The sequence below is a fragment of the Palaemon carinicauda genome, chromosome 6 (assembly GCF_036898095.1).
Source record: "Palaemon carinicauda isolate YSFRI2023 chromosome 6, ASM3689809v2, whole genome shotgun sequence".
Classification (NCBI taxonomy): domain Eukaryota; kingdom Metazoa; phylum Arthropoda; class Malacostraca; order Decapoda; family Palaemonidae; genus Palaemon; species Palaemon carinicauda.
This window is the reverse complement of record NC_090730.1, coordinates 139050288-139194466: the sequence shown is the minus strand read 5'-3', so window position 1 is coordinate 139194466 and position 144179 is coordinate 139050288. Positions and strand designations below refer to the sequence as shown.

Genomic DNA, 144179 nt, shown 5'->3' with positions numbered 1-144179 from the left:
CGTGGCGGAGGTTTGCGCTCTATTGAGTGCTCCTCTCGTTCCAGCTGTAACCAAGTTGTGGAATGATCTTCCTAATCAGGTAGTTGAATCGGTAGAACTTCAAAAATTCAAACTTGCAGCAAATGTTCAATAATAATAATAATAATAATAACAAATGTTTTTATGTTGTGTTGAACTGGTTGACATAATTCTTTATTTATAGTTTATATATGAAAGATCTGTTTAATGTTGATGCTGTTCTTAAAATATTTCATCCTAATTGTTCATTACTTCTCTTATAGTTTGTTCCTTTCCTCACTAGGCTATTTTTCCCTGTTGGAGCCATTGGTTCTTATAGTATCCAGCTTTCCCAACTGTGGTTGTAGCTTAGCTAACAACAACAATAATAATAACAACCACATCAACATAAATAATAACCGAAACAACAACAATAACAACAGCAATAATAATAATAATAATAGCCAGATAGTACTACATTAGCTTCCTCTCTCTGGTTATGGCTCATTTTTCCTTTGCCTACACATACTGTACACCGAATAATTTGGCACATTCTTTAATGTCTTTTGAAATAGATGTTAGAAAAAATAATGCAATACAGAAGGAAATCATATACAGAATTAAGACTAACTTTGACCCAAAAGAGTTCATTGAACAAAGCCTAGAGGATATAAAAGGGATAACACCAGTCTGTAACTGTGAAGAGAATCACACCCTCGTAGAGAGACAATCCTGTATAAACTGCATTACTGATAGAAGTAAAACTATACTTGCAACTAATTATAATAATAGGTGCCCGGAAATAACAAAAATAATCACAATTACAGAAAAATCGAACTGGTTTGATAATGAATTACATGAAGAGAAAAAGAAAAATGGAGGATAAATGGAAAAGAAATAAAAATAATGAAAACTGGCAACATTACAAAGCAGCTAGAAATCGCTACAATTACCTTATCTTAGTTAAAAAAAAGGCCTATTATAAAAAAGTGTGCAATGAAAATGACCCACGGAAAATACATAAGAACCTAAAGAAACTATTAGTTCTAAAGACAGAAATAGTATTGCCTGACATAACTGATGATCCTAAATGCCTAGCAGATGATTTTATTGATTATTTTGAAGAAAAAATAAATCAAATCTGCTCCAGTTTTCACAACATCGGCACAACAGAACGAAGGAATACATCAACAACAGGTGTAAGTAAGCTAAGGGTATTCAAAGAGTTAAGTCAGAGTGATTATATGAGAATAATAAAGAAAGTAAAAAAAAAACCTACTGCGGAAATGATCCATTTCCAATTAACATGTAAAAGATGCAGAAAATTTCACCAGACTACAAGAGACCTACCGAAACATGGTAAATATGAGTCTAACAAGCAGTTTTCCCTGATTGTGAAAATGTTGCATGTGTCAAGCCTGTGTATAAAGAAAAAGGTCATGCAGACAATTTAAGTTCATATAGGCCAATATCAAAACTGTCATATTTTTCGAAAATTATTGAAACTGCTGTACACGAACAAACCTGGAAACATCTGAAAAAATCTAATGCCATTCCTGATGATCAATCTACATACAGAGAAAATTACTCCACAGAAACAACAGTGTTAGCGATTAAAAATGACTTAACAGAAATTATAACAAATGGCAAGTGTTGCATTCTTGTGATGCTTGATCTAATTGCAGCATTTGATACTGTAGAACATACATATCTGATGGAAGACCTTAAAGCTGTGGGCATCGTAGATCGAGCATGTGACTGGTTTGTGAGTTATCTTGAAAACCGCAAAGTTAGAGTAGTAATATCAGATCTTGAACCTGAGACAAGAAAACTAACCAAAGGGGTGCCTCGAGGCAGTGTACTAGGTCCTCTCCTGTTTGAAATTTACACGATTGAACTGGCAAATATACTTGAAACTCACAGAGTTAGATTTAAAATATACGCTGATGATACACAATTCTATTTCCCAATAGAATCAGTTGATGAAGCTAAAAGAAAGATACATGAAATAATGAATGACATTAAGGCTTGGATGTTAACAAAAAAGCTCAAGCTCAATGAAGATAAAAGTGAATGTATTATTTTTGGAAATGAAAAAGATATAAACAGAATCGAATGCTTCCAAAGAATTGAAATAGGTCAATCGACTCTCAGAAGGTATTTCCCGGTCAACTAGACCTAGAGACCTAAGATGTTACCGTCATACATCTATGACTATTCATACAGACGCCTAGAAGGAGGGGTGGGGAGGTCATTCACATCGGAAGAAGGCCCAAGGAACTTGGTCCAATCTATTCAAGAAATTTCACATAAACTTTCTGGAAGCTATGGCAGTACTCCTTACCTTGAAGAAAGTCTCCCCTTGCCGCTCGATCCACATAAGGTTGGTACTGGACAGCGAGGTGATTGTGAGATGCTTGAATCGACAAGAATCGAGGTCACCACCACTCAACCAAGTGATGTTGGCCATCGTTCGACTGGTGGAAAAGAAGAAATGGTACCTGTCGGCAGTTCACCATCAAGGAGTCCGCAACATGACAGCGGACGCTCTATCCAGGTTCACACCGATAGAGTCGGAATGGTCCCTAGACGCAGGATCATTCTCCTTCATCTTGAGTCAAGTCCCAGAACTGCAGATAGACCTCTTTGCGACGAAAGACAACAAGAAGTTACCCCTTTACGTGTCCCCGTACGAGGATCCCTTGGCGGAAGCAGTGGACGCGATATCCCTCGACTGGAACAGATGGTCCAGGATTTACTTGTTCCCTCCTCACAACCTTCTATTGAGGGTCCTCAACAAACTGAGATCTTTCAAGGGAGTAGCGGCAATAGTGGCTTACAAGTGGCCGAACAGCGTGTGGTTCCCTCTGGCATTGGAACTACGGCTGAAGTGTCTACCGTTACCAGATCCAGTTTTGACCCAGCGAGTTCAGAAGTCGACTGTCTGCGCATCATCACTGAAAACCCGGAACCTGCAGCTCATGATTTTCTCTCCCTAGCAGTGAGAAAACGTTTCGGGATTTCGAAAGACAGTATAGACTTCCTAGAGGAATATAAGTGCAAATCCACTAGAAGACAATATGAGTCATCATGGAGAAAATGGGTGGCCTTTGTCAAGGCGAAGAATCCACAAAAGATCTCGATGGACTTCTGCTTATCTTTCTTCATCCACCTCCATGGTCAAGGGTTAGCAGCCAACACAATATCAACGTGTAAATCTGCTTTGACAAGATCCGTTTTACATGCCTTCGAGGTCGAGCTCTCTAACGACATTTTTAATAAAATTCCGAAAGCCTGTGCTAGGCTCAGACCATCAGCACCTCCGAAGCCCATTTCATGGTCTCTAGATAAAGTTCTTCATTTCGCTTCGCTGTTGAACAATGAGGAGTGTGCTTTAAAGGATTTGACCCAAAAAGTTATTTTTCTGTTTGCACTTGCTTCGGGGGCCAGGGTTAGTGAAATTGTAGCCCTCTCGAGAGAGGAAGGTCGTGTTCAGTTCTTGGATGGGGGAGAGCTGAATCTGTTCCCGGATCCTACGTTTCTCGCCAAGAATGAGTTATCCACCAACAGGTGGGGTCCCTGGAGAATCTGCCCTCTGAATGAAGATGCATCTCTATGTCCGGTGGAATGCCTAAAGGTCTATCTTCGTAGAACTTCAGACTTTAGGGGTGGTCAACTATTCAGGGGAGAAACATCAGGCTCAAATTTATCGCTGAAACAACTTAGGGCGAAAATCACCTATTTTATTCGCAGAGCGGATCCAGACAGTACACCCGCAGGTCACGATCCGAGGAAAGTTGCCTCATCCTTAAATTTCTTCAATAGTATGTGTGGTGAAATACTGGGTTATTTACAACCACATATATTAACTTTTTTACCTGTAAACCCTCGTGCACCACTTCGCACGAGGCCAAGTTACATAACTGAGAAACACACTTAAGAGACATCTGTCGTTTACTATACCTTTGATTCAAGACTATATTTCTTGCACTAATTCTTTTGGGGGTGATGCCACACGGGTTCACAAAGACTCAATTAAAAAGTTTGACATATATTTAATATTTTAAGTACACAAACAAAAATCATCAGAGTTACGTTAAAGAGCGAACATTAACATTAACACAAATGAACAAAATTTACGTTACTTGATAAAAATTAAACAAATATCAAACGGGGTTACAGAGTATTCTTATAAGAATATTGCTGCAATGATGCGATGGTTCACGAGGTGATGATGGCGGATTCAGGAGAATATCTTCTAGTTACTTGCCTTTTGGAGTTAACTGCTCAAAGAGGCCTAGCTTGACCTTTCAACCCTGGAAGAAAACTCAGGAGGAGTATATTGAATAGCACAGTTGTCAGATCTACAAAATTACAGGGTTACGTAACATAACATCAATTTATAGATAAACATCAAGTGCTCTAATCGTAACCCAACATACAAAAAAAAAAGGGGTTTCGTCCGGAAGGCAAGTTTAAATTACTGGCATGTGCCCTTACAATAATCAAACAACATATATAATTTCCACAGGAAGAAGTTTGACAACAATGGGATGTTACGTCATTTTATCTGATCTAGATGGATAAAATTTGCAAGAAAGTTAGCTTATTACTTTAAATATTATTATGCTAATTCATACAAACTCATTGATATAGTTAATATAATAAAACTACTTCTGTGGAGTAAAATAATCACATTTTAAACATATATTCATAGAAACTGTGAAATACATTAGAAACCGAATACACGTAAAACTAAGAATACTTTTATTCAAGGGGAATAAATGTCAATTTTTGACAGTATGGATTTCGAACATCTTTGCTCATACACTGGCTGGAAGTCTTCCAGGGTTTTCTTTCATCATTATGTGAAGCAAGTGGAGCAACTAAAGAGGTCTGTGGTAGCAGTGGGTAGTGTCGTTAAACCTGCTGTTTAAATCTGCGAGGAACAGTGAAATTAATTGGGACGATTAATTCTGGGGTGGGTGTGTAGTTACGGACTGTTCTACAAACTAAGTGTTTGGGCACTAGGGTGCCCACATTGACTGTTCCATATTCAAAGGTGAACCTAGCATAAGTGCAGACATGTGTGCCAAGCGTTTCCAACGCTAATGTGATTGATTAGTAATACAGACTTTTATGATTTTGATACCTCGATATGTTAAAAGTGGCGCTAATGTTTTTCTTTCAGATAAACAAGTTTTCTGTTTACTATCATTCTTATGCTTATTTATTGGTTATCCTCCTCTTATATATGTATAATTGTTGTTTAACCTGTTGTATTTTTATTGATTGTCAATAAACTAGTTCTTGTGAACCTTGCATCTCTTTTGCCTGTGTCATTTTACTTGAAATGGTTTAGCATTACGTTTACTATGTATGTTTATCATGGATAATTCTAATAGATTGTTCCTTTATGCAAGCATCTTTCATTGGTTTATGCTTTCCCCTAGCAGGAGGACTCCATGCCCTAAGGGGACGATAGCGGATGTGCAGGTTTTCCTCCTACCCGGATATAAACCTTTCTCCAATCCAGTAATCGAACGGGGAACTGGTCGATATTTCATATTGACTCAGTGGTTCTTTTACAAACTATGCTTTACATGATATAGAGTGAGACCACTATATTGGCTTGTCTGTTATTCATACAGAGGTATATGTACTCTTCGAGACTTTTCCAGAGTCTAGTATGACTCTTCCCTGTAGGGGGCAGGAAGCACTAACATGGTCTATGGTTAGATGAAAAGATGTATGACGGTAACATCTTAGGTCTCTAGGTCTAGTTGACCGGGAAATACCTTCTGAGAGTACGGCACGTTTTGAGAATCCACAGATACAGTAATGCTCTGGTATACTTCCATCAGGACGACATGGCTTGAGCCCAAAAAACGGATTTTGAGCAAAACGAAAAATCTATTTTTGGGTGAGATGGCCATGTCGTCCTGATGGACCCGCCTTTCCTTTTTCCTCTAAAAAGGGCTGTAGGACCCCTCCCTACATACAGTATCTGTAGCACCTCGTGTATCGCTACAAGGAATACAGATGGCGCCGTCAGCGGCGCTATGCACACTTACGAAACGGGAGAGGAAAGGTACCTTACAAGCAGCTCTCCTTTCTTTCTCATTTTTCGTTTTCTTGCCACTTTACCCTTCGAAGTGTTAATTCTGTTCGGGGTGCAGATTGCTATGTGGCGTGTCAAGAATACGTAATCTGATACTTCACGATATCCCTGGTTCTTTTATTTAGGAATATTCGCTCCAGGAGTTAGAATTCTGGGTACCTTAACATGATAGATGTTCCCTTATAAAGTTTTTTAAGCATTAAATTTTATTAGGAAATTTCGTGAAAATATTGAAAAACCTCAATAGATTATATAATTAGTATGTGCCACCCATACTAGGTTGGTTTTCTGTGAGCGATCAGACGGAAAATCTCCCACCATCACATATCCACGGTGGTCAGAACAGGTTGGATAGGTGTACTAGTCATGGCCACCCATACAAGGTTGGTTTGCTTTGAGCGATCAGACGAAAATCTCCCACCATCACCAATGTACCGATTATTATCAACTTTAGATTCATTTTATGTATTACTTGCTTACTTGTTTTGGGTTTAAATCCAACCCTCCACTGAAGTCGAGTGAACTACTTCTCGGGCGGGTCCATATCAATCATCTAACGAAACATTTTCATTACAACTTATACAATTCTTTGATTGTAGCATCTTCCAAATCATATGATCTTGTGAGAAGTAATGTCTTTAGTTTCTTCTTAAATTCAATTGCTCCCTTTAGGTCCTTCATTTCAGTTGGCAGTTTATTATAATGTCTAGGCGCACAGTAGCTAAAAGCCCTTTCACCAAATTTACTATTTGTTCTTGGTTCAGATAGCCTATGTTTGTCACTCATGTGTCTTATGTTAACATTTGTTTCTAGTTCTAGTTTGTTCAGGCATTCTTTTAGATATTTTGGTTCAGTATCTTAAACGTTAGTAAGAGTAGCTTGTATTCAATTCTTGCTTTTACTGGCAGCGAGTGTGATTTAATTAGTGCAGGGGTAACTCTTTCCCTATTGTGTAGTCCTTTTATTAATCTATCGGCTCTGTTTTGTACTCTCTGAATTTTCTTCAGCTGATAATTTGGTAAACTATAGAACAGTGAGTTGCAGTAATCAATTCTTGAAAATATGTGGTGATTAATGAGTATGGCCATAGATTTTTCATCTAAGTATTTACTAATAAATGCTATGTTTCTAATATGATAGTTACAATTTCTTACCATATTATTTATATGTTCATTCATTGTCAGTCTATCATCCATGATTACTCCAAGATTTCTGACAGACTTCTTTAGGTCAATGATCGATTGACCTATTTCAATTCTTTGGAAGCATTCGATTCTGTTTATATCTTTTTCATTTCCAAAAATAATACATTCACTTTTATCTTCATTGAGCTTGAGCTTTTTTGTTAACATCCAAGCCTTAATGTCATTCATTATTTCATGTATCTTTCTTTTAGCTTCATCAACTGATTCTATTGGGAAATAGAATTGTGTATCATCAGCGTATATTTTAAATTTAACTCTGTGAGTTTCAAGTATATTTGCCAGTTCAATCGTGTAAATTTCAAACAGGAGAGGACCTAGTACACTGCCTCGAGGCACCCCTTTGGTTAGTTTTCTTGTCTCAGGTTCAAGATCTGATATTACTACTCTAACTTTGCGGTTTTCAAGATAACTCACAAACCAGTCACATGCTCGATCTACGATGCCCACAGCTTTAAGGTCTTCCATCAGATATGTATGTTCTACAGTATCAAATGCTGCAATTAGATCAAGCATCACAAGAATGCAACACTTGCCATTTGTTATAATTTCTGTTAAGTCATTTTTAATCGCTAACACTGTTGTTTCTGTGGAGTAATTTTCTCTGTATGTAGATTGATCATCAGGAATGGCATTAGATTTTTTCAGATGTTTCCAGGTTTGTTCGTGTACAGCAGTTTCAATAATTTTCGAAAAATATGACAGTTTTGATATTGGCCTATATGAACTTAAATTGTCTGCATGACCTTTTTCTTTATACACAGGCTTGACACATGCAACATTTTCACAATCAGGGAAAACTGCTTGTTAGACTCATATTTACCATGTTTCGGTAGGTCTCTTGTAGTCTGGTGAAATTTTCTGCATCTTTTACATGTTAATTGGAAATGGATCATTTCCGCAGTAGGTTTTTTTTTTACTTTCTTTATTATTCTCATATAATCACTCTGACTTAACTCTTTGAATACCCTTAGCTTACTTACACCTGTTGTTGATGTATTCCTTCGTTCTGTTGTGCCGATGTTGTGAAAACTGGAGCAGATTTGATTTATTTTTTCTTCAAAATAATCAATAAAATCATCTGCTAGGCATTTAGGATCATCAGTTATGTCAGGCAATACTATTTCTGTCTTTAGAACTAATAGTTTCTTTAGGTTCTTATGTATTTTCCGTGGGTCATTTTCATTGCACACTTTTTTATAATAGGCCTTTTTTTTAACTAAGATAAGGTAATTGTAGCGATTTCTAGCTGCTTTGTAATGTTGCCAGTTTTCATTATTTTTATTTCTTTTCCATTTATCCTCCATTTTTCTTTTTCTCTTCATGTAATTCATTATCAAACCAGTTCGATTTTTCTGTAATTGTGATTATTTTTGTTATTTCCGGGCACCTATTATTATAATTAGTTGCAAGTATAGTTTTACTTCTATCAGTAATGCAGTTTATACAGGATTGTCTCTCTACGAGGGTGTGATTCTCTTCACAGTTACAGACTGGTGTTATCCCTTTTATATCCTCTAGGCTTTGTTCAATGAACTCTTTTGGGTCAAAGTTAGTCTTAATTCTGTATATGATTTCCTTCTGTATTGCATTATTTTTTCTAACATCTATTTCAAAAGACATTAAAGAATGTGCCAAATTATTCGGTGTACAGTATGTGTAGGCAAAGGAAAAATGAGCCATAACCAGAGAGAGGAAGCTAATGTAGTACTATCTGGCTATTATTATTATTATTATTGCTGTTGTTATTGTTGTTGTTTCGGTTATTATTTATGTTGATGTGGTTGTTATTATTATTGTTGTTGTTAGCTAAGCTACAACCACAGTTGGGAAAGCTGGATACTATAAGAACCAATGGCTCCAACAGGGAAAAATAGCCTAGTGAGGAAAGGAACAAACTATAAGAGAAGTAATGAACAATTAGGATGAAATATTTTAAGAACAGCATCAACATTAAACAGATCTTTCATATATAAACTATAAATAAAGAATTATGTCAACCAGTTCAACACAACATAAAAACATTTGTTATTATTATTATTATTATTATTGAACATTTGCTGCAAGTTTGAATTTTTGAAGTTCTACCGATTCAACTACCTGATTAGGAAGATCATTCCACAACTTGGTTACAGCTGGAACGAGAGGAGCACTCAATAGAGCGCAAACCTCCGCCACGGCTGCTTATTTCTCGACCTTTTTCTCGACCTTGACCTTTGACCTTAACATATATAAAATTGGCGTGGATTTTCACACACTCAAATATGAACCAAGTTTGAAGTGTCCGTGACAACGATGTCTAAACTTGTGGCTGATTACGTGAATTGGACATTTTGCTTGACCGTGACCTTGCCGTATGACCTTGACCTTCCAAAATTTAATCCTTTCCGACTTTTTACATTACTCTATGATTAAAATTGTGGCCAGGAAGCTGTTCACAAAAAGACACACACATAAACAGGGGCGAAAACATAACCTCCTTCCAACTTGGTTGGTGGAGGTAATAAAACTTCTAGAGAAGGAATATTTATTAGAATTACGTTGATAATATTGCGTATAGTATTATGTTAATTGTTTATTTATGAAGATCCTAAGAGAGAGAGAGAGAGAGAGACTTACTTTATTGCCTTATTATATGTTTGGGTTCCCCCAGGTCCCTCAGTGTGAGTCACCTCGTATATACACAAGAGAGAGAGAGAGAGAGAGAGAGAGAGAGAGAGAGAGAGAGAGAGACTTACTTTATTGCCTTATTATATGTTTGGGTTCCCCCAGGTCCCTCAGTGTGAGTCACCTCGTATATACACAAGAGAGAGAGAGAGAGAGAGAGAGAGAGAGAGAGAGAGAGAGAGAGAGAGAGAGAGAGAGAGAGAGAGAGAGGAGAGAGAGAGAGATACCTTATTGCCTTATTCTATGTTTGGGTTCTCCCAGGTCCCTCAGTGTGAGTCACCTTGTATATCCACCGGAGAGAGAGAGAGAGAGAGAGAGAGAGAGAGAGAGAGAGAGAGAGAGAGAGAGAGAGAGAGAGAGAGAGAGAGAGAATAATTCCTTTAATGACATTGTATAATAATTTATTTTTTTTATTAAACTTTTATATTACCAATTACGAAATCGTAACGATCTCCTTTGGTAATTTGATTCTAAATGGAAATGTTTTCATCATCATTTGGTCTAGATAATTTTGAATTACATGTCTGATGACCTTGCGAAGGAACAGAAGACACCAAATCCTAGATCTGGAATAATGTATCCAGTTATTGAACCTTCCATTCACACAAAGATCCAGTACAAGTGAATCTTTATCAAGGAACTGAAGATACCAAATCCTAGATCTGGAAGAATATATCCAGTTATTGGACCTTTCATTCACATGAAAAAGATCCAGTACAAGTGAATCTTTATCAAAAAACAGAAGATACCAAATTTTAGATCTGGAAGAATGTATCCAGTTATTGGACCTTTCACTCACATGATAAATATCCAGTACAGGTGAATCTTTATCAAGGAACATAAGACACCAAGTCCTAGATCTGGAAAAATGTATCCAGTTATTGGACTTTTCATTCACATGACGAAGATCCAGTACAAGTGAATCTTTATCAAGGAACAGAAGATAGCAAATTCTAGATCTGGAATAATGTATCCAGTTATTGGACCTTTCATTCTCATGACAATGATCCAGTACAAGTGAATCTTTATCAAGGAACAGAATATACCAAATTTTATATCTGGAAGAATATATCCAGTTATTGAACCTCTATTCACATCACAAAGATCCAGTACAAGTGAATCTTTATCAAGGAACAGAGGATACCAATTACTAAGATCTGGAATAATGTATACAGTTATTGGACCTTTCATTCACATGACAAAGATCCAGGACAAGTGAATCTTCATCAAGAAACAGAAGATACCAATTCCTAGATCTGGAAGAAAGTATCCAGTTATTGGACCTTTCATTCACATGACAAAGATCCAGTACAAGTGAATCTTTATCAAGGAACAAATGATACCAAATTCTATATCTGGAAGAATGTATCCAGTTATTGAACCTTTCACTCACATGATAAATATCCAGTACAGGTGAATCTTAATCAAGGAATAGAAGATACCAAATCCTAGATCTGGAAGAATGTATCCAGTTATTGGACCTTTCATTCACATGACAAAGATCCAGTACAAGTGAATCTCCATCAAGAAACAGAATATACCAGTTCCTAGATCTGGAATAATGTATCCAGTAATTGGACCTTTCATTCACATGACAAAGATCCAGTACAAGTGAATCTTTATCAAGGAACAGAAGACACCAAATCCTAGATCTGGAAGAATGTATCCAGTTATTGGACCTTTCATTCACATGACAAAGATCCAGTACAAGTGAATCTTTATCAAGGAACAGAAGATACCAAATCCTAGATCTGGAAGAATGTATCCAGTTATTGGACATTTCATTCACATGACAAAGATCCAGTACAAGTGAATCTTTATCAAGAAACAGAAGATACAAAATTTTAGATCTAGAAGAATGTATCCAGTTATTGGACTTTTCACTCACATGATAAATATCCAGTACATGTGAATCTTTATCAAGGAACAGAAGATACCAAATCCTAGATCTGGAAGAATGTATTCAGTTATTGGACCTTTCATTCACATGATAAATATCCAGTACAAGTGAATCTTTATGAAGGAACAGAAGATACCAATTCCTAGATCTGGAAGAATGTATCCAGTTATTGGACCTTTCATTCACATGACAAAGATCCAGTACAAGTGAATCTTTATCAAGGAACAGAAGATACCAAATTTTAGATCTGGAAGAATGTATCCAGTTATTGGACCTTTCATTCATATGACAAAGATCCAGTACAAGTGAATCTTTATCAAGGAACAGAAGATACCAATTCCTAGATCTGGAAGAATGTATCCAGTTGTTGGACCTTTCATTCACATGGCAAAGATCCAGTACAAGTGAATCTTTATCAAGAAACAGAAGATACCAAATTTTAGATCTAGTAGAATGTATCCAGTTATTGGACCTTTAACTCACATGATAAATATCCAGTACAGGTGAATCTTTATCAAGGAACAGAAGATACCAAATCCTAGATCTGGAAGAATGTATTCAGTTATTGGACCTTTCATTCACATGACAAAGATCCAGTACAAGTGAATCTTTATCAAGGAACAGAAGATACCAAATTTTAGATCTGGAAGAATGTATCCAGTTATTGGACCTTTCACTCACATGATAAATATCCAGTATAGGTGAATCTTTATCAAGGAACAGAAGATACCAAATCCTAGATCTGGAAGAATGTATCCAGTTTTTGGACCTTTCATTCACATGACAAAGATCCGGTACAAGTGAATCTTCATCAAGAAACAACAGACACCAATTCTTAGATCTGGAAGAATGTATCCAGTTATTGGACCTCTCATTCACATGACAAAAATCCAGTACAAGTGAATCTTTATCAAGGAACAGAAGATACCAGATTTTAGATCTGGAAGAATGTACCCAGTTTTTGGACCTTTCACTCACATGATAAATATCCAGTACAAGTGAATCTTTATCAAGGAACAGAAGATACCAAATCCTAGATCTGGAAGAATGTATCCAGTTATTAGACCTGTCATTCACAGGACAAAGATCCAGTAAAAGTGAATCTTCATCAAGAAACATAAGATACCAATTCCTAGATCTGGAATAATGTATCCAGTTATTGGACCTTTCATTCACATGAAAAAGATCCAGTACAAGTGAATCTTCATCAAGAAACAGATGATACCAATTCCTTGATCTGGAAGAATGTATCCAGTTATTGGACCTTTCATTCACATGACAAAGATCCAGTACAAGTGAATCTTTATCAAGGAACAGAAGATACCAATTCCTAGATCTGGAAGAATGTATCCAGTTATTGGACCTTTCACTCACATGACAAATATCCAGTACAGGTGAATCTTTATCAAAGAACAGAAGACACCAAATCCTAGATCTGGAAGAATGTATCCAGTTATTGGACCTTTCATTCACATGATAAATATCCAGTACAAGTGAATCTTTATCAAGGAACAGAAGATACCAAATCGTAGATCTCGAAGAATGTATCTAGTTATTGGAAATTTCATTCACATGACAAAAATCCAAAACAAGTGAATCTTTATCAAGGAACAGAAGATACCAAATTCTAGATCTGTGATAATGTATCCAGTTATTGGACCTTTCATTCACATGACAAAGATCCAGTAAAAGTGAATCTTTATCAAGAACAGAAGATACCAAACCCTAGATCTGGAAAAATGTATCCAGTTATTGGACCTTCCATTCACATGATAAATATCCTGTACAAGTGAATCTTTATCAAGGAACAGAAGATACCAAATTTTAGATCTGGAAGAATGTATCCAGTTATTGGACCTTTCATTCACATGATAAATATCCAGTACAAGTGAATCTTTATCAAGGAACAGAAGATACCAAACCCTAGATCTGGAAAAATGTATCCAGTTATTGGACCTTTCATTCACACGATAAATATCTAGTACAAGTGAATCCTTATCAAGGAACAGAAAATACCAAATACTAGATCTGGGAGAATGTATCCAGTTATTGGACCTTTCATTCACATGATAAATATCCAGTACAAGTGAATCTTTATCAAAGAATAGAAGATTCCAAATCCTAGATCTGGAAGAATGTATCCAGATATTAGACCTTTCATTCATATGAAAAAGATCCAGTAAAAGTGAATTTTTATCAAGGAACAGAGGATACCAAATCCTAGTTCTAGAAGAATGTATCTAGTTATTGGACCTTTCATTCACATGACAAAGATCCAGTAGAAGTGAATCTTTATCAAGGAACAGAAAATACCAAATCCTAGATCTGGAACAATGTATCCAGTTATTGGACCTTTCATTCATATCATAATTATCCAGTACAAGTGAATCTTTATCAAGGAACAGAATATACCAAATTTTAGATCTGAGACAATGTATCCAGTTATTGGACCTTTCACTCACATGATAAATATCCAGTATAGGTGAATCTTTATCAAGGAACAGAAGACACCAAATCCTAGATCTGGAAGAATGTATCCAGTTATTGCACCTTTCATTCACATGACAAAGATCCAGTACAAGTGAATCTTTATCAAGGAACAAAAGATACCAAATCCTAGATCTGGAAGAATGTATCCAGTTATTGGACCTTTCATTCATATAATAAATATCCAGTACAAGTGAATCTTTATCAAAGAACAGAAGATACCAAATCCTAGATCTGAAAGAATGTATCTAGTTATTGGAACTTTCAATCACATGACAAAAATCTGGTACAAGTGAATCTTTATCAAGGAACAGAAGATACCAAATTCTAGATCTGGGATAATATATCCAGTTACTGGACCTTTCATTCACATGACAAAGATCCAGTACAAGTGAAGCTTTATCAAGGAACAGAAGATACCAAACCCTAGATCTGGAAGAATGTATCCAGTTATTGGACCTTTCATTCACATGATAAATATCCAGTACAAGTGAATCTTTATCAAGGAACAGAAGATACCAAACCCTAGATCTGGAAGAATGTATCCAGTTATTGGACCTTTCATTCACATGATAAATATCCAGTACAAGTGAATCTTTATCAAGGAACAGAAGATACCAAACCCTAGATCTGGAAGAATGTATCCAGTTATTGGACCTTTCATTCACACGATAAATATCCAGTACAAGTGAATCTTTATCAAGGAATAGAAGATACCAAACCCTAGATCTGGAAGAATGTATCCAGTTATTGGACCTTTCATTCACACGACAAAGATCCAGTACAAGTGAATCTTTATCAAGGAACAAAAGGTACCAAATCCTAGATCTCGAAGAATGTATCTAGTTATTGGACTTTTCATTCACATGACAAAGATCCAGTACAAGTGAATCTTTATCAAGGAATAAAAGATGCCAATTCCTAGATCTGGAAGAATGTATCTAGTTATTAGACATTTCATTCACATGACAAATATCCAGTACAAGTGAATCTTTATCAAGGAACAAAAGGTACCAAATCCTAGATCTGGAAGAATGTATCCAGTTATTGAACTTTCCATTCACACGATAAATATCCAGTACAAGTGAATCTTTATCAAAGAATAGAAGATACCAAACCCTAGATCTGGAATAATGTATCCAGTTATTGCACCTTTCATTCACAAAATAAATATCCAGTACAAGTGAATCTTTATCAAGAAACAGAAAATACCAAATCATAGATCTGGAAGAATGTATCCAGTTATTGGACCTTTCATTCACATGATAAATATCCAGTACAAGTGAATCTTTTTCAAGGAATAGAAGATTCCAAATCCTAGATCTGGAAGAATGTATCCAGTTATTAGACCTTTCATTCACATGACAAAGATCCAGTACAAGTGAATCTTTATCAAGGAACAGAAGATACCAAATCCTAGATCTGGAAGAATGTATCTAGTTATTGGACCTTTCATTCACATGACAAAGATCCAGTACAAGTGAATCTTTATCAAGGAACAGAAGATACCAAATCCTAGATCTGGAAGAATGTATCCAGTTATTGGACCTTTCATTCACATGACAAAGATCCAGAACAAGTAAATCTTTATCAAGAAATAGAAGATACCAAATCCTAGATCTGGAAGAATGTATCCAGTTATTGGACCTTTCATTCACATGACAAAGATCCAGTACAAGTGAATCTTTATCAAGGAACAGAAGATACCAAATACCAGATCTGGAAGAATGTATCCAGTTATTGGCCCTTTCATTCACATGGCAAAGATCCAGTACAATTGAATCTTCATCAAGAAACAGAAGATACCAATTCCTAGACCTGGAAGAATGTATCCAGTTATTGGAGCTTTCATTCACATGACAAAGATCCAGTACAAGTGAATCTTTATCAAGGAACAGAAGATACCAGATTCTAGATCTGGAAGAATGTATCCAGTTATTGGACCTTTCACTCACATGATGAATATCCAGTACAGGTGAATCTTCATCAAGGAATAGAAGTTACCAAACCGTAGATCTGGAAGAATGTATCCTGTTATTGGACCTTTCATTCAAATGATAAATATCCAGTACAAGTGAATCTTTATCAAGGAATAGAAGATTCCAAATAGTAGATCTGGAAGAATGTATTCAGTTATTAGACCTTTCATTCATATGACACAGATCCAGTACAAGTGAATCTTTATCAAGGAACAGAAGATACCAGATTCTAGATCTGGAAGAATGTATCCAGTTATTAGACCTTTCATTCACATGACAAAGATCCAGTACAAGTGAATCTTTATCAAGGAATAGACGATACCAAATCCTAGATCCAGAAGAATGTATCCAGTTATTCGACCTTTCATTCACATGACAAAGATCCAGTACAAGTGAATATTTATCAAGGAACAGAAGATACAAAATCCTGGATCTGGAAGAATGTATCAAGTTATTGGACCTTTCATTCACATGATAAATAACCAGTACAAGTGAATATTTATCAAGGAACAGAAGATACCAAATCCTAGATCCAGAAGAATGTATCCAGTTATTGGACATTTCATTCACATGACAAAGATCCAGTACAAGTGAATCTTTATCAAGGAACAGAAGATAACAAATTTTATATCTGGAAGAATGTATCCAGTTATTGGACCTTTCCATCACATGATAATTATCCAGTACAGGTGAATCTTTATCAAGGAACAGAAGATACCAAATCCTTGATCTGGAAGAATGTATCCAGTTATTGGACCTTTAATTCACATGACAAAGATCCAATACAAGTGAATCTTTATCAAGAAAAAGAAGATACCAATTCCTAGATCTGGAATAATGTATCCAGTTATTGGACATTTCATTCACATGACAAAGATCCAGTACGAGAGAATCTTCATCAAGAAACAGAAGATACCAATTTCTAGACCTGGAAGAATGTATTCAGTTATTGGACCTTTCATTCACATGACAAAGATCCAGTACAAATGAATCTTTATCAAGAAACAGATGATTCCAAATCCTAGACCTGGAAGAATGTATCTAGTTATTGGACCTTTCATTCACATAACAAAAATCCAGTACATGTGAATCTTTATCAAGGAACAGAAGATACCAAATTCTAGATCTGAAAAATGTATCTAGTTAATCGACCTTTCATTCACATGACAAAGATCCAGTACAAGTGAATCTTTATCAAAGAACAGAAGATACCAAATCCTAGATCTGGAAGAATGTATCCAGTTATTAGACCTTTCATTCACATGACAAAGATCAAGTACAAGTGAATCTTCATCAAGAAACAGAAGATACCAATTCCTAGATCTGTAAGAATGTATCCAGTTATTGGACCCTTCATTCACATGACAAAGATCCAGTACAAGTGAATTTTTATCAAGAAACAGAAGATACCAGATTTTAGATCTGGAAAAATGTATCCAGTTATTAGACCTTTCACTCACATGATAAATATCCAGTACAGGTGAATTTTTATCAAGGAACAAAAGATACCAAATCCTAGATCTGGAAGAATGTATCAAGTTATTGGACCTTTCATTCACATGACAAAGATCCAGTACAAGTGAATCTTTATCAAGGAACAGAAGATACCAAATTCTAGATCTGGAAGAATGTATCCAGTTATTGGACCTTTCATTCACTTGACAAAGATCCAGTACAAGTGAATCTTTATCAATGAACAGAAGATACCAAATCCTAGATCTGGAAGAATGTATCTAGTTATTAGACCTTTCATTCCCATGACAAAGATCCAGTACAAGTGAATCTTTATCAAGGAATACACGATACCAAATCCTAGATCCGGAAGAATGTATCCAGTTATTCGACCTTTCATTCACATGACAAAGATCCAGTACAAGTGAATCTTTATCAAGGAACAGAAAATACAAAATCCAAGATCTGGAAGAATGTATCAAGTTATTGGACCTTTCACTCACATGATAAATATCCAGTACAAGTGAATCTTTATCAAGGAACACAAGTTAGCAAATCCTAGATCTGGAAGAATGTATCTAGTTGTTGGACCTTTCATTCACATGACAAAGATCCAGTACAAGTGAATCTTTATCAATGAACAGAAGATACCAAATCCTAGATCTGGAAGAATGTATCTAGTTATTAGACCTTTCATTCACATGACAAAGATCCAGTACAAGTGAATCTTTATCAAGGAATAGACGATACCAAATCCTAGATCCGGAAGAATGTATCCAGTTATTCGACCTTTCATTCACATGACAAAGATCCAGTACAAGTGAATCTTTATCAAGGAACAGAAGATACAAAATCCTAGATCTGGAAGAATGTATCAAGTTATTGGACCTTTCATTCACATGATAAATATCCAGTACAAGTGAATATTTATCAAGGAACAGAAGATACCAAATCCTAGATCCAGAAGAATGTATCCAGTTATTGGACCTTTCATTCACATGAAAAAGATCCAGTACAAGTGAATCTTTATCAAGGAACAAAAGATAACAAATTTTATATCTGGAAGAATGTATCGTTATTGGACCTTTCCATCACATGATAATTATCCAGTACAGGTGAATCTTTATCAAGGAACAGAAGATACCAAATCCTTGATCTGGAAGAATGTATCCAGTTATTGGACCTTTAATTCACATGACAAAGATCCAGTACAAGTGAATCTTTATCAAGAAAAAGAAGATACCAATTCCTAGATCTGGAATAATGTATCCAGTTATTGGACATTTCATTCACATGACAAAGATCCAGTACAAGAGAATCTTCATCAAGAAACAGAAGATACCAATTCCTAGACCTGGAAGAATGTATTCAGTTATTGGACCTTTCATTCACATGAAAAAGATCCAGTACAAATGAATCTTTATCAAGAAACAGATGATACCAAATCCTAGACCTGGAAGAATGTATCTAGTTATTGGACCTTTCATTCACATGACAAAGATCCAGTACAAGTGAATCTTTATCAAGAAACAGAAGATACAAAATTTTAGATCTAGAAGAATGTATCCAGTTATTGGACTTTTCACTCACATGATAAATATCCAGTACATGTGAATCTTTATCAAGGAACAGAAGATACCAAATCCTAGATCTGGAAGAATGTATTCAGTTATTGGACCTTTCATTCACATGACAAAGATCCAGTACAAGTGAATCTTTATGAAGGAACAGAAGATACCAATTCCTAGATCTGGAAGAATGTATCCAGTTATTGGACCTTTCATTCACATGACAAAGATCCAGTACAAGTGAATCTTTATCAAGGAACAGAAGATACCAAATTTTAGATCTGGAAGAATGTATCCAGTTATTGGACCTTTCATTCATATGACAAAGATCCAGTACAAGTGAATCTTTATCAAGGAACAGAAGATACCAATTCCTAGATCTGGAAGAATGTATCCAGTTGTTGGACCTTTCATTCACATGGCAAAGATCCAGTACAAGTGAATCTTTATCAAGAAACAGAAGATACCAAATTTTAGATCTAGTAGAATGTATCCAGTTATTGGACCTTTCACTCACATGATAAATATCCAGTACAGGTGAATCTTTATCAAGGAACAGAAGATACCAAATCCTAGATCTGGAAGAATGTATTCAGTTATTGGACCTTTCATTCACATGACAAAGATCCAGTACAAGTGAATCTTTATCAAGGAACAGAAGATACCAAATTTTAGATCTGGAAGAATGTATCCAGTTATTGGACCTTTCACTCACATGATAAATATCCAGTATAGGTGAATCTTTATCAAGGAACAGAAGATACCAAATCCTAGATCTGGAAGAATGTATCCAGTTTTTGGACCTTTCATTCACATGACAAAGATCCGGTACAAGTGAATCTTCATCAAGAAACAAAAGACACCAATTCTTAGATCTGGAAGAATGTATCCAGTTATTGGACCTCTCATTCACATGACAAAAATCCAGTACAAGTGAATCTTTATCAAGGAACAGAAGATACCAGATTTTAGATCTGGAAGAATGTACCCAGTTTTTGGACCTTTCACTCACATGATAAATATCCAGTACAAGTGAATCTTTATCAAGGAACAGAAGATACCAAATCCTAGATCTGGAAGAATGTATCCAGTTATTAGACCTGTCATTCACAGGACAAAGATCCAGTACAAGTGAATCTTCATCAAGAAACATAAGATACCAATTCCTAGATCTGGAATAATGTATCCAGTTATTGGACCTTTCATTCACATGAAAAAGATCCAGTACAAGTGAATCTTCATCAAGAAACAGATGATACCAATTCCTTGATCTGGAAGAATGTATCCAGTTATTGGACCTTTCATTCACATGACAAAGATCCAGTACAAGTGAATCTTTATCAAGGAACAGAAGATACCAATTCCTAGATCTGGAAGAATGTATCCAGTTATTGGACCTTTCACTCACATGACAAATATCCAGTACAGGTGAATCTTTATCAAAGAACAGAAGACACCAAATCCTAGATCTGGAAGAATGTATCCAGTTATTGGACCTTTCATTCACATGATAAATATCCAGTACAAGTGAATCTTTATCAAGGAACAGAAGATACCAAATCGTAGATCTGGAAGAATGTATCTAGTTATTGGAAATTTCATTCACATGACAAAAATCCAAAACAAGTGAATCTTTATCAAGGAACAGAAGATACCAAATTCTAGATCTGTGATAATGTATCCAGTTATTGGACCTTTCATTCACATGACAAAGATCCAGTAAAAGTGAATCTTTATCAAGAACAGAAGATACCAAACCCTAGATCTGGAAAAATGTATCCAGTTATTGGACCTTCCATTCACATGATAAATATCCTGTACAAGTGAATCTTTATCAAGGAACAGAAGATACCAAATTTTAGATCTGGAAGAATGTATCCAGTTATTGGACCTTTCATTCACATGATAAATATCCAGTACAAGTGAATCTTTATCAAGGAACAGAAGATACCAAACCCTAGATCTGGAAAAATGTATCCAGTTATTGGACCTTTCATTCACACGATAAATATCTAGTACAAGTGAATCCTTATCAAGGAACAGAAAATACCAAATACTAGATCTGGGAGAATGTATCCAGTTATTGGACCTTTCATTCACATGATAAATATCCAGTACAAGTGAATCTTTATCAAAGAATAGAAGATTCCAAATCCTAGATCTGGAAGAATGTATCCAGATATTAGACCTTTCATTCATATGAAAAAGATCCAGTAAAAGTGAATTTTTATCAAGGAACAGAGGATACCAAATCCTAGTTCTAGAAGAATGTATCTAGTTATTGGACCTTTCATTCACATGACAAAGATCCAGTAGAAGTGAATCTTTATCAAGGAACAGAAAATACCAAATCCTAGATCTGGAACAATGTATCCAGTTATTGGACCTTTCATTCATATCATAATTATCCAGTACAAGTGAATCTTTATCAAGGAACAGAATATACCAAATTTTAGATCTGAGACAATGTATCCAGTTATTGGACCTTTCACTCACATGATAAATATCCAGTATAGGTGAATCTTTATCAAGGAACAGAAGACACCAAATCCTAGATCTGGAAGAATGTATCCAGTTATTGCACCTTTCATTCACATGACAAAGATCCAGTACAAGTGAATCTTTATCAAGGAACAAAAGATACCAAATCCTAGATCTGGAAGAATGTATCCAGTTATTGGACCTTTCATTCATATAAAGATATCCAGTACAAGTGAATCTTTATCAAAGAACAGAAGATACCAAATCCTAGATCTGAAAGAATGTATCTAGTTATTGGAACTTTCAATCACATGACAAAAATCTGGTACAAGTGAATCTTTATCAAGGAACAGAAGATACCAAATTCTAGATCTGGGATAATATATCCAGTTACTGGACCTTTCATTCACATGACAAAGATCCAGTACAAGTGAAGCTTTATCAAGGAACAGAAGATACCAAACCCTAGATCTGGAAGAATGTATCCAGTTATTGGACCTTTCATTCACATGATAAATATCCAGTACAAGTGAATCTTTATCAAGGAACAGAAGATACCAAACCCTAGATCTGGAAGAATGTATCCAGTTATTGGACCTTTCATTCACATGATAAATATCCAGTACAAGTGAATCTTTATCAAGGAACAGAAGATACCAAACCCTAGATCTGGAAGAATGTATCCAGTTATTGGACCTTTCATTCACACGATAAATATCCAGTACAAGTGAATCTTTATCAAGGAATAGAAGATACCAAACCCTAGATCTGGAAGAATGTATCCAGTTATTGGACCTTTCATTCACACGACAAAGATCCAGTACAAGTGAATCTTTATCAAGGAACAAAAGGTACCAAATCCTAGATCTCGAAGAATGTATCTAGTTATTGGACTTTTCATTCACATGACAAAGATCCAGTACAAGTGAATCTTTATCAAGGAATAAAAGATGCCAATTCCTAGATCTGGAAGAATGTATCTAGTTATTAGACATTTCATTCACATGACAAATATCCAGTACAAGTGAATCTTTATCAAGGAACAAAAGTACCAAATCCTAGATCTGGAAGAATGTATCCAGTTATTGAACTTTCCATTCACACGATAAATATCCAGTACAAGTGAATCTTTATCAAGAATAGAAGATACCAAACCCTAGATCTGGAATAATGTATCCAGTTATTGCACCTTTCATTCACAAAATAAATATCCAGTACAAGTGAATCTTTATCAAGAAACAGAAAATACCAAATCATAGATCGGAAGAATGTATCCAGTTATTGGACCTTTCATTCACATGATAAATATCCAGTACAAGTGAATCTTTTCAAGGAATAGAAGATTCCAAATCCTAGATCTGGAAAATGTATCCAGTTATTAGACCTTTCATTCACATGACAAAGATCCAGTACAAGTGAATCTTTATCAAGGAACAGAAGATACCAAATCCTAGATCTGGAAGAATGTATCTAGTTATTGGACCTTTCATTCATATGACAAAGATCCAGTACAAGTGAATCTTTATCAAGGAACAGAAGATACCAAATCCTAGATCTGGAAGAATGTATCCAGTTATTGGACCTTTCATTCACATGACAAAGATCCAGAACAAGTAAATCTTTATCAAGAAATAGAAGATACCAAATCCTAGATCTGGAAGAATGTATCCAGTTATTGGACCTTTCATTCACATGACAAAGATCCAGTACAAGTGAATCTTTATCAAGGAACAGAAGATACCAAATCCAGATCTGGAAGAATGTATCCAGTTATTGGCCCTTTCATTCACATGCAAAGATCCAGTACAATTGAATCTTTATCAAGGAACAGAAGATACCAATTCCTAGACCTGGAAGAATGTATCCAGTTATTGGAGCTTTCATTCACATGACAAAGATCCAGTACAAGTGAATCTTTATCAAGGAACAGAAGATACCAGATTCTATATCTGGAAGAATGTATCCAGTTATTGGACCTTTCACTCACATGATGAATATCCAGTACAGGTGAATCTTCATCAAGGAATAGAAGTTACCAAACCGTAGATCTGGAAGAATGTATCCTGTTATTGGACCTTTCATTCAAATGATAAATATCCAGTACAAGTGAATCTTTATCAAGGAATAGAAGATTCCAAATAGTAGATCTGGAAGAATGTATTCAGTTATTAGACCTTTCATTCATATGACACAGATCCAGTACAAGTGAATCTTTATCAAGGAACAGAAGATACCAGATTCTAGATCTGGAAGAATGTATCCAGTTATTAGACCTTTCATTCACATGACAAAGATCCAGTACAAGTGAATCTTTATCAAGGAATAGAGATACCAAATCCTAGATCCAGAAGAATGTATCCAGTTATTCGACCTTTCATTCACATGACAAAGATCCAGTACAAGTGAATATTTATCAAGGAACAGAAGATACAAAATCCTGGATCTGGAAGAATGTATCAAGTTATTGGACCTTTCATTCACATGATAAATAACCAGTACAAGTGAATATTTATCAAGGAACAGAAGATACCAAATCGTAGATCCAGAAGAATGTATCCAGTTATTGGACATTTCATTCACATGACAAAGATCCAGTACAAGTGAATCTTTATCAAGGAACAGAAGATAACAAATTTTATATCTGGAAGAATGTATCCAGTTATTGGACCTTTCCATCACATGATAATTATCCAGTACAAGGTGAATCTTTATCAAGGAACAGAAGATACCAAATCCTTGATCTGGAAGAATGTATCCAGTTATTGGACCTTTAATTCACATGACAAAGATCCAATACAAGTGAATCTTTATCAAGAAAAAGAAGATACCAATCCTAGATCTGGAATAATGTATCCAGTTATTGGACATTTCATTCACATGACAAAGATCCAGTACAAGAGAATCTTATCAAGAAACAGAAGATACCAATTCCTAGACCTGGAAGAATGTATTCAGTTATTGGACCTTTCATTCACATGACAAAGATCCAGTACAAATGAATCTTTATCAAGAAACAGATGATACCAAATCCTAGACCTGGAAGAATGTATCTAGTTATTGGACCTTTCATTCACATGACAAAAATCCAGTACAAGTGAATCTTTATCAAGGAACAGAAGATACCAAATTCTAGATCTGAAAAATGTATCTAGTTAATTGACCTTTCATTCACATGACAAAGATCCAGTACAAGTGAATCTTTATCAAAGAACAGAAGATACCAAATCCTAGATCTGGAAGAATGTATCCAGTTATTAGACCTTTCATTCACATGACAAAGATCCAGTACAAGTGAATCTTCATCAAGAAACAGAAGATACCAATTCCTAGATCTGGAAGAATGTATCCAGTTATTGGACCTTTCATTCACATGACAAAGATCCAGTACAAGTGAATTTTTATCAAGAAACAGAAGATACCAGATTTTAGATCTGGAAGAATGTATCCAGTTATTAGACCTTTCACTCACATGATAAATATCCAGTACAGGTGAATCTTTATCAAGGAACAGAAGATACCAAATCCTAGATCTGGAAGAATGTATCCAGTTATTGGACCTTTCATTCACATGACAAAGATCCAGTACAAGTGAATCTTTATCAAGGAACAGAAAGATACCAAATTCTAGATCTGGAAGAATGTATCCAGTTATTGGACCTTTCATTCACTTGACAAAGATCCAGTACAAGTGAATCTTTATCAAGGAACAGAAGATACCAAATCCTAGATCTGGAAGAATGTATCCAGTTATTGGACCTTTCATTCACATGACAAAGATCCAGTACAAGTGAATCTTTATCAAGGAACAGAAGATACCAAATCCTAGATCTGGAAGAATGTATCCAGTTATTAGACCTTTCATTCACATGACAAAGATCCAGTACAAGTGAATCTTCATCAAGAAACAAAAGACACCAATTCCTAGATCTGGAAGAATGTATCCAGTTATTGGACCTTTCATTCACATGACAAAGATCCAGTACAAGTGAATCTTTATCAAGGAACAGAAGATACCAAACCCTAGATCTGGAAGAATGTATCCAGTTATTGGACCTTTCACTCACAGATAAATATCCAGTACAGGTGAATCTTTATCAAGGAACAGAAGATACCAAATCCTAGATCTGGAATAATGTATCCAGTTATTAGACCTTTCATTCACATGACAAAGATCCAGTACAAGTGAATCTTCATCAAGAAACATAAGATACCAATTCCTAGATCTGGAAGAATGTATGCAGCTATTGGACCTTTCATTCACATGAAAAAGATCCAGTACAAGTGAATCTTCATCAAGAAACAGATGATACCAATTCCTTGATCTGGAAGAATGTATCCAGTTATTGGACCATTCATTCACATGACAATGATCCAGTACAAGTGAATCTTTATCAAGGAACAGAATATACCAAATTTTGGAACTTAGAGAACGTATCCAGTTATTGGACCTTTCACTCACATGACAAAGATCCAGTACAAGTGAATCTTTATCAAGGAACAGAAGATACCAAATCCTAGATCTGGAAGAATGTATCCAGTTATTGGACCTTTCATTCACATGATAAATATTCAGTACAAGTGAATCTTTATCAAGGAACAGAAGATACCAAATCCTAGATCTGGAAGAATGTACCCAGTTATTGGACCTTTCATTACCATGATAAATATCCAGTAAAAGTGAATCTTTATCAAGGGACAAAAGATACCAAATCCTAGCTCTGGAAAAATGTATCCAGTTACTGGACGTTTCCTTCATAAGCTAAATATCCAGTAAAAGTGAATCTTTATCAAAGAATAGAAGTTTCCAAATCCTAGATCTGGAAGAATGTATCCAGATATTAGACCTTTCATTCACATGACAAAGATCCAGTACAAGTGAATCTTTATCAAGGAACAGAAGATACCAAATCCTAGATCTGGAAGAATGTTTCTAGTTATTGGACCTTTCATTTACATGACAAAGATCCAGTACAAGTGAATCTTCATCAAGAAACAGAAGATACCAATTTCCTAGATATGGAATAATGTATCCAGTTATTGGACCTTTCATTCACATGACAAAGATCCAGTACAAGTGAATCTTTATCAAGGAACAGAAGATACCAAATCCTAGATCTGGAAGAATGTATCCAGTTATTGGACCTTTCATTCACATGACAAAGATCCAGAACAAGTGAATCTTTATCAAGGAATAGAAGATACCAAATCCTAGATCTGGAAGAATGTATCCAGTTATTGGACCTTTCATTCACATGACAAAGATCCAGTACAAGTGAATCTTTATCAAGGAACAGAAGATACCAAATACCTAGATCTGGAAGAATGTATCCAGTTATTGGACCTTTCATTCACATGATAAATATCCAGTACAAGTGAATCTTTATCAAGGAACAGAAGATACCAAACCCTAGATCTGGAAGAATGTATCCAGTTATTGGACCTTTCATTCACACGATAAATATCCAGTACAAGTGAATCTTTATCAAGGAATAGAAGATACCAAACCCTAGATCTGGAAGAATGTATCCAGTTATTGGACCTTTCATTCACATGATAAATATCCAGTACAAGTGAATCTTTATCAAGGAATAGAAGATTCCAAATCCTAGATCTGGAAGAATGTATTCAGTTATTAAGAACTTTCATTCACATGACAAAGATCCAGTACAAGTGAATCTTTATCAAGGAACAGAAGATACCAAATCCTAGATCTGGAAGAATGTATCCAGTTATTGGACCTTTCATTCACATGACAAAGATCCAGTACAAGTGAATCTTTATCAAGGAACAGAAGATACCAAATCCTAGATCTGGAAGAATGTATCCTAGTTATTGGACCTTTCATTCACATGACAAAGATCCAGTACAAGTGAATCTTTATCAAGAACAGAAGATACCAAATTTTAGATCTGGAAGAATGTATCCAGTTATTGGACCTTTCATTCACATGATAAATATCCAGTAAAGGTGAATCTTTATCAAGGAACAGAAGACACCAAATCCTAGATCTGGAAAAATCAATCAATCAGTTATTGGACCTTTCATTCATATGACATAGATCCAGTACAAGTGAATCTTTATCAAGGAACAGAAGATACCAAATCCTAGTTCTGGAAGAATGTATGTAGTAATTGGACCTTTCATTCACATGACAAAGATTCAGTACAAGTGAATATTTATCAAGGAACAGAAGACACCAAATCCTAGATCTGGAAGAATATATCCAGTTATTGGACCTTTCATTCACATGACAAAGATCCAGTACAAGTGAATCTTTATCAAGGAACAGAAGATACCAAATCCTAGATCTGGAAGAATGTATCTAGTTATTGCACCTTTCATTCACAAGACAAAGATCCAGTACAAGTGAATCTTTATCAAGGAACAGAAGATACCAAATTCTAGATCTGGAAGAATGTATCCAGTTATTGGACCTTTCATTCACATGATAAATGTCCAGTACAAGTAAATCTTTATCAAGGAATAGAAGATACCAAACCCTAGATCTGGAAGAATGTATTCTATTGGACCTTTCATTCACATGACAAAGATCCGGTACAAGTGAATCTTTATCAAGGAACAGAAGATACCAAATCCTAGATCTGGAAGAATGTATCCAGCTATTGAACCTTTCATTTACATGACAAAGATTCAGTACAAGTGAATCTTTATCAAGCAACAGAAGACACCAAATCCTAGATCTGGAAGAATGTATCCAGCTATTGGACCTTTCGTTCACATGACAAAGATCCAGTACAAGTGAATATTTATCAAGGAACAGAAGATGCAAAACCCTAGATCTGGAAGAATGTATCCAGTTATTGGACCTTTCATTCACATGACAAAGATCCAGTACAAGTAAATCTTCATCAAGGAACAAAAGATACCAAATCCTAGATCTGGAAGAATGTATCCAGCTATTGGACCTTTCATTCACATGATAAATATCCAGTACAAGTGAATCTTTATCAAGGAACAGAAGACACCAAATCCTAGATCTGGAAGAATGTATCCAGCTATTGGATCTTTCATTCACATGACAAAGATCCAGTACAGGTGAATCTTTATCAAGGAACAGAAGATACCAAACCCTAGATCTGGAAGAATGTATCCAGTTATTGTACCTTTCGTTCACATGATAAACATCCAGTACAAGTGAATCTTTATCAAGGAACAAAAGACACCAAATCCTAGATCTGGAAGAATATATCAAGCTATTGGACCTTTCATTCACATGACAAAGATCCAGTACAACTGAATCTTTATCAAGGAACAGAATATACCAAATTTTAGATCTGGAATAATGTATCCAGTTATTGGACCTTCCATTCACATGACAAAGATCCAGTACAAGTGAATCTTTATCAAGGAACAGAAGATACCAAATCCTAGATCTGGAAGAATGTATCCAGTTATTGGACCTTTCATTCACATGACAAAGATCCAGAACAAGTAAATCTTTATCAAGGAATAGAAGATACCAAATCCTAGATCTGGAAGAATGTATCCAGTTATTGGAAATTTCATTCACATGACAAAGATCCAGTACAAGTGAATCTTTATCAAGGAATAGAAGATACCAAAACCTAGATCTGGAAGAATTTATCCAGTTATTGGACCTTTCATTCACATGATAAATATCCAGTACAAGTGAATCTTTATCAAGGAACAGAAGATACCGAACCCTAGATCTGGAAAAAATGTATCCAGTTATTGGACCTTTCATTCACAGGACAAAGATCCAGTACAAGTGAATCTTTATCAAAGAATAGAAGATACTAAACACTAGATCTCGAAAAATGTGTCCAGTTATTGGACCTTTCATTCACATGATAAATATCCACTACAAGTGAATCTTTATCAAGGAACAGAAGATACCAATTCCTAGATCTGGAAGAATGTATCCAGTTATTGGAAATTTCATTCACATGACAAAGATCCAGTACAAGTGAATCTTTATAAACGAACAGAAGATACCAATTTCTAGATCTGGAATAATGTATCCAGTTATTGGATTTTTCATTCACATGATAAATATCCAGTACAGGTGAATCTTTATCAAGGAATAGAAGATACCAAATCCTAGATCTGGAAGAATGTATCTAGTTATTGGACCTTTCATTCACTTGACAAAGATCCAGTACAAGTGAATCTTTATCAAGGAACAGAAGATACCAAATCCTAGATCTGGAAGAATGTATCCAGTTATTGGACCTTTCATTCACATGATAAATATCCAGTACAAGTGAATCTTTATCAAGGAATAGAAGATACCAAACCCTAGATCTGGAAGAATGTATCCAGTTATTGGACCTTTCATTCACATGATAAATATCCAGTACAAGTGAATCTTTATCAAAGAATAAAAAATACCAAACCTTAGATCTAGAAGAATGTATCCAGTTATTGGACCTTTCATTCACATGATGAATATCCAGTACAAGTGAATCTTTATCAAGGAATAGAAGATACCAAACCCTAGATCTAGAAGAATGTATCCAGTTATTGGACCTTTCATTCACATGATAAATATCCAGTACAAGTGAATCTTAATCAAGGAATAGAAGATACCAAACCCTAGATCTGGAAGAATGTATTCAGTTATTGGAAATTTCATTCACATAACAAAGATCCAGTACAAGTGAATCTTTATCAATGAACAGAAGATACCAAATCCTAGATCTGGAAGAATGTATCCAGTTATTAGACCTTTCATTCACATGACAAAGATCCAGTACAAGTAAATCTTCATCAAGGAACAGAAGATACCAATTCCTAGATCTGGAAGAATGTATGCAGCTATTGGACCTTTCATTCACATGAAAAAGATCCAGTACAAGTGAATCTTCATCAAGAAACAGATGATACCAATTCCTTGATCTGGAAGAATGTATCCAGTTATTGGACCAATCATTCACATGACAATGATCCAGTACATGTGAATCTTTATCAAGGAACAGAAAATACCAAATTTTAGAACTTTGAGAACGTATCCAGTTATTGGACCTTTCACTCACATGACAAGGATCCAGTACAAGTGAATCTTTATCAAGGAACAGATGATACCAAATCCTAGATTTGGAAGAATGTATCCAGTTATTGGACCTTTCATTCACATGATAAATATTAAGTACAAGTGAATCTTTATCAAGGAACAGAAGATACCAAATCCTAGATCTGGAAGAATGTACCCAGTTATTGGACCTTTCATTATCATGATAAATATCCAGTACAAGTGAATCTTTATCAAGGGACAGAAGATACCAAATCCTAGATCTGGAAAAATGTATCCAGTTACTGGACCTTTCCTTCATATGATAACTATCCAGTAAAAGTGAATCTATATAAAAGAATAGAAGTTTCCAAATCGTAGATCTGGAAGAATGTATCCAGATATTAGACCTTTCATTCATATGAAAAACCAGTACAAGTGAATCTTTATCAAGGAACAGAAGATACCAAATCCTAGATCTGGAAGAATGTATCTAGTTATTGGACCTTTCATTCACATGACAAAGATCCAGTACAAGTGAATCTTTATCAAGGAACAGAAGATACCAAATCCTAGAACTGGAAGAATGTTTCTAGTTATTGGACCTTTCATTTATATGACAAAGATCCAGTACAAGTGAATCTTCATCAAGAAACAGAAGATACCAATTCCTAGATATGGAATAATGTATCCAGTTATTGGACCTTTCATTCACATGACAAAGATCCAGTACAAGTGAATCTTTATCAAGGAACAGAAGACACTAAATCCTAGATCTGGAAGAATGTATCCAGTTATTGGACCTTTCATTCACATGACAAAGATCCAATACAAGTGAATCTTTATCAAGGAATAGAAGATACCAAATCCTAGATCTGGAAGAATGTATCCAGTTATTGGACCTTCCATTCACATGACAAAGATCCAGTACAAGTGAATCTTTATCAAGGAACAGAAGATACCAAATCCTAGATCTGGAAGAATGTATCCAGTTATTGGACCTTTCATTCACATGATAAATATCCAGTACAAGTGAATCTTTATCAAGGAACAGAAGATACCAAATTCTAGATCTGGAAGAATGTATCCAGTTTTTGGACCTTTCATTACCATGATAAATATCCAGTACAAGTGAATCTTTATCAAGGAACAGAAGATACCAAATTCTAGATCTGGAAGAATGTATCCAGTTTTTGGACCTTTCATTACCATGATAAATATCCAGTACAAGTAAATCTTTATCAAGGAATAGAAGATTCCAAATCCTAGATCTGGAAGAATGTATCCAGTTATTAGACCTTTCATTACCATGACAAAGATCCAGTACAAGTGAATCTTTATCAAGGAACAGAAGATACCAAATCCTAGATCTGGAAGAATGTATCTAGTTATTGGAACTTTCATTCACATGACAAAGATTCAGTATAAGTGAATCTTTATCAAGGAACAGAAGATACCAAATCCTAGAATTGGAAGAATGTATCTAGTTATTGGAACTTTCATTCACATGACAATGATCCAGTACAAGTGAATCTTTATCAAGGAAGAGAAGATACCAAATTCTAGATCTGGGATAATGTATCCAGTTATTGGACCTTTCATTCACATGATAAATATCCAGTACAAGTGAATCTTTATCAAGGAACAGAAGATACCAAACCCTAGATCTGGAAGAATGTATCCAGTTATTGGACCTTTCATTCACATGATAAATATCCAGTACAAGTGAATCATTATCAAGGAACAAAAGATACCAAACCCTAGATCTGGAAGAATGTATCCAGTTATTGGACCTTTCATTCACACGATAAATATCCAGTACAAGTGAATCTTTATCAAGGAATAGAAGATTCCAAATCCTAGATCTGGAAGAATGTATCCAGTTATTAGACCTTTCATTCACATGACAAAGATCCAGTACAAGTGAATCTTTGTCAAGGAACAGAAGATACCAAATCCTACATCTGGAAGAATGTATCTAGTTATTAGACCTTTCATTCACATGACAAAGATCCAGTACAAGTGAATATTTATCAAGGAACAGATGATACCAATTCCTAGATCTGAAAGAATATATCCAGTTATTGGACCTTTCATTCACAGGACAAAGATCCAGTACAAGTGAATCTTTATCAAAGAACAGAAGATACCAAATTTTACATCGGGAAGAATGTATCCAGTTATTGGACCTTTCACTCACATGATAAATATCCAGTAAAGGTGAATCTTTATCAAGGAACAGAAGACACCAAATCCTAGATCTGGAAAAATGTATCCAGTTATTGGACCTTTCATTCACATGACAAAGATCCAGTACAAGTGAATCTTTATCAAGGAACAGAAGATACCAAATCCTAGATCTGGAAGAATGTATGTAGTAATTGGACCTTTCATTCACATGACAAAGATTCAGTACATGTGAATCTTTATCAAGGAACAGAAGACACCAAATCCTAGATCTGGAAGAATGTATCCAGTTTTTGGACCTTTCATTCACATGACAAAGATCCAGTACAAGTGAATCTTTATCAAGGAACAGAAGATACCAAATCCTAGATCTGGAAGAATGTATCTAGTTATTGCACCTTTCATTCACAAGACAAAGATCCAGTAAAAGTGAATCTTTATCAAGGAACAGAAGATACAAAATTCTAGATCTGGAAGAATGTATCCAGTTATTGGACCTGTCATTCACATGATAAATATCCAGTACAAGTGATTCTTTATCAAGGAATAGAAGATCCCAAACCCTAGATCTGGAAGAATGTATGCTATTGGACCTTTCATTCACATGACAAAGATCCAGTACAAGTGAATCTTTATCAAGGAACAGAAGATGCAAAACCCTATATCTGGAAGAATGTATCCAATTATTGAACCTTTCATTCACATGACAAAGATCCAGTACAAGTAAATCTTCATCAAGGAACAAAAGATACCAAATCCTAGATGTGGAAGAATGTATCCAGTTATTGTACCTTTCGTTCACATGATAAATATCCAGTACAAGTGAATCTTTATCAAGGAACAGAAGACACCAAATCCTAGATCTGGAAGAATGTATCCAGCTATTGGACCTTTCATTCACATGACAAAGATCCAGTACAACTGATTCTTTATCAAGGAACAGGAGATATCAAATTTTAGATCTGGAATAATGTATCCAGTTATTGGACCTTCCATTCACATGCCAAAGATTCAGTACAAGTGAATCTTTATCAAGGATCAGAAGATTCCAAATCCTAGATCTGGAAGAATGTATCTAGTTATTGGACCTTTCATTCACATGACAGAGATACAGTACAAGTGAATCTTTATCAAGGAACAGAAGATACCAAATTTTAGATCTGGAATAATGTATCCAGTTATTGGACCTTTCATTCACATGACAAAGATCCAGTACAAGTGAATCCTCATCAAGGAATAGAAGATACCAAACCCTAGATCTGGAAGAATATATCCAGTTATTGGACCTTTCATTCACATGATAAATATCTAGTACAAGTGAATCTTTATCAAGGAACAGAAGATACCGAACCCTAGATCTGGAAGAATGTATCCATTTATTGGACCTTTCATTCACAGGACAAAGATCCAGTACAAGTGAATCTTTATCAAGGAATAGAAGATACTGAACACTAGATCTCGAAAAATGTGTCCAGTTATTGGACCTTTCATTCACAGAATAAATATCCAGTACAAGTGAATCTTTATCAAGGAACAGAAGATACCAATTCCTAGATCTGGAAGAATGTATCCAGTTATTGGAAATTTCATTCACATGACAAAGATCCAGTACAAGTGAATCTTTATAAAGGAACAGAAGATACGAATTTCTAGATCTGGAATAATGTATCCAGTTATTGGATTTTTCATTCACATGATAAATATACAGTACAGGTGAATCTTTATCAAGGAACAGAAGATACCAAATCCTAGATCTGGAAGAATGTATCTAGTTATTGGACCTTTCATTCACATGACAACGATCCAGTACAAGTGAATCTTTATCAAGGAACAGAAGATACCAAATCCTAGATCTGGAAGAATGTATCCAGTTATTGGACCTTTCATTCACATGATAAATATCCAGTAAAGGTGAATCTTTATCAAGGAACAGAAGACACCAAATCCTAGATCTGGAAAAATCAATCAATCAGTTATTGGACCTTTCATTCATATGACATAGATCCAGTACAAGTGAATCTTTATCAAGGAACAGAAGATACCAAATCCTAGTTCTGGAAGAATGTATGTAGTAATTGGACCTTTCATTCACATGACAAAGATTCAGTACAAGTGAATATTTATCAAGGAACAGAAGACACCAAATCCTAGATCTGGAAGAATATATCCAGTTATTGGACCTTTCATTCACATGACAAAGATCCAGTACAAGTGAATCTTTATCAAGGAACAGAAGATACCAAATCCTAGATCTGGAAGAATGTATCTAGTTATTGCACCTTTCATTCACAAGACAAAGATCCAGTACAAGTGAATCTTTATCAAGGAACAGAAGATACCAAATTCTAGATCTGGAAGAATGTATCCAGTTATTGGACCTTTCATTCACATGATAAATGTCCAGTACAAGTAAATCTTTATCAAGGAATAGAAGATACCAAACCCTAGATCTGGAAGAATGTATTCTATTGGACCTTTCATTCACATGACAAAGATCCGGTACAAGTGAATCTTTATCAAGGAACAGAAGATACCAAATCCTAGATCTGGAAGAATGTATCCAGCTATTGAACCTTTCATTTACATGACAAAGATTCAGTACAAGTGAATCTTTATCAAGCAACAGAAGACACCAAATCCTAGATCTGGAAGAATGTATCCAGCTATTGGACCTTTCGTTCACATGACAAAGATCCAGTACAAGTGAATATTTATCAAGGAACAGAAGATGCAAAACCCTAGATCTGGAAGAATGTATCCAGTTATTGGACCTTTCATTCACATGACAAAGATCCAGTACAAGTAAATCTTCATCAAGGAACAAAAGATACCAAATCCTAGATCTGGAAGAATGTATCCAGCTATTGGACCTTTCATTCACATGATAAATATCCAGTACAAGTGAATCTTTATCAAGGAACAGAAGACACCAAATCCTAGATCTGGAAGAATGTATCCAGCTATTGGATCTTTCATTCACATGACAAAGATCCAGTACAGGTGAATCTTTATCAAGGAACAGAAGATACCAAACCCTAGATCTGGAAGAATGTATCCAGTTATTGTACCTTTCGTTCACATGATAAACATCCAGTACAAGTGAATCTTTATCAAGGAACAAAAGACACCAAATCCTAGATCTGGAAGAATATATCAAGCTATTGGACCTTTCATTCACATGACAAAGATCCAGTACAACTGAATCTTTATCAAGGAACAGAATATACCAAATTTTAGATCTGGAATAATGTATCCAGTTATTGGACCTTCCATTCACATGACAAAGATCCAGTACAAGTGAATCTTTATGAAGGAACAGAAGATACCAAATCCTAGATCTGGAAGAATGTATCCAGTTATTGGACCTTTCATTCACATGACAAAGATCCAGAACAAGTAAATCTTTATCAAGGAATAGAAGATACCAAATCCTAGATCTGGAAGAATGTATCCAGTTATTGGAAATTTCATTCACATGACAAAGATCCAGTACAAGTGAATCTTTATCAAGGAATAGAAGATACCAAAACCTAGATCTGGAAGAATTTATCCAGTTATTGGACCTTTCATTCACATGATAAATATCCAGTACAAGTGAATCTTTATCAAGGAACAGAAGATACCGAACCCTAGATCTGGAAAAAATGTATCCAGTTATTGGACCTTTCATTCACAGGACAAAGATCCAGTACAAGTGAATCTTTATCAAAGAATAGTAGATACTAAACACTAGATCTCGAAAAATGTGTCCAGTTATTGGACCTTTCATTCACATGATAAATATCAACTACAAGTGAATCTTTATCAAGGAACAGAAGATACCAATTCCTAGATCTGGAAGAATGTATCCAGTTATTGGAAATTTCATTCACATGACAAAGATCCAGTACAAGTGAATCTTTATAAACGAACAGAAGATACCAATTTCTAGATCTGGAATAATGTATCCAGTTATTGGATTTTTCATTCACATGATAAATATCCAGTACAGGTGAATCTTTATCAAGGAATAGAAGATACCAAATCCTAGATCTGGAAGAATGTATCTAGTTATTGGACCTTTCATTCACTTGACAAAGATCCAGTACAAGTGAATCTTTATCAAGGAACAGAAGATACCAAATCCTAGATCTGGAAGAATGTATCCAGTTATTGGACCTTTCATTCACATGATAAATATCCAGTACAAGTGAATCTTTATCAAGGAATAGAAGATACCAAACCCTAGATCTGGAAGAATGTATCCAGTTATTGGACCTTTCATTCACATGATAAATATCCAGTACAAGTGAATCTTTATCAAAGAATAAAAAATACCAAACCTTAGATCTAGAAGAATGTATCCAGTTATTGGACCTTTCATTCACATGATGAATATCCAGTACAAGTGAATCTTTATCAAGGAATAGAAGATACCAAACCCTAGATCTAGAAGAATGTATCCAGTTATTGGACCTTTCATTCACATGATAAATATCCAGTACAAGTGAATCTTAATCAAGGAATAGAAGATACCAAACCCTAGATCTGGAAGAATGTATTCAGTTATTGGAAATTTCATTCACATAACAAAGATCCAGTACAAGTGAATCTTTATCAATGAACAGAAGATACCAAATCCTAGATCTGGAAGAATGTATCCAGTTATTAGACCTTTCATTCACATGACAAAGATCCAGTACAAGTAAATCTTCATCAAGGAACAGAAGATACCAATTCCTAGATCTGGAAGAATGTATGCAGCTATTGGACCTTTCATTCACATGAAAAAGATCCAGTACAAGTGAATCTTCATCAAGAAACAGATGATACCAATTCCTTGATCTGGAAGAATGTATCCAGTTATTGGACCAATCATTCACATGACAATGATCCAGTACATGTGAATCTTTATCAAGGAACAGAAAATACCAAATTTTAGAACTTTGAGAACGTATCCAGTTATTGGACCTTTCACTCACATGACAAGGATCCAGTACAAGTGAATCTTTATCAAGGAACAGATGATACCAAATCCTAGATTTGGAAGAATGTATCCAGTTATTGGACCTTTCATTCACATGATAAATATTAAGTACAAGTGAATCTTTATCAAGGAACAGAAGATACCAAATCCTAGATCTGGAAGAATGTACCCAGTTATTGGACCTTTCATTATCATGATAAATATCCAGTACAAGTGAATCTTTATCAAGGGACAGAAGATACCAAATCCTAGATCTGGAAAAATGTATCCAGTTACTGGACCTTTCCTTCATATGATAACTATCCAGTAAAAGTGAATCTATATAAAAGAATAGAAGTTTCCAAATCGCAGATCTGGAAGAATGTATCCAGATATTAGACCTTTCATTCATATGAAAGAAAAACCAGTACAAGTGAATCTTTATCAAGGAACAGAAGATACCAAATCCTAGATCTGGAAGAATGTATCTAGTTATTGGACCTTTCATTCACATGACAAAGATCCAGTACAAGTGAATCTTTATCAAGGAACAGAAGATACCAAATCCTAGAACTGGCAGAATGTTTCTAGTTATTGGACCTTTCATTTATATGACAAAGATCCAGTACAAGTGAATCTTCATCAAGAAACAGAAGATACCAATTCCTAGATATGGAATAATGTATCCAGTTATTGGACCTTTCATTCACATGACAAAGATCCAGTACAAGTGAATCTTTATCAAGGAACAGAAGACACTAAATCCTAGATCTGGAAGAATGTATCCAGTTATTGGACCTTTCATTCACATGACAAAGATCCAATACAAGTGAATCTTTATCAAGGAATAGAAGATACCAAATCCTAGATCTGGAAGAATGTATCCAGTTATTGGACCTTCCATTCACATGACAAAGATCCAGTACAAGTGAATCTTTATCAAGGAACAGAAGATACCAAATCCTAGATCTGGAAGAATGTATCCAGTTATTGGACCTTTCATTCACATGATAAATATCCAGTACAAGTGAATCTTTATCAAGGAACAGAAGATACCAAATTCTAGATCTGGAAGAATGTATCCAGTTTTTGGACCTTTCATTACCATGATAAATATCCAGTACAAGTGAATCTTTATCAAGGAACAGAAGATACTAAATTCTAGATCTGGAAGAATGTATCCAGTTTTTGGACCTTTCATTACCATGATAAATATCCAGTACAAGTAAATCTTTATCAAGGAATAGAAGATTCCAAATCCTAGATCTGGAAGAATGTATCCAGTTATTAGACCTTTCATTACCATGACAAAGATCCAGTACAAGTGAATCTTTATCAAGGAACAGAAGATACCAAATCCTAGATCTGGAAGAATGTATCTAGTTATTGGAACTTTCATTCACATGACAAAGATTCAGTATAAGTGAATCTTTATCAAGGAACAGAAGATACCAAATCCTAGAATTGGAAGAATGTATCTAGTTATTGGAACTTTCATTCACATGACAATGATCCAGTACAAGTGAATCTTTATCAAGGAAGAGAAGATACCAAATTCTAGATCTGGGATAATGTATCCAGTTATTGGACCTTTCATTCACATGATAAATATCCAGTACAAGTGAATCTTTATCAAGGAACAGAAGATACCAAACCCTAGATCTGGAAGAATGTATCCAGTTATTGGACCTTTCATTCACATGATAAATATCCAGTACAAGTGAATCATTATCAAGGAACAAAAGATACCAAACCCTAGATCTGGAAGAATGTATCCAGTTATTGGACCTTTCATTCACACGATAAATATCCAGTACAAGTGAATCTTTATCAAGGAATAGAAGATTCCAAATCCTAGATCTGGAAGAATGTATCCAGTTATTAGACCTTTCATTCACATGACAAAGATCCAGTACAAGTGAATCTTTGTCAAGGAACAGAAGATACCAAATCCTACATCTGGAAGAATGTATCTAGTTATTAGACCTTTCATTCACATGACAAAGATCCAGTACAAGTGAATATTTATCAAGGAACAGATGATACCAATTCCTAGATCTGAAAGAATATATCCAGTTATTGGACCTTTCATTCACAGGACAAAGATCCAGTACAAGTGAATCTTTATCAAAGAACAGAAGATACCAAATTTTACATCGGGAAGAATGTATCCAGTTATTGGACCTTTCACTCACATGATAAATATCCAGTAAAGGTGAATCTTTATCAAGGAACAGAAGACACCAAATCCTAGATCTGGAAAAATGTATCCAGTTATTGGACCTTTCATTCACATGACAAAGATCCAGTACAAGTGAATCTTTATCAAGGAACAGAAGATACCAAATCCTAGATCTGGAAGAATGTATGTAGTAATTGGACCTTTCATTCACATGACAAAGATTCAGTACATGTGAATCTTTATCAAGGAACAGAAGACACCAAATCCTAGATCTGGAAGAATGTATCCAGTTTTTGGACCTTTCATTCACATGACAAAGATCCAGTACAAGTGAATCTTTATCAAGGAACAGAAGATACCAAATCCTAGATCTGGAAGAATGTATCTAGTTATTGCACCTTTCATTCACAAGACAAAGATCCAGTAAAAGTGAATCTTTATCAAGGAACAGAAGATACAAAATTCTAGATCTGGAAGAATGTATCCAGTTATTGGACCTGTCATTCACATGATAAATATCCAGTACAAGTGATTCTTTATCAAGGAATAGAAGATCCCAAACCCTAGATCTGGAAGAATGTATGCTATTGGACCTTTCATTCACATGACAAAGATCCAGTACAAGTGAATCTTTATCAAGGAACAGAAGATGCAAAACCCTATATCTGGAAGAATGTATCCAATTATTGAACCTTTCATTCACATGACAAAGATCCAGTACAAGTAAATCTTCATCAAGGAACAAAAGATACCAAATCCTAGATGTGGAAGAATGTATCCAGTTATTGTACCTTTCGTTCACATGATAAATATCCAGTACAAGTGAATCTTTATCAAGGAACAGAAGACACCAAATCCTAGATCTGGAAGAATGTATCCAGCTATTGGACCTTTCATTCACATGACAAAGATCCAGTACAACTGATTCTTTATCAAGGAACAGGAGATATCAAATTTTAGATCTGGAATAATGTATCCAGTTATTGGACCTTCCATTCACATGCCAAAGATTCAGTACAAGTGAATCTTTATCAAGGATCAGAAGATTCCAAATCCTAGATCTGGAAGAATGTATCTAGTTATTGGACCTTTCATTCACATGACAGAGATACAGTACAAGTGAATCTTTATCAAGGAACAGAAGATACCAAATTTTAGATCTGGAATAATGTATCCAGTTATTGGACCTTTCATTCACATGACAAAGATCCAGTACAAGTGAATCCTCATCAAGGAATAGAAGATACCAAACCCTAGATCTGGAAGAATATATCCAGTTATTGGACCTTTCATTCACATGATAAATATCTAGTACAAGTGAATCTTTATCAAGGAACAGAAGATACCGAACCCTAGATCTGGAAGAATGTATCCATTTATTGGACCTTTCATTCACAGGACAAAGATCCAGTACAAGTGAATCTTTATCAAGGAATAGAAGATACTGAACACTAGATCTCGAAAAATGTGTCCAGTTATTGGACCTTTCATTCACAGAATAAATATCCAGTACAAGTGAATCTTTATCAAGGAACAGAAGATACCAATTCCTAGATCTGGAAGAATGTATCCAGTTATTGGAAATTTCATTCACATGACAAAGATCCAGTACAAGTGAATCTTTATAAAGGAACAGAAGATACGAATTTCTAGATCTGGAATAATGTATCCAGTTATTGGATTTTTCATTCACATGATAAATATACAGTACAGGTGAATCTTTATCAAGGAACAGAAGATACCAAATCCTAGATCTGGAAGAATGTATCTAGTTATTGGACCTTTCATTCACATGACAACGATCCAGTACAAGTGAATCTTTATCAAGGAACAGAAGATACCAAATCCTAGATCTGGAAGAATGTATCCAGTTATTGGACCTTTTATTCACATGATAAATATCCAGTACAAGTGAATCTTTATCAAGGAATAGAAGATACCAAACCCTAGATCTGGAAGAATGTATCCAGTTATTGGACCTTTCAGTCACATGATAAATATCCAGTACAAGTGAATCTTTATCGAGGAACAAAAAATACCAAACCTTAGATCTAGAAGAATGTATCCAGTTATTGGACCTTTCATTCACATGACAATTATCCAGTACAAGTGAATCTTTATCAAGGAATAGAAGATACCAAACCCTAGATCTGTAAGAATGTATCCAGTTATTGGACCTTTCAATCACATGATAAATGTCCAGTACAAGTGAATCTTAATCAAGGAATAGAAGATACCAAACCCTAGATCTGGAAGAATGTATCCAGTTATTGAACTTTTCATTCACATAACAAAGATCCAGTACAAGTGAATCTTAATCAATGAACAGAAAATACCAAATCCTAGATCTGGAAGAATGTATCTAGTTATTGGACCTTAAATTCACATGACAAAGTTCCAGTACAAGTGAATCTTTATCAAGGAACAGAAGATACCAAATCCTAGATCTGGCAAAATGTATCCAGTTATTGGACCTTTCATTCACATGATAAATATCCAGTAAAGTGAATCTTTATCAATGATTAGAAGATACCAAACCCTAGATTTGGAAGAATGTATCTAGTTATTGGACCTTTCATTCACATGATAAATATCCAGTACAAGTGAATCTTTATCAAGGAACAGAAGATACCAAATCCTAGATCTGGAAGAATGTATCCAGTTATTGGACCTTTCATTCACATGATAAATATCCAGTACAACTGAATCTTTATCAAGGAATAGAAGATACCAAATCCTAGATCTGGGAAAATGTATCCAGTTATTGGACCTTTCATTCACATGATAAATATCCAGTACAAGTGAATCTTTATCAAGGAACAGAAGATACCACATTCTAGATCTGGAAGAATGTATCCAGTTATTGGACCTTTCATTCACATGACAAAGATCCAGTACAAGTGAATCTTTATCAAGGAACAGGAGATACCAAATCCTAGATATGGAAGAATGTATCTAGTTATTGGACCTTTCATTCACATGACAAAGATCCAGTACAGGTGAATCTTTATCAAGGAACAGAAGATACTAAATCCTAGATCTGGAAGAATATATCCAGCTATTGGACCTTTCATTCACATGACAAAGATCCACTACAAGTGAATCTTTATCAAGGAACAGAAGACACCAAATCGTAGATCTTGAAGAATATAACCAGCTATTGGACCTTTCATTCACATGACAAAGATCCAGTACAAGTGAATCTTTATCAAGGAACAGAAGATACCAAACCCTAGATCTGGAAGAATGTATCCAGTTATTGGACCTTTTATTCACAGGATAAATATTCAGTACAAGTTAATCTTTATCAAGGAACAGAAGATACCAAATCCTAGATCTGGAAGAATGTATCCAGCTATTGGACTTTTCATTCACATGACAAAGATCCAGTATAGGTTAAACTTTATCAAGGAACAGGAGATACCAAACCCTAGATCTGGAAGAATATATTATTATTATTATTATTATTATTACTATCCAAGCTACAACCCTAGTTGGAAAAGCAAGATGCTATAAGCCCAGGGGCTCCAACAGGGAAAAATAGCCCAGTGAGGAAAGGAAATAAGGAAATAAATAGATGAAGAGAACAAATTAACAATAAAGCATTCTAAAAACAGTAACAACGTCAAAACAGACATGTCATATATAAACTATTAACAGCATCAAAAACAAATATGTCATAAATAAACTATAAAAAGACTCATGTCCGCCTGGTCAACAAAAAAGCATTTGCTCCAACTTTGAACTTTTGAAGTTCTACTGATTCAACCACCCGATTAGGAAGATCATTCCACAACTTGGTAACAGCTGGAATAAAACTTCTGGAGTACTGCGTAGTATTGAGCCTCGTGATGGAGAAGGCCTGGCTATTAGAATTAACTGCCTGCCTAGTATTACGAACAGGATAGAATTGTCCAGGGAGATCTGAATGTAAAGGATGGTCAGAGTTATGAAAAATCTTATGCAACATGCATAATGAACTAATTAAACGACGGTGCCAGAGATTAATATCTAGATCAGAAATAAGAAATTTAATAGACCGTAAGTTTCTGTCCAACAAATTAAGATGAGAATCAGCAGCTGAAGACCAAACAGGAGAACAATACTCAAAACAAGGTAGAATGAAAGAATTAAAACACTTCTTCAGAATAGATTGATCACCGAAAATCTTGAAAGACTTTCTCAATAAGCCTATTTTTTGTGCAATTGAAGAAGACAGAGACCTTATATGTTTCTCAAAAGTAAATTTACTGTCGAGAATCACACCTAAAATTTTGAAAGAGTCATACATATTTAAAGAAACATTATCAATACTGAGCTATTGGACCTTTCATTCATATGATAAATATTCAGTTCAAGTGAATCTTTATCAAGGAACAGAAAATACCAAACCATAGATCTGGAAGAATGTATCCAGTTATTAGACCTTTCATTCACATGACAAAGATCCAGTACAAGTGAATCTTTATCAAGGAACAGAAGATACCAAATCCTAGATCTGGAAGAATGTATCTAGTTATTGGACCTTTCATTCACATGACAAACATACAGTACAAGTGAATATTTATCAAGGAACAGATGATACCAATTCCTAGATCTGAAAGAATATATCCAGTTATTGGACCTTTCATTCACATGACAAAGATCCAGTACAAGTGAATCTTTATCAAAGAACAGAAAATACCAACTTTTTCATCGGGAAGAATGAATCCAGTTATTGGACTTTTCACTCAAATGATAAATATCCAGTAAAGGTGAATCTTTATCAAAGAACAGAAGACACCAAATCCTTGATCTGGAAAAATGTATCCAGTTATTGGACCTTTCATTCACATGACAAAGATCCAGTACAAGTGAATCTTTATCAAGGAACAGAAGATACCAAATCCTAGATCTGGAAGAATGTATGTAGTAATTGGACCTTTCATTCACATGACGAAGATTCAATACAAGTGAATCTTTATCAAGGAACAGAAGACACCAAATCCTAGATCTGGAAGAATGTATCCAGTTATTGGACCTTTCATTCACATGACAAAGATTTAGTACAGGTGAATCTTTATCAAGGAACAGAAGATACCAAATCCTAGATCTGGAAAAATGTATCTAGTTATTGCACCTTTCATTCACAAGACAAAGATCCAGTACAAGTGAATCTTTATCAAGGAACAGAAGATACCAAATTCTAGATCTGGAAGATTGTATCCAGTTATTGGACCTTTCATTCACATGATAAATATCCAGTACAAGTGAATCTTTATCAAGGAATAGAAGATACCAAACCCTAGATCTGGAAGAATGTATGCTATTGGACCTTTCATTCACATGACAAAGATCCGGTACAAGTGAATCTTTATCAAGGAACAGAAGATACCAAATCCTAGATCTGGGAAAATGTATCCAGTTATTGGACCTTTTATTCACATGATAAATATCCAGTACAAGTGAATCTTTATCAAGGAACAGAAGATACCACATTCTAGATCTGGAAGAATGTATCCAGTTATTGGACCTTTCATTCACTTGACAAAGATCCAGTACAAGTGAATCTTTATCAAGGAACAGGAGATACCAAATCCTAGATATGGAAGAATGTATCTAGGTATTGGACCTTTCATTCACATGACAAAGATCCAGTACAGGTGAATCTTTATCAAGGAACAGAAGATACTAAATCATAGATTTGGAAGAATATATCCAGCTATTGGACCTTTCATTCACATGACAAAGATCCAGTACAAGTGAATCCTTATCAAGGCACTGAAGACACCAAATCGTAGATCTTGAAGAATATAACCAGCTATTGGACCTTCCATTCACATGACAAAGATCCAGTACAAGTGAATCTTTATCAAAGAACAGAAGATACCAAACCTTAGATCTGGAAGAATGTATCCAGTTATTGGACCTTTCATTCACATGATAAATATCCAGTACAAGTGAATCTTTATCAAGGAACAGAAAATACCAAACCCTAGATCTGGAAGAATGTATCCAGTTATTGGACCTTTTATTCACAGGATAAATATTCAGTACAAGTTAATCTTTATCAAGGAACAGAAGATACCAAATCCTAGATCTGGAAGAATGTATCCAGCTATTGGACCTTTCATTCACATGACAAAGATCCAGTATAGGTTAAACTTTATCAAGGAACAGGAGATACCAAACCCTAGATCTGGAAGAATATATCCAGCTATTGGACCTTTCATTCATATGATAAATATTCAGTTCAAGTGAATCTTTATCAAGGAACAGAAGATACCAAATCCTAGATCTGGAAGAATGTATCTAGTTATTGGACCTTTCATTCACATGACAAACATCCAGTACAAGTGAATATTTATCAAGGAACAGATGATACCAATTCCTAGATCTGAAAGAATATATCCAGTTATTGGACCTTTCATTCACATGACAAAGATCCAGTACAAGTGAATCTTTATCAAAGAACAGAAAATACCAACTTTTTCATCGGGAAGAATGAATCCAGTTATTGGACTTTTCACTCACATGATAAATATCCAGTAAAGGTGAATCTTTATCAAAGAACAGAAGACACCAAATCCTTGATCTGGAAAAATGTATCCAGTTATTGGACCTTTCATTCACATGACAAAGATCCAGTACAAGTGAATCTTTATCAAGGAACAGAAGATACCAAATCCTAGATCTGGAAGAATGTATGTAGTAATTGGACCTTTCATTCACATGACGAAGATTCAATACAAGTGAATCTTTATCAAGGAACAGAAGACACCAAATCCTAGATCTGGAAGAATGTATCCAGTTATTGGACCTTTCATTCACATGACAAAGATTTAGTACAGGTGAATCTTTATCAAGGAACAGAAGATACCAAATCCTAGATCTGGAAAAATGTATCTAGTTATTGCACCTTTCATTCACAAGACAAAGATCCAGTACAAGTGAATCTTTATCAAGGAACAGAAGATACCAAATTCTAGATCTGGAAGATTGTATCCAGTTATTGGACCTTTCATTCACATGATAAATATCCAGTACAAGTGAATCTTTATCAAGGAATAGAAGATACCAAACCCTAGATCTGGAAGAATGTATGCTATTGGACCTTTCATTCACATGACAAAGATCCGGTACAAGTGAATCTTTATCAAGGAACAGAAGATACCAAATCCTAGATCTGGGAAAATGTATCCAGTTATTGGACCTTTTATTCACATGATAAATATCCAGTACAAGTGAATCTTTATCAAGGAACAGAAGATACCACATTCTAGATCTGGAAGAATGTATCCAGTTATTGGACCTTTCATTCACTTGACAAAGATCCAGTACAAGTGAATCTTTATCAAGGAACAGGAGATACCAAATCCTAGATATGGAAGAATGTATCTAGGTATTGGACCTTTCATTCACATGACAAAGATCCAGTACAGGTGAATCTTTATCAAGGAACAGAAGATACTAAATCATAGATTTGGAAGAATATATCCAGCTATTGGACCTTTCATTCACATGACAAAGATCCAGTACAAGTGAATCCTTATCAAGGAACTGAAGACACCAAATCGTAGATCTTGAAGAATATAACCAGCTATTGGACCTTCCATTCACATGACAAAGATCCAGTACAAGTGAATCTTTATCAAAGAACAGAAGATACCAAACCTTAGATCTGGAAGAATGTATCCAGTTATTGGACCTTTCATTCACATGATAAATATCCAGTACAAGTGAATCTTTATCAAGGAACAGAAAATACCAAACCCTAGATCTGGAAGAATGTATCCAGTTATTGGACCTTTTATTCACAGGATAAATATTCAGTACAAGTTAATCTTTATCAAGGAACAGAAGATACCAAATCCTAGATCTGGAAGAATGTATCCAGCTATTGGACCTTTCATTCACATGACAAAGATCCAGTATAGGTTAAACTTTATCAAGGAACAGGAGATACCAAACCCTAGATCTGGAAGAATATATCCAGCTATTGGACCTTTCATTCATATGATAAATATTCAGTTCAAGTGAATCTTTATCAAGGAACAGAAAATACCAAACCCTAGATCTGGAAGAATGTATCCAGTTATTAGACCTTTCATTCACATGACAAAGATCCAGTACAAGTGAATCTTTATCAAGGAACAGAAGATACCAAATCCTAGATCTGGAAGAATGTATCTAGTTATTGGACCTTTCATTCACATGACAAACATCCAGTACAAGTGAATCTTTATCAAGGAACAGATGATACCAATTCCTAGATCTGGAAAATGTATCCAGTTATTGGACCCTTCATTCACATGACAAAGATCCAGTACAAGTGAATCTTTATCAAAGAACAGAAGATACCAAATTTTAGATCGGGAAGAATGAATCCAGTTATTGGACCTTTCATTCACATGATAAATATCCAGTAAAGGTGAATCTTTATCAAGGAACAGAAGATACCAAATCCTTGATCTGGAAGAATGTATCCAGTTATTGGACCTTTCATTCACATGACAAAGATCCAGTACAAGTGAATCTTTATCAAGGAACAGAAGATACCAAATCCTAGATCTGGAAGAATGTATAGTATTGGACCTTTCATTCACATGACGAAGATTCAGTACAAGTGAATCTTTATCAAGGAACAGAAGACACCAAATCCTAGATCTGGAAGAATGTATCCAGTTATTGGACCTTTCATTCACATGACAAAGATTAGTACAAGTGAATCTTTATCGAGGAACAGAAGATACCAAATCCTAGATCTGGAAGAATGTATCCAGTTATTGGACCTTTCATTCACATGACAAAGATCCAGTACAAGTGAATCTTTATCAAGGAACAGAAGATACCAAATTCTAGATCTGGAAGAATGTATCCAGTTATTGGACCTTTCATTCACATGATAAATATCCAGTACAAGTGAATCTTTATCAAGGAATAGAAGATACCAAACCCTAGATCTGGAAGAATGTATCCAGTTATTGGACCTTTCATTCACATGACAAAGATCCAGTACAAGTGAATCTTTATCAAGGAACAGAAGATACCAAATCCTAGATCTGGAGAATGTATCCAGCTATTGGACCTTTCATTCACATGACAAAGATTCCAGTACAAGTGAATCTTTATCAAGGAACAGAAGATACCAAATCCTAGATCTGGGAGAATGTATCCAGCTATTGTACCTTTCATTCACATGACAAAGATCCAGTACAAGTGAATCTTTATCAAGGAACAGAAGATGCAAAACCCTAGATCTGGAAGAATGTATCCAGTTATTGACCTTTCATTCACATGACAAAGATCCAGTACAAGTGAATCTTTATCAAGGAACAGAAGATACCAAATCCTAGATCTGGAAGAATGTATCCAGTTATTGGACCTTTCATTCACATGACAAAGATCCAGTACAAGTGAATCTTTATCAAGGAACAGAAGATACCAAATCCTAGATCTGGAAGAATGTATCCAGTTATTGGACCTTTCATTCACATGACAAAGATCCAGTAAAAGTGAAAAGAAGATACCAAATCCTAGATCTGGAAGAATGTATCCAGCTATTGGACCTTTCATTCACATGATAAATATCCAGTACAAGTGAATCTTTATCAAGGAACAGAAGATACCAAATCCTAGATCTGGAAGAATGTATCCAGCTATTGGACCTTTCATTCACATGACAAAGATCCAGTACAAGTGAATCTTTATCAAGGAACAGAAGATACCAAACCCTAGATCTGGAAGAATGTATCCAGTTATTGGACCTTTCATTCACATGACAAAGATCCAGTACAAGTGAATCTTTATCAAGGAACAGAAGACACCAATCCTAGATCTGGAAGAATGTATCCAGTTATTGGACCTTTCATTCACATGACAAAGATCCAGTACAAGTGAATCTTTATCAAGGAACAGAAGATACCAAATTAGATCTGGAAGAATGTATCCAGTTATTGGACCTTTCATTCACATGAAAAGATCCAGTACAAGTGAATCTTTATCAAGGAATAGAAGATACCAAACCCTAGATCTGGAAGAATGTATCCAGTTATTGGACCTTTCATTCACATGATAAATATCCAGTACAAGTGAATCTTTATCAAGGAACAGAAGATACCAAACCCTAGATCTGGAAGAATGTATCCAGTTATTGGACCTTTCATTCACATGATAAATATCCAGTACAAGTGAATCTTTATCAAGGAATAGAAGATACAAACCTAGATCTGGAAAATGTATCCAGTTATTGGACCTTTCATTCACATGATAAATATCCAGTACAAGTGAATCTTTATCAAGGAACAGAAGATACCAATCCTAGATCTGGAAGAATGTATCCAGTTATTGGACCTTTCATTCACATGACTAAGCTCAGTACAAGTGAATCTTTATCAAGGAACAAAGATACCAAATCTAGATCTGGAAGAATGTATCCAGTTATTGGACCTTTCATTCACATGATAAAGATCCAGTACAGGTGAATCTTTATCAAGGAACAGAAGATACCAAATCCTAGATCTGGAAGAATGTATCTAGTTATTGGACCTTTCATTCACATGACAAAGATCCAGTACAAGTGAATCTTTATCAAGGAACAGAAGATACCAAATCCTAGATCTGAAGAATGTATCCAGTTATTGGACCTTTCATTCACATGACAAAGATCCAGTACAAGTGAATCTTTATCAAGGAACAGAAGATACCAAACACTAGATCTGGAAGAATGTATCCAGTTATTGGACCTTTCATTCACATGATAAATATCCAGTACAAGTGAATCTTTATCAAGGAACAGAAGATACCAAACCTTAGATCTGGAAGAATGTATCCAGTTATTGGACCTTTCATTCACATGATAAATATCCAGTACAAGTGAATCTTTATCAAGGAACAGAAGATACCAAATCCTAGATCTGGAAGAATGTATCCAGTTATTGGACCTTTCATTCACATGACAAAGATCCAGTACAAGTGAATCTTTATCAAGGAACAGAAGATACCAAACCCTAGATCTGGAAGAATGTATCCAGTTATTGGACCTTTCATTCACATGAAAAGATCCAGTACAAGTGAATCTTTATCAAGAACAGAAGATACCAAATCCTAGATCTGGAAGAATGTATCCAGTTATTGGACCTTTCATTCACATGACAAAGATCCAGTACAAGTGAATCTTTATCAAGGAACAGAAGATACCAAATCCTAGATCTGGAAGAATGTATCCAGTTATTGGACCTTTCATTCACATGACAAAGATCCAGTACAAGTGAATCTTTATCAAGGAAGAAGATACCAAACCCTAGATTGGAAGAATGTATCCAGTTATTGGACCTTTCATTCACATGATAAATATCCAGTACAAGTGAATCTTTATCAAGGAACAGAAGATACCAAATCCTAGATCTGGAAGAATGTATCCAGTTATTGGACCTTTCATTCACATGATAAATATCCAGTACAAGTGAATCTTTATCAAGGAATAGAAGATACCAAATCCTAGATCTGGAAGAATGTATCCAGTTATTGGACCTTTCATTCACATGACAAAGATTCCAGTACAAGTGAATCTTTATCAAGGAATCAGAAGACCAAATCCTAGATCTGGAAGAATGTATCCAGCTATTGGACCTTTCATTCACATGACAAAGATCCAGTACAAGTGAATCTTTATCAAGGAACAGAAGATACCAAACCCTAGATCTGGAAGAATGTATCCAGTTATTGGACCTTTCTTCACATGATAAATATCCAGTACAAGTGAATCTTTATCAAGGAACAGAAGATACCAAACCCTAGATCTGGAAGAATGTATCCAGCTATTGGACCTTTCATTCACATGACAAAGATCCAGTACAAGTGAATCTTTATCAAGGAACAGAAGATACCAAACCCTAGATCTGGAAGAATGTATCCAGTTATTGGACCTTTCCATTCACATGACAAAGATCCAGTACAAGTGAATCTTTATCAAGGAATCAGAAGATACAAATCCTAGATCTGGAAGAATGTATCCAGTTATTGGACCTTTCATTCACATGAAAATATCCAGTACAAGTGAATCTTTATCAAGGAACAGAAGATACCAAATTCCTAGATCTGGAAGAATGTATCCAGTTATTGGACCTTTCATTCACATGACAAAGATCCAGTACAAGTGAATCTTTATCAAGGAACATAGAAGATACCAAACCCTAGATCTGGAAGAATGTATCCAGTTATTGGACCTTTCATTCACATGATAAATATCCAGTACAAGTGAATCTTTATCAAGGAACAGAAGATACCAAACCCTAGATCTGGAAGAATGTATCCAGTTATTGGACCTTTCATTCACATGACAAAGATCCAGTACAAGTGAATCTTTATCAAGGAATAGAAGATACCAAACACTAGATCTGGAAGAATGTATCCAGTTATTGGACCTTTCATTCACATGATAAATATCCAGTACAAGTGAATCTTTATCAAGGAAAGAAATACCAAATCCTAGATCTGGAAGAATGTATCCAGTTATTGGACCTTTCATTCACATGATAAAATCCAGTACAAGTGAATCTTTATCAAGGAACAGAAGATACCAAATCCTAGATCTGGAAGAATGTATCCAGTTATTGGACCTTTCATTCACATGATAAATATCCAGTACAAGTGAATCTTTATCAAGGAATAGAAGATACCAAATCCTAGATCTGGAAGAATGTATCCAGTTATTGGACCTTTCATTCACATGAAAAGATCCAGTACAAGTGAATCTTTATCAAGGAACAGAAGATACCAAATCCTAGATCTGGAAGAATGTATCCAGTTATTGGACCTTCATTCACATGATAAATATCCAGTACAAGTGAATCTTTATCAAGGAACAGAAGATACCAAATCCTAGATCTGGAAGAATGTATCCAGTTATTGGACCTTTCATTCACATGATAAATATCCAGTACAAGTGAATCTTTATCAAGGAATAGAAGATACCAAACCTAGATCTAGGAAGAATGTATCCAGTTATTGGACCTTTCATTCACATGATAAATATCCAGTACAAGTGAATCTTTATCAAGGAACAGAAGATACCAAATCCTAGATCTGGAAGAATGTATCCAGTTATTGGACCTTTCATTCACATGATAAATATCCAGTACAAGTGAATCTTTATCAAGGAATAGAAGATACCAAACCCTAGATCTGGAAAGAATGTATCCAGTTATTGGACCTTTCATTCACATGATAAAGATCCAGTACAAGTGAATCTTTATCAAGGAACAGAAGATACCAAATCCTAGATCTGGAAGAATGTATCCAGTTATTGGACCTTTCATTCACATGACAAAGATCCAGTACAAGTGAATCTTTATCAAGGAACAGAGATACCAAATCCTAGATCTGGAAGAATGTATCCAGTTATTGGACCTTTCATTCACATGACATAAATATCCAGTACAAGTGAATCTTTATCAAGAACAGAAGATACCAAATCCTAGATCTGGAAGAATGTATCCAGTTATTGGACCTTTCATTCACATGACAAAGATCCAGTACAAGTGAATCTTTATCAAGGAACAGAAGATACCAAATCCTAGATCTGGAAGAATGTATCCAGTTATTGGACCTTTCATTCACATGACAAAGATCCAGTACAAGTGAATCTTTATCAAGGAATAGAAGATACCAAACCTAGATCTGGAAGAATGTATCCAGTTATTGGACCTTTCATTCACATGATAAATATCCAGTACAAGTGAATCTTTATCAAGGAATAGAAGATACCAAACCCTAGATCTGGAAGAATGTATCCAGTTATTGGACCTTTCATTCACATGATAAATATCCAGTACAAGTGAATCTTTATCAAGGAACAGAAGATACCAAATCCTAGATCTGGAAGAATGTATCCAGTTATTGGACCTTTCATTCACATGACAAAGATCCAGTACAAGTGAATCTTTATCAAGGAACAGGAGATACCAAACCCTAGATCTGGAAGAATGTATCCAGTTATTGGACCTTTCATTCACATGACAAAGATCCAGTCAAGTGAATCTTTATCAAGGAACAGAAGATACCAAATCCTAGATCTGGAAGAATGTATCCAGTTATTGGACCTTTCATTCACATGACAAAGATCCAGTACAAGTGAATCTTTATCAAGGAACAGAAGATACCAAATCCTAGATCTGGAAGAATGTATTCCAGCTATTGGACCTTTCATTCACATGACAAAGATCCAGTACAAGTGAATCTTTATCAAGGAACAGAAGATACCAAACCTAGATCTGAAGAATGTATCCAGTTATTGGACCTTTCATTCACATGATAAATATCCAGTACAAGTGAATCTTTATCAAGGAACAGAAGACACCAAATCCTAGATCTGGAAGAATGTATCCAGTTATTGGACTTTCATTCACATGATAAATATCCAGTACAAGTGAATCTTTATCAAGGAACAGAAGATACCAAATCCTAGATCTGGAAGAATGTATCCAGTTATTGGACCTTTCATTCACATGACAAAGATCCAGTACAAGTTAATCTTTATCAAGGAACAGAAGATACCAAACCCTAGATCTGGAAGAATGTATCCAGCTATTGGACCTTTCATTCATATGACAAAGATCCAGTACAAGTGAATCTTTATCAAGGAACAGAAGAACCAAATAGATCTGGAAGAATGTATCCAGTTATTGGACCTTTCATTCACATGATAAATATCCAGTACAAGTGAATCTTTATCAAGGAATAGAAGATACCAAATCCTAGATCTGGAAGAATGTATCCAGTTATTGGACCTTTCATTCACATGACAAAGATCCAGTACAAGTGAATCTTTATCAAGGAACAGAAGATACCAAATCCTAGATCTGGAAGAATGTATCCATTATTGGACCTTCATTCACATGACAAAGATCCAGTACAAGTGAATCTTTATCAAGGAACAGAAGATACCAAATCCTAGATCTGGAAGAATGTATCCAGTTATTGGACCTTTCATTCACATGACAAAGATCCAGTACAAGTGAATCTTTATCAAGGAACAGAAGATACCAATCCTAGATCTGGAAGAATGTATCCAGTTATTGGACCTTTCATTCACATGACAAAGATATCCAGTACAAGTGAATCTTTATCAAGGAACAGAAGACTAAATCCTAGATCTGGAAGAATGTATCCAGTTATTGGACCTTTCATTCACATGACAAAGATCCAGTACAAGTGAATCTTTATCAAGGAACAGAAGATACCAAATCCTAGATCTGGAAGAATGTATCCAGTTATTGGACTTTTCATTCACATGATAAATATCCAGTACAAGTGAATCTTTATCAAGGAATAGAAGATACCAAATCCTAGATCTGGAAGAATGTATCCAGTTATTGGACCTTTCATTCACATGACAAAGATCCAGTACAAGTGAATCTTTATCAAGGAAAGAATACCAAACCTAGATCTGGAAGAATGTATCCAGTTATTGGACCTTTCATTCACATGATAAATATCCAGTACAAGTGAATCTTTATCAAGGAATAGAAGATACCAAACCCTAGATCTGGAAGAATGTATCCAGTTATTGGACCTTTCATTCACATGATAAATATCCAGTACAAGTGAATCTTTATCAAGGAACAGAAAACATCAAACCCTAGATCTGGAAGAATGTATCCAGTTATTGGACCTTTCATTCACATGACAAAGATCCAGTACAAGTGAATCTTTATCAAGGAACAGAAGATACCAAATCCTAGATCTGGAAGAATGTATCCAGTTATTGGACCTTTCTAAATTCACATGACAAATATCCAGTACAAGTGAATCTTTATCAAGGAACAGAAGATACCAAATCCTAGATCTGGAAGAATGTATCCAGTTATTGGACCTTTCATTCACATGATAAATATCCAGTACAAGTGAATCTTTATCAATGAACAGAAGATACCAAACCTAGATCTGGAAGAATGTATCAGTTATTGGACCTTTCATTCACATGATAAATATCCAGTACAAGTGAATCTTTATCAAGGAACAGAAGATACCAAATCCTAGATCTGGAAGAATGTATCCAGTTATTGGACCTTTCATTCACATGATAAATATCCAGTACAAGTGAATCTTTATCAAGGAATAGAAGATACCAAATCCTAGATCTGGAAAATGTATCCAGTTATTGGACCTTTCATTCACATGATAAATATCCAGTACAAGTGAATCTTTATCAAGGAATAGAAGATACCAAACCCTAGATCTGGAAGAATGTATCCAGTTATTGGACCTTTCATTCACATGATAAATATCCAGTACAAGTGAATCTTTATCAAGGAACAGAAGATACCAAACCCTAGATCTGGAAGAATGTATCCAGTTATTGGACCTTTCATTCACATGACAAAGATCCAGTACAAGTGAATCTTTATCAAGGAACAGAAATACCAAATCCTAGATATCTGGAAGAATGTATCTAGTTATTGGACCTTTCATTCACATGACAAAGATCCAGTACAAGTGAATCTTTATCAAGGAACAAAAGATACCAATTATAGATCTGGAAGAATGTATCCAGTTATTGGACCTTTCATTCACATGACAAAGATCCAGTACAAGTGAATCTTTATCAAGGAACAGAAGATACCAAACCCTAGATCTGGAAGAATATATCCAGTTATTGGACCTTTCATTCACATGATAAATGTCCAGTACAAGTGAATCTTTATCAAGGAAAAGAAGATACCAAACCCTAGATCTGGAAGAATGTATCCAGTTATTGGACCTTTCATTCACATGACAAAGATTCCAGTACAAGTGAATCTTTATCAAGGAACAGAAGATACCAAATCCTAGATCTGGAAGAATGTATCCAGTTATTGGACCTTTCATTCACATGACAAAGATCAGTACAAGTGAATCTTTATCAAGGAACAGAAGATACAAACCCTAGATCTGGAAGAATGTATCCAGTTATTGGACCTTTCATTCACATGACAAAGATCCAGTACAAGTAAATCTTTATCAAGGAACAAAGATACCAAACCCTAGATCTGGAAGAATGTATCCAGTTATTGGACCTTTCATTCACATGATAAATATCCAGTACAAGTGAATCTTTATCAAGGAATAGAATACCAAATCCTAGATCTGGAAGAATGTATCCAGTTATTGGACCTTTCATTCACATGACAAAGATCCAGTACAAGTGAGGAAAGAAGATACCAAATCCTAGATCTGGAAGAATGTATCCAGTATTGGACCTTTCATTCACATGATAAATATCCAGTACAAGTGAATCTTTATCAAGGAACAGAAGACACCAAATCCTAGATCTGGAAGAATGTATCCAGTTATTGGACCTTTCATTCACATGACAAAGATCCAGTACAAGTGAATCTTTATCAAGGAACAGAAGATACCAAATCCTAGATCTGGAAGAATGTATCCAGTTATTGGACCTTTCATTCACATGATAAATATCCAGTACAAGTGAATCTTTATCAAGGACAGAAGATACCAAATCCTAGATCTGGAAGAATGTATCCAGCTATTGGACCTTTCATTCACATGACAAAGATCCAGTACAACTGAATCTTTATCAAGAACAGAAGATACCAAACCCTAGATCTGGAAGAATGTATCCAGTTATTGGACCTTCATTCACATGACAAAGATTCCAGTACAAGTGAATCTTTATCAAGGAACAGAAGATACCAAATCCTAGATCTGGAAGAATGTATCCAGTTATTGGACCTTTCATTCACATGACAAAGATATCCAGTACAAGTGAATCTTTATCAAGGAACAGAAGATACCAAATCCTAGATCTGGAAGAATGTATCCAGTTATTGGACCTTTCATTCAATGACAAAGATCCAGTACAAGTGAATCTTTATCAAGGAATAGAAGATACCAAACCCTAGATCTGGAAGAATATATCCAGTTATTGGACCTTTCATTCACATGATAAATATCCAGTACAAGTGAATCTTTATCAAGGAACAGAAGATACCAAATCCTAGATCTGGAAGAATGTATCCAGTTATTGGACCTTTCATTCACATGACAAAGATCCAGTACAAGTGAATCTTTATCAAGGAACAGAAGACATAAATCCTAGATCTGGAAGAATGTATCCAGTTATTGGACCTTTCATTCACATGACAAAGATCCAGTACAAGTGAATCTTTATCAAGGAACAGAAGATACCAATTCCTAGATCTGGAAGAATGTATCCAGTTATTGACCTTTCATTCACATGACAAAGATCCAGTACAAGTGAATCTTTATCAAGGAAAGAAGATACCAAATCCTAGATCTGGAAGAATGTATCCAGTTATTGGACCTTTCATTCACATGACAAAGATCCAGTACAAGTGAATCTTTATCAAGGAACAGAAGATACCAAATCCTAGATCTGGAAGAATGTATCCAGTTATTGGACCTTTCCATTCACATGACAAAGATCCAGTACAAGTGAATCTTTATCAAGGAAAGAAGATACCAAATCCTAGATCTGGAAGAATGTATCCAGTTATTGGACCTTTCATTCACATGATAAATATCCAGTACAAGTGAATCTTTATCAAGGAACAGAAGATACATAATCCTAGATCTGGAAGAATGTATCCAGTTATTGGACCTTTCATTCACATGACAAAGATTCAGTACAAGTGAATCTTTATCAAGGAACAGAAGATACCAAACCCTAGATCTGGAATAATATCCAGTTATTGTACCTTTCGTTCACATGATAAATATCCAGTACAAGTGAATCTTTATCAAGGAACAGAAGACACCAAATCCTAGATCTGGAAGAATGTATCCAACTATTGGACCTTTCATTCACATGACAAAGATCCAGTACAAGTGAATCTTTATCAAGGAACAGAAGATACCAAATCCTAGATCTGGAAGAATGTATCTAGTTATTGGACCTTTCATTCACATGAAAATATCAGTACAAGTGAATCTTTATCAAGGAACAGAAGATACCAATTCCTAGATCTGGAAGAATGTATCTAGTTATTGGACCTTTCATTCACATGACAAAGATACAGTACAAGTGAATCTTTATCAAGGAACAGAAGATACCAAATTATAGATCTGGAATAATGTATCCAGTTATTGGACCTTTCATTCACATGATAAAGATCCAGTACAAGTGAATCTTTATCAAGGAATAGAAGATACCAAACCCTAGATCTGGAAGAATATATCCAGTTATTGGACCTTTCATTCACATGATAAATATCCAGTAAAAGTGAATCTTTATCAAGGAACAGAAGATACCGAACCCTAGATCTAGAAGAATGTATCCAGTTATTGGACCTTTCATTCACACGACAAAGATCCAGTACAAGTGAATCTTTATCAAGGAACAGAAGATACCAATTCCTAGATCTGGAAGAATGTATCTAGTTATTGGACCTTTCATTCACATGACAAAGATCCAGTACAAGTGAATCTTTATCAATGAACAAAAGATACCAAGTTATAGATCTGGAATAATGTATCCAGTTATTGGACCTTTCATTCACACGACAAAGATCCAGTACAAGTGAATCTTTATCAAGGAATAGAAGATACCAAACCCTAGATCTGGAAGAATATATAAAGTTATTGGCCCTTTCATTCACATGATAAATGTCCAGTACAAGTGAATCTTTATCAAGGAACAGAAGATACCAAACCCTAGATCTGGAAGAATGTATCCAGTTATTGGACCTTTCATTCACATGACAAAGATTCAGTACAAGTGAATCTTTATCAAGCAACAGAAGACACCAAATCCTAGATCTGGGAGAATGTATCCAACTATTGGACCTTTCGTTCACATGACAAAGATCCAGTACAAGTGAATCTTTATCAAGGAACAGAAGATACAAAACCCTAGATCTGGAAGAATGTATCCAGTTATTGAACCTTTCATTCACATGACAAAGATCCAGTACAAGTAAATCTTCATCAAGGAACAAACGATACCAAATCCTAGATCTGGAAGAATGTATCCAGTTATTGGACCTTTCATTCACACGACAAAGATCCAGTACAAGTGAATCTTTAACAAGGAACAGAAGGTACCAAATCCTAGATCTGGAAGAATGTATCCAGCTATTGGACCTTTCCTTCATATGACAAAGATCCAGTAAAAGTGAAAAGAAGATACCAAATCCTAGATCTGGAAGAATGTATCCAGCTATTGGACCTTTCATTCACATGATAAATATCCAGTACAAGTGAATCTTTATCAAGGAACAGAAGACACCAAATCCTAAATCTGGAAGAATGTATCCAGCTATTGGACCTTTCATTCACATGACAAAGATCCAGTACAGGTGAATCTTTATCAAGGAACAGAAGATACCAAACCCTAGATCTGGAAGAATGTATCCAGTTATTGTACCTTTCGTTCACATGATAAATATCCAGTAAAAGTGAATCTTTATCAAGGAGCAGAAGACACCAAATCCTAGATCTGGAAGAATGTATCCAGCTATTGGACCTTTCATTCACATGACAAAGATCCAGTACAACTGAATCTTTATCAAGGAACAGGAGATACCAAATTTTAGATCTGGAAGAATGTATCCAGTTATTGGACCTTCCATTCACATGACAAAGATTCAGTACAAGTGAATCTTTATCAAGGATCAGAAGATTCCAAATCCTAGATCTGGAAGAATGTATCTAGTTATTGGACCTTTCATTCACATGACAAAGATACAGTACAAGTGAATCTTTATCAAGGAACAGAAGATACCAAATTCTAGATCTGGAATAATGTATCCAGTTATTGGACCTTTCATTCACATGACAAAGATCCAGTAAAAGTGAATCTTTATCAAGGAATAGAAGATACCAAACCCTAGATCTGGAAGAATATATCCAGTTATTGGACCTTTCATTCACATGATAAATATCCAGTACAAGTGAATCTTTATCAAGGAACAGAAGATACCGAACCCTAGATCTGGAAGAATGTATCCAGTTATTGGACCTTTCATTCACAGGACAAAGATCCAGTACAAGTGAATCTTTATCAAGGAATAGAAGATACTAAACACTAGATCTCAAAAAATGTGTCCAGTTATTGGACCTTTCATTCACATGATAAATATCCAGTACAAGTGAATCTTTATCAAGGAACAGAAGATACCAATTCCTAGATCTGGAATAAGGTATCCAGTTATTGGATTTTTCATTCACATGATAAATATCCAGTACAAGTGAATCTTTATCAATGAATAGAAGATACCAAATCCTAGATCTGGAAGAATGTATCTAGTTATTGGACCTTTCATTCACATGACAAAGATCCAGTACAAGTGAATCTTTATCAAGGAACAGAAGATACCGAACCCTAGATCTGGAAGAATGTATCCAGTTATTGGACCTTTCATTCACAGGACAAAGATCCAGTACAAGTGAATCTTTATCAAGGAATAGAAGATACTAAACACTAGATCTCGAAAAATGTGTCCAGTTATTGGACCTTTCATTCACATGATAAATATCCAGTACAAGTGAATCTTTATCAAGGAACAGAAGATACTAATTCCTAGATCTGGAATAATGTATCCAGTTATTGGATTTTTCATTCACATGACAAAGATCCAGTACAAGTGAATCTTTATAAAGGAACAGAAGATACCAATTTCTAGATCTGGAATAATGGATCCAGTTATTGGATTTTTCATTCACATGATAAATATCCAGTACAGGTGAATCTTTATCAAGGAACAGAAGATACCTAATCCTAGATCTGGAAGAATGTATCTAGTTATTGGACCTTTCATTCACATGACAAAGATCCAGTACAAGTGAATCTTTATCAAGGAACAGAAGATACCAAATCCTAGATCTGGAAGAATGTATCCAGTTATTGGACCTTTCATTCACATGATAAATATCCAGTACAAGTGAATCTTTATCAAGGAATAGAAGATACAAAACCCTAGATCTGGAAGAATGTATCCAGTTATTGGACCTTTCATTCACATGATAAATATCCAGTACAAGTGAATCTTTATCAAGGAATAAAAAATATCAAACCTTAGATCTAGAAGAATGTATCCAGTTATTGGACCTTTCATTCACATGATAAATATCCAGTACAAGTGAATCTTTATCAAGGAATAGAAGATACCAAACCCTAGATCTGGAAGAATGTATCCAGTTATTGGACCTTTCATTCACATGATAAATATCCAGTCCAAGTGAATCTTTATCAAGGAACAGAAGATACCAAATCCTAGATCTGGAAGAATGTATCCAGTTATTGGACCTTTCATTCACATGACAAAGATCCAGTACAAGTGAATCTTTATCAAGGAACAGAAGATACCAAATCCTAGATCTGGAAGAATGTATCCAGTTATTGGACCTTTCATTCACATGACAAAGATCCAGTACAAGTGAATCTTTATCAAGGAACAGAAGATACCAAATCCTAGATCTGGAAGAATGTATCCAGTTATTGGACCTTTCATTCACATGATAAATATCCAGTACAAGTGAATCTTTATCAAGGAACAGAAGATACCAAATCCTAGATCTGGAAGAATGTATCCAGTTATTGGACCTTTCATTCACATGATAAATATCCAGTACAAGTGAATCTTTATCAAGGAACAGAAGATACCAAATACTAGATCTGGAAGAATGTATCCAGTTATTGGACCTTTCATTCACATGATAAATATCCAGTACAAGTGAATCTTTATCAAGGAATAGAAGATACCAAATCCTAGATCTGGAAGAATGTATCCAGTTATTGGACCTTTCATTCACATGATAAATATCCAGTACAAGTGAATCTTTATCAAGGAACAGAAGATACCAAATCTAGATCTGGAAGAATGTATCCAGTTATTGGACCTTTCATTCACATGATAAATATCCAGTACAAGTGAATCTTTATCAAGGAACAGAAGATACCAAATTCCTAGATCTGGAAGAATGTATCCAGTTATTGGACCTTTCATTCACATGATAAATATCCAGTACAAGTGAATCTTTATCAAGGAACAGAAGATACCAAATCCTAGATCTGGAAGAATGTATCCAGTTATTGGACCTTTCATTCACATGACAAAGATCCAGTACAGGTGAATCTTTATCAAGGAACAGAAGATACCAAATCCTAGATCTGGAAGAATATATCCAGCTATTGGACCTTTCATTCACATGACAAAGATCCAGTACAAGTGAATCTTTATCAAGGAACAGAAGATACCAAATCCTAGATCTGGAAGAATATATCCAGCTATTGGACCTTTCATTCACATGACAAAGATCCAGTACAAGTGAATCTTTATCAAGGAACAGAAGATACCAAACCTAGATCTGGAAGAATGTATCCAGTTATTGGACCTTTCATTCACATGATAAATATCCAGTACAAGTGAATCTTTATCAAGGAACAGAAGATACCAAACCCTAGATCTGGAAGAATGTATCCAGTTATTGGACCTTTCATTCACATGATAAATATTCAGTACAAGTGAATCTTTATCAAGGAACAGAAGATACCAAATCCTAGATCTGGAAGAATGTATCCAGTTATTGGACCTTTCATTCACATGACAAAGATCCAGTACAAGTGAATCTTTATCAAGGAACAGGATACCAAACCTAGATCTGGAAGAATGTATCCAGCTATTGGACCTTTCATTCACATGATAAATATCCAGTACAAGTGAATCTTTATCAAGGAACAGAAGATACCAAACTCTAGATCTGGAAGAATGTACCCAGTTATTGGACCTTTCATTCACATGATAAATATCCAGTACAAGTGAATCTTCATCAAGGAATAAAGATACCAAATCCTAGATCTGGAAGAATGTATGTAGTTATTGGACCTTTCATTCATATGACAAAGATCCAGTACAAGTGAATCTTTATCAAGGAACAGAAGATCAAACCCTAGATCTGGAAGAATGTATCCAGTTATTGGACCTTTCATTCACATGATGAATATCCAGTACAAGTGAATCTTTATCAAGGAACAGAAGATACCAAATCCTAGATCTGGAAGAATGTATGTCCAGTATTGGACCTTTCATTCACATGATAAATATCCAGTACAAGTGAATCTTCATCAAGAAACAGAAGATACAAATCCTAGATCTGGAAGAATGTATCCAGTATTGGACATTTCATTCACATGACAAAGATCCAGTACAAGTGAATCTTTATCAATGAATAGAAGATACCAAACCCTAGATCTGGAAGAATGTATCCAGCTATTGGACCTTTCATTCACATGACAAGGATCCAGTACAAGTGAATCTTTATCAAGGAACAGAAGATACCAAACCCTAGATCTGGAAGAATGTATCCAGTTATTGGACCTTTCATTCACATGATAAATATCCAGTACAAGTGAATCTTTATCAAGGAACAGAAGATACCAAATCCTAGATCTGGAAGAATGTATCCAGTTATTGGACCTTTCATTCACATGATAAATATCCAGTACAAGTGAATCTTTATCAAGGAACAGAAGATACCAAATCCTAGATCTGGAAGAATGTATCCAGCTATTGGACCTTTCCATTCAATGACAAAGATCCAGTACAAGTGAATCTTATCAAGGAACAGAAGATATCAAATTCTAGATCTGGAAGAATGTATCCAGCTATTGGACCTTTCATTCACATGACAAAGATCCAGTACAAGTGAATCTTTATCAAGGAACAGAAGATACCAAATCCTAGATCTGGAAGAATGTATACAACTATTGGACCTTTCATTCACATGACAAAGATTCCAGTACAAGTGAATCTTTATCAAGGAACAGAAGACACCAAATCCTAGATCTGGAAGAATGTATCCAGCTATTGGACCTTTCGTTCACATGACAAAGATCCAGTACAAGTGAATCTTTATCAAGGAACAGAAGATACAAAACCCTAGATCTGGAAGAATGTATCCAGTTATTGGACCTTTCATTCACATGACAAAGATCCAGTACAAGTGAATTTTATCAAGGAACAAAAGATACCAAATCCTAGATCTGGAAGAATGTATCCAGTTATTGGAACCTTTCATTCACATGACAAAGATCCAGTACAAGTGAATCTTTATCAAGGAACAAAAGATACCAAATCCTAGATCTGGAAGAATGTATCCAGTTATTGGACCTTTCCATTCATATGACAAAGATCCAGTAAAAGTGAAAAGAAGATACCAAATCCTAGATCTGGAAGAATGTATCCAGCTATTGGACCTTTCATTCACATGATAAATATCCAGTACAAGTGAATCTTTATCAAGGAACAGAAAACACCAAATCCTAGATCTAGAAGAATGTATCCAGTTATTGGACCTTTCATTCACATGACAAAGATACAGTACAGGTGAATCTTTATCAAGGAACAGAAGATACCAAACCCTAGATCTGGAAGAATGTATCCAGTTATTGGACCTTTCGTTCACATGATAAATATCCAGTACAAGTGAATCTTTATCAAGGAACAGAAGACACCAAATCCTAGATCTGGAAGAATGTATCCAGTTATTGGACCTTTCATTCACATGACAAATATCCAGTACAAGTGAATCTTTATCAAGGAACAGAAGATACCAAATTCTAGATCTGGAAGAATGTATCCAGTTATTGGACCTTTCATTCACATGACAAAGATTCAGTACAAGTGAATCTTTATCAAGGAACAGAAGATACCAATTCCTAGATCTGGAAGAATGTATCTAGTTATTGGACTTTCATTCACATGACAAAGATACAGTACAAGTGAATCTTTATCAAGGAACAGAAGATACCAAATTATAGATCTGGAATAATGTATCCAGTTATTGGACCTTTCATTCACATGACAAAGATCCAGTACAAGTGAATCTTTATCAAGGAATAGAAGATACCAAACCCTAGATCTGGAAGAATGTATCAAGTTATTGGACCTTTCATTCACATGATAAATATCCAGTAAAAGTGATCTTTATCAAGGAACAGAAGATACCAAACCCTAGATCTGGAAGAATGTATCCAGTTATTGGACCTTTCATTCACACGACAAAGATTCCAGTACAAGTGAATCTTTATCAAGGAACAGAATATACCAATTCCTAGATCTGGAAGAATGTATCCAGATATTGGACCTTTCATTCACATGACAAAGATCCAGTACAAGTGAATCTTTATCAAGGAACAGAAGATACCAAATTCTAGATTTGGAAGAATGTATCCAGTTATTGGACCTTTCATTCACATGACAAAGATCCAGTACAAGTGAATCTTTATCAAGGAATAGAAGATATCAAACCCTAGATCTGGAAGAATATATCCAGTTATTGGACCTTTCATTCACATGATAAATATCCAGTACAAGTGAATCTTTATCAAGGAACAGAAGATACCAAACCCTAGATCTGGAAGAATGTATCCAGTTATTGGACCTTTCATTCACATGACAAAGATTCAGTACAAGTGAATATTATCAAGGAACAGAAGATACCAATTCCTAGATCTGGAAGATATATCCAGTTATTGGACCTTTCATTCACATGACAAAGATACAGTACAAGTGAATCTTTATCAAGGAACAGAAGATACCAAATTCTAGATCTGGAATAATGTATTCAGTTATTGGACCTTTCATTCACATGACAAAGATCCAGTACAAGTGAATCTTTATCAAGGAACAGAAGATACCAAACACTAGATCTGGAAGAATATATCCAGTTATTGGACCTTTCATTCACATGACAAAGATCCAGTACAAGTGAATCTTCTATCAAGGAATAGAAGATACCAAACACTAGATCTCGAAAAATGTGTCCAGTTATTGGACCTTTCATTCACATGATAAATATCCAGTACAAGTGAATCTTTATCAAGGAATAGAAGATAACAAACCCTAGATCTGGAAGAATGTATCCAGTTATTGGACCTTTCATTCACATGATAAATATCCAGTACAAGTGAATCTTTATCAAGGACAAGAAGATACCAAATCCTAGATCTGGAAGAAAATATCCAGTTATTGGACCTTCATTCACATTATAAATATCCAGTAAAAGTGAATCTTTATCAAGGAAAAAGATACCAAATCCCAGATCTGGAAGAATGTATCCAGTTATTGGACCTTTCATTCACATGACAAAAATCCAGTGCTAGTGAATCTTTATCAAGGAACAGAAGATACCAAATCCTAGATCTGGAAGAATGTATCTAGTTATTGGACCTTTCATTCACATGACAAAGATCCAGTACAAGTGAATCTTTATCAAGGAACAGAAGATACCAAATCCTAGATCTGGAAGAATGTATCCAGTTATTGGACCTTTCATTCACATGACAAAGATTCCAGTACAAGTGAATCTTTATCAAGGAACAGAAGATACCAAATCCTAGATCTGGAAGAATGTATCCAGTTATTGGACCTTTCATTCACATGATAAATATCCAGTACAAGTGAATCTTTATCAAGGAATTAGAAGATACCAAACCCTAGATCTGGAAGAATGTATCCAGTTATTGGACCTTTCATTCACATGATAAATATCCAGTACAAGTGAATCTTTATCAAGGAATAGAAGATACTAAACCCTAGATCTGGAAGAATGTATCCAGTTATTGGACCTTTTCATTCACATGACAAAGATCCAGTACAAGTGAATCTTTATCAAGGAACAGAAGATACCTAAACACTAGATCTGGAAGAATGTATCCAGTTATTGGACCTTTCCATTCACATGACAAAGATCCAGTACAAGTGATCCTTTATCAAGGAACAGAAGATACCAAATCCTAGATCTGGAAAAATGTATCCAGTTATTGGACCTTTCATTCACATGACAAAGATCCAGTACAAGTGAATCTTTATCAAGGAACAGAAGATACCAAATCTAGATCTGGAAGAATGTATCATTATTGGACCTTTCATTCACATGACAAAGATCCAGTGCAAGTGAATCTTTATCAAGGAACAGAAGATACCAAATCCTAGATCTGGAAGAATGTATCTAGTTATTGGACCTTTCATTCACATGACAAAGATCCAGTACAAGTGAATCTTTATCAAGGAACAGAAGATACCAAATCCTAGATCTAAGGAAGAATATATCCAGTTATTGGACCTTCCATTCACATGACAAAGATCCAGTACAAGTGAATCTTTATCAAGGAACAGAAGATGCCAAATCCTAGATCTGAAAGAATACATCCAGTTATTGTCCTTCCATTCACATGATAAATATCCAGTACAGGTGAATCTTTATCAAGGAACAGAAGACACCAAATCCTAGATCTGAAAGAATATATCCAGTTATTGGACCTTTCATTCAAATGATAAATATCCAGTACAAGTGAATCTTTATCAAAGAACAGAAGATACCAATTCCTAGATCTGAAAGAATGTATCCAGTTTTTGGAAATTTCATTCACATGACAAAGATCCAGTACAAGTGAATCTTTATAAAGGAACAGAAGATACCAATTTCTAGATCTGGAATAATGTATCCAGTTATTGGACCTTTCATTCACATGATAGATATCCAGTACAGGTGAATCTTTATCAAGGAACAGAAGACACCAATTTCTAGATCTGGAATAATGTATCCAGTTATTGGACCTTCCATTCATATGACAAAGATCTAGTACAAGTGAATCTTTATCAAGGAACAGAAGATACCAATTCCTAGATCTGAGAGAATGTATCCAGTTATTTGACCTTCCATTCACATGACAAAGATCTAGTACAAGTGAATCTTTATCAAGGAACAGAAGATACCAAATCCTAGATCTGGAAGAATGTACCCAGTTATTAGACCTTCCATTCACATGACAAAGATCCAGTACAAGTGAATCTTCATCAAGGAACAAAAGATACCAAATCCTAGATCTGGAAGAATGTATCAAGTTATTGGACCTTCCATTCACATGACAAAGATCCAGTACAGGTGAATCTTTATCAAGGAACAGATGATACCAAACCCTAGATCTGGAAGAATATATAAAGTGTTTGGCCCTTTCATTCACATGATAAATGTCCAGTACAAGTGAATCTTTATCAAGGAACAGAAGATACCGAACCCTAGATCTGGAAGAATGTATCCAGTTATTGGACCTTTCATTCACATGACAAAGATTCAGTACAAGTGAATCTTTATCAAGCAACAGAAGACACCAAATCCTAGATCTGGGAGAATGTATCCAACTATTGGACCTTTCGTTCACATGACAAAGATCCAGTACAAGTGAATCTTTATCAAGGAACAGAAGATACCAAATCCTAGATCTGGAAGAATGTATCCAGTTATTGGACCTTCCATTCACATGACAAAGATTCAGTACAAGTGAATCTTTATCAAGGATCAGAAGATTCCAAATCCTAGATCTGGAAGAATGTATCTAGTTATTGGACCTTTCATTCATATGACAAAGATACAGTACAAGTGAATCTTTATCAAGGAACAGAAGATAACAAATTCTAGATCTGGAATAATGTATCCAGTTATTGGACCTTTCATTCACATGACAAAGATCCAGTAAAAGTGAATCTTTATCAAGGAATAGAAGATACCAAACCCTAGATCTGGAAGAATATATCCAGTTATTGGACCTTTCATTCACATGATAAATATCCAGTACAAGTGAATCTTTATCAAGGAACAGAAGATACCGAACCCTAGATCTGGAAGAATGTATCCAGTTATTGGACCTTTCATTTACAGGACAAAGATCCAGTACAAGTGAATCTTTATCAAGGAATAGAAGATACTAAACACTAGATCTCAAAAAATGTGTCCAGTTATTGGACCTTTCATTCACATGATAAATATCCAGTACAAGTGAATCTTTATCAAGGAACAGAAGATACCAAATTCTAGATCTGGAAGAATGTATCCAGTTATTGGACCTTCCATTCACATGACAAAGATTCAGTACAAGTGAATCTTTATCAAGGATCAGAAGATTCCAAATCCTAGATCTGGAAGAATGTATCTAGTTATTGGACCTTTCATTCACATGACAAAGATACAGTACAAGTGAATCTTTATCAAGGAACAGAAGATAACAAATTCTTGATCTGGAATAATGTATCCAGTTATTGGACCTTTCATTCACATGACAAAGATCCAGTAAAAGTGAATCTTTATCAAGGAATAGAAGATACCAAACCCTAGATCTGGAAGAATATATCCAGTTATTGGACCTTTCATTCACATGATAAATATCCAGTACAAGTGAATCTTTATCAAGGAACAGAAGATACCGAACCCTAGATCTGGAAGAATGTATCCAGTTATTGGACCTTTCATTTACAGGACAAAGATCCAGTACAAGTGAATCTTTATCAAGGAATAGAAGATACTAAACACTAGATCTCAAAAAATGTGTCCAGTTATTGGACCTTTCATTCACATGATAAATATCCAGTACAAGTGAATCTTTATCAAGGAACAGAAGATACCAATTCCTAGATCTGGAATAAGGTATCCAGTTATTGGATTTTTCATTAACATGATAAATATCCAGTACAAGTGAATCTTTATCAATGAATAGAAGATACCAAATCCTAGATCTGGAAGAATGTATCTAGTTATTGGACCTTTCATTCACATGACAAAGATCCAGTACAAGTGAATCTTTATCAAGGAACAGAAGATACCGAACCCTAGATCTGGAAGAATGTATCCAGTTATTGGACCTTTCATTCACAGGACAAAGATCCAGTACAAGTGAATCTTTATCAAGGAATAGAAGATACTAAACACTAGATCTCGAAAAATGTGTCAAGTTATTGGACCTTTCATTCACATGATAAATATCCAGTAAAAGTGATTCTTTATCAAGGAACAGAAGATACCGAACCCTAGATCTGGAAGAATGTATCCAGTTATTGGACCTTTCATTCACACGACAAAGATTAAGTACAAGTGAATCTTTATCAAGGAACAGAATATACCAATTCCTAGATCTGGAAGAATGTATCTAGATATTGGACCTTTCATTCACATGACAAAGATCCAGTACAAGTGAATCTTTATCAAGGAACAGAAGATACCAAATTCTAGATCTGGAATAATGTATCCAGTTATTGGACCTTTCATTCACATGACAAAGATCCAGTACAAGTGAATCTTTATCAAGGAACAGAGGATACCAATTCCTAGATCTGAAAGAATATATCCAGTTATTGGACCTTCCATTCACATGACAAAGATCCAGTACAAGTGAATCTTTATCAAGGAACAAAAGATACCAAATCCTAGATCTGGAAGAATGTATCTAGTTATTGGACCTTTCATTCACATGATAAATATCCAGTACAGGTGAATCTTTATCAAGGAACAGAAGATACCAATTCCTAGATCTGAAAGAATATATCCAGTTATTGGACCTTTCATTCACATGACAAAGATCCAGTACAAGTGAATCTTTATCAAGGAACAGAATATACCAAACCCTAGATCTGGAAGAATATATAAAGTTATTGGCCCTTTCATTCACATGATAAATATCCAGTACAGGTGAATCTTTATCAAGGAACAGAAGATACCAAATCCTAGATCTGGAAGAATGTATCGAGTTATTGGACCTTCCATTCACATGACAAAGATCCAGTACAGGTGAATCTTTATCAAGGAACAGATGATACCAAACCCTAGATCTGGAAGAATATATAAAGTTATTGGCCATTTCATTCACATGATAAATGTCCAGTACAAGTGAATCTTTATCAAGGAACAGAAGATACCGAACCCTAGATCTTGAAGAATGTATCCAGTTATTGGACCTTTCATTCACAAGACAAAGATTCAGTACAAGTGAATCCTTATCAAGCAACAGAAGACACCAAATCCTAGATCTGGGAGAATGTATCCAACTATTGGACCTTTCGTTCACATGACAAAGATCCAGTACAAGTGAATCTTTATCAAGGAACAGAAGATACAAAACCCTAGATTTGGAAGAATGTATCCAGTTATTGAACCTTTCATTCACATGACAAAGATCCAGTACAAGTAAATCTTCATCAAGGAACAAACGATACCAAATCCTAGATCTGGAAGAATGTATCCAGTTATTGGACCTTTCATTCACACGACAAAAATCCAGTACAAGTGAATCTTTAACAAGGAACAGAAGGTACCAAATCCTAGATCTGGAAGAATGTATCCAGCTATTGGACCTTTCCTTCATATGACAAAGATCCAGTAAAAGTGAAAAGAAGATACCAAATCCTAGATCTGGAAGAATGTATCCAGCTATTGGACCTTTCATTCACATGATAAATATCCAGTAAAAGTGAATCTTTATCACGGAACAGCAGACACCAAATCCTAAATCTGGAAGAATGTATCCAGTTATTGGACCTTTCATTCACACGACAAAGATCCAGTACAAGTGAATCTTTAACAAGGAACAGAAGGTACCAAATCCTAGATCTGGAAGAATGTATCCAGCTATTGGACCTTTCCTTCATATGACAAAGATCCAGTAAAAGTGAAAAGAGGATACCAAATCCTATATCTGGAAGAATGTATCCAGCTATTGGACCTTTCATTCACATGACAAAGATCCAGTACAGGTGAATCTTTATCAAGGAACAGAAGATACCAAACCCTAGATCTGGAAGAATGTATCCAGTTATTGTACCTTTCGTTCACATGATAAATATCCAGTAAAAGTGAATCTTTATCAAGGAGCAGAAGACACCAAATCCTAGATCTGGAAGAATGTATCCAGCTATTGGACCTTTCATTCACATGACAAAGATCCAGTACAACTGAATCTTTATCAAGGAACAGGAGATACCAAATTTTAGATCTGGAAGAATGTATCCAGTTATTGGACCTTCCATTCACATGACAAAGATTCAGTACAAGTGAATCTTTATCAAGGATCAGAAGATTCCAAATCCTAGATCTGGAAGAATGTATCTAGTTATTGGACCTTTCATTCACATGACAAAGATACAGTACAAGTGTATCTTTATCAAGGAACAGAAGATACCAAATTATAGATCTGGAATAATGTATCCAGTTATTGGACCTTTCATTCACATGACAAAGATCCAGTAAAAGTGAATCTTTATCAAGGAATAGAAGATACCAAACCCTAGATCTGGAAGAATATATCCAGTTATTGGACCTTTCATTCACATGATAAATATCCAGTACAAGTGAATCTTTATCAAGGAACAGAAGATACCGAACCCTAGATCTGGAAGAATGTATCCAGTTATTGGACCTTTCATTTACAGGACAAAGATCCAGTACAAGTGAATCTTTATCAAGGAATAGAAGATACTAAACACTAGATCTCAAAAAATGTGTCCAGTTATTGGACCTTTCATTCACATGATAAATATCCAGTACAAGTGAATCTTTATCAAGGAACAGAAGATACCAATTCCTAGATCTGGAATAAGGTATCCAGTTATTGGATTTTTCATTAACATGATAAATATCCAGTACAAGTGAATCTATCAATGAATAGAAGATACCAAATCCTAGATATGGAAGAATGTATCTAGTTATTGGACCTTTCATTCACATGACAAAGATCCAGTACAGGTGAATCTTTATCAAGGAACAGAAGATACTAAATCCTAGATCTGGAAGAATATATCCAGCTATTGGATCTTTCATTCAAATGACAAAGATCCAGTACAAGTGAATCTTTATCAAGGAACAGAAGACACCAAATCCTAGATCTTGAAGAATATATCCAGCTATTGGACCTTTCATTCACATGACAAAGATCTAGTACAAGTGAATCTTTATCAAGGAACAGAAAATACCAAACCTTAGATCTGGAAGAATGTATCCAGTTATTGGACCTTTCATTCACATGATAAATATCCAGTACAAGTGAATCTTTATCAAGGAACAGAAGATACCAAACCCTAGATCTGGAAGAATGTATCCAGTTATTGGACCTTTTATTCACATGATAAATATTCAGTACAAGATAATCTTTATCAAGGAACAGAAGATACCAAATCCTAGATCTGGAAGAATGTATCCAGCTATTGGACCTTTCATTCACATGACAAAGATCCAGTATAGGTTAAACTTTATCAAGGAACAGGGGATACCAAACCCTAGATCTGGAAGAATATACCCAGCTATTGGACCTTTCATTCATATGATAAATATTCAGTTCAAGTGAATCTTTATCAAGGAACAGAAAATACCAAACTCTAGATCTGGAAGAATGTACCCAGTTATTGGACCTTTCATTCACATGATAAATATCCAGTACAAGTGAATCTTCATCAAGGAATAAAGATACTAAATCCTAGATCTGGAAGAATGTATGTAGTAATTTGACCTTTCATTCATATGACAAAGATCCAGTACAAGTGAATCTTTATCAAGGAACAGAAGATTTCAAACCCTAGAGCTGGAAGAATGTATCCAGTTATTGGACCTTTCATTCACATGATGAATATCCAGTACAAGTGAATCTTTATCAAGGAACAGAAGACACCAAATCCTAGATCTGGAAGAATGTATGTAGTAATTGGACATTTCATTCACATGATAAATATCCAGTACAAGTGAATCTTCATCAAGAAACAGAAGATACGAAATCCTGGATCTGGAAGAATGTATCCAGTATTGGACATTTCATTCACATGACAAAGATCCAGTACAAGTGAATCTTTATCAATGAATAGAAGATACCAAACCCTAGATCTGGAAGAATGTATCCAGCTATTGGACCTTTCATTCACATGACAAGGTCCAGTACAAGTGAATCTTTATCAAGGAACAGAAGATACCAAACCCTAGATCTGGAAGAATGTATCCAGTTATTGGACCTTTCATTCACATGATAAATATCCAGTAGAGGTGAATCTTTATCAAGGAACAGAAGATACCAAATCCTAGATCTGGAAGAATGTATCCAGCTATTGGACCTTTCATTCACATGACAAAGATCCAGTACAAGTGAATCTTTATCAAGGAACAGAAGATACCAAATCCTAGATATGGAAGAATGTATCCAGCTATTGGACCTTCCATTTAAATGACAAAGATCCAGTACAAGGGAATCCTTATCAAGGAACAGAAGATATCAAATTCTAGATCTGGAAGAATGTATGCAGCTATTGGACCTTTCATTCACATGACAAAGATCCGGTACAAGTGAATCTTTATCAAGGAACAGAAGAAACCAAATCCTAGATCTGGGAGAATGTATACAACTATTGAACCTTTCATTCACATGACAAAGATTCAGTACAAGTGAATCTTTATCAAGGCACAGAAGACACCAAATCCTAGATCTGGAAGAATGTATCCAGCTATTGGACCTTTCGTTCACATGACAAAGATCCAGTACAAGTGAATCTTTATCAAGGAACAGAAGATACAAAACCCTAGATCTGGAAGAATGTATCCAGTTATTGAACCTTTCATTCACATGACAAAGATCCAGTACAAGTGAATTTTTATCAAGGAACAAAAGATACCAAATCCTAGATCTGGAAGAATGTATCCAGTTATTGGAACTTCCATTCACACGACAAAGATCCAGTACAAATGAATCTTTAACAAGGAACAAAAGGTACCAAATCCTAGATCTGGAAGAATGTATCCAGCTATTGGACCTTTCCTTCATATGACAAAGATCCAGTAAAAGTGAAAAGAAGATACCAAATCCTAGATCTGGAAGAATGTATCCAGCTATTGGACCTTTCATTCACCTGATAAATATCCAGTACAAGTGAATCTTTATCAAGGAACAGAAAACACCAAATCCTAGATCTAGAAGAATGTATCCAGTTATTGGACCTTTCAATCACATGACAAAGATACAGTACAGGTGAATCTTTATCAAGGAACAGAAGATACCAAACCCTAGATCTGGAAGAATGTATACAGTTATTGTACCTTTCGTTCACATGATAAATATCCAGTACAAGTGAATCTTTATCAAGGAACAGAAGACACCAAATCCTAGATCTGGAAGAATGTATCCAGCTATTGGACCTTTCATTCACATGACAAATATCCAGTACAAGTGAATCTTTATTAAGGAAGAGAAGATACCAAATTCTAGATCTGGAAGAATGTATCCAGTTATTGGACCTTTCATTCACATGACAAAGATTCATTACAAGTGAATCTTTATCAAGGAACAGAAGATACCAATTCCTAGATCTGGAAGAATGTATCTAGTTATTGGACTTTTCATTCACATGACAAAGATACAGTACAAGTGAATCTTTATCAAGGAACAGAAGATACCAAATTATAGATCTGGAATAATGTATCCAGTTATTGGACCTTTCATTCACATGACAAAGATCCAGTACAAGTGAATCTTTATCAAGGAATAGAAGATACCAAACCCTAGATCTGGAAGAATATATCAAGTTATTGGACCTTTCATTCACATGATAAATATCCAGTAAAAGTGATTCTTTATCAAGGAACAGAAGATACCGAACCCTAGATCTGGAAGAATGTATCCAGTTATTGGACCTTTCATTCACACGACAAAGATTCAGTACAAGTGAATCTTTATCAAGGAACAGAATATACCAATTCCTAGATCTGGAAGAATGTATCTAGATATTGGACCTTTCATTCACATGACAAAGATCCAGTACAAGTCAATCTTTATCAAGGAACAGAAGATACCAAATTCTAGATTTGGAATAATGTATCCAGTTATTGGACCTTTCATTCACATGACAAAGATCCAGTACAAGTGAATCTTTATCAAGGAATAGAAGATATCAAACCCTAGATCTGGAAGAATATATCCAGTTATTGGACCTTTCATTCACATGATAAATATCCAGTAAAAGTGAATCTTTATCAAGGAACAGAAGATACCGAACCCTAGATCTGGAAGAATGTATCCAGTTATTGGACCTTTCATTCACATGACAAAGATTCAGTACAAGTGAATATTCATCAAGGAACAGAAGATACCAATTCCTAGATCTGGAAGATTATATCTAGTTATTGGACCTTTCATTCACATGACAAAGATACAGTACAAGTGAATCTTTATCAAGGAACAGAAGATACCAAATTCTAGATCTGGAATAATGTATTCAGTTATTGGACCTTTCATTCACATGACAAAGATCCAGTACAAGTGAATCTTTATCAAGGAATAGAAGATACCAAACACTAGATCTGGAAGAATATATCCAGTTATTGGACCTTTCATTCACATGACAAAGATCCAGTACAAGTGAATCTCTATCAAGGAATAGAAGATACCAAACACTAGATCTCGAAAAATGTGTCCAGTTATTGGACCTTTCATTCACATGATAAATATCCAGTACAAGTGAATCTTTATCAAGGAATAGAAGATAACAAACCCTAGATCTGGAAGAATGTATCCAGTTATTGGACTTTTCATTCAGATGATAAATATCCAGTACAAGTGAATCTTTATCAAGGGACAAAAGATACCAAATCCTAGATCTGGAAGAAAATATCCAGTTATTGGACCTTCCATTCACATTATAAATATCCAGTAAAAGTGAATCTTTATCAAGGAATAAAAAATACCAAATCCCAGATCTGGAAGAATGTATCCAGTTATTGGACCTTTCATTCACATGACAAAAATCCAGTGCTAGTGAATCTTTATCAAGGAACAGAAGATACCAAATCCTAGATCTGGAAGAATGTATCTAGTTATTGGACCTTTCATTCACATGACAAAGATCCAGTACAAGTGAATCTTTATCAAGGAACAGAAGATACCAAATCCTAGATCTGGAAGAATGTATCCAGTTATTGGACCTTTCATTCACATGATAAATATCCAGTACAAGTGAATCTTTATCAAGGATTAGAAGATACCAAACCCTAGTTCTGGAAGAATTTATCCAGTTATTGGACCTTTCATTCACATGATAAATATCCAGTACAAGTGAATCTTTATCAAGGAATAGAAGATACTAAACCCTAGATCTGGAAGAATGTATCCAGTTATTTGACTTTTCATTCACATGATAAATATCCAGTACAAGTGAATCTTTATCAAGGAATAGAAGATACTAAACACTAGATCTGGAAGAATGTATCCAGTTATTGGACCTTCCATTCACATGACAAAGATCCAGTACAAGTGATCCTTTATCAAGGAACAGAAGATACCAAATCCTAGATCGGGAAAAATGTATCCAGTTATTGGACCTTTCATTCACATGACAAAGATCCAGTACAAGTGTATCTTTATCAAGGAACAGAAAATACCAAATTCTAGATCTGGAAGAATGTATCAAATTATTGGACCTTTCATTCATATGACAAAGATCCAGTGCAAGTGAATCTTTATCAAGGAACAGAAGATACCAAATCCTAGATCTGGAAGAATGTATCTAGTTATTGGACCTTTCATTCACATGACAAAGATCCAGTAAAAGTGAATCTTTATCAAGGAACAGAAGATACCAAATCCTAGATAAGGAAGAATATATCCAGTTATTGGACCTTCCATTCACATGACAAAGATCCAGTACAAGTGAATCTTTATCAAGGAACAGAAGATGCCAAATCCTAGATCTGAAAGAATACATCCAGTTATTGTCCTTCCATTCACATGATAAATATCCAGTACAGGTGAATCTTTATCAAGGAACAGAAGACACCAAATCCTAGATCTGAAAGAATATATCCAGTTATTGAACCTTTCATTCACATGATAAATATCCAGTACAAGTGAATCTTTATCAAAGAACAGAAGATACCAATTCCTAGATCTGAAAGAATGTATCCAGTTTTGGAAATTTCATTAACATGACAAAGATCCAGTACAAGTGAATCTTTATAAAGGAACAGAAGATACCAATTTCTAGATCTGGAATAATGTATCCAGTTATTGGACCTTTCATTCACATGATAGATATCCAGTACAGGTGAATCTTTATCAAGGAACAGAAGACACCAATTTCTAGATCTGGAATAATGTATCCAGTTATTGGACCTTCCATTCATATGACAAAGATCTAGTACAAGTGAATCTTTATCAAGGAACAGAAGATACCAATTCCTAGATCTGAGAGAATGTATCCAGTTATTTGACCTTCCATTCACATGACAAAGATCTAGTACAAGTGAATCTTTATCAAGGAACAGAAGATACCAAATCCTAGATCTGGAAGAATGTACCCAGTTATTAGACCTTCCATTCACATGACAAAGATCCAGTACAAGTGAATCTTTATCAAGGAACAAACGATACCAAATCCTAGATCTGGAAGAATGTATCAAGTTATTGGACCTTCCATTCACATGACAAAGATCCAGTACAGTGAATCTTTATCAAGGAACAGAGATACCAAACCCTAGATCTGGAAGAATATATAAAGTTATTGGACCTTTCATTCACATGATAAATGTCCAGTACAAGTGAATCTTTATCAAGGAACAGAAGATACCGAACCCTAGATCTGGAAGAATGTATCCAGTTATTGGACCTTTCATTCACATGACAAAGATTCAGTACAAGTGAATCTTTATCAAGGCAACAGAAGACACCAAATCCTAGATCTGGAGAATGTATCCAACTATTGGACCTTTCGTTCACATGACAAAGATCCAGTACAAGTGAATCTTTATCAAGGAACAGAAGATACCAAATCCTAGATCTGGAAGAATGTATCCAGTTATTGGACCTTCCATTCACATGACAAAGATTCAGTACAAGTGAATCTTTATCAAGGATCAGAAGATTCCAAATCCTAGATCTGGAAGAATGTATCTAGTTATTGGACCTTTCATTCACATGACAAAGTACAGTACAAGTGAATCTTTATCAAGGAACAGAAGATAACAAATTCTAGATCTGGAATAATGTATCCAGTTATTGGACCTTTCATTCACATGACAAAGATCCAGTAAAAGTGAATCTTTATCAAGGAATAGAAGATACCAAACCCTAGATCTGGAAGAATATATCCAGTTATTGGACCTTTCATTCACATGATAAATATCCAGTACAAGTGAATCTTTATCAAGGAACAGAAGATACCGAACCCTAGATCTGGAAGAATGTATCCAGTTATTGGACCTTTCATTACAGGACAAAGATCCAGTACAAGTGAATCTTTATCAAGGAACAGAAGATACCTAAACCTAGATCTGGAAGAATGTGTCCAGTTATTGGACCTTTCATTCACATGACAAAGATCCAGTACAAGTGAATCTTTATCAAGGAACAGAAGATACCAAATTCTAGATCTGGAAGAATGTATCCAGTTATTGGACCTTCCATTCACATGACAAAGATTCCAGTACAAGTGAATCTTTATCAAGGAACAGAAGATACCAAATCCTAGATCTGGAAGAATGTATCTAGTTATTGGACCTTTCATTCACATGACAAAGATACAGTACAAGTGAATCTTTATCAAGGAACAAAAGATAACAAATTCTAGATCTGGAAGAATGTATCCAGTTATTGGACCTTTCATTCACATGACAAAGATCCAGTAAAAGTGAATCTTTATCAAGGAATAGAAGATACCAAACCCTAGATCTGGAAGAATGTATCCAGTTATTGGACCTTTCATTCACATGATAAATATCCAGTACAAGTGAATCTTTATCAAGGAACAGAAGATACCGAACCCTAGATCTGGAAGAATGTATCCAGTTATTGGACCTTTCATTCACATGACAAAGATCCAGTACAAGTGAATCTTTATCAAGGAATAGAAGATACTAAACCTAGATCTCAAAAGAATGTATCCAGTTATTGGACCTTTCATTCACATGATAAATATCCAGTACAAGTGAATCTTTATCAAGGAACAGAAGATACCAATTCCTAGATCTGGAATAATGTATCCAGTTATTGGACCTTTCATTCACATGATAAATATCCAGTACAAGTGAATCTTTATCAAGGAATAGAAGATACCAAATCCTAGATCTGGAAGAATGTATCCAGTTATTGGACCTTTCATTCACATGACAAAGATCCAGTACAAGTGAATCTTTATCAAGGAACAGAAGATACCGAACCCTAGATCTGGAAGAATGTATCCAGTTATTGGACCTTTCATTCACAGGACAAAGATCCAGTACAAGTGAATCTTTATCAAGGAATAGAAGATACTAAACACTAGATCTCGAAAAATGTGTCCAGTTATTGGACCTTTCATTCACATGATAAATATCCAGTAAAAGTGATTCTTTATCAAGGAACAGAAGATACCGAACCCTAGATCTGGAAGAATGTATCCAGTTATTGGACCTTTCATTCACATGACAAAGATTCAGTACAAGTGAATCTTTATCAAGGAACAGAATATACCAATTCCTAGATCTGGAAGAATGTATCTAGTTATTGGACCTTTCATTCACATGACAAAGATCCAGTACAAGTGAATCTTTATCAAGGAACAGAAGATACCAAATTCTAGATCTGGAATAATGTATCCAGTTATTGGACCTTTCATTCACATGACAAAGATCCAGTACAAGTGAATCTTTATCAAGGAACAGAAGATACCAATTCCTAGATCTGGAAGAATATATCCAGTTATTGGACCTTCATTCACATGACAAAGATCCAGTACAAGTGAATCTTTATCAAGGAACAAAAGATACCAAATCCTAGATCTGGAAGAATGTATCTAGTTATTGGACCTTTCATTCACATGATAAATATCCAGTACAAGTGAATCTTTATCAAGGAACAGAAGATACCAATTCCTAGATCCGAAAGAATGTATCCAGTTATTGGACCTTTCATTCACATGACAAAGATCCAGTACAAGTGAATCTTTATCAAGGAACAGAAGATACCAAACCCTAGATCTGGAAGAATATATAAAGTTATTGGCCCTTTCATTCACATGATAAATATCCAGTACAAGTGAATCTTTATCAAGGAACAGAAGATACCAAATCCTAGATCTGGAAGAATGTATCGAGTTATTGGACCTTTCATTCACATGACAAAGATCCAGTACAGGTGAATCTTTATCAAGGAACAGAGATACCAAACCCTAGATCTGGAAGAATATATAAAGTTATTGGACCATTTCATTCACATGATAAATGTCCAGTACAAGTGAATCTTTATCAAGGAACAGAAGATACCGAACCCTAGATCTGAAGAATGTATCCAGTTATTGGACCTTTCATTCACATGACAAAGATTCCAGTACAAGTGAATCTTTATCAAGAACAGAAGACACCAAATCCTAGATCTGGAAGAATGTATCCAGTTATTGGACCTTTCATTCACATGACAAAGATCCAGTACAAGTGAATCTTTATCAAGGAACAGAAGATACAAAACCCTAGATCTGGAAGAATGTATCCAGTTATTGGACCTTTCATTCACATGACAAAGATCCAGTACAAGTGAATCTTTATCAAGGAACAAAGATACCAAATCCTAGATCTGGAAGAATGTATCCAGTTATTGGACCTTTCATTCACATGACAAAAATCCAGTACAAGTGAATCTTTATCAAGGAACAGAAGGTACCAAATCCTAGATCTGGAAGAATGTATCCAGCTATTGGACCTTTCCATTCACATGACAAAGATCCAGTACAAGTGAAAAGAAGATACCAAATCCTAGATCTGGAAGAATGTATCCAGCTATTGGACCTTTCATTCACATGATAAATATCCAGTACAAGTGAATCTTTATCACGGAACAGAAGACACCAAATCCTAGATCTGGAAGAATGTATCCAGTTATTGGACCTTTCATTCACACGACAAAGATCCAGTACAAGTGAATCTTTAACAAGGAACAGAAGGTACCAAATCCTAGATCTGGAAGAATGTATCCAGCTATTGGACCTTTCCTTCATATGACAAAGATCCAGTGAAAGTGAAAAGAAGATACCAAATCCTAGATCTGGAAGAATGTATCCAGCTATTGGACCTTTCATTCACATGACAAAGATCCAGTACAGGTGAATCTTTATCAAGGAACAGAAGATACCAAACCCTAGATCTGGAAGAATGTATCCAGTTATTGGACCTTTCATTCACATGATAAATATCCAGTAAAGTGAATCTTTATCAAGGAACAGAAGATACCAAATCCTAGATCTGGAAGAATGTATCCAGTTATTGGACCTTTCATTCACATGACAAAGATCCAGTACAAGTGAATCTTTATCAAGGAACAGGAAGATACAAAATCCTAGATCTGGAAGAATGTATCCAGTTATTGGACCTTTCATTCACATGACAAAGATCCAGTACAAGTGAATCTTTATCAAGGAACAGAAGATCCAAATCCTAGATCTGGAAGAATGTATCTAGTTATTGGACCTTTCATTCACATGACAAAGATACAGTACAAGTGAATCTTTATCAAGGAACAGAAGATACCAAATCCTAGATCTGGAAGAATGTATCCAGTTATTGGACCTTTCATTCACATGACAAAGATCCAGTACAAGTGAATCTTTATCAAGGAACAGAAGATACCAAACCCTAGATCTGGAAGAATATATCCAGTTATTGGACCTTTCATTCACATGATAAATATCCAGTACAAGTGAATCTTTATCAAGGAACAGAAGATACCAAACCCTAGATCTGGAAGAATGTATCCAGTTATTGGACCTTTCATTCACATGACAAATATCCAGTACAAGTGAATCTTTATCAAGGAACAGAAGATACCTAAACCTAGATCTGGAAGAATGTATCCAGTTATTGGACCTTTCATTCACATGACAAAGATCCAGTACAAGTGAATCTTTATCAAGGAACAGAAGATACCAATTCCTAGATCTGGAATAATGTATCCAGTTATTGGATTTTTCATTCACATGATAAATATCCAGTACAAGTGAATCTATCAAGGAATAGAAGATACCAAATCCTAGATCTGGAAGAATGTATCCAGTTATTGGACCTTTCATTCACATGACAAAGATCCAGTACAAGTGAATCTTTATCAAGGAACAGAAGATACCGAACCCTAGATCTGGAAGAATGTATCCAGTTATTGGACCTTTCATTCACATGACAAAGATCCAGTACAAGTGAATCTTTATCAAGGAACAGAAGATACTAAACCTAGATCTGGAAGAATGTATCCAGTTATTGGACCTTTCATTCACATGACAAAGATCCAGTACAAGTGAATCTTTATCAAGGAACAGAAGATACAAATTCCTAGATCTGGAATAATGTATCCAGTTATTGGACCTTTCATTCACATGACAAAGATTCAGTACAAGTGAATCTTTATCAAGGAACAGAAGATACCAAACCTAGATCTGGAATAATGTATCCAGTTATTGGATTTTTCATTCACATGATAAATATACAGTACAAGTGAATCTTTATCAAGGAACAGAAGATACCTAATCCTAGATCTGGAATGAATGTATCCAGTTATTGGACCTTTCATTCACATGACAAAGATCCAGTACAAGTGAATCTTTATCAAGGAACAGAAGATACCAAATCCTAGATCTGGAAGAATGTATCCAGTTATTGGACCTTTCATTCACATGATAAATATCCAGTACAAGTGAATCTTTATCAAGGAACAGAAGATACCAAACCCTAGATCTGGAAGAATGTATCCAGTTATTGGACCTTTCATTCACATGATAAATATCCAGTACAAGTGAATCTTTATCAAGGAATAAAAAATATCAAACCTTAGATCTGGAAGAATGTATCCAGTTATTGGACCTTTCATTCACATGATAAATATCCAGTACAAGTGAATCTTTATCAAGGAATAGAAGATACCAAACCCTAGATCTGGAAGAATGTATCCAGTTATTGGACCTTTCATTCACATGATAAATATCCAGTACAAGTGAATCTTTATCAAGGAATAGAAGATACCAAACCCTAGATCTGGAAGAATGTATCCAGTTATTGGACCTTTCATTCACATGACAAAGATCCAGTACAAGTGAATCTTTATCAAGGAACAGAAGATACCAAATCCTAGATCTGGAAGAATGTATCTAGTTATTGGACCTTCATTCACATGACAAAGATCCAGTACAAGTGAATATTTATCAAGGAACAGAAGATACCAAATCCTAGATCTGGAAGAATGTATCCAGTTATTGGACCTTTCATTCACATGATAAATATCCAGTACAAGTGAATCTTTATCAATGAGAAGATACCAAACCCTAGATCTGGAAGAATGTATCCAGTTATTGGACCTTTCATTCACATGATGAATATCCAGTACAAGTGAATCTTTATCAAGGAACAGAAGATACCAAATACTAGATCTGGAAGAATGTATCCAGTTATTGGACCTTTCATTCACATGATAAATATCCAGTACAAGTGAATCTTTATCAAGGAACAGAAGATACCAAATCCTAGATCTGGAAAATGTATCCAGTTATTGGACCTTTCATTCACATGATAAATATCCAGTACAAGTGAATCTTTATCAAGGAATAGAAGATACCAAATCCTAGATATGGAAGAATGTATCCAGTTATTGGACCTTTCATTCACTGATAAATATCCAGTACAAGTGAATCTTTATCAAGGAACAGAAGATACCAAATTCTAGATCTGGAAGAATGTATCCAGTTATTGGACCTTTCATTCACATGACAAAGATCCAGTACAAGTGAATCTTTATCAAGGAACAGAGATACCAAATCCTAGATATGGAAGAATGTATCAGTTATTGGACCTTTCATTCACATGACAAAGATCCAGTACAAGTGAATCTTTATCAAGGAACAGAAGATACCAAATCCTAGATCTGGAAGAATGTATCCAGCTATTGGACCTTTCATTCACATGACAAAGATCCAGTACAAGTGAATCTTTATCAAGGAACAGAAGACACCAAATCCTAGATCTGAAGAATGTATCCAGCTATTGGACCTTTCATTCACATGACAAAGATCCAGTACAAGTGAATCTTTATCAAGGAACAGAAAGATACCAAATCCTAGATCTGGAAGAATGTATCCAGTTATTGGACCTTTCATTCACATGACAAATATCCAGTACAAGTGAATCTTTATCAAGGAACAGAAGATACCAAACCCTAGATCTGGAAGAATGTATCCAGTTATTGGACCTTTATTCACATGATAAATATCAGTACAAGATAATCTTTATCAAGGAACAGAAGATACCAAATCCTAGATCTGGAAGAATGTATCCAGCTATTGGACCTTTCATTCACATGACAAAGATCCAGTAAGTGAATCTTTATCAAGGAACAGGAGATACCAAACCCTAGATCTGGAAGAATGTATCCAGTTATTGGACCTTTCATTCACATGATAAATATTCAGTCAAGTGAATCTTTATCAAGGAACAGAAGATACCAAACCCTAGATCTGGAAGAATGTATCCAGTTATTGGACCTTTCATTCACATGATAAATATCCAGTACAAGTGAATCTTTATCAAGGAATAGAAGATACTAAATCCTAGATCTGGAAGAATGTATGTCCAGTATTGGACCTTTCATTCACATGACAAAGATCCAGTACAAGTGAATCTTTATCAAGGAACAGAAGATACCAAACCCTAGATCTGGAAGAATGTATCCAGTTATTGGACCTTTCATTCACATGATGAATATCCAGTACAAGTGAATCTTTATCAAGGAACAGAAGATACCAAATCCTAGATCTGGAAGAATGTATGTAGTTATTGGACTTTCATTCACATGATAAATATCCAGTACAAGTGAATCTTTATCAAGGAACAGAAGATACCAAATCCTAGATCTGGAAGAATGTATCCAGTATTGGACTTTCATTCACATGACAAAGATCCAGTACAAGTGAATCTTTATCAAGGAATAGAAGATACCAAACCCTAGATCTGGAAGAATGTATCCAGCTATTGGACCTTTCATTCACATGACAAGTCCAGTACAAGTGAATCTTTATCAAGGAACAGAAGATACCAAACCCTAGATCTGGAAGAATGTATCCAGTTATTGGACCTTTCATTCACATGATAAATATCCAGTACAAGTGAATCTTTATCAAGGAACAGAAGATACCAAATCCTAGATCTGGAAGAATGTATCCAGTTATTGGACCTTTCATTCACATGATAAATATCAGTACAAGTGAATCTTATCAAGGAATAGAAGATACCAAACCCTAGATCTGGAAGAATGTATCCAGTTATTGGACCTTTCATTCACATGACAAAGATCCAGTACAAGTGAATCTTTATCAAGGAACAGAAGATACCAAATCCTAGATCTGGAAGAATGTATCAGTTATTGGACCTTTCATTCACATGACAAAGTTCCAGTACAAGTGAATATTTATCAAGGAACAGAAGATACCAAATCCTAGATCTGGAAGAATGTATCCAGTTATTGGACCTTTCATTCACATGATAAATATCCAGTACAAGTGAATCTTTATCAAGGATTGGAAGATACCAAATCCTAGATCTGGAAGAATATATCCAGTTATTGGACCTTTCATTCACATGATAAATATCCAGTACAAGTGAATCTTTATCAAGGAACAGAAGATACCAAATACTAGATCTGGAAGAATGTATTCAGTTATTGGACCTTTCATTCACATGATGAATATCCAGTACAAGTGAATCTTTATCAAGGAATAGAAGATACCAAATCCTAGATCTGGAAGAATGTATCCAGTTATTGGACCTTTCATTCACATGATAAATATCCAGTACAAGTGAATCTTTATCAAGGAATAGAAGATACCAAATCTTAGATCTGGAAGAATGTATCCAGTTATTGGACCTTTCATTCACATGATAAATATCCAGTACAAGTGAATCTTTATCAAGGAACAGAAGATACCAAACCCTAGATCTGGAAGAATGTATCCAGTTATTGGACCTTTCATTCACATGACAAAGATCCAGTACAAGTGAATCTTTATCAAGGAACAGAGATACCAAATCCTAGATCTGGAAGAATGTATCCAGTTATTGGACCTTTCATTCACATGACAAAGATCCAGTACAGGTGAATCTTTATCAAGGAACAGAAGATACCAAATCCTAGATCTGGAAGAATGTATCCAGTTATTGGACCTTTCATTCACATGATAAAGATCCAGTACAAGTGAATCTTTATCAAGGAACAGAAGATACCAAATCCTAGATCTGAAGAATGTATCCAGTTATTGGACCTTTCATTCACATGACAAAGATCAGTACAAGTGAATCTTTATCAAGGAACAGAAATACCAAACCTAGATCTGGAAGAATGTATCCAGTTATTGGACCTTTCATTCACATGATAAATATCCAGTACAAGTGAATCTTTATCAAGGAACAGAAGATACCAAACCCTAGATCTGGAAGAATGTATCCAGTTATTGGACCTTTCATTCACATGATAAATATCCAGTACAAGTGAATCTTTATCAAGGAAAGAAGATACCAAATCCTAGATCTGGAAGAATGTATCCAGTTATTGGACCTTTCATTCACATGATAAATATCCAGTACAAGTGAATCTTTATCAAGGAACAGAAGATACCAAACCCTAGATCTGGAAGAATGTATCCAGTTATTGGACCTTTCATTCACATGATAAATATCCAGTACAAGTGAATCTTTATCAAGGAACAGAAGATACCAAATCCTAGATCTGGAAGAATGTATCCAGTTATTGGACCTTTCATTCACATGATAAATATCCAGTACAAGTGAATCTTTATCAAGGAATAGAAGATACCAAATCCTAGATCTGGAAGAATGTATAGTTATTGGACCTTTCATTCACATGACAAAGATCCAGTACAAGTGAATCTTTATCAAGGAACAGAAGATCAAATCCTAGATCTGGAAGAATGTATCCAGTTATTGGACCTTTCATTCACATGACAAAGATCCAGTACAAGTGAATCTTTATCAAGGAACAGAAGAACCAAATCCTAGATCTGGAAGAATGTATGTAGTATTGGACTTTCATTCACATGACAAAGATCCAGTACAAGTGAATCTTTATCAAGGAACAGAAGATACCAAATCCTAGATCTGGAAGAATGTATCCAGTATTGGACTTTCATTCACATGACAAAGATCCAGTACAAGTGAATCTTTATCAAGGAACAGAAGATACCAAACCCTAGATCTGGAAGAATGTATCCAGTTATTGGACCTTTCATTCACATGATAAATATCCAGTAGAGTGAATCTTTATCAAGGAACAGAAGATACCAAATCCTAGATCTGGAAGAATGTATCCAGCTATTGGACCTTTCATTCACATGACAAAGATCCAGTACAAGTGAATCTTTATCAAGGAACAGAAGATACCAAATCCTAGATCTGGAAGAATGTATCCAGCTATTGGACCTTCCATTTAAATGACAAAGATCCAGTACAAGGGAATCTTTATCAAGGAACAGAAGATACCAAATCCTAGATCTGGAAGAATGTATGCAGCTATTGGACCTTTCATTCACATGACAAAGATCCAGTACAAGTGAATCTTTATCAAGGAACAGAAGAATACCAAATCCTAGATCTGAGAGAATGTATACAACTATTGACCTTTCATTCACATGACAAAGATTCAGTACAAGTGAATCTTTATCAAGGAACAGAAGATACCAAATCCTAGATCTGGAAGAATGTATCCAGCTATTGGACCTTTCATTCACATGACAAAGATCCAGTACAAGTGAATCTTTATCAAGGAACAGAAGATACAAAACCCTAGATCTGGAAGAATGTATCCAGTTATTGGACCTTTCATTCACATGACAAAGATCCAGTACAAGTGAATCTTTATCAAGGAACAGAAGATACCAAATCCTAGATCTGGAAGAATGTATCCAGTTATTGGACTTTCATTCACATGACAAAGATCCAGTACAAGTGAATCTTTATCAAGGAACAGAAGTACCAAATCCTAGATCTGGAAGAATGTATCCAGCTATTGGACCTTTCCATTCACATGACAAAGATCCAGTACAAGTGAAAAGAAGATACCAAATCCTAGATCTGGAAGAATGTATCCAGCTATTGGACCTTTCATTCACATGATAAATATCCAGTACAAGTGAATCTTTATCAAGGAACAGAAGATACCAAATCCTAGATCTGGAAGAATGTATCCAGTTATTGGACCTTTCATTCACATGATAAATATCCAGTAGAGGTGAATCTTTATCAAGGAACAGAAGATACCAAATCCTAGATCTGGAAGAATGTATCCAGCTATTGGACCTTTCATTCACATGACAAAGATCCAGTACAAGTGAATCTTTATCAAGGAACAGAAGATACCAAATCCTAGATAACGAAGAATGTATCCAGCTATTGGACCTTCCATTTAAATGACAAAGATCCAGTACAAGGGAATCCTTATCAAGGAACAGAAGATATCAAATCCTAGATCTGGAAGAATGTATGCAGCTATTGGACCTTTCATTCACATGACAAAGATCCGGTACAAGTGAATCTTTATCAAGGAACAGAAGAAACCAAATCCTAGATCTGAGAGAATGTATACAACTATTGAACCTTTCATTCACATGACAAAGATTCAGTACAAGTGAATCTTTATCAAGGCACAGAAGACACCAAATCCTAGATCTGGAAGAATGTATCCAGCTATTGGACCTTTCGTTCACATGACAAAGATCCAGTACAAGTGAATCTTTATCAAGGAACAGAAGATACAAAACCCTAGATCTGGAAGAATGTATCCAGTTATTGAACCTTTCATTCACATGACAAAGATCCAGTACAAGTGAATCTTTATCAAGGAACAAAAGATACCAAATCCTAGATCTGGAAGAATGTATCCAGTTATTGGAACTTTCATTCACACGACAAAGATCCAGTACAAATGAATCTTTAACAAGGAACAGAAGGTACCAAATCCTAGATCTGGAAGAATGTATCCAGCTATTGGACCTTTCCTTCATATGACAAAGATCCAGTAAAAGTGAAAAGAAGATACCAAATCCTAGATCTGGAAGAATGTATCCAGCTATTGGACCTTTCATTCACATGATAAATATCCAGTACAAGTGAATCTTTATCAAGGAACAGAAAACACCAAATCCTAGATCTAGAAGAATGTATCCAGTTATTGGACCTTTCATTCACATGACAAAGATACAGTACAGGTGAATCTTTATCAAGGAACAGAAGATACCAAACCCTAGATCTGGAAGAATGTATACAGTTATTGTACCTTTCGTTCACATGATAAATATCCAGTACAAGTGAATCTTTATCAAGGAACAGAAGACACCAAATCCTAGATCTGGAAGAATGTATCCAACTATTGGACCTTTCATTCACATGACAAATATCCAGTACAAGTGAATCTTTATTAAGGAAGAGAAGATACCAAATTCTAGATCTGGAAGAATGTATCCAGTTATTGGACCTTTCATTCACATGACAAAGATTCAATACAAGTGAATCTTTATCAAGGAACAGAAGATACCAATTCCTAGATCTGGAAGAATGTATCTAGTTATTGGACTTTTCATTCACATGACAAAGATACAGTACAAGTGAATCTTTATCAAGGAACATAAGATAACAAATTATAGATCTGGAATAATGTATCCAGTTATTGGACCTTTCATTCACATGACAAAGATCCAGTACAAGTGAATCTTTATCAAGGAATAGAAGATACCAAACCCTAGATCTGGAAGAATATATCAAGTTATTGGACCTTTCATTCACATAATAAATATCCAGTAAAAGTGATTCTTTATCAAGGAACAGAAGATACCGAACCCTAGATCTGGAAGAATGTATCCAGTTATTGGACCTTTCATTCACACGACAAAGATTCAGTACAAGTGAATCTTTATCAAGGAACAGAATATACCAATTCCTAGATCTGGAAGAATGTATCTAGATATTGGACCTTTCATTCACATGACAAAGATCCAGTACAAGTGAATCTTTATCAAGGAACAGAAGATACCAAATTCTAGATCTGGAATAATGTATCCAGTTATTGGACCTTTCATTCACATGACAAAGATCCAGTACAAGTGAATCTTTATCAAGGAATAGAAGATACCAAACCCTAGATCTGGAAGAATATATCCAGTTATTGGACCTTTCATTCACATGATAAATATCCAGTAAAAGTGAATCTTTATCAAGGAACAGAAGATACCGAACCCTAGATCTGGAAGAATGTATCCAGTTATTGGACCTTTCATTCACATGACAAAGATTCAGTACAAGTGAATATTCATCAAGGAACAGAAAATACCAATTCCTAGATCTGGAAGATTATATCTAGTTATTGGACCTTTCATTCACATGACAAAGATACAGTACAAGTGAATCTTTATCAAGGAACAGAAGATACCAAATTCTAGATCTGGAATAATGTATCCAGTTATTGGACCTTTCATTCACATGACAAAGATCCAGTACAAGTGAATCTTTATCAAGGAATAGAAGATACCAAACCCTAGATCTGGAAGAATATATCCAGTTATTGGACCTTTCATTCACATGACAAGATCCAGTACAAGTGAATCTCTATCAAGGAATAGAAGATACCAAACCCTAGATCTCGAAAAATGTGTCCAGTTATTGGACCTTTCATTCACATGATAAATATCCAGTACAAGTGAATCTTTATCAAGGAATAGAAGATAACAAACCCTAGATCTGGAAGAATGTATACAGTTATTGGACCTTTCATTCAGATGATAAATATCCAGTACAAGTGAATCTTTATCAAGGGACAAAAGATACCAAATCCTAGATCTGGAAGAAAATATCCAGTTATTGGACCTTCCATTCACATTATAAATATCCAGTACAAGTGAATCTTTATCAAGGAATAGAAAATACCAAATCCCAGATCTGGAAGAATGTATCCAGTTATTGGAGCTTTCATTCACATGACAAAAATCCAGTGCTAGTGAATCTTTATCAAGGAACAGAAGATACCAAATCCTAGATCTGGAAGAATGTATCTAGTTATTGGACCTTTCATTCACATGACAAAGATCCAGTACAAGTGAATCTTTATCAAGGAACAGAAGATACCAAATCCTAGATCTGGAAGAATGTATCCAGTTATTGGACCTTTCATTCACATGATAAATATCCAGTACAAGTGAATCTTTATCAAGGATTAGAAAATACCAAACCCTAGTTCTGGAAGAATTTATCCAGTTATTGGACCTTTCATTCACATGATAAATATCCAGTACAAGTGAATCTTTATCAAGGAATAGAAGATACTAAACCCTAGATCAGGAAGAATGTATCAAGTTATTTGACTTTTCATTCACATGATAAATATCAAGTACAAGTGAATCTTTATCAAGGAATAGAAGATACTAAACACTAGATCTGGAAGAATGTATCCAGTTATTGGACCTTCCATTCACATGACAAAGATCCAGTACAAGTGATCCTTTATCAAGGAACAGAAGATACCAAATCCTAGATCGGGAAAAATGTATCCAGTTATTGGACCTTTCATTCACATGACAAAGATCCAGTACAAGTGAATCTTTATCAAGGAACAGAAGATACCAAATTCTAGATCTGGAAGAATGTATCCAATTATTGGACCTTTCATTCACATGACAAAGATCCAGTGCAAGTGAATCTTTATCAAGGAACAGAAGATACCAAATCCTAGATCTGGAAGAATGTATCTAGTTATTGGACCTTTCATTCACATGACAAAGATCCAGTACAAGTGAATCTTTATCAAGGAACAGAAGATACCAAATCCTAGATAAGGAAGAATATATCCAGTTATTGGACCTTCCATTCACATGACAAAGATCCAGTACAGGTGAATCTTTATCAAGGAACAGAAGATGCCAAATCCTAGATCTGAAAGAATATATCCAGTTATTGACCTTCCATTCACATGATAAATATCCAGTACAGGTGAATCTTTATCAAGGAACAGAAGACACCAAATCCTAGATCTGAAAGAATATATCCAGTTATTGGACCTTTCATTCACATGATAAATATCCAGTACAAGTGAATCTTTATCAAAGAACAGAAGATACCAATTCCTAGATCTGAAAGAATGTATCCAGTTTTTGGAAATTTCATTCACATGACAAGGATCCAGTACAAGTGAATCTTTATCAAGGAACAGAAGATACCAAATCCTAGATCTGGAATAATGTATCCAGTTATTGGACCTTTCATTCACATGATAGATATCCAGTACAGGTGAATCTTTATCAAGGAACAGAAGACACCAATTTCTAGATCTGGAATAATGTATCCAGTTATTGGACCTTCCATTCATATGACAAAGATCTAGTACAAGTGAATCTTTATCAAGGAACAGAAGATATCAATTCCTAGATCTGAGAGAATGTATCCAGTTATTGGACCTTCCATTCACATGACAACGATCCAGTACAGGTGAATCTTTATCAAGGAACAGATGATACCAATTCCTAGATCTGAAAGAATGTATCCAGTTATTGGACCTTCCATTCACATGACAAATATCCAGTACAAGTGAATCTTTATCAAGTAACAGAAGATACCAAATCCTAGATCTGGAAGAATGTATCCAGTTATTGGACCTTCCATTCACATGACAAAGATCCAGTACAAGTGACTCTTTATCAAAGAACAGATGATACCAATTCCTTTGATCTGGAAGAATATATCCAGTTATTGATTCCATTCACATGATAAATATCCAGTACAAGTGAATCTTCATCAAAGAACAAATGATACCAATTCCTAGATCTGAAAGAATATATCCAGTTATTGGACCTTTCATTCACATGATAAATATCCAGTACAGGTGAATCTTTTTCAAGGAACAGAAGACACCAATTCCTAGACCTGAAAGAATACATCCAGTTATTGGACCTTTCATTCACATGACAAAGATCCAGTACAAGTGATTCCTTATCAAGGTATAGAAGATACCAAATCATAAATCTGGAAGAATGTATCTAGTTATTGGACCTTTCATTCACATGATAAATATCCAGTACAGGTGAATCTTTATCAAGGAACAGAAGACACCAATTTCTAGATCTGGAATGTATCCAGTTATTGGACCTTCCATTCACATGACAAAGATCCAGTACAAGTGAATATTTATCAAGGAACAGATGATACCAATTCCTAGATCTGAAAGAATATATCCAGTTATTGGACCTTTCATTCACATGATAAATATCCAGTACAGGTGAATCTTTATCAAGGATCAGAAGACACCAATTCCTAGATCTGGAATAATGTATCCAGTTATTGGACCTTCCATTCACATGAGAAAGATCCAGTACAAGTAAATCTTTATCAAGGAACAGAAGACACCAATTCCTAGATCTGGAAGAATGTATCCAGTTATTGGACCTTTCATTCACATGACAAAGATCCAGTACAAGTGAATCTTTATCAAGGAACAGAAGATACCAAATCCTAGATCTGGAAGAATGTATCCAGTTATTGGACCTTTCATTCACATGACAAAGATCCAGTACAAGTGAATCTTTATCAAGGAACAGAAGATACCAAATCCTAGATCTGGAAGAATGTATCCAGTTATTGGACCTTTCATTCACATGACAAAGATCCAGTACAAGTGAATCTTTATCAAGGAACAGAGGATACCAATTCCTAGATCTGAAAGAATATATCCAGTTATTGGACCTTCCATTCACATGACAAAGATCCAGTACAAGTGAATCTTTATCAAGGAACAAAAGATACCAAATCCTAGATCTGGAAGAATGTATCTAGTTATTGGACCTTTCATTCACATGATAAATATCCAGTACAGGTGAATCTTTATCAAGGAACAGAAGATACCAATTCCTAGATCTGAAAGAATATATCCAGTTATTGGACCTTTCATTCACATGACAAAGATCCAGTACAAGTGAATCTTTATCAAGGAACAGAATATACCAAATCCTAGATCTGGAATAATGTATGCAGTTATTGGACCTTTCATTCACATGACAAAGATCCAGTACAAGTGAATCTTTATCAAGGAACAGAAGATACCAAATCCTAGATCTGGAAGAATGTATCTAGTTATTGGACCTTCCATTCACATGACAAAGATCCAGTACAAGTGAATCTTTATCAAGGAACAGAAGATACCAAATCCGAGATCTGGAATAATGTATGCAGTTATCGGACCTTTCATTCACATGACAAAGATCCAGTACAAGTGAATCTTTATCAAGGAACAGAAGATACCAAATCCTAGATCTGGAATAATGTATCCAGTTATTGGACCTTCCATTCACATGACAAAGATCCAGTACAAGTGAATCTTTATCAAGGAACAGAAGACACCAAATCCTAGATCTGGAAGAATGTATCCAGTTATTGGACCTTTCATTCACATGACAAAGATCCAGTACAAGAAAATCTAAGCCTCTGTGACGGAAGACTGATGCCAACATGCTTCTGTAACCCTTGATAGTGGGAGCTGAAAGAGATCGTTCTTTCCTCAGATATAAGAGAAAGTCAGCTATTTGAGTTACAGAGGTACTGATCGAGGAACGGATACTGACTTGCACCAGTTTCGGAAGATTTCCCACTTTGATTGGTAGACTCTAAGGGTGGATGTTCTCCTTGCTCTAGCAATCGCTCTGGTTGCCTCCTTCGAAAAGCCTCTAGCTCTCGAGAGTCTTTCGATAGTCTGAAGGCAGTCAGACGAAGAGCGTGGAGGCCTTGGTGTACCTTCTTTACGCGTGGCTGACGTAGAAGGTCCACCCTTAGGGGCAGTGTTCTGGGAACGTCTACTAGCCATCGAAGTACCTCGGTGAGCTATTCTCTCGCGGGCCAGAGGGAAGCAAGTAGCGTCAACCTTGTCCCTTCGTGAGAGGCGAACTTCTGCAGTACCTTGTTGACAATCTTGAACGGAGGGAATGCATATAGATCTAGATGTGACCAATCTAGTAGAAAGGCATCTATATGAACTGCTGCTGGGTCCGGGATTGGTGAGCAAAATATTGGGAGCCTCTTGGTCATCGAGGTTGCGATGAGATCTATGGTTGGCTGGCCCCAGGTGGCCCAAAGTCTCTTGCATACATCCTTGTGGAGGGTCCATTCTGTTGGAATTATTTGTCCCTTCCGACTGAGACAATCTGCCATGACATTCAAGTTGCCTTGGATGAACCTCGTTACTAGTAATATGTCTAGACCTTTTGACCAGGTGAGGAGGTCCCTTGCGATCTCGTACAATGTCAGAGAGTAGGTCCCTCCTTGCTTGGAGATGTACGCCAAAGCCGTGGTGTTGTCCGAGTTCCCCTCCACCACTTTGCCTTGAAGGAGAGACCTGAAGCTTTTCCAGGTCAGACGTACTGCCAGTAGCTCCTTGCAGTTGAAATGCATTGTCCTTTGACTCGAGTTCCATAATCCCGAGCATTCCCTACCGTCTAATGTCGCACCCCAGCCTACGTCCGATGCGTCCGAGAAGAGAACGTGGTTGGGAGTCTGAACAGTCAGGGGAAGACCCTCTCTAAGGTTGATATAGTCCTTTCACCAAGTCAGACAAGACTTTATCTTTCCGGAAACCGGGATCGAGACCGCTTCTAGCGTCTTGTCCTTTTTCCAGTGAAAAGCTAGATGGTACAGAAGAGGACGGAGGTGTAGTCTTCCTAGTGACACAAATTGATCTACGGATGACAGTGTCCCTACCAGACTCATCCACAGCCTGACTAGGCAGCGTTCCTTCTTCAGCATCTTCTGGATGGATAGCAGGGCTGGGGGTTGATCGTCTTGTTCAGCAACGTCCTCATCAGAGGGTTCCTCATCCGAAACTGATGAGGAAACGGCAACGGAGTGGGCAACATCTGACTCGCTGAATCCGGTCGCACTGGTGGATGCGTGACGGAGCCGGATGCAATATCATGGCACTGCTGCACAGTCTGTGAACTGTCAACAACCATGGGTGCGCGAGGAAGTACAGCGTCAACCCGAAACTGTCTAGACTGTCTGGGTGTGCAGTCAACACCCTACCGGGTTGCTGAGGATGACGCACTGCGTCACAACAAGTCACCTCTGCTGGTTGTTGAACGTCTTCCTAGTGACACACTGAACGTCAACAACCACCTCCGAGCGTCGCTTAATGTCAACGTGCGACTGGCAACCCACACTGGGTCGCATCGGTGGAGGAACCACCTCAACTGGCAGACGCGAGTAGGTTACCTCAGCGTCAACAGGGCGCACAACCGACCGGTTGGAAGGTTGTTGGCCAGAAGGAGGAACCACCTCAACTGGCAGACGCGAGTAGGTTACCTCAGCGTCAACAGGGCGCACAACCAACCGGTTGGAAGGTTGTTGGCCAGAAGGTTCTTCTCCGCATTTAAGTCCTCTATCAAGGACACAAGCTTGGACTGCATGTCTTGCAGCAAAGCCCATTTAGGGTCTACGGGAGCAGGTGTGGCAACAGACGGGGTTAGCGACTGAGGCGGAACCATTTACCATCCCTGGAAGCCTTGTTATGTGTGACATAATAGTACAGCAAAACTTCAAAGGCTCGACAAAAGTTGAGAAGTTGACCTGTAAACAACTTGGAGCGTCTCCTGGCTAGGCGCCAGGGCGAGTCTACCAGAATTGAGAAGTCTAGCTGGGCAGAGGCATGTATCACCCTCTCGCTCTATAAGCCAGTTTAAAAGAAGGGAAATCAAAGGCTGAATCCCTAAAACTCCTCCTGGTGCAAAAACCAGTCGCCTAGCCAACGTAACCCTCTCTAGGAGAGCGAGAGAGCACTAGCTTAACAACAACGGCTTCGAAGTAGCTAGGCCTAGTGTAAGTTCTGACGTTTAGGCGAACGAGGAGCAGCAGTTACAAGATCCGGACGAAGATCTTTAAAAAATCATCATGATTTAATTAAAGTCCATAGGAGGCTAAGCAGCTTAAGGCTCCTCTCCAACTGACAGAGTCCTCAAAGGAATATTAGTAGGAGGGAGAACAGCACTTTCTCATCTACAGGAACCTTGTCCGATAAAAGCTAGGTTATCTCAGTGAGTCTCTCACTGGTGCATTAGTAGCAGACCAGAAGGCAACGTCATGTAACTGCTTGACAGTCTGTGAACTGTCAACAACTGAACTGTCAACCACAACAGGTGCGTGCGGACATACAGTGTTCACTCGAGACTGCTTTGACTGTCTATACTGAGCAGTCAAAACAACTCTAGGATGCGGAGGTTGACGCACCGCGTCAAAACAAAACAACTTAGACTGTTGTTGTACCTCGCGAACGTCAACGGAAGGTTCCGTGCGTTACTGAACGTCAACATGCGGCTGGCAGGGTACACTGGAACGCATGGGTGGCGGGACTCTCTCAGCTGGAGTGCGGCAGAAGGTTGCCTCAGCGTCCGCAGGACGCACAACCGTGTTGGTTGTGGGCTAGAGGTTGGTTCAGTGTCAACCTTCTCCGCACGAAAGTCCCGCATCAATGACGTTAACTGAGACTGCATGATCTGCAGCACAGACCACTTAGGGTCTACAGGAGCAGGTGCGGCAACAGACGGTGTGACTGCCTGATGCGGTACCGCTTTGCCTCTCTTAGGAGGTGAGCAGTCGTCGGAAGACTGCAGCGAGTCCGAACTGACCCAGTGGCTACAACTGGGCCGTTGGACTTGCGCGGAAGGGACCGACTTGCGCTTAATAAGCTGCGAGACCTTGGTCCATGGTTTCTTACGAGAAACCTCTTCCGCAGACGAGAAATAAATGGGCTCTCTCGTCTTTGTGTGGGTGGGGCGATCTTGGGTAGATACGCCCGAAACCACGGAGGGAAACGTCTGTTCGTTGATCAAGGCCTGACGAACCCATAAGTCGTTCGACATTACTTCTCCCCTGGGCTTGGGAGCTTGCAAGAGGTCCCGGACTAGGTGAACGACAGGCACGAACAGACGAACCCTCGGACGCAACACTGTAACACTTTGCGCATATCACTTTATCACTTCGATTTTCTGTTTTGCACTTATTACACTGAAATCGAAACCTTTACTGATTTCTACCTGAAACACGCAATTCTACCCTTCATTAAAAGGTAGTAATTGCGAAATCAGTCGTATAATGCAGCTATTAATACTAGCAAAAAACAGAAAACATATATAAAGATAAAAAATTCAGTGGCTGGGAAAGAGACTAAACACTCGTTCAAATAAACTACGTTTACAATCTCTCACCGCACATAGCCTGGGGACAAGAATAAAAACCTAAAAACGTTTTACCTTCTTCCCCGTACAGCGACTAGGGAGGAGAGTAACACGAGAACAACGTTACCCGCTTGAACGGAAGGTTTTCTCTCCTCTCTCTCCCTCCGTCTCTATCTCTCTCTCTCTTTCTCTCTTGATTTTGCACCTAAGAGAAGAGGCCAATTATATTTTGTCAAAAAAACATGTTATTTGACTAAAGGAAAAAACTGAAAGGTTTTTCAATTAAAAAGTTCCTTTGAAATAGAATTTAAAACATTTAAGCTAAGAAAGAATGAACAAAACGTCAGAATCGATTTACTCTTACTGCAAAGTGAAACCGTGATACACTCTCTCTCTATCGTAACGATAGAGCGCATGTTGAACGTCCTGAACGTCAACAACTGCGTAGTCTAAAAAACTAAACGTTAGTTCATCTTTGAAAACAGTACGAAGACTATCAAAGAAATTCTTTCATAAAACATTAAATTTTAAAAATTTTAAATTCTTTAAATACGATATAACGGGCTCAACGTTGATTAACTTCGGTTCCAAGTTAGGACCGCCTACTATCAGGAAAGGTCGCATATAAACAAAACATAAAAATTTATTTTTATATGTTTATAAATGGAAAGTTAATCGAAGAGGCCTAATAATGGCGGAGAGATATAAAATATATAGATCTATAACGTGTTAAGCAAAATTACTAAAAACCTAAACACACTTCCGTCTAAGGGAAGGGTCGGCCATTTAAAAGTGAAAGAGAGTCCATACTCTCTTTGTCACCATAATTAAATCTATCCAAAACGAGTTCAAGTTTTGAGATGAGATAAAACACCTGCATAGCGAAAGCTCAAAACTAGAACAGTGTACTTCACCAAATAGTTGTGAAAACAAATCCAGTTAGTAACAGCGTATTAGTAGGTCTTGCCGGTAGCCCGACAGAGAGAACATTGGTTCTTTGTTTGCTTGGAGTACTAAGTACCTGCCCGACAGATGGCGCTGTTGATGTACACCCCCACCTGCATAGCGATCGCTGGCGTATTTTGACCGTAGGTTTTTCTGTCGAGCAACAGAGTTGCAGCTATATGATCACCGGCTAAGTTTAATATTGAAAAAAAAGAATAATATTCCACATCAATATAGGTACTATATGGAAAAGTCAAGGTCAGAAAAATATTTAATGATCAATAATACAATATATACAATTATTACATATCAAGTTCATAAATTTCATGATATACAATTTTATCATCACAATTATCTATATTTTCCAGTGGCCTCATCTCTACTTTTATTCTACTTTCCAAAGGGAAATCTTTTTCTGAGCTTTCATGAACAATAACATGAACACTGCTTGACTTTTCTTCAGTTGACGTCACTATATCAAATGACTTCTCAAGCCTCAGTCTTAGTGAATGTACTTTATGTATGTGCTCACACAAATCGGCTCTATCTTCACATGAACAAATGTAAAGATGACTACACAAATCTAAGCAAAGAAACTCTGAACACTTTTCATAACAGTTGACTCTATTACACTTTTTTTCTAAAACAATGACTGTATACTTTGTTGATTTGTCAACGCGTGACACAACAGTCCATGTGTCACCTACATTATTCACTTTCTCATCTTCTATTTCCAGTCCACTATAATGTCTACCACTTGAACCACTATGTACAGGCACACTAAGATGAGAATTTTTCCTATGCATTACATTATATTCTCTCTCTAATTTCAATAACAACTTAGTCAATTCTGCTACTCGTTGAGAAAATTTCCCACTCAAATTTAATGATCTTATGTGATTGTGTAAGTATTCACAATGTAGATTTACATTTGAAAATGGTTCAGAATACATAATACTATCTAAATCTTGCCGATAACACATTGCCCATACTTCTGGGTTTTCTAAAAAGTTTTCTGAAAAATATTTCATAAAATGTATGCAAATGCTGCTGTATAAATCACTAAAATTCTTACAAAGTACATGAAATTTACCCTGGTCTCTTTCATATAATATATTCATAAGGTGAAATGGAATGTCTACTTTATGATCTTGACTTTCAACAAATTCTTCAATTTTTTCAAGCAAACAATTTTTGACATACCAGTGACAAAGATAATGTTTTACATTATTACCAAACACTGCTTGAACTGCATTAAAAACTGCAGTGTCACCATCTGTAATAAGAGTTCGAACTTCTAGATTTATGTTCTGTTTCTTGAGTGACTTGAAAAGAAATTTTAAGGTAGATTCATTTATGTAATTACATATGAAATGGGCTACCGGGTACCCATTTCCACACTTATCAGGAACTGACAGATTAATCAACTGAAAACCATCAGCACAAAGATCAAAATAAGTCCGGACACACAAAACTTTACTGCACCCCTCTTTCATCATTTCAATTTGATCTTTGCTCTGGAAACCTATGGCAAAAAATTTATTCCAGTAAGGAAGAGATTCCAATTGTTCATCTCCTCCCACAACAGACCCCTGAGGCTTATATACGAGTAATGAGTTAAAATGCTCAGATTTCCCATTATTAAGAAGTTCTGTTAAATCTCTAGGTTTCCAATGATCTAGCTGATCTGCAAAAGGACTCTTTTCTGAATCATTCTGAAAAATGTGCCCTTTTTTCTCCAATCTCTTTTTCATGTCGTAAAAAAACCGACCCTTTACTGTATAACATTTATGAGTGAAGTTGCTGTTATTCAAGAGAACTCCTTCCTGAATACTATCACGGACACGTTTGGGAGAAACACCCATTAACAGCAGTTGTTTTCCTAACTCCTTGACATATTTTGGAAGAGGGGGATATGTTTTATAATCTTTCTTAACATCATGCGAGTGATAAGATATATACTTCACTGTAATCTTCCCATTTTTCTCCTTAACAAGCATTCTACTTGGGCACACTTTACCTGTTCTTACTCTAGTTTTCCATCTTCTTTGTGCATTACTTGCGCTATTACCTTCTCCACTTTGAGACAACTTTCTCTGACAAATACTTTCTCCTGCAGCTTGACAAACATAATAACTGTACTTCATATCATCTGAACCCAAACTTCCATTTCTTTTAGTAAATACAGCAAGACTCAATGCTTCTTCTTCCTCCTTCCAGGCAAGAAATAGTTTCTTTGATTCAAAGTGTAAGTCCTTACAATCAATTTTATCATCATGGTCTTCCTCTAGATGTTTAACCATGTGCTTAATGTGATAAAATTGTCTTTCACATGCTGGATAGATGCAAGAAGATTGTTTTCTAACCAAGTCACATCTATGCTGTTTCATATTATACTGGTCTCTGAACATTCGCAAGCATGTGCCACACTGCACAGATTTGGTGGTCTTTGCCTCTTCATGCTTTCTTATATGGTTTTCAAATCTAACTTTTGTCTTAAACATGGAAGAGCAAATATAACAAAGATATGGGAAATAATCTGAATGTTTATTTTGAACATGCCTTTGCAAGTTGAAGGAATCTCTAAATATTCCATCACAATGCTTGCACTTCACATTTTTTGAGTTAGATGCCACTGAAGCGGAGTCCTCTGTGGGCTCTGTGACTTTCACATCACAGTCATTTACAGAAGCTTCCAGTCTCCTTTTTTTATACTTAATAGCAGCTTCCAATACTGAACCAAATCGGGGTCTTTTTGACCTTTTCACTTCAACTTGAGAAACTACAACAGAATTTGAGTTTATTTTACTGATATTCATATGCTGTTCTTTTTCAACAGCACTGTCGTCTAACCTTCTTATCTTTACGAATGAGGTGTCACTCTCAATGTCTTCCACCTTTTCTAATTTTATCAAAGGAGTTTGTGATTCTGTCACTGGAAATGAATTATTTTTTTTAGTTTTAGTTTCTTTTTGCATAAGACTTTTACCCTTTTTCTTCTGTTCTGTGCAAGTTTCATCTAAAATGACTGTTTTTTTTTTAAGACAATTTCTCAATTTCCTATGCATAGGCTTTTCTGCTCTTTTCTCTGGCATTGTTCCATTCAGCAGCTTTGTATCTTGCTGTGACAAAATAATCTTTTCTAGTATCTCTACCTGTTCACTTACTTCATCAATGTTGATACTAACAAAATCAACATCTGGGTCAGTAACAGTTTCACATTCTTTCTTTATGATAGTTATACAATTATTTTTATCTATAGTCTCGGATACTTCTGATACTATAAATTCAATTTGTTTAGGCCTATTGTGAGCTGATGATATAAACAGGGAATTATATTGCTTCACTTTCAGAGAATGCACTTTATGTATATGTTCACACAAGTAGGCTCTATCATCACATGAACACTTATATAAATGGTTACATAGGTTTTCACAAGATGCCTCCATACATTGCTCATAACAACTCTGCTTTGTGCAAGAATAAGCCAATTCAATCACTGTAGACACAACTAAAGGATCATGTAAAGATTTCACTGACCATTTACCAGAAGAATAAGAAACACTACTATCTAAAATTGCCAAACCATTAAAGTGTTTTCCTTTGGCAGCAGAGCAGACCCTCTTACCAATTTGCAAATTCTTCTTGTAATGAAGGTAATGATCCTCTTGTATGCCAAGTATCAAAAATGCCATTTCAACAATGCTTTGAGAGGTGCCTGTAACTCCATTTGCAATAAGCATCTTCATTTTATTATGAACATACTCACAATGCAAGGAAACATTTGTGTAGGGAATTGGATTAGAAACATCTAGTGAATTGTTTCTGTAGCACATTGCCCAAACTTCTGGACGGGTAAGAAAATTGGATGCAAAGTACTTAACAAACACCGATTGATGATTACTATATTTTTCTACAAAATCATTACACATAAATTTAAAATTTGCTTTACTTCCTTCATGAAGGAGGGCATTAAGGGAATGATTCAAATTTTGGTCATCTACATCACATCTTTTATGGATCTCATCCCTCCAACATTTTTCTACATATGAGTGACAAAGGTAGTGTTTGACATTTCCAAACACAGCATTCATAGCATGTAAAATATTATCATCATCATCTGTCATAATAGACCTGACTTTAACTTTGGGACATCTAGTCTTTAAAGACAAGAAAAGAAGCTGCAACGTAACTTCATCAAAATGACTTGTTAAGAAATATGCTACTGGATAACCATTTCCAAAGACATCAGGAACAATAAACATTACAATTTCAAAACCAAAGAGATCATAAGTTTGTGATGAAGTTATACAAAGTATCTTGTGAGCTCTTTGTTTCATCATGATACACTGCTCTTTTGTCTGTAATCCAATAGCAAAGAGATCACTGGAATGAGGAAGTTTATCCAACTTTTCATTTCCAACGATGACAGTCTGTCCTAGAGGTTTGAACACAAAAACTGGATCATACTTTTCCTTGGTGCCATTTAATGATGAAAGAGACTGGAAATCAAGTCTCTTCTTTAAATCAAAAAAGTATCGGTTACTAATGACATACCCTCCTTGAGGGATTATATTATTACCTCCATAAAGTCCCTCACAAACACTTTTACGTACCTGTTGGGGTGATGCACCCATTAACAAGAGGTTTTTTGCATAAGTTTTCACTGAATTTGGCACTGGAAGTTTATCATTTTTCACACTTCTTGAGTGTGAATGGAAGGAAATATATTTGACAGTTATCTTTCCATTTGCCTCCTTCACCAACATTCTACTGGGACACAATTTACCAATTCTAACATGACCTTTTTTCCATCGTTTTGTTGTCTTTCGAGGCCCATTTATAAATTCACCATTTGCCTGACATACATAACATCTGTAGCTTCCATAATCTGAATCAACTGTTCCTGATCTCTTACTAAAATATGCAAAGCTTTTTAGTTCTTCTTCCTCTTTCCACCTCTGAAATAAATCTTCTGATTCAAATGTTAAACAGACAGAATTAATTTTACTATCATGCTCTTCCTCCACATGCTTCAGCATTTTTGTAACATGATAAAACTGCTTATCACACTCAGGGTATAAGCATGCTGACTTTTTATAATTTTTGGAACAATTGTGTATTCCCAAGTTATGCTTATCCCTAAAGACTCTGGAACATTCAGAACAAGTTACACCACTCCCACTGTCATTTGAGGAAGAGTGTTTCTTTAAATGGCGCTCTAACTTTCTCTCAGTATTATAAACTGCAAAACATAGGTTGCAGGTAAAGCATTTACTATGCTTTGTTTCAAAGTGCCGGTTCAAGTTATGTTTATCTCTAAAGCACCGACCACAAACTTCACAAGTAATATTGTCTTTTTTGGCTGTAACCAATTTTTTCTTTTCTTTTCTGTGATTCCCAGACATCTGCTTCGATGGGACTTTAATATGAGAATCTTTTGGTTCAGGTTCTTTTATCACATTATTTTTATTGCTTTTATTGTGAAATTGAAAGGAACCATTCTCTAAAGCCTTATCTAAAGGAATAGATGGATATGGGGGGCATTCAGAAACAGATACGCAATCCACATTTGCTAAACTTTGTGACACCTCACATTTTTTGCTACCAATTTCCATTTCCTTAACCATCTCTTTCTCTATACAGTATATATTATTAGAGTGATGAATTACCTATTATTGTATATACTCTCTATGGGAACAATCCATTGAAATGATACAAAAACAAATTCCTAATCTATAAGAAGTGATAGAGATATTCTCATACCAAAAGAGGAGGAAAAGCAAGCTCAAAGGATATGGGCTTTTATAGACCTGCTTGATGAACTAGGATGAAATCAAGTTACACCAATGTACCCTGCAAAAGAGAAAAAAAATGTATTACACTTTCAACTACAATGATTAAAATTACTATTAGTAAAATTATTAAAATTATTGAGCTTATTACAGTAGGCTATATAGGAAACTTTATATTATCCAATACTGTATGCCAATCTTTTATGTTATACTATATCAATATAACAAATTTGGAAGTAATTTGTATTTTTCATAGTATAAAAACCTGGAGCTATCTATAAGGGTATACTTTTGGTGTAGCTAAAAGACGAGCCATGATAATTTTAGAGAGGGATAACTACCACATCCGCTAGTTAGCGGGTGGGGGTGGGGTAGACTGGCTACTCCGCTCACTCACACTTCTCGGCTGAGTAACCACTTTGCTTTATGGCAGGACTTCTCGGGGGACAGGGTGGCTGGCCAATTTGTATAAATAGCTCCAGGTTTGTATACTAGGAAAAATACAAATTACTTACAAATTTATTTGTTCCGGCGTAAATACAAACCCTCTTAGGAGGGAGGAAATCCTCATCAACTGGCCTTGGTCATGACCCGGGGTCCTCTCTATTTCAATCTGTAATCGATAGTAGAAGGAACCCTACCCTTGCTAAAATCAAGTGCCGATATGAGGTAATGCACTGATAGCGACATGTAGAAGATTGTGTGTGAGTGAAACTAACAATGTGGCTTGTCTTTAACATAGGAACTTGAGTACAAAACCTATTATTCTTAAGACTTACCCAATACCCTCCCCGAACAAGGTACTGGGGACGTAACAAAGTATTATTCTTTACTTAGGAGGCACAAGAGAAATGTGGCTGTTTGAGTAGGTTGTGCCGTAGAGGGAGTTCTCTCGGAAGTTCCGTTAGGAATTGCGGAAGGTCCGGAAACCATTCCAAGTGATGAGCCACAAAAGGGACATCGAGCAATTGACTGATATTCTGGTCTTGTTGAGCATCCTCCTCATCAGACAGAACGAGGGAATAGCTTACACGTCGGTGCTGTCCCACCGTTGTTGGGAGGCATCTTGCCAGAGTGCCTCGGGATCTGGGACTGGGGGGCAATACAGCGAGCGCTTGAAGGTCAGCGCTGTAGCGAACCGATCCACAGTCGGGTAACCCCACAAAGTCAGGACTTTGTTGGCTACTGGATGATCCGAGGACCACCCGGTACTCATTATCTGAGAAGCTCTGCTTCGACCGTCGGCAAGTACATTCCCTTTGTCTGGGATGAAGCGAGCCGATAGAGGAATCGAGTGGACTTCGGTCATCTCAGTATTTCTACTGAGATATGGGATAGCTGCTTGAAAAGGTACCTCCTTGCTTGTTGATGTAAGTCACTACTGTGGTGAAGTAGCTCATCATACCACAGAGTGATCCGCCAGGTCCTTGTTGGAACTGTTGAAAGGCCAGGAAGACGGCCTTCGTCTCTAGCAGATTTAAATGGAGGCACTTTTCCGATTCTGACCACAGGCCTGAGGTCCTGTGGTACAGATCGTGGGCACCCCCCCCCTTCCTTTGAGGTGTCCGAAAACAGCATCCAAGCCGGAGGAAGAAACGAGAAGATCCATTTTCCTTCGTAGGTTCTCGCTTGTCACCCACCACTGGCGATTCGTCCGTTCCGCAGGATCCATAGGGATCATGGTGTCCGGGGAATTGCAGCCTTGATTCCACCAGGACCTGAGTCGCCCCTGGAGAGACCTCATCCTGAGGCGACCGTAGAGAACTAGACGAGCCAAGGGTGAAAGGTGACTGAGGAGATGTAACCACGATTGGGTTGGAAGCTCTTCTCGTCTGAGGAAAGGACTTGCGACTCTTCTCAGCCTTGCTATCCTGTCATCTGATGGAAAGGCGTTATGGAGATTGGTGTCTATAATCATGCCTAGGTGAACCAGAGAGGACTCCTCAAGACTTACCATGATCCTTAGATCCTGGCAAAGTCCTAGAAGTTTGTCTCGGTGTCAAAGAGGGAATGACTCCGAGTCTGCTAGGATCAGGCAGTCATCCAGATAATGGAGGAGACGGAAGCCGATCCTGAGTGCCCATGATGAAATTAGGGTGAACCGTACGGTGAAACCCTGTGGTGCTGTGGAGAGACCGAAACATGGCACCTTGAACTGGTACTCCTTGCAGTCTATGCTGAATCCTAAGTACTTCCTTGAAGACGGATGGACTGGGATCTGGAAGTACGCGGTCTTCAGGTCCAGAATACGCAAGAAGTCTTGGGGTTTACTGCCAGACTGACTGTGTCTGCGGTCTCCATGCTGACCGAAATATGCTTTAATCTGGACCTCTGCCCTCAGAGTTCGCCGCCTTGCTGATCCCATGACAAGGGTATTAAATGACACCGGATTCGTCCTCAGGAGAGGTAGAGGTGTTGTGAACAGGACGCGATATCCCTGACTGATTAAGGAAATCGTCCAGGAAACGGTCCTGAGTTGCCGCAACCTGTCTGTGCAGCCTTGTAGGTATCCCCCCACTGACGGACATGCAGGAAAACTGGCAATCCTAGCGTTTGCGGCCTCGGCTGCTCCTAGGATTCTTCCCTCTCCTGAGGGACTAATTGCCTTTCTTGTCCTTGACCGGAAAGGGCTTAGACAAGCAAAAGAAGATCGTTGGCGCTTGCGAGTGTAGGAAGATCGTCGGCGCTTGCTCGCGAAAGAAGATCTCGGCGCTAGCGCACGTAAGAAGAGCGTCGGCGCTTACACACGTACGAAGATCGTTGGCGTAAGAAGATCATTGGCGAGCACGCGTGCGCTAGGATACAAGGTCAGCTGACAGGACGATCAGGAACTGGGATGTGCCCTTAAAAAGGGGCGGTCATCCTTCGATGAGGACCGTAGGCAGGACTGCTTCAGAGTCCAGAGCCGAAGTCCTTCGTTGCAGTGCAAGGTAGAGCTGGAAGATCGGTAGGTCACCTGGCTCAACACTGGAAGATCTGCTCGATACTCCGAGGAAGGGTCTCTATGAGAGACCTTTCCCGAGAACGGGAGAGGTGCCCTTCGTAGAAGAGACTAGGAGACACTCGCAGGCTGAATCACTGGTGAGCGCCTGTGCGCTATCTCAGGAAACTCAAACGATGTGCGCTGATGCGCAGGTGAACGTTGGCGCGCAGTCCCTGAAACAGGATGTCTCTGGATGGCAGTCTCAGGAACAGCAGGCGAGCGCTTGCGTGCAATTGCAGGCGAGCGCTTGCGCGCAATTGCAGGCGAGCGCTTGCGCGCAATTGCAGGCGAGTGATTTCGCGCAATTGCGAGCGGGCGGGGGATACCTGGCACTCAAGGGACTTACTCATAATGTGAGAAAGCCCCTTTTGTTCCGAAGGGACCGGTGCCCGTTGGATAACGGGGTGCGAGGGCGCCCACAGAGTCAGCAGCCAGGAACGGAGACGGACGGTCAGCAGGTCTAAGAGATGGCTGGTCTAATCAGGAACAATCCTCCGAAGAGGGGTCTCTATGAGTGGCCTCTCTCGCGAACGAGAGAGGTGAACACTTCGTAGAAGAGACTTGAAGACACTGGTGATGGCGCCCCTTAGGGCCGTTGGATCAGCAAGCTAACCTATAAGGAGCAATCCTCCGAAGAGGAGTCCTTAAGAGTGGCCTCCCTCGCGAACGAGAGAGATCACCAGACTGAATCTGCAGCTGCTCAGCCCCTTGAGCAAAGCTGCAGGTGTGACTGCTCAGCCCCAAGAGCATAGCCACCTGAAGTTTTCATGCGCCCAGCCTTGCAACCGCTCAGCTCCTTGAGCATGGTTACAAGTGCAACCGCTCAGCACCAAGAGCATAACCGGCTCAGGACCAGGAAAACCCATCCAGGAATATTGAGGTATGAGAAGTTCCCCCTCTACAGAGGGAAGCTCCCACACCTGGGAAGGGAACCACCCTCGGAAGGGAAGTTACCTACCCCTGGAGGCGAACCTCCTTAGCGTTCTAAGATGAACTGAAGAGCTGACAGTTGTCACTGGAGGATTTCTAAGAGAAGGGATAACGCCCATGACGATGTCCTAGAGAGACGGTAGTGACAGCAGACTCCCCAGGCACAAACAGGACAGCTCTGCTTCGTTGGCACACTTTAGTCAAACGAAGAAAAAATTGCATGGTTAACTGGGAAAATAAAGTTAAATAATTATTTAACAGAAATTCCCCAGGGAGGAACTCCGAAGAGTAACCCCGAGGGAAAAGCAAAACATGAGAATTAAAAATTAAGTATTGTATGCACCCTTCTCCCGCAATGACATTCACGGGAGAAGGGGGAGGGAGGAGAACTGTAACAAAAACAGAATTATAACAGAATTTTAATTATGTAATTCATCTAAGAATGATCACAAATAGTAAGAACCACTGACCCCCAAAGGGAAGTGTTCTCCACAGAGAAGCTGAAAAGTTAAAAATACAATTGGATTTCATTAAAAATAATTGAGACAAATAAACGGAATAGCAACCCAACCCGCAACGGGAAAGGAGCTTCCGTAATAGTACGTAGTAGTACAGTAGTAGTAAGGGGTGAACGACCTCGAGTAGAGAGAGAGACCGTAGGCAAATTAAACTCCCATATTCCCTTCGCTGAGAATCCAAGTTCCCCATGGGAAAGGAGGAACAGCGAAGATAATAGATGAATGAAGAAAGTCCAGCGATGACGATTCCCCACGGAGGCCGTGTTAACGGAAAAGCCGAAGGTAAAACCGAAGGACGAAGAGGGAGAGGCCGTACCCCACAACGAGGAACCGAGGCACACACAGCACAAACACTGAAACGAAAACTTACTACATTTCTATACACAAATATATACATAAACATAAAGAATGTTTATATATACAGTGCTGTATATCACAAGTATAAGAAAAAGTAAGTAAAAAGAAAAAAAGCATTACAGTAATGGCTGTCAAAGAGGCAAGGGTGAAAGCGGACACGTCCGATCACTACCAGAGCCAAAGTAAAAGTGTGGTTACCACACAGGTGTGTGAGGGGGGAGGGTAGCTAACTACCCTCTCTACCCCCCGCTAACTAGTGGTGGGGTAGTAAACCCTCGTTAAAATTTTAAAGGCTCATCCTTTCAGCTACGCCGAAAGTAATACCCACTTTAAATAGCTAAGGTTTGTATTCCAGTTACGGAACAAATAAGAATTAAGAATGCGCCCTCCTCCCCCACTGACATTCACAGGAGAAGGGGGAGGGCGAGTAACTGTAATAAAAACAGAATTATAACAGAATCATAATTATCTAAATCATCTAAGAATGTTCACTAATAGTGAGAACCGCTGACCCCCCGAAAGGAAGTGTTCCCCACGGAGAAAGCTGAATAGTTAAAAATACAATTAGATTTCATTAAAAATAATTGAGACAAATAAACGGAATAGCAACCCAACCCGCAACGGGAAAGGAGCTTCCGTAATACTGTAGTACGTAGTAGTAGTAAGGGGTGAACGACCTCGAGTAGAGAGAGAGACCGTAGGCAAATTAAACTCCCACATTCCCATCGCTGAGAATCCAAGTTCCCCGTAGGAAAGGAGGAACAGTGAAGATAATAGATAAAAAAAGAAAGTCCAGCGATGACGATTCCCTACGGCGGCTGAGTTAACGGAAAAGCCGAAGGAAAGACCGATGGACCAAGAGGGAGAGGCCGTACCCCATGACGTGGAACCGTGGTGGCCTTGCACTACGCAAGTGTCGTTGTTGTACATCACACACACAGCACAAACACTGAAAAGAAAAGTTACTACATTTCTATACATAAACAAAGAATGTTTATATATATATTACAAGTATAAGAAAAAGTAAGTAAAAAGACAAAAAGCAATAATGGCTGTCAAAGAGGCGAAAGTGAGAGCGGACACGTCCGACTACCACCTGAGCCGACAGCAAAGTGAACTCAATCACAGGTGTGTGTGAGGGGGGAGGTAGCAAGCTACCACCCCTAGCCCCGCTAACCAGCGGTGGGGTAGTAAACCCTCGTTAAAATTCTAATGGCTCGTCATTTCAGCTACGCCGAAAGTAATTACCCATATTGAATAGCGTGGTTTGTATTTCAGTTACGGAACAAAGCGTGGTTTGTATGTCAGTTACGGAACAAAGGGGGTTTTTATTAACACTTAACCTTGGCGACAGGCCAGCGCAGGTGTCGGGACTGCTACGCAGGAAGAGACGGAAGATCAGCGAGGAGGTAGAGATGGCGACTGCGATAACGTACGATAACTTACACTATGTGGACTTTAATCTAACTTAGCTTTTTTTTTTTTTTTTTTCATTCTTATAATTTTTTTACATTTTTTCTTTTCTATTTTTAATTTCATCACTTTCACTCGATTCGGTCTTCCTTATCTTTGCTTCACTTTCTTTCTTTTCATCATGATCACTAGACCGTTTCGTAGATATTTTAAGGAAACTATCGAGAGAAAGTTGCTTGGTATAGCTTTTGAGAATTTTTCTAAAATGAGTTAAACAAACATCATTGAACTGCGCAACTACACGGCAAACATGATAAATTCGTAGATAATTTGTATTTTTCCTAACTATACAAACCTTAGCTATTTAAAGTGGGTAATTACTTTCGCGTAGCTGAAAGGACGAAACATAAAATTTTAACGAGGGATTATTACCCCACCGCTAGTTAGCAGGGGGTAGGGAGGGTAGTTAGCTACCCTTCCCCCTCGCACACCTGTGTTGTAGCTCCACTTTTGCTCGAAGGTAGGACTTCATGGGGGACAGGGCTGGCGGACAAGTTTGATTAAATAGCTAAGGTTTGTATAGTTAGGAAAAATACAAATTATCTACGAATTTGTCATTTGTTCCGTAACTGGAATACAAACCACGCTATTTAAAGTGGGTGACTTAACCCTTAGGAAGGGTGGAACAAGTCCCAGCCATACTGGCTTTTGGCTTTGCCCGGGGACTCATTATCTGAGTATGTCAGCACTCAACAATAAAGAGTCCCTGCACCTCGCTTGCACCTTGCTATTCAAGGGCTGCGGCCTATGTAAGATGTGTGTGAAGGAATATGTATGACTCGTCCTAGGAAGTTGACCTGAAGTTCTTTAGATGGAAACTTGAGGCTAGGACTCTCCCAATACCACCTCGTCAGGGTATGGGGACGCGACAGTATTAACTTAATACTAGGAACACAAGGGAACATGGTTTACCTGCAGAGGTTTGAGGTCAGCTGTGCAGACAACCCAGGATGCTGCTTTCCCCAAGAGAGGGGAGGATGAAGAAAAGAATAAGGGCCAGGCATACCTTTTCATTCATGCAGACTAAAACCGGGTAACAATGCCCTCAACCCTCTGCTATTTGTCCATTAAGGAGCCGGAGGTTTAAACCAGCTGTTGTGCAGCCACCACAGGGCCGATAGAGAACATATCGAGCCTCCTATGGGTCACGTCTTGCAGGTAGTGGGCTGTGAAGGTCGTTTGACGCTTCCACACCCCTGCTTGCAGAACCTGCATCACTGAGAAGTTTTTCTTGAAGGCCAGGGAGGTACCCACTCCCCTGACATCATGAGCTCTAGGGCGACGTGACGGAGGAGGGTCAGGATTCAGGGACACATGGATGGCCTTGCGAATCCATGCTGAGATGGTGTTCTTGGTAACCCTCCTCTTCGTTCTCCCAGTGCTGACGAATATAGCCTGCACTTGGGGACGAACTGCAGCTGTTCTCTTCAGGTATAGCCTCAGACTCCTTACTGGGCACAGTAGATGGTCTGGGTCATCTGTTATGGAACGAAGACTCGAAATCCGGAAGGAGTCGAAGCGAGGGTCTGGCACTCCCGGATTCTGAGTCTTAGCAATAAACTCGGGGACGAAGCTGAACGTTACCTCCCCCCATCCCCTTGAATGGGCGATGTCATACAAGAGACCATTAAGTTCGCTAACTCGCTTGGCTGACGCCAAAGCTAGTAGGAACACCGTCTTCCAAGTCAGGTGGGGATCTGAAGCCTGGCGTAATACAGTGAACCCTCGTTTATCGCGGTAGATAGGTTCCAGTCGCGGCCGCGATAGGTGAAAATCCGCGAAGTAGTGACACCATATTTACCTATTTATTCAACATGTATATTCAGACTTTTAACACCTTCCCTTGTACGTAGTACTGTTAACAAACTACCCTTTAATGTACAGAACACTTAATGCATGTACTACAGTACCCTAAACTAAAACAGGCACAAATATTAAAGGTGATTTTATATCATGCATTTCCTAAACATGCTAAAAAGCACGATAAAAAATGGCAACCAATGTTTTGTTTACATTTATCTCTGATCATAATGTAGAAACAAACTGGTGGTAGAGCTTTGCTTATTACCCAGACATATTTCCCATACTTTTCCCTTAGAACTACATCACATCTTCCTACTTTAGATATATATATATATATATATATATATATATATATATATATATATATATATATATATATATATATATATATATATATATATATATATATATATATATATATGTGTGTGTGTGTGTGTGTATATATATATATATATATATATATTTATATGTATACACATATACATACTTACATATATACATAAATACATGCATACATATATACATATATATATATATATATATATATATATATATATATATATATATATATATATATATATATATATATATATATATATATATATATATATTTTTGGGCTCAAGCCATGGCGTCCTGATGGAAGGTTCCTTTTTGGTAGCTTCCTTGGGTATAAGACTACTAAGATATTCCCAGAGAATTTAACCACAGGTTATCACAGAATTCTAACTTCTGGAGCGAGTATCTCAAAGGTTTCCCTTTAAGACATCGTAATACAACAGGGGACGCGCATGTCTGAACGCGCCACATAGCTATCTTCACCCCGAACAGAGTTAATGCTTCGGTGTGAAAGGATTGAGAATAGCTGGGAGCCGTTCCACAGCTAATCTCACTCGTGGCTACTACTGATACTCGAGACGTAAACAAACGGACGCCATTGCTCTAATGACGTCACGCCCGTCTTCATCCTTTGTTTAGTAGCTGCCCTACTTAGACGGATTTTCCCTGTGTTACCTTTATCGTTTTGCATCTTCGCTATGTCGTTACCTTCAGCCTCGCCTTCTTCTGGAAAGTTGAGTACAAGGTTCCAGTATTGTTTAATTAAGCTCTGGCCGTAAAGTAAATATTACTTTTCGAGATAATTGCTGTTTTGTGGCAGAGCTGTGCCTCTACCGGACCCGCCATTTTATGGCGTCGTTGTTGTTATGCATGTCTTATTTAGTTAGCCACAACAACGTTTCCGGCCTTATATACTAATCGATTACATTAGTTTATTTAGTCTTCATAGCTAGGAACTTTTATATCGTGTTTAGACGCTTTTTATCGGTCATCGATTGACCTCATACCAGTCGGCTACTATAGCCCCCAGGCCAGGAGCCTACATACAAGTGTTCATGCATGATTTATTAGTGATCCTAGGCTAAGTTATGAAGATAGTGGCATTATTTTACAATACTTTTGACAGTGATGCAAATGTTTTCGCCTTCAGGGACCATATAGGGGATAGGCTAGTCAGTGACTCTTTCTAGCCTAACCTAATGATAGGACCCCTATATGCTTTCTTCATCCCCTACCTTGGCATTCCCTCTATTTAGCCTTGATTCCTTTTCTGAGTAAAGGGATCAATTGTCTAATAGAGTATATATCGCCTCTCTGTCCTCCCTAAAGGAATGAACCCCCTTTAGGGTTGCGTCCGAGAGTGAGGTTAGGCTAGCCCTACCTCTATGGCTAGGATAGTCTATGACTTTCCTGCGATAGCGATATGTCTTCTTCCTTTCCTAGTTCAGGACTCTTAGCCCTGCTCTAGGTTAGGTTAGGAAGGTTTCTCTGTTCCATGCTGAAACTGTACTTTTGCACCGTTTTAGCTGATCTGCCTGATCTTAGGTTAGGGAGTGTCCTCCCTTTCCCTAGTGGCCGCTCTGGTACAGAAACCCTTCCTTGGAAGACTTCTCTCTTCTCCCTCCCCACCTATCTCTTGTATAGCCTAGCCTATGCTTAGGTTAGTTATACCCATCTGTCCCCTGTCCTACAACTCCTCCTTAGGGTGGAATAGTAGGGCTACCCGAGCTTCCTTGTGCAGTCCGCTCTGGTACATATACCTTCATAGTGTCCTATAAGGTTAGTTGCTAGTATAGCTCTGCATATGGGAGTCTCCCCCCTCCCCCCCTTTGGGTGTTCCCTAGCCCTCCCTTGGGCTACCTTGCTCCCGGTCCCTAGTGACCCCTGCTCATGGATGTTAGAGCCTGCCTCTATCATGGGTACACCCTCTCAGGGAGGGGGAGGGATGTCTGGAGTCCTGATGGTACTTCCTGCATCCCTTCCCCCCTCCCCCCCTGTCTCTCTCCCTATCCGGGTGCCGGTCTCTTGCCGCCTCTACTGTCGGCAATACCTGCCTCCTACTTGGTGACTCTTCCTAACCTTGCCGCCAGCCCCCCGTGTACCGAGGGACTGCCGGCTGCCGCCGGCTACTACCGGCGGCTCTCCTCCTCCTAGCTTGTCGTCCGCTTGCCGGTCGGCCGCCGGAGTGCCGGCAGTATATGCCGGCAACCCGGTACAGCTTTAACCATCCTTATCCCAGTCACCAATCCGGCATCCTCCGACTGCCGGAGCCGCCGCTCCCTGCCGGCGTGCCGCCGTTGTGCCGGCGGCCGCCATCCTGGTTTTTGACTGACTTTGAACATTGTCTGTCCTAATGCCAGAATCTATGCTGGAGCGAGCTCCGGCATGCCGGCGGCTTGCCGGATGCCCCGGAGGCGTCAAGAATACTTGCACCCCCTTCCTGTAGCTATCATAGGACAATGATAGCCCTATATTGCAAACAGATAGACTGTTTCTACTATTAAGATCAGTACCTAGTACTGCTCTGTTAGTGATCATGCTGTCTCTTTGCATTCTTCTAATTCCAGCATGCTATGTGCATCTTAGCACGGCTGGTTGCCAGAAACAGTTACCTTTAAAAGAGGCCTTCTGGCCCTTAACTTGGAACCGAATGTTCTCGGTCCCAATCTTGCCCTTGGATTTTTCCACGGAATTCCAAAATACTTGGAGCTCTAAGGAATTATATCCGGTGCCCTCGGTCACTCGGATTATCCAGGGACCAAGCTTATGGTAACCAGCCGGGCGAGATGCATGGAGCATGTTCTCCTTTACTATTTTCATTCTCTATGCATCACACCTTTCATTAAGTTAAAATTAATAATTAATATTAACTTAGTTTAAGAGCCATTCTTATGACTCCCCCATACTCATTTTCTCTTTCTTCCACAGGAGGAGCAGATGAAGTGTGATTTCGCCTTCTGCGCTGTGAAACGCCCGCAGTTTTACGGGCATACGGCTTGCAGGACTCACGCCCCTTGTGCAGACAAGAAAGGGGATTTGAAGTTTTGGAATCCACTGAACTGTACGGTCTGTCAGGCTCACCTAGTTGAGGCCTTCCATAATCCTCCCTCAGCGGAGATTAGAGACATTTCTCGTGAAAAGCTGCGCAAGTGGGTGCGTGGCTTCCAGAAAAATGCTACCGGACCGTACCTGGCCACCGAAGAACTGAGGTCACTGATGTTCCCTAAGGCCTCCCCTGACTCAGTGGTACCCAAAGACGTGATCCCCACTGTCCAAATTACGGTGGAACCTGATGTAGTCATGGCTCAGTCCATGCACGAGTGTCGTTTGGATTCCGAAGATGACGAACAGATTTCGGATGTCTCGGAAGACACGGAGAAGACGCTTATGGCTCAAGGAGCCGAAGATGACGAAGACAAGGTGGAATACGCCGAGTCGGAGCAAGAGGTCGCTCCCCCCGTCCATCCCCCCTCCTACTCCTACACCGACGGAAATGTCTATTCCGTCTACCTCCTCGACTCCGGATCCTTCTTCTTCCACTCAAGAATTGATCCGACTGATTAGAGCCGTCATGGACGACAGGCTGAAGGAGAACCAGGAGTCCATCAGGTCGATGATAGGATCTAGAGAACCGAAGAAGATTTCGGTCAAGGATCTCCCCGCTTGCTCTCATGCCAACCCGTGGAGGTATGCAGAGCATATGGTTATTGCGACCGGCAGGATCTTTGTCAGTGATAAGATCGGCACGGTCCCTTTGGAAGATGTGGAGTTCTTCCCAAACTTTGAGGCCTACCCGGACTGTTACGTCCGGCTTCGTTCCGAACCTGCCTCGAAGGAAGAGACCGAACCTAAGGAAGAGATAGTGTTCGATCTCGCAAAGGCCCAGGCTATGCTAGCCTCCGCATTCAAGAGTAGAGGCTTTACCTGCTCTAAGCTTCCGGCATTGAGCAAGAAGCACCCTACTTACGTTGCACCTGAAACTGCGGTTCTTCCATTCTTGGAAAAGGCCTTAGCTGCATGCCTTAAAGCGGCGGATGAAGGGAAACCCTGCCCTGCATTGGAGGAGTGCAGACCCTTCTCCATAGTGACCCCCCCTGACGCTCGACACTGGAAAGATGTTCAACATACTTTCGTCGTGGGAAAGCTCGATCCTGACGTCGCCGGACGTCAGTTTAATGAAGACCTCCCTAAGCTCAACGATCACCTCCTTCGTCGGGAACAAGACACGAAGGAGAGGCTTGCGGCATCTCTTTCTCATCAAGTCCAACTTGAAGTTATGGCCTGTGACACTAGAGTACCAGACCACTACATGGTACTCTCCAAATCCCACTTATTGACTGTAATGAAGGACTTGTACCACTTCATAAAGGCTCGAAGAGCCTGTCGTGAATTCGTGTTTGCCGGTGCCACAGTGAAACACGAACCCCGGAGGCTGATTTCCTCCAACATCTGGGGAAAACACCTCTTTCCTTCTGACCTTGTGAAGGAAATCACTGACAGAGCCGCCACAGAGAATAGGAACCTTCTCCACAAGTGGGGCATGTCCAGGAAAAGGAAACCCTCTCAGGACGACGGACCTCAGCCTAAGAGGAAACCCCAAAAGCCAAAACCCCAGCAACGTCAGCAAAGACGTCAGTTTCCGGGACCCGCTACCTCCCAAGTGGTTGCCCAACCACAACAGACCTTTCAATTGGTCCCCCAACCGGTGTTGTCACAGTCACCGGTCTTCACCCCTGCCTTTGAGCAACAATCAACTACCTTTCGTGCCAAAGGTAGAGGCTCATTCAGGGGTGCAAGCAAAGACGCATCTCGCCGTCCCTCCAGAGGTAGAGGAGGAAAGGGAGCTAGCGGCCGAGGCAGCAAGTCCTCGGGACACCAGAAGCAATGAAGTGCTTCCGGTGGGAGGAAGACTCCGCCAATTCCAGGATCGTTGGACCTTCGATCCCTGGGCGCACAGCATAGTCAAGAAGGGTCTAGGCTGGAGTTGGACTCAACCACCCCCAATCTTCCAGCAATTCTTCCAACAATCAACCCCCCTTCTGGAAGAATATGTTCTAGACCTCTTGAACAAGAAGGTGATAAGGAAGGTAAAGTCCACCAGGTTCCAAGGGAGACTGTTTTGTGTTCCCAAGAAGGACTCAGACAAACTCAGAGTCATTCTGGACTTATCCCCCCTCAACAAGTTCATAGCGAACAACAAATTCAAGATGCTGACGCTTCAACAAATAAGGACCCTTCTGCCTCAAGGTTCCTATACGGTCTCTATAGACCTGGCGGATGCCTACTGGCACGTTCCAATGAACCATCACGCTTCCTCTTACCTAGGATTTCGACTCCAAAGGAAAAGCTACGCCTTCCGGGCCATGCCCTTCGGCCTCAACGTGGCCCCTCGGATCTTCACAAAACTGGCGGATGCCATAGTACAACAACTCCGCCTAAGAAACGTCCAGGTGATGGCCTACCTCGACGACTGGCTAATCTGGGCTCCATCGCCCGAAGAGTGTGCAAAGTCTTGCAACGAAGTTACCCAGTACCTAGAACACCTGGGATTCAAGATCAACGAGAAAAAATCTCGCCTCTCTCCAGCTCAGAAGTTTCAGTGGTTGGGAATCCACTGGAATCTTCAGTCACACCGCCTTTCCATCCCCCAGAAGAAAAGGAAGGAAATAGCAGGGTCTGTCAAGCGACTACTGAAATCCAAACGCATTTCAAGACGACAGCAGGAACGAGTTCTAGGCTCTCTACAATTCGCCTCAGTGACAAACCCAGTGCTTCGTGCACAGCTAAAGGATGCCGCGGGAGTCTGGAGACGCTCGGCATCCATCGCTCGAAGAGACCTCAAGAGACGGCTTCCAAACAGACTGCGACGCCTCCTAAAGCCGTGGTCGGAAGAAAAGGCCCTGAAAAGGTCCATTCCTCTCCAACACCCTCCTCCATCACTCAACATCCACACGGATGCCTCACTGGAAGGTTGGGGAGGTCACTCCCACCAGAAACAGGTTCAAGGTACCTGGTCTCCACTATTCAAGACGTTCCACATAAACATCTTGGAGGCCATGGCGGTCCTTCTAACACTGAAGAAGTTATCCCCGCCGCCCTCGATCCACATCCGTCTAACCCTAGACAACTCGGTGGTAGTTCGTTGTCTCAATCGCCAAGGCTCAAGATCGCCCCAGATAAATCAGGTGCTTCTCCCAATCTTCCGTCTGGCAGAGAAGAAGAAGTGGCACCTGTCTGCAGTTCACCTACAAGGATTCCGCAACGTGACAGCGGATGCTCTATCTCGGACAAACCCGATAGAGTCGGAATGGTCTCTAGACGCAAGATCGTTCTCCTTCATCTCTCACCAAGTCCCAGAACTTCAGATAGATCTCTTTGCAACGAGCGACAACAATCAACTTCCTCTGTACGTAGCCCCGTACGAGGACCCCAAAGCAGAAGCAGTGGATGCCATGTCACTGGACTGGAACAGATGGTCCAAGATCTACCTGTTCCCTCCCACCAACCTTCTGTTGAAAGTCCTCTCCAAACTGAGAACCTTCAAAGGGACAGCGGCCCTAGTGGCTCCCAAGTGGCCCCGGAGCAACTGGTACCCCCTGGTCCTGGAGCTGCAGCCCAAGCTGATCCCTCTCCCGGGCCCAGTTCTCTCTCAACAAGTACAGAAGTCGACTGTCTTCGCTTCATCATCGAAAATCAAGGACCTTCATCTCATGATTTTCTCTCCCTTGCCGCAAAGAAGAGGTTTGGGATCTCGAAGAAAAGTCTAGACTTCCTAGAGGAATACAAGACCGAATCCACGAGACGGCAATATGAATCATCCTGGAGGAAATGGGTCTCCTTTGTCAAGACAAAAAATCCTAAAGAAATCACGATTGATTTCTGTATGTCCTTCTTTATTCACCTTCATGGACAAGGATTAGCAGCCAATACGATTTCAACCTGCAAATCGGCCTTGACTAGACCAATTCTATATGCTTTCCAAATTGATCTGTCCAACGACATCTTCAACAAACTACCAAAAGCATGTGCTCGCCTACGTCCAGCACCCCCACCGAAACCGATCTCCTGGTCACTAGACAAGGTACTCCATTTCGCCTCCAACTTGGACAACGATTCATGCCCCCTCAAGGATCTGACTCAGAAAGTTATATTTTTATTTGCTCTCGCTTCGGGAGCTCGAGTCAGTGAAATAGTGGCATTATCAAGAGAAGAAGGACACATCCTGTTTACCGATTCAGGAGAAGTGACCCTCTCCCCTGATCCGACGTTTCTCGCTAAAAATGAATTACCCACCAAAAGATGGGGCCCTTGGAGAATATGCCCCCTGAAGGAGGATGTCTCTCTATGTCCAGTAGAGAGCCTCAAGGTCTATCTTCGCAGAACTTCGAACTTTGGTGGAGGCCAACTCTTCAAAGGAGAAACATCGGGCAGCGACCTGTCACTGAAACAATTAAGAGCGAAAATCACCTACTTCATTCGCAGAGCGGATCCGAACAGTACACCCGCTGGTCATGATCCTAGAAAAGTGGCATCTTCTCTGAATTTCTTTCAGAGCATGGACTTTGAAAGCCTTAAAAACTTCACGGGCTGGAAGTCCTCGCGAGTTTTCTTTAAACACTATGCGAAACAAGTGCACGAAGTCAAACATTTTGTGGTAGCCGCAGGTAGTGTTATGAAACCTGCACCTAACTCTGCGTAGAACAGTGAGTTACTTGGGACTCTAACTCTTCGGGTGCCTATGTTGACCCTCGAGCGATTCATAGTGATGTCGAAAAACACTTAGTGCTTTTATAACTGTTCTTATCCCAGGTGAAATGTCATAGTGTCACACAAGTGCCGCATGCCTTGAGCATGATGTGTTTTAATTAAAGACTTGCGTTCCTCGAGAACGAGTACCTACTAATATCCTGAAATTCCTTTTCAGATTCAAGAGCAAGCCTTTATTTCTATGTACATTATTATTACTGTAAATGAACTTTACTTTTTGCTGTAAATTATTTAATTTCTGCATTTGTGAAATAAAATTTCTATTTTATTACTTGTGCGTCTCTATCAGCTCCTACTTACTATGAAATACATACCTGTCATAGTTTTATTTATTCCTCCTTTCTTATGGTTATGAAGAATTTAAGATGTCTAATCCTAAATTATATTCACCCTGACTAAGTAAGGTTCCTACACGAATACTTACTTCTGATACCCAAGAGATGAACTCTATACACAGTGTCCAACCACCACTGGTCTAATTTCAGAATGTTCCTATACAAATACCAAACATTCAGCTTCATCTCTAAGTTCTTCAAGTTCTTCTCTCAGGATGAATAGCCCTTCAATACCACTTTGACGTCGGCATAGCCCATGGGAACTTCACTGCCAAGGGGGGCAGGATACTTCGTCCCTATGGTTCTTTATCTAAGATTACTTTGCTGTTTTGTCAATGCCTAGGCACTTAATACTAGGGGAAAATCTACCACGATACATTGATTCTCTGGTACTCTTCCATCAGGACGCCATGGCTTGAGCCCAAAAAACGGATTTTGAGCGAAGCGAAAAATCTATTTTTGGGTGAGATAGCCATGGCGTCCTGATGGACCCTCCCTACTACTTCGTCCAGTTTTGTTCCCACCATGTGCTACTGTATCATGGTGATGGGCAGCAACTGGCTTCAGGATGAAGACGGGCGTGACGTCATTAGAGCAATGGCGTCCGTTTGTTTACGTCTCGAGTATCAGTAGTAGCCACGAGTGAGATTAGCTGTGGAACGGCTCCCAGCTATTCTCAATCCTTTCACACCGAAGCATTAACTCTGTTCGGGGTGAAGATAGCTATGTGGCGCGTTCAGACATGCGCGTCCCCTGTTGTATTACGATGTCTTAAAGGGAAACCTTTGAGATACTCGCTCCAGAAGTTAGAATTCTGTGATAACCTGTGGTTAAATTCTCTGGGAATATCTTAGTAGTCTTATACCCAAGGAAGCTACCAAAAAGGAACCTTCCATCAGGACGCCATGGCTATCTCACCCAAAAATAGATTTTTCGCTTCGCTCAAAATCCGTTATATATATATATATTACTGTATATATATGGGTTATGGAAAAAATCCGCGAAGTGGTGAATCCGCGATGGTCGAACCGCGAAGTAGCGAGGGTTCACTGTAATTCGTAGGGAGGTCTCTTAAGAGAAATGAGGACTTGAACCACGTTCCATGGAGGAGGTCTCACTTACGACTGAGGGCAGGTAAGTTCATAACTACGTATGAGTAAGGAAAGTTCTAGCGAAGAAGAAATGTCCACTCCTTTGAGCCTGAAGGCTAGACTTAAGGTTGAGCGATAGCCTTTCACTGCCGAGACTGAAAGGCGCATTTCTTCTCGCAAATACACGAAGAACTCCGCTATTGCTGGAATAGTGGCATCGAGTGGAGAGATACCCCTTCCACGACACCAACCACAGAAAACTCTCCACTTCGCCTGGTAGACTCCTGCGGATGACTTTTACAGGTATCCAGACATCCTTTCCGCAACTTGTTGTGAAAATCCTCTCTCTGCGAGGAGATGCTGGATAGTCTCCAGGCGTGAAACCGAAGCGAAGCTACGGCTTTGTGAAAGATGTTGGCGTGTGGTTGTTTAAGTAGCTTGTGTCGTGGAGGGAGTTCTCTCGGAGGCTCCGTAAGGAGTTGCAGAAGGTCCGGGAACCATTATGCGTGATGCCACAGCGGAGCTATGAGAGTCATCGAGAGGTTGACCAATAGTCTGGTCTTGTTGAGTACCCTCCTCATCAGAAAGAATGGGGGAAAGGCGTATACGTCCCACCATTGTTGGAAAGCATCTTGCCAGAGAGCCTTGGGGTCCGGAACTGTGGAACAGTACAGCGGCAGTTTGAAATTCAACGCTGTCGTGAACCGATCAACAATCGGGGAACCCCACAAAATCAGGACTTTGTTGGCTACTTGACGATCCAAAGACCACTCGGTACTCACTATCTGAGATGCTCTCCTCAGACTGTCGGCTAGCACATTCCTTTTGCCCGGAATGAAGCGAACCAAAAGTGGAATCGAGTGGACTTCGGTCCATCTCAGTATCTCTACTGTAAGATGGGATGGCTGTTCTGAAAAGGTACCTCCCTGCTTGTTGATGTAAGCCACTACTGGGGTGTTGTCGCTCATCACCACCACAGAGTGACCCGCCAGGTGCTGTTGGAACTGTTGAAGGGCCAAAAAAATGGCCTTCATTTCTACCAGATTTATATGGAGGCACTTTTATGATTCTTCTCACAGGCCTGAGGTCCTGTGGTTCAGACGTGGGCCCCCCACCATTTCTTTGAGGCCTCCGAAAACAGCATCAAATCCGGGGGGAGGATCAAGACGTCCAGGGAATCGTGTCCTTGATTCCACCGGGACTTGAGTCGCCATTGCAGAGATCTCATTCTGAGGCGACCGTTGGGAACTAGATGGACCAAGGATGAGAGATGGCTGAGGAGACGTAACCACGATTGGGCTGGGAGTTCGTCTCGTCTGAGGAAAGGACTTGGGACCCTCCTCGGCCTTGCTATCCTGTCGTCTGATGGGAAGGCTCTGTGGGGATTGGTGTCCAATATCATGCCTAGATATACCAGTCTTTGGGAAGGAAGCAGAGAAGACTTCTCGAGATTTACCATGATCCCTAGATCTTGGCAAATTCCCAGAAGTTTGTCTCGGTGTCGAAGAAGGGTTGACTCCGAGTCTGCTAAGATCAGCCAGTCGTCCAGATAACGGAGGAGACGGATGCCAATCTTGTGTGCCCACGAAGATATCAAGGTGAACACTCTGGTGAAAACCTGAGGTGCTGTGGAGAGACCGAAGCACAGCACCTTGAACTGGTAGATCTTGTTGTCTAGGCTGAATCTCAAGTACTTCCTTGAAGACGGATGGATTGGGATCTGGAAGTACGCGTCTTTCAGATCCAGTGTGCACATGAAGTCTCGCGGTCTCACTGCAAGTCTGACCGTGTCTGCCGTCTCCATGCTGAACGGGGTCTGCTTGACAAACCTGTTCAGAGCTGAGAGGTCGATGACTGGTCTTCAGCCTCCAGATGCCTTCTTTACAAGAAAGAGTCGACTGTAGAAGCCTGGGGACCCGTCGACGGCCTCTTGGAGAGCGTCCTTCTTCAACATGGTCTTGACTTCTGCCCAAAGGGCTTGCCCTCTTGCCGATCCCATGGCAAGAGAGCTCAACGATACTGGATTCTCTGTCAAGGAAGGAAGAGATGTTATGAAAGGGACGCGATATCCTTGGCTGATCACCGAGATCGTCCAGCAATCGGCCCAGAGTTGCTGCCACCTGTTCGTGCAACTTTGGAGGCATTCCCCCACTGGTGGACATGCGGGGGGGACTGCCAATCCTAGCGTTTGCGGCCTCAGCCACTCTCCCTAGGATTCTTACCTCCCCTGGAGGACTTCAGGCCTATACTGTCCTTGACGGGAAAGGGCTGTTTAGGCACCGCTGCCTTTGCTGCTATTGCCGGTTTTGTTGTCTTTGCAGGGCGAGGTTGTTGGGGTGCTGGAGGCTTATAGGGCTTTGAGGTTAAAGCCCTTTGGAGGAGGGAGTCCTGGTTGGACTTCCTCCACCTCTCAGCCGCCTGCTCTACATCTTTCGGCTCAAACAGACTACTCCCCAAAAGGGAGGAATGTCTGAGCTTACTGACCTCGGTGTTGGGGACCTTCGAGTTGAATCTTTCAGACACCGTATCAAGGCGTTTCAGGATAGTGTTAGCCCACAAGTTCGAGACTTAGTGGGCCAGAAACTCGATGGTACGAGTGCCTGAAAGAAGGAAGGTTTCCAAGGCCTTCCTGGTACTCTCCTTAGACAAGTCTTCGGATCGTATCAGGATGCCAAGAGATCCCAGCCAGATATCCAGCCATGAAGTGGCCTGCATGGCACACTTTTGCTAACTTCTCCTGGCAGAGAATCTCCGAGGCCGAGAACGACACTGGCTGGTTGGAGAGTCTCTCAAGAGGGACTCCCCTGGAGAGCTCTTCCACCGAGTGGTGGAGGGGAAGAGCTAAACAGGACTCCTCGATGATTTCAAAGTACCTCCTTTGATGGACACGAGGAGGCGGAAGAAGTTTGTTCCAGGCGCTGGAACGGCTGGAGAGGCTCCGAGCTGGCTCTCGACCTTATCTCTGGCACTCTTGACCCCCTGGGACCAGGGCAAAGCCGCGCTGGTTTTAGGGGGCTTTTAAGTACCAAAGACTCGGTCCAGAACTGTGTCCTTGCCCTCTTGAGGAGGAATCTCTGTATCCAAAAATCAATTAAGGTTCCTCATCAGAGCCAAAACTTGCCAAAAGGCATGCTCCGACTCCTGCGGCTCTCCTCCTGATGGACTAGCAGCAAGGTCTCCAGTCCCCAAAGGCTCTTCTTGGGGGGACTCGTGGACGTTCTCCGCGGGCTTACCTGGTTCTAGTCTGATCCTCAACGAAGATTTCGGGACCGTCTTGGAGTCCTTCGACTAACTCCAAGGAGGGATGCAGGATTCCAACAAAGATGGTGGGGGGCTCTTCTCCGCCTCCACCCGAGGAGACTTCTCGGCGCGAGGTGGGGTTTCTCCCATTGGTGCGATGGGAGAACGCCTCACCTCACGAGAATCCCCTGAGGACGGAAAACCCTCGTCCATGGGGGATGGAGAGAAACTCTGGGGAGGGGAAGGAGCCTTCCTCGACGGCTTCCGAGGAACCAGTTTCGCCCTTGGAGAAGTAACCACGTCGTCCACTCCTGTCTTCCTCTTCAGGGGGGGGCCGAGATAGCCGCTGATTTGAGGCCTAGTTCAGAGAAAGCGGGCTTGAAAGCCTGCGCAACCGCTCTGATCAAGGGCCCAAACCAGGGCAGCCGACTGGAGACACCATCTGGAGGGAAGGGGATCATAAGATCCCTAGGAGTGGAAACTACAACTGGGTCTGCCTGAAAAGAAGAAGCTGGACCTGTCCGGAGATTTTCCTCCCTCCGTTGGGCGCCCTGTCCTGCCCTTACATGGTGTGTGTGTGTGTGTGTGTGTGTGTGTGTGTGTGTGTGTGTGTGTGTGTGTAACGCGATGAAGATGACCTGATGCGTACTGCCGGATCTTGTGTGGGCACGCGCTGTGGTTCGCACTGGGCATCGCACTGGGTATTGCGCTCGTGCGATAGGCCATTGCCTAGCTCGGGGCCGATTGCTCACGCGGGTGAGCGATGGCTCGCAGGCGAGCGATGGTGCACAGGCGAGCGATGGCGCACAGGCGAGCGATGGCGCGTAGGCGAGCAGTGGCGCGTAGGCGAGGGGGCGCGTGGGCGAGCGTTGGCACGTAGGAGAGTTCGCGAGTTGGTGCGTGGGAGAACGATGGCGCGCAGGAGGAGCTCGTGGGCGCGCAGGTGACAGGGCGTGTGGGCGCGTAGGTGTCAGGGCGCGTGGGCGCGTAGGCGACCTCGGATGGAGTGCAGCCACAGGATGATGAAGGGCCCGTAAGGGGGAAGCCGTAGGGCGCGTGGGCGCGCAGGCAAGGGATGGCGCGTAGGCAAGGGATGGCGAGCAGGCGAGGTCTGATGGCGAGTCGGCGATCGTGGAGGAGAACGCTGGCGAGCAGGAGAGGAAGAAGATTTCTCCTTGGAGCCCTGATCCGAAGATTGAGGGCGAGCAGGAGAGCGCTGGCGAGCAGGAGAGGGCTTGCGAGCAGGAGAGCGCTGGCGAGCAGGAGAGCGCTGGCGCGCAGGAGAACGCTGACGAGCAGGAGATCGGGTGACGAGCAGGAGACCGAGGGCGTCCATGGCGTGTAACAGGCTGAGGGCGCGCAGAGGTCCGTTGGCGAGCAGGAGATCGTGGGCGTGTAGTCTCTGGAACTACAGGGCGAACAGGAGATCGTGGGCGTGCAGGAGGGCGCTGGCGAGATGAGGCAGCAACCGGTGAGCGCTTGCGTGCAGGAGAACGTTGGCGCACACGGGAAACCTGGCACTTAAGGGACTTACACACAATGTGTGAAAGCCCCTTTTGCCCCGAAGGGACCGGTGCCCGTTTGAAAACGGGATGTGTGGGCGCCCACAGCGCGTCAGCAGCCAGGAAAGGTGAAGGCAGGTCAGCAGGTCTGACAGGCGTAGGAGATCGCGAACGATCTGCAAAGAGGTCCAGATCCAAGGAAGTAGCAGGAACAGTAGCTGAAGGACGAGGTTCCTCTGCGGGGGACTGCGAGGATGAAGATCCAAAGAGGCGCCTCCTAACACCCTTGTGAGGAGAAGGAAGACCTCGGCGACGAAGAGGAAGGCGAGCCTTACGTCGGATGCGTCCTCTGGGAGCAGCAGGCAAACCATCATCAGTCCTCCGAAGAGGAGTCTCTGTCAGTGAACTCCCCCGGGGGGAGAGAATCACCCGCAGGAGAGACCGTTGGACTTAGATCCTCCCCTGAAGGATGTTCGGAGGGGGGAGCTAAGCCTTCAGCTACAACAGGAGCAGGGGTTTGAACACTCTCATTGGAAGCGTCTGCCACAACAGCCTCGACAATAGACGAAGGGTCAACCGCCGGTGACTGTTTGTCAGCTGCTCTCAACCTGATCAAGTCAAACAGGGCTTCCTTGGAGGGCGAACCCTGAAGCCCCAAGGAAGCCCAAAGCTGCAAAAGATCATTATTAACAAGAGAAATAATTAAATCCTCCCCCGGGGGAGGAGGAGGAGCTGCCTCGCTATGGGAGGCAACTCCCTCTCCCAAACCCCGAGATCGGTCAACAACAGTACGGCCTACGCTACCACTCGACGGCCTCTCACGAGAGGCCGACCGAGTGAGAGTTTCGGAGGAGGTTTGGGCTACGGAAGAAGAGTCCTTAGGATTTTCCTTCTTCAAAGAAACCTTTGAAGGAGAAATATCCCGTCTGGACTTTTTCTTCCGGCGCCGAAAAAAACTCTCCCACTGGGAGGTAGGCCACTCCCTACATTCCATACAAACATTTTCACTTTCACACCGCTGACCCCTACAATAAGGGCATAAGGTGTGAGGATCCGTCTCAATGGAAGACATGAAGGTCCCACAAGGGCGGTCAGGAAACCCAGGGCACTTCCGCATTGTAGAGGCCAACTTCACAACACTCTGAGAAAAAGAAAGAAAAAGCAATGGTCAATGGCTGCCAAAGAGGCGAGGGTGAAGGCGGACACGTCCAATCACCACCCGAGCCAAAGTAAAAGAGGAGCTACAACACAGGTGTGTGAGGGGGGAGGGTAGCTAACTACCCTCCCTACCCCCCGCTAACTAGCGGTGGGGTAATAATCCTTCGTTAAAATTTTACCCACTTTAAATAGCATGGTTTGTATTCCAGTTACGGAACAACTAAAGTTTCTGTGGGTGATGCTTGTCGATGAAATCAACCACGTGTTGATGATATGCTAACATCTATTTTATTTCAGCCGTACCCAAGATTTGGCCTACCTCCTCGGTCTCCTCCGACTCACTCAACTGCGCTTGGAACTCATCATGCTGCATGGTTTGCTGCTCCTTGAGTTCCTCGGTGGTGAGCTCTTCATGATGCTCATCGACGAGTTCGGTGATGTCATCTTCATCCACCTCCAGACCCATTGACTTGCAAAGGGATACAATCTCTTTAACGTCTTCCCCGGCGGCAAGCACAGGTTCATTCTCGGGGCCAAAACCTTCGAAATCTCTGGGAGCAACAGCATCAGGCCAAAGCTTCTTCCAAGCTGAATTCAGTGTCCGATGAGTTACTCCCTCCCAAGCCTGATCTATGATCTTTAAGCAGTGCACAATATTAAAATGGTTCCTCCAAAATTCATGCAAAGTTAAGTTGGTACTTTGCGTGACATTAAAGCACTGCTTAAATAAGTGCTTGGTGTAGAGCTTCCTAAAATTAGAGATGACTTGCTGGTCCATGGGCTGGAGGATAGGGGTGGCATTCGGTGGAAGATACAACACTTTGATAAATTTGTGTTCATCGATGATATCATCTTCGAGTCCTGGGGGGTGAGCGGGTGCATTGTCCAAACAAAGCAAGCACTTCAAAGGCAAATTCCGCTCCTGAAGGTACTTCTTGACAGCAGAGCCAAAAACTACGTTCACCATTTCTACAAAGATATGCCTAGTGACCCAAGCCTTAGAATTAGAACGCCATCGAACATGTAGCAGGTCTTTATTAATTCCATGTGCTTTAAATGCCCTAGGGTTTTCGGAATGGTAAACTAATAAAGGCTTAATTTTGCAGTCCCCGCTGGCGTTGGCACAAAGCGCAAGAGTTAACCGATCCTTCACTGGCTTATGTCCAGGCATTTTCTTCTCTTCGGCAGTAACGTATGTTCGACTAGGCATCTTTTTCCAAAACAGACCGGTTTCATCACAGTTGAAAACCTGCTGCTCTACGTAGCCTTTCTCCTCCACGATGCTTTCGAACTATTTAACATGACAAATTCGGAGATAATTTGTATTTTTCCTAACCATACAAACCTTAGCTATTTACATAGGGTTTACTTTCGGCGTAGCTGAAAATGACGAGCCATTAGATTCTAACGAGGGTTAACTACCCCCGCGCTACTTAGCTTGCTACCCCTCCCACCCCACACACCGGTGAATTGTCTCACTTCACTTAGAGGTAGGACTTGTCTTGGGGGACAGGGCTGGCGGGCAAATATGTGTAAATAGCTAAGGTTTGTATGGTTAGGAAAAATACAAATTATCTCCGAATCTGTCATTTGTTCCGTAACCGAAATACAAACCACGCTATTTACATAGGGTGACTTACCCCTTAGGAAGGGTGGAAAGTCCCCAGCCTTACTGGCTTTGGCTTACCCGGGGACTCAGAATCCGAGTGAGTAGCACTCGAGAAAAAGAGTCCCTGCACCTCACAAGTTCCTTGCTCTGCAAGGAACGTGCAGCCTACATAAGCTTGTGTGTGGTGGAATAGAGTGTGACTCATCCTAGGAAGTTGACCTGGAGTCCTTTAGATGGAATTCTAGGCTAGGACGTTCCCAATACCACCTCGTCAGAGTATGAGGGACGCGACAGTATTAACTTAATACTAAGAACACAAGGGAGCATGGTTTACCTGCAGAGGTTGAGGTCAGCTATGCAAAGACCAGGATGCTGCGTTCCCCAAGAGAGGGGAGGATGAAGAAAAGAATAAGGGCCAGACATACTCTTTCATTCACGCAGACTGAGACCGAGTAACAATGCCCTCAACCTTCTGCTACCTGTCCAATAAGGAGCCTGAGGTTAGACCAGGTGTTGTGCAGCCACCACGGGGCCGATAGAAAACGTATCGAGGCTCCTGTGGGTCACGTCCTGCAGGTAGTGGGCTGTGAAGGTCGTTTGACGCTTCCAGACCCCAGCTTGTAGCACCTGCGTCACAGAGATGTTTCTCTTAAAGGCCAGGGACGTAGCGATGCCCCTGACATCGTGTGACCTAGAGCGACGTGACGGAGGAGGGTCAGGATTCAAGGCGTGATGGATAACCCTTCGAATCTAAACCGAGATGGTGTTCTTGGTGACCCTCCTCTTAGTCCTTCCCGTGCTTACGAACAACGCCTGCACGCAGGGACGAACTGCAGCTGTTCTCTTCAAGTAACGCCTCAGACTCCTCACTGGGCATAGTAGCAGATGGTCTGGGTCACTTGTTACAGAACGGAGACTCGTGACCCTGAAGGAGTCGAACCGTGGGTCCGGCACTCCAGGGTTCTGAGTCTTGGCAACAAACTCAGGGACGAACCTGAACGTTACCTCCCCTCATTCCCTTAAATGGGCGATGTCATATGAGAGACCATGAAGTTCACTAACTCGTTTGGCAGAGGCCAATGCGAGTAGGAAAGCCGTCTTCCAAGTCAGGTGGCGATCAGAGGCCTGGCTTAATGGTTCGAAGGGAAGTCTCTTCAGAGTCCTGAGAACCCGAACCACGTTCCAAGGAGGAGGTCTCACTTCCGACTGAGGGCAGGTAAGCTCATAGCTACGTATGAGTAAAGAGAGTTCTAGTGAGGAAGAAATGTCCACTCCTTTCAGCCTAAAGGCCAGGCTTAAGGCTGAGCGATAGCCTTTCACCGTCGAGACCGAAAGGCGCATTTCTTCCCGCAAATACACGAGGAACTCCGCTATTACTGGAATAGTGACATCGAGTGGAGAGATACCCCTCCCACGACACCAACCACAGAAGACTCTCCACTTCGCCTGGTATACTCCTGCGGAGGACTTTCGCAGGTATCGAGACATTCTTTCCGCAACCTGCTGCGAAAAGCCTCTCTCCGTGAGGAGACGCTGGATAGTCTCCAGGCGTGAAGCCGAAGCGAGGCTACGGCTTTGTGGAAGATGTTGCATTGTGGTTGTCTGAGTAGCTCGTGTCGTGGGGGAAGTTCTCTCGGAGATTCCATTAGGAGTTGCAGAAGGTCCGGGAACCATTCCGCGTGACGCCATAGCGGAGCTATTAAGGTCATAGACAGGTTGACCGATAGTCTGGTCCTGTTGAGCACCCTTCTCATCAGACAAAACGGTGGGAAGGCGTACACGTCGATGTTGTCCCACCGCTGTTGGAAAGCATCTTGCCAGAGAGCCTTGGGGTCTGGGACTGGGGAGCAGTACAGAGGCAGCTTGAAATTCAAGGCCGTCGCGAACAGGTCCACCGTCGAGGAACCCCACAAAGTCAGGACTTTGTTGGCTATCTGAGGATACAAAGACCACTCGGTACTCACTATCTGCGAAGCTCTGCTCAGACTGTCAGCGAACACATTCCTCTTGCCAGGAATGAAGCGACCTGATAAGTGTTATCGAGTGGACTTCAGACCACCTCAGAATATCTACTGCAAGATGGGATAGCTGTTGTGAAAAGGTACCTCCCTGCTTGTTGATATAAGCCACTACTGTGGTGTTGTCGCTCATAACCACCACGGAGTGGCCCGCCAGCGTCCGTTAGAACTGTTGAAGGGCCAGATGCACGGCCTTCATTTCTAGCAGGTTGATGTGCAGGTACTTTTCTGATTCTGAACAAAGACCTGAGACCCTCTGGTTCAAAATGTGAGCCCCCCACCTTCTTTTGACGCGTCCGAGAACAGCGTCAAATCCGGGGGAAGGACGAGAAGATCCACTCCCTTCCGTAGGTTTTCGTCGATCACCCACCACCGCAGGTCCGCCTGTTCCGTGTGTCCTATAGGGACCAGAGAGTCCAGGGAGTCGGAGCCCTGACTCCACTGGGACTTGAGCCACCATTGCAGGGATCTCATCCTGAGACGGCCGTTCGGGACCAGACAGGCCAGGGAGGCTAGGTGACCTAAAAGACGTAACCATGATTGGGATGGAAGCTCTTCCTGCCTGAGGAAGGGCTCTGCCACTCTCCTCAGCCTTGCTATCCTGTCGTCTGAAGGAAAGGCTTTGTGGAGATTGGTGTCTAATAACATGCCTAGATATACCAGTCGTTGGGACGGCTGCAGAGAGGACTTCTCGAGATTTACCATGATCCCTAGATCTTGACAAAGTCCCAGAAGCCTGTCTCGGTGTCGAAGAAGGGTCGACTCCGAGTCTGCCAGGATCAGCCAGTCGTCCAGATATCGGAGGAGACGGATGCCGTTCCTGTGCGCCCATGACGAAATCAGGGTGAACACTCTGGTGAACACCTGAGGTGCTGTGGAGAGACCGAAGCACAGTACCTTGAACTGGTAGGTCTTGCTGTCTAGGCTGAATCTCAAGTACTTCCTGGAAGACGGATGGATTGGGATCTGGAGTATGCGTACTTCAGATCCGGTGTGCACATGAAGTCTTGTGGTCTCACTGCAAGTCTGACCGTGTCCGCTGTCTCCATACTGAATGGAGTTTGCTTGACAAACTTGTTCAGAGCTGAGAGATCGATGACAGGTCTCCAGCCTCCAGACACCTTCTTTACAAGAAAGAGTCGACTGAAGAAGCCTGGGGAGCCGTCGACGACCTCTTGGAGAGCATCCTTCTTGAGCATGATCTCAGACTTCTGCCCAAAGGGCTATCCCCTTTGCCGATCCCATGGAATAGGAGCTCAACGACACTGGATTCGCTGTCAGGGGAGGTTGAGATGTTGTGAATGGGACGCGATAACCTTGGCCGATCACAGAAACCGTCCAGGAATCGGCCCCATGTTGCTGCCACCTGTGCACGCAACTTTTTAGGTATCCCCCCACAGGTGGACACGCGGGGGGACTGCCAGTCCTAGCATTTACGGCCACAGCCGTTCCCTCTAGGAGTCTTGCCTCCCCTGGAGGACTTACCACCCCTCTTGTCCTTGACAGGAAAGGGCTGTGGCTTAGACACCTTCGTCTTAGCTGCCGGAGCCTGCTTCGGTATCCTGCGAGGCTGCTGTTGATGCTATTGTGGAGCTGGAGGCTTGTAGGGCCGAGATGTGAGGGTCCTTTGGAGGAGCAAATCCTGATTCGACTTCCTCCACCTCTCAGCTGTGCGTTCTACATCCTTGGGCTCAAACAAGCTTCCTCCAAGGATGGAGGAGTGTCTGAGCCAGCAGACATCCACGGCGGGGACCTTCGGATGGAACTTCTTGGTCACCGCATCCCGTCGCTTTAAGATCGAGTTGGCCCACAGGTTGGTAACCTGGTGGGCCAGGAACTCAATGGAGCGAGTGCCCGAGAGGAGGAAGGTCTCCAGGGCCTTCCTATTGCTCTCCTTAGACAAGTCCTCGGAGCGCAATAGGATGCCCAGAGTACCCAGCCAGACGTCCAGCCACGAAGTGGTCTGCATGGCACACTTCGCGACCTTCTCCGTGCTAAGGATCTCCGAAGCCGAGAATGTCACCTGCCGGGAGGAAAGCTTCTCAAGAGGAGTTCTCCTTGTGAGCTCTTCCACCGAGTGGTGGAGGGGGAGAGCTACACTGGACTCCCCCATGATCTCAAAATACCTCTTCTGCTGTAAACGAGGAGGTGGGAGGAGTTTGTTCCCGGCAGAGGAACGGCTGGAGGAGGCGAGTTCCGAGAGCTGAGCTTCGACCTTGTCTCTGGCACTCTTCACCCCCTGGGACCAAGGCAAAGCTGCGCTGGCCCTTGGGGGTTTCTGGGTACCATAGACTTGGTCTAGGACTGTATCCTTGCCTTCGTGAGGGGCGATCTCCGGGTCCTTAAACCTATCGAGTTGCCTCATCAGATTCAAGACCTGCCAGAAGGCATGCTCAGACTCATGCTGCTCTCCTCCCTGTGGACTGGCAGCTAAGTCTCCCGTCCACAGAGGCTCTTCTTGGGGAGACACGTGGACGTTCTCCCGGGGTCTGGTTGGCTCTGGACGGATCCGTGAAGACGACTTAGGAATTGTCTTTGAGTCCTTAGGTTCCCTCCTGGGTGGGATACAGGACTCCAGCAAAGAGGTCTGGAAGGTACCTTCCACGCAAGACGTTTCTCTTCCTCGAGGTGGGGTTCCTCCCATTGGTGCCGAGGGAGAGGCCTTCACCTCGCTGGACTCTCCAGAGGACGGAAAAGCTTTGTCCACAGGAGAAGGAGAAAACGACCGCGAAGGAGATGGAGCCTTCCTGACGGACCTCTTAGGAGCCAACTTCTCCCTGGGAGAAGTCACCACGATGTCCACTCCTCTCCTTCTCTTCAGCGGGGGCGAGTCTGTCTTTGGTCTGAGTCCCAGATCAGCGAGGGCTGGCTTCACAGCCTGCACCACCGCTTTCATCAGGTGACCAAACCAAGACTGACGGGTGACGGACGCAGTGTCAGCAATCCCCGCTGGAGGGAAGGGGATCTCCTGATCCTTCGGAGTGGACGCAACAGGGCCTACCTGGAAAGAAGAACGGAAAGAATGTTGCCTAGACCTCTCCGGAGACTCTTCCTGGTCCTGGGTGAGAGACCTGCGCTTGCGCAGTGGCGATCCTGATGGCGATCTGGAAGTACGCGTCCCTGTCGTAGGCACAAGCTGCGGAACCCGGCGAGAACAGGGGTCGCGCTGGGGGTCGCACTGGCGCTCATGCGATGGAACATTCAGGGGGTCGCGTGCGGGCGGCTGCTGGAGCGCGGGCGCACAGTCGCGCAGAGATAGACGAGCGCGGGCGCACAGTCGAGCGGAGATAGACGCGCACGGGCGCGCTGGCAAGGGGGGCGCGTTGGCGCGCGGGCACGCAGGTGAATGAGCGTGCGAGGGTAGAGGAGATCGCTGTCAGTCAGGAGAACGATGAAGCGCAGGAGATCGATGGCGCACTGGAGATCTATGGCGCGTGGGCGAGCGTCGGCACGTTGGGGAACACTGGTGCGTTGGCGAACGATGGCGCGTAGTACGTGCAGGCGATCAACCGCTCGCAGGAGATCTAGCGCATGTGCGCGTCGGAGACCTATGACGATCCGAGTCTTGGGCGCTCTGGCGAGCGCTTGCGCACAGGCGAAGGATCGCGCGGGCGCTCAGGAGATCGTTGGTGCGCAGGAGGGTGTCGACACGCAGGATCGGATGGCGAGGACACGCGCAAGGGCGAACGCTCGCGGTCGGGCTCAGAAGAGGAAGACTCGTGGACACGCGGGCGTGCAGGAACTCTTGAAGTGCGCACCGGGGAGCGTGCGCGCTGTTGCACAGGTGAAGATGGGCGCGCAGGAGCGCGAGGCGAAGGAGTAAGGTCCTTGCCTGCGTCCAGATCCGAAGATCTAGGGCGCGTGGGCGAGCATCAGGAACAAGGTGCGCAGGTGCGCGCTGACAAGCAGGAGATCGTGTGCGCTCAGGAGACCAATGGCGCGCCTGGCGCGCAGCAGGAACAGAAGGGCGCTGACGGCTAGCAGGGAGCGCTGGCGAGCAGGAGAGAGCTGGCGAGCAGGAGAGCGCTGGCGAGGCGAGACTGACGGCTGCAACTCAGGAGAGCGCATGTGTGCTGAGCGCACAGGGGAACCCTGATGCGCAAGGGAATTACCCACACCGTGGGAGACATCCCTTTGCCCCGAAGGGACCGGTGCCTGTTGGGTGATGGGGTGAGAAGGAGCCTGCTGCGCATCTGCAACCAGGGGTGAAGGTAGGCCAGAAGGACTGGAAGGTCTGGCAGGCGTAGATCGCGAGCAATCTGCGGAGAGGTCCAAGGACGTGGCTGCTACGGTCTGCTCCCGACGAGAAGGGGAAGGCGGCGGAGACGACCTGAAGAGGCGCCTCTTAACTCCCTTGTAGGGATAAGGGAGGCCCCTACGGCGAAGAGGAGGACGAGCCTTACGGCGGAGGCGGCCTCGAGAAAGGGCATCCACATCGTCGGTCCTCCGAAGAGGAGTCTTTCTGTCAGTGCGCTCCCCTGAGGAGGAGACGCACCCGCAGGGGAGACCGTGGGACTCAACTTCCCCTTCGAAGGATGTTCGGAAGGGGAGGCTGAGCCTTCAGCAACATCCGCAACAGCAGCAGCAGCAGAGGTTTGACCAGACCCGTCGGAAGCCTCTGCCACAACCACGTCGACAATAGACAGAGTGTCTACCTCTGCTATTACCGGCGATTGTTTGACAGCAGCCCCTAACTGGATCAGGTCAAACAGGGCTTCCTTGGAGGGCAAGCCCTTAAGCCCCAAGGAAGCCCAAAGCTGAAAGAGATCATCATTAGATACAGCATGGTCATCATCATAATGAGAATCAAAATCCTCCCCCGGAGGAGGAGGGAGAGCTGCCCCGCTATGGGAGGCAACGCCCTCTCCCGCACCCCGAGGTCGGGAAACAAAACAATGGCCTACGCTACCACTCGACGGCCTCTCACGAGAGGCCGGCCGAGTGGGAGCTTCGGGCGGCGGAAGAAGAGTCCTTGGAGCCTTCCTTCTTCAAGGCAGCCCTTGAAGGAGAAAGGTCTCTCTTGGATTCTTCTTACGCCGCCGGGCAAACCTCTCCCACTGGGAGGTAGACCACTCCCTGCACTCACTACAAGTTAAGTCTCTAGCAAACCGTTGACCTCGACACTGCAGGCAAAGGGTGTAGGGATCCGTCTCGACCACCGACATGAAGGTTCCCCAGGGGCAGCCGGAGAGTCCAGGCCATTTGCGCATAATTGCGATGAAGGTAGAGGCCAACTTCCAAACACACAAAGCTGAAGAAAAAGAAAAAACAGATTAAGGCTGTCAAAAGCGAGGACGAAAGACAGACACGTCTGCTCATCGTCCGAGCCAAAAGTGAAGTGAGACAATTCACCGGTGTGTGGGGGGGGAGGGGTAGCAAGCTACCCCTTCCCCTACCCCATTGCTAACTAGCGCGGGGGTATTTATCCCTCGTTAAAATCTAATGGCTCGTCATTTTTAGCTACGCCGAACGTAAACCCTATGTAAATAGCATGGTTTGTATTTCGGTTATGGAACAAAAAGTCTTTAGCAGCCTTGGTGTCCGAACTTGAAGCTTCTCCATGCCAAACAACTGAATGAATCCCGGTCCGTTTCCTAAATTTCTCGAACCAACCTCGAGACGCCTTGAATTCCTCCGTCGTAGGATCGGTTGAACTCTCCCCCGCGTCACCCCCAGAGCCCGCCACCTTCAAGTCACAATAGATAGCGCTGGCCTTCTCACAAATGATCGTTTCAGTGATCGTATCGCCAACAATCTCCTTGTCCTTTATCCATATTAACAACAGGCGTTCTATCTCTTCCAGGGTAGGGCTACGACGTTTAGAAATAATCGTGATCCCCTTCGACGGTTTCACTGCTTTAATGGCTGCCTTCTGTTTTAGGATCGTCAAGATCATAGACATATTCCGGCCATATTGTTTAGCCAGATCGCTAACATGCACACCTCGCTCGTGCTTTTCTATTATTTCTTGTTTTAGTTCTAATGAAAGCATTGACTTCTTTTTTTCACCACTACTACTTCCTGAACCGAAACTAAGCTTTTTAGAACCCATGATTACAAAACACAAAAACAAAACGTGAAAAAGGAAGATAAAAAGCATTGTTAATAACTAAGCAAATAGAGAACTGCACAATGCACACGAGATGAGAGGACTGATCAAGGCGATGCTCGATTGGTGTCCCTCCGATGTCCTGCCGTCTAGCGGCGTCAACAAGAAACTACGATCAACGCTTTCGAGAAAATTCCAGGCGTACGCGTATGATTTACGTGGTATGTTGGAGCAAGACTTCGGGTGTCGAGATGGAAATTTGGTCGAATTTTATTTCGGATGTTGGAAAATTCATATGTTGGGACAATCGTATGTGGAGGTTCCACTGTACACTCTATTCTTTAGTATGTCAAACGTAATTGATAAAGGTTCCTGGAGCAAAGACATAGCTTTTCAGGTATGATAGTCAAACCACCATAACTCAAAAACTATTGGATTTCCACTACGAATCATTCACAAAAATGCTAAAAACACAACAAATTATAGTAAAATTATAGTTATGGACAGAACAACATTTTGGACAGAAAAAATAAGGTATTCCTGAAGTAAATAATGTGCTTCACTGAATATGACCTTCATTGTAACAGCATATAAACAGAAAATCCATCAGACCATCTAAGAACGTGGATATTTTCAGAAATCCAATGGTTTTTGCTTCCCCGTGCAATCACAGAAAAAGAAAAAAACCAAGCCCCTATGTACTGGCAAGCAGTACATGCCGAGCTGCAGACGTTAACTCCATTGATTATTATTTCTTAGATAATTAAGTTTTTATTAGCAGTGAAAATGATGTGTAATTTTTGAAGAAATGGTTATTTTTCTATAAGATACACCTGATTTTTAGTAGAAAAGCTTCCTCTGTCCATAATTATAAAACCCAAATTTCAATAATAACATGCTATTTTCTACAAAACGTTTATTACATTGTTCTATAACTTACGAAACTCGTTTATACGACAGTCTTAATCTTGGTTACATACAAAAGTTAAAATGACAATAGTTTAAAGGTGCAAAGCTTCTCAGGTAGGTAAGCTTGGCGATTATTGTGGAAATATCTTATGATTACAGAATGTTGCTAATATAGGATTTCATGGGGTGTATGCATGATAGCGGCCACATGTATGTATGATTCGGCTAACTTAGAATACAGCAGTGTAAGGTGGGTTGTAGGGGGCGTTGGGCGGCCCCCGCCTCCCTCATTAGTAAAGTAGGTAAAGATTCAGATTAGGTTAGGGGTCGGGGAGGATTTGGTGGCCATATTTTATGCTCGCTGGAGGAACTGGCCGCTGATATACAAAGGCCCTCCTTTCATTAATACAGTATGTCAAAAGTCATCTATAGCTTCTAGTTCAAAAATCTGAAAATGAAATAGACTTACGTCACATTGGATTGCCTTTAATCAACAAGAACTGTTCATAATGTCCTAATTTGCATTATCATCGCTGTATGCCAACGTGTCAAATCTTTAAAATCCATATTGCATGTCTTGTACACTGTTGCCTTAGGTTCATGGTCCAAGACTCCAAGTGGCACTGTGTCTGTGTCAGTGTGGTTGTGGCTTCCGCTTGCTCGCAGTCGCAGCTCTCAGGTCTCAGTCTCAGGTCTCAGGTTCAGGTAAGGTTCCGGGACGAGGCATAGCCTTTACAACGGCGCCTCCAAAGTTTATCTCCTTGTACTGTTTTGTCTTTTCTTCCACATCAGGTTTAATACTTCTTTTTTTCTTTTCTATATTTGTTTCACTAAATAAAAATAATCCTACTATCTTCTTTAAGTCTTCGTCGTAGGGTTGTTGTAGCTCAATTACTTAATTCCTTTCTTTTCTATATTCCTGGCAAAACAACAAAAAATGTAACAAATCTTCCTCCTCATTTTCACAAAAATTACAGTTTACATTCCCCTCATTGTGTCTATTTATAATATTTAGTTTTAACGTATTAGTTTTTGCTCTAAAAACTATCACTGAAGCAAATGTATTGTCACAAAGCAACTCTTCTTTAATTTCTTTCTTCCACGTTCTATATATTTCTAAGCTTACTTTACTTTCTATTTCTTCTTTCCATTTCAGTATCCCACTTTCTGGTTTCCGATTTTATTTATGCCTTGTTCATTCTTCTTATCTGTCTTATGCCTAAACTTAATTCTTCCAAATACTTTGCAGGTTATTTCCACCATCTTCCTTCTTTTTCTTGAATATCCTGGATAATTATTTTCAGTATTTCCTTCTTTCCATTCATGATACGATTTAAGTACTGCAGCTTCCCATCCATCACCCTTGCTTTCATAGAAGATGGACCTATCTCCCCACTTAGAGTAGTATTAGCTGTGCTTTTAGTGGCACCTAAAATATTCCTGTATGCCCCATTCTCTATTCGTTGTAGTTTCTCTCTTTCAGTTTCTGTTAGATTTATAATACTTGTTCCATACAAAATAGAAGGTAAAGCAATACTTTTCCAGAACGTTTTTCCTATCATTACTTTATTGCAACTTTTCTCTATAACTGAATATGTTAGATTAGCTAATTTTTGTGCCCTTTCTAACATTACCCTTTTCTGAGTTTTAAATATATTCCTATTATTATCTAGCTTTATTCCTAAGTATGTTAAACTTTCGACTACTTTGATTCCCTCTATGTTATCTGGCTTTTCTTTCATATTGTAAATCATAATATTACTCTTTTCTGTATTAATTTCTAACCCACATTTTTTACCAGTTTCTACTAATATCTGGATGTTACGCTTTGCATTATGTATATCCTGTGCAATTATTAAGGCATCATTTGCAAAAAAAATAATGATTCTACCTTTATTAATTGATTTCAGAAACCATTTCCTTCCTCTTCTATTTCCTTCATGACAATATACGTAATTAGTTTAAAAAGTGAAGTTGATCCTGTGCAACCCTGTTTAATTCCACACGTAACCTCCATTTCTTGTTCTATACCTTCTCCTAAGTCAATGCCCGTAGTATCTTCTTCATAAATATTTGCAATTGCACTTATGATTTTGGTGTTAATTCTATATTCCTTTAAAACTTCTATTAGTACCTCCCTTTTTACAGAGTCAAATGCTTTACTAAAGTCTATCGCGGTTACTATAAGGGGTTTCTTGTTACTATAGCTCTCTTCCTCACAATATTGTAATATAAAGATATTGTCCTTTATCCTGCCTCCACCTGTAAATTCTGCTGGACATTCATTGTCTTCTTCATTCATTCTTTCCTCTTTCACCATTGTAAGATGAGGCTGCTTGCAGCGCCTAAGCTCCGTCCACATAAGTGACGTCATTGTCGACGTCACAGGCTATCTGTATTTCCTTCCGCTGTGCATGATGCAGCAGCGTCAGTTGCAATGAAGATAAGAAACAATGCTGACTGTCATTTCTTGATCCTGCCTAGTTTAAGATCTAACATGGCACAGTGAGTAGGATTTTAAGAGGACCTACTGTAATAACCGTGGCACAGCATGGCACCACCGTCGAGACGACCCTCATTTGCATCCCCTAGGGGCAGGATTGCAAGGACAGGAACCTCTGGAACCGGCGTCAGGATGTTGCCGGCTTCCGTGCTGCAGGCTCACCAAGTGCTGCAAACCCAGCAACAAGCCATCCAGAATCTTCAGGCCGAGATAACAGCGTTGTCACTCCGGGGTACCAACGTCCCCCAACCAAGGATCCCTTCGTCTGCAGCTCCGGAAAAGTGCAAGGCTGAGGTGTCCCCTGCAGCCTTCAGGTCTTGGAAACGGTTAATGGAGTGTTGGTTGCAACTGTGTAAGTTGAAGCCTATCGAGGCAGTTCACCATATAAGGCTGCATTGTGTTCCGATATTGCAACGTGCCCTCGATTCTAGGTATACTGACGCCCAGTGGAGTGCCCTGTCTACTGAAGGGGCATTTAATGCGGTTAAGCAAATGGTAGTGAAAGCTTCTAACCAAGCGGTGCAGTGGCTCGAGTTTTTTTATTTAGCCCAAGAGCCTAGTGAGTCCTTCAATGATTATTTTATCAAGTGTACGCAAAAGGCTACTGATTGTGCATTCACATGCCCTACTTGTAATCATGATTTATCCGAATATATGCTTTTGCGCAAGCTCCTGGTAGGCCTAAGTGATAAAGTGCT

The 144179-nt window shown here is 39.1% G+C and overlaps 1 protein-coding gene across 2 annotated transcripts; it reads right to left on the bottom strand.

Annotated features, from left to right (window-relative positions):
- Positions 1-101373: 101373 nt before the first annotated feature.
- LOC137642663 (uncharacterized) lies at positions 101374-141626 on the bottom strand. Of its 2 annotated transcripts, none has more exons than XM_068375430.1 (2): positions 141448-141626; positions 101374-106960 (listed from the first exon to the last, which is right to left on the bottom strand). In XM_068375430.1, exon 2 carries the CDS (start codon positions 106732-106734, stop codon positions 101407-101409), a length of 5328 nt encoding a protein of 1775 aa, XP_068231531.1. In that variant the 5' UTR covers positions 106735-106960; positions 141448-141626; the 3' UTR covers positions 101374-101406. The 2 variants fall into 2 exon arrangements, with proteins under 2 accessions (XP_068231531.1, XP_068231532.1); XM_068375431.1 differs by having other exon boundaries at positions 141463-141626.
- Between the last annotated feature and the right edge of the window lie 2553 nt (positions 141627-144179).

What these genes read in the sequence shown, in the direction of transcription:
- LOC137642663 (XM_068375430.1), bottom strand. Translation starts at nt 106,734, where the DNA reads ATGGTTAAGGAAATGGAAATTGGTAGCAAAAAATGTGAGGTGTCACAA.